The 144179-nt window shown below is 37.3% G+C and overlaps 1 protein-coding gene and 2 pseudogenes across 1 annotated transcript; all 3 read left to right on the top strand.

The window, feature by feature from the left end:
• Positions 1 to 36266: 36266 nt before the first annotated feature.
• Positions 36267 to 36607, top strand: LOC124521125 (60S acidic ribosomal protein P1-like; annotated as a pseudogene).
• A 3166-nt stretch (positions 36608 to 39773) lies between these two features.
• ARSJ (arylsulfatase family member J) lies at positions 39774 to 120801 on the top strand. The gene is made up of 2 exons (XM_047090403.1): positions 39774 to 40171; positions 119376 to 120801. Exons 1-2 carry the CDS (start codon positions 39774 to 39776, stop codon positions 120799 to 120801), a joined length of 1824 nt encoding a protein of 607 aa, XP_046946359.1.
• Positions 120802 to 129471: 8670 nt separating this feature from the next.
• On the top strand, positions 129472 to 130251 carry LOC124519938 (cytochrome b-c1 complex subunit 7-like; annotated as a pseudogene).
• Positions 130252 to 144179: the final 13928 nt, after the last annotated feature.

Raw genomic sequence — 144179 nt, 5'->3', positions numbered from 1 at the left:
ATAAATGATATCTATAGCATATTTTCTATATTTTTTTCAAAAGGGTGACGTTTGAGCAGGTAACACAATTTCCCTTTACTTTTTTAAAAAAATTTTAAAGTTTATTTATTTGAGAGAGACCGACACAGCATGAGCAGTGGAGGGGTAGATAGGGAGAGAGAGAAAGAGAATCCCAAGCAGGCTCCACACTGTCAGCACAGAGCCTGATGCTCAAACCCACAAAACTGTGACATCATGACCTGAGCTGAAACCGAGAGGGAGACATTTAACCAACTGAGCTACCCAGGAACCCCACACAATTTTCCTTTAAAACAACATAACAACAACCACAAACTACAGAAAAAAAAATCACTTTAAAATGAAAATCAATTCTACTATACAATAATAATTTAGGACATTTATGCCCTTTCTGCCCATTCCATTCTTCCACTACTTTATAAACTGTATCTTTTCATTTGGCTATAAGGAAGGAGCAGGCTGTAGTCCTAGGTGATTTTCCAAATCTGCTTGGAATCATTAAATGAGTGGTCTCTGTGGCCTTTTCATAATAGATATCCTGTGAACTAGTTTGTTTTCACACCTCCACCCAAGTTACAGCCCTAAGGTAATTCTCAGGCTCAGATGTGGCACAGTGCCTGACAATTGATTTATACAGCCTATTTGCCATTTGAAAAGGAAAAGTAGATGAGATTAGATCTGGCATATAAATTATATGTAACTATATATAGGGGGTATGTTTTACAATGTTCACAAAATAAATTTTTTTCATACTAGAAAATACTTATAAATGAACCAGTTAATTTGTAACAGAACTTTATTAACAAGTCTATGAAATGACAGATGTTCTTTTCCTATTTACATATTGAGTTCAATGCTGGCATTAAACTCAATAATATAGGCAAAGATGTAAACTTTGAGGTTATTTTTACTAAAAAAACCCATATGCTGACCTTTTTATTTTTTTCTGTTGGTCAGAACATAGAAAATCAGCAGTAAATTCTTAAAATATTACACAATCAATCAATTGGTAACATGTCTTCATGATTTCTGCCAGTTGGCAGCAACATTAAGAACTTTACTTACGATATTAACAGAAGTTTAGTAAACTTATATTTTTAAAAAGGAGGTGGTTATATTTGAAGGAACAATTAACCTAAAAACTTTTACTAAGTAGAAGTCATTGGACTGATGCTTAGGATAAAATGTGGTCTAAAAAGGAAAGTGTGCCTTCAAGAAGTTTACAAGATACTTTAGGGGAGAAGCCACATGAATGTAAAATGTACCAAAAACTAATCATTGAATCCTATTATTTTGAGAAATGGGATATTTGATCAATGAACATTCTCTCATACTCTTTTATAATAAATCTTAAGACACTGTTTTTCTGAGAGGTTATCCTGCATGTGTAAAATCACCTTCACTCTTACATCATAGAGTAACATTATAGAGAAACATTAATTGTTTCTCCATAAGTCTTTAAAAGCACAGCATCATGGGCTTGCTAGGTTTTCAAGATCCTTAAAAAAGATTATTGGCTCAAAAAGATGAAAATAAAATTATAAGCTGAAATTATTAACTGGTAATAAAATGTATAAAAATAGCACATTATATCAAACTATTGAACTTCATTGAAAATCAATTTATGTAATGTATAATGTAGGATGTAAAAGCATATTAATATATTTGATATAGAGTGATAGAGAATCAGATCTCTTAGAGTTCCTAGCTGTAAGGCATTTAAGTGGTTATGCCCCAACCAAAATATCAAATGGCTTTGCTAAACATTTTGAGTACACAACAATCAAATAAGAAATTAATCTTTAATTGTGTATGGTATTTGCACAATTCAATAGCAGGGTTAAAATCATGTGAATAATGTCAGAAAAAAATAATGTCTCTATCAAAAAAAATAATGGAAAGAATACAAAAACATTTTTAATATACAATTGTCCTATGATCTGGACCAGGCAGTAAAATTTCAATAAATGCAACACCTAAATTATGTGTAGTATTTGCATAATTCAATAGCAGGGTTAAAATCATGTGAATAATGTCATAAAGCTGAAAAAAAAGTCTCTATAAAAATAATAGAAAGAATATAAAAACATTTTTAATATATAATTGTCCTATGATCTGGACCAGGTAGTAAAATTTCAATAAATGCAACACCCCAATATTAGCAATAATATTCTAATTGTTCTATTTTCAGTTATTTCCTTCACTTCCAATCCCCCAGCAACTCTGTTGGTTGACCAGTTTTCTCTCTGAAATGACCCTGTAATTCCTACCTCCAAGTGTCAGTTCATACTTTCCTCACAAATCGAATCTTTGCCTTTCTCTCTCAGATCCAAAGCCACCCAGTTTCCAACCGTTGCAATGAGAGAAAACCTGCTCTGCTAATTAATGAAAAGTGGTATCTTGTTATTGTTATTTGAGACACATCGTGTTCTTTTCAAATATGAGAATTTCAATTGCCCTGTTCTTTTGTTCAGTTTCTTCATATTCACAAAATGGGAAGCAAGTGGGGGAGAACTGTGAAATCACCTCAGACATGATGGTCCAGTGAGCCTGTGCTCACTGATGATCCATAATTCTGAGTTCCCTACTGCCTGATCTCTCCTAAATCTTGAAAGGCTGCTCCAACGGTTACCTAGACTATGTGCTATACTCACGTGGGTTGCTGGTTCTGCTTTGGTTTTGATCTCTGCTGCCCAGTCTCTCTGCATTAGCTCAGGGACTTTTTCCCTAGGTTGTGGATTGTTTCTCCAATCTGATCCTTCAACACTATTTGACAATCTGGTTCTTCTTTCCATAGCTCAGACCTTCACTCTTCATGCATGCCCATTTTGGTGCCTCCCACATTACTCTAAATTGCTCATCTGCTTCCTTCTGCACCATTTTCCTTTGTTATTAAATTACTCTGAAGGGAGTCTTATCTGACAAATCCTGTTCACCTGGCTAAAGTTCATCTGTATTATAAGGTCTATTATCATTTTTTAAAATAGTGGTTATCAGACATTTACAAGTTTACATTGGGAGAAAATAATAATAGGGTGATAGTATGCTCTTTTATAGTTATTAGCATAAAGGAGTATACATAACTGTATTGTTCCTATAAAGAGATCAAACTTTAAAGAAAGTGTTCTAAAATAAATCTTTCTACTAGAAAATAACCATAAACATTTTTCATGACTTAGGGATATACTTTATTGTATCACTATCTTCCAACTAAAAACAAGAGGAAAAAAACATTCATTCATTCCTCTGAGACCTTCTAAGCGCTTTGTAGCTTGCAGTCAAGTATTAAATTTTTAAAAAGTAAATTGAGATACATAGGATAGTTGCTATTAATATTGCTACTGGTACTCCTTAATCAAATGTATCATTAAACACTCAAAAATTTTAATGGCATAGTGAGTGAATCTTTGGACTGATGGATTAAAAAAAAATAAGAACAAAGCATTTGGATAGTTATTTTACTAAAAATGGTAGTGACCATAATTTTTTCCATATTTATGCAACAGATAGAAATAAGAAATAGAGATATCCAGTAATCCTCCGACTCAATTAAGGATTTACTGAAAGATACAGAGAAAACACAAGATGTGATCACTAAATACAATAGTACCTCGTGATTGCTAACAATGCTTTCCCATTGTTATGGAATCCTCTTTAGCCAACATTTTCAATTGTGCTTGTCCTACAAGTCAATATAATAATTTAAAAACTGATGATTAAAATACAAAGTAAATCTGTTCAGCAATGGATACCGTCAACAAAGTGAAAAGGCAACCTACTGGAATGGAAGAAAATATTTGCAAATCATGTGTCTGATAAGGGGCGAATGTTCAAAATATAAAAAACTTACACAACTCAATAGCAAAAAACCCCCAAACAATCTGATTTAAAAATGGGCAGAAGATCTGAATAGACAGTTTTCTAAAGAAGGCATACAGATGGCCAATAGGTGCATGAAAAGATTCTCAATACCACTAACCACCAGGGAAATGCAAATCAAAACCACAATGAGATATTACATCACATTATCAAAAAGACAAGAAATTACAAGTGTTGGTGAGGATGTGGAGAAAAGGGAACACGTGCACTATTTATGGAAATATAAGTTGGTGTAGCTACTATTATGGAAGTCCCTCAAAAAATTAAGACTAGAACTACCACATGATCCAGCAATTCCACCTCTGGGTATTTATCCAAAGAAAACAGAATTACTAACTCAAAAAAATAAATGCGCCTTCATTTTCACTGCAGCATTATTTAAAATAGTGAAGATATGGAAACAACCTGTGTCCATTAACAGATAAATGGATAAAGATAACGTGGTGTGTGCGTGTGTGCACACAAATGCACGCTATAGAATACTATTTAGTCATTAAAAAGGATGAAATCTTGCCATTGCAACAACATGGATAGACCTCGAGGGCATTATGCTAAGTGAAGTAAGTCAGACAGTGAAAGACAAATACCGTATGATCTCACTTATATGTGTTTTGTTTAAAACAAAAACAAAAGTTTATAGATACAGAAAACAGATTAGCAGCTGCCAGAGGTAAAAAGTGAGGGAATGAAAAATGGGCGAAGGGAGTCAAAAGGTACAAATTTCCAGTTATAAAATAAATAAGTCATGGGAATGTAATGTACAGCATGGTGACTAGAATTAATAACAATGAAAATTGCTAGGAGATTACATCTTAAAAGTTCTCATCACAAGAATGAGAAAGAAACGTTTTGTAATGATGTAGGGTGACAGATGTTAACACTAAACTTACTGTGGTCATCATTGTGCAATGTATACAAACATCAAACCATTATGTTGTACACCTTAAATTCTTATGCCAATTATACCTCATTTGAAGAAAAGGATAAAGTAAAGAAGACCAAATGAGGTATGTTGTTTTTGTTTGGTTATTTTATCTGTGGTAGTGCTATAAGCCAATGGATCCAGGCCTTGGTCAGTCAAGACTTCACATAAAAGGTCTGAGTTGAATATAGTTGATTTTGGAGTAAGTCCAAAGAAGGAAGAGGATCTACTCTGAGATGGCAGCCCAAGAGAACATTATGCCAGGAAAGAGTTTAAAAGCCAGGAAATGAATCAGGCTTATGAATGGAGGGAGTCAAACACATCACTAACTCAGGAGGAGCAGGCAGATGGAAAACCAGAAAAATGTACCCAGCTTTGAAAAACACCCATTGCAGTGGAGATTGAGGTCAGACAGGCTGATGTTTTACTGGTTTATTCATCTATCTCATTGTTCTTTTTATCCATAACATCCTGGGTCAGGGTAATTTCCATAAGGCAAGACATATCTACTTTCTTTATGTTGTGCTCCTTTAACAGAGAAACAATGTTTTCTACATACTGATCTGTTGTCTGGAATTAGCCTTTGTACTCCAAAAAAATGGGCTAAAAGGAAGAAAACATTTAATATAAACAGAGTCTTTTTTTCAAAGATGGGAATTTGGCATATATACTAGCGTTGATTTTCTGAAAATTATTCATTCACTTATTCAAATAATGTATTTTAACTCTAGATAGAGCAGGGTAGTGTTAAATGCTAGACAGTCTGCCTACTACCAAATGGCCACAACTTTGACGTTTAGTAATGTGAATTTCAAAGAAAACAGAAATTCTCTAGTTCTCCACTTATATTGATACTGCTCAAAGCAAGCTATTAGGTGTAAATCTGAGAAAACAAACAAAACAATCTATGCCTTGGAGGGCTGAGCAAAAGGAGTTTCTAATTTGTTTTGTTTTGTTAAATTCCATGGGCTTTATACTTTGTCAAAAGATTGCCCTCTTTGCATAACTTGATAGATAGTTTTATAAATCTTATATTTATAATTGGACATTTGGGAAAGGCATCTCTAAGAGGTATTTGAGTATTCTTATCAATTATTTCAAAGATCACAAAATTAGTATCTAGTGACCTTTTAAGGTTTCTTTACAAATCAGTAGAGTCAAACCCTCACCTTAACTGAAACAATATTATTTTCCTATGCAATAAAAATTTTCCAGTTATAAAAAGTACATATACTATTTTATCTGTCATGTTTTATCTACTTCAAGCTATAAGCCTTAACACTTTATTGTGCTGAGAGAGTGCGGACAGAGGATGTCCAAGTTTTGTTCATAAAGTCTTAGAAAAGGGGGTCTGTAGGTAGAGAAACATTCCATGGAAATACTTATGAAACCCAAACCAAATTGCCCCTGATATTGGGAGGTTTATTATGGCTTCTTTTTATTTAACGTATAGTCACTGATAAAGTAAAATACCTGTAAAATGAACCTTAGAAAGTCAAAGATGTGCTTAATTCTCTTCTAACAAAATGGTGGGGAAACCTAGAAATTGAGTTTCTTTGTATATGCTTGAGGTGTGTTTAATTTCTACTTCTTTAGTTTTCCTTTAGAGTTTAATTTTGCTGCTTATTATAATGCTAAGTTATATAAAGTGCTTAGAATAAGTATACATATGTATTTTTTTAAATCTTCACAATAACCCTATGAGCTAATTAATGATTACCCTTATTTTATGGATTAAGAAACAGAAACACCAAAAAATGCAAATAACTTGAGATGAAAGTTATTGCCTTGTGTTTTGATGTTGTCACTGATATTCAACTGTTCAAATATCACAAGTAAACTGTTTCTTTCTTTTGTAAGTTTTATTTTATTTATTTGAGACAGAGACAGAGACAGTGTGAATGGGGGAGGGGCAGAGAGAGCCAGAAAGAGAATCCCAAGCAGGCTCTGCACCACCAGCTCAGAGCTGGACACAGAGCTCGAACTCACGAAATCATGTCCTGAGCCAAAACCAAGAGTTGGATGCCTCACCCACTGAGCCACCCAGGTGCCCCACAAGTAAACTATTTCTTGAAGGATAGTCATATAATATAAAATAACAGAAAGAGGAATATTTTTTCCTAATTATTGATTTTTGAAGTTAAAATATAATTGCCATTTTAATATACTGTACTTCCTTGAAGTTGAACAACCAGATACAACGTGCATATGAGTTTAGGATCAGACTAGGCATTTTCATTAGAAATGAATATATCCAAATATAAATCATTATTTGAAAATTTTTCAGCTAGCATAAATAGCAAAGATTTTTATATGAATAAAGTAGGTACAAGTGTCTTGCCTCTTTTCTCTTTAGAATTGATTTTTCTTTTTTCCAAATATAAATAATTTTTAAATATATTTGTTAACTTCACATCTGCATCTAATCCAAAAAAAAAGGATTGAATTGTTACCTGTAAGTATTAGTGTAATGGCAATTTCTTGTTGTTAAAGTGACCATCCTTAATAAGTATTATAAAATTACAGATGGTCTAGGCAAGTCTTTCATTTGTCAGTTTTGAAATAACACAGTCATACTCAGGATGCAGTAAGAACGCCAAACTCCAGCCAGGTGTAGGATATAAAGCATGATCATTTCCTGAGAGAGGGCTTAAAGCCCCTCTTCCCAGGTGCTTCAGTATTTTTTTAACAGTCTTCTATTCGCTTCTTCCACAGGGAACAGCAGAATTCCAGCATCTCCCTTATAACTTTCAAAGTAGGTCTTCCCACTTTTTGCAAAAAATACTGTGATTTTAAAAAGCTACTATCAAAAGTTTTAGACAGTTTACTCAGAAGCCATTGTGAATCACAGGGAATTATTTTGTGGCCAAATGCTGATTCTGATCATCTAACTAGGTTAATAGGCCATTGAAATTCTTTTCCCTTATTTTAAGCTAATCTTTATGGGGGTGGGGGGTGGGTGGAGGGCGGGTTAGGATACCAAATATCAACAGATCAGTTTTTCCGTGGCTTTTAAGAACTAGCTAACAAAAAGTAACAAGTCTGTGAACTACATTCTAGAACTTGAAAAGGTGCCACAGCTTTGCTCATCTCTCTTCAGGCATGTTAGCAATAATAGTGTGACACATGCTTTTTTTTCTGCCCCTGTGTCCTCCTAATTTATTTTACACACTGGGCCAACTTATGACATAGATAAACAAGTAGCCTCTGCTTTTATTTTACCATGATAATGGTGAAAAATCCATAATTTTCCCTTGTTACCTCTATGTCCTTCTAAATTTCTTAGCACTGAGACTTGCATGTGCTTCGTTTTTCTATTTACGCAATTCCGTTATGAATAATCTGATCTTGTTTATTTCAATTATTCACCTCCCATTCTATAATCTCTCTATGAAGTTAAGATTCTCATGATCCTTTTGTTTTCAATGAAAAGATAAAACTATTTATTGAACAAGAGAGGAAAAGGCAACAAAATGTAGTAGAAATCACACCGGGCCTGAGAGTAAGGGCTTAAGTCTAAAACCCAACCCCATTCATTCAGACTTTATCCACAATAAGTGTTTTTAAATCTCCAGTTCTGTGCCAGATAATGAAATAATATGGTGCACAAAGTATTTATTATCCCCACTCTAATGACACAATCTGGTGAGGAAGGCAAGTTCTAATCAGATAATCACACAAATAAAAATGCAATTAGAAACTGTGATAAACGAATTAGGATGTAGGAGAACTTGACTGCACCAGAGAGGCTAAAGAATGCTACTTAGAAGATGCAATATATAATCTGAGATATGAAATAACAAGGTGGGGTCAGGGAACAGGGAAGACTGGTCCAGGCAGAGGAAAAGACATGGGAAAACCTTGACAGCAGAGTAATTCAAATAAGGAATTCTAGGCCCCTAGATAAGAGGAAGAGAGGTTCCAGGTATCACAAAAAAGGCCAGATCTTGTAGGTCTAATGTTAATAGTAATGTGAAGAAATTGAATTGATGTGATGAGATCTGCATTGGAAAAGAATTACTCTGCCCAAACTGTGGAGAATGAATTAAAAAGATAGAAGAGCGTAATCAGGGAAGAAACCATTACAGGAATCCAGAATGTAGATCATGGCCATTTGGATCAGTAGGAGGAGAGAGAAATAAATGGATTCAGAATCTACTTCACTTGAAAAGTAAAATCAGTAGAATTGCATGATAGATTGGATGTAGTGGATGAGAGTGTCAGCAGGGCTTTGCAAATTTGAGGCTCGCATATCACCATAGATGGAAATGGAACATGTTTTCAAGGAAGATCATGAACTTGGTCTTATAATTTTTTTTTAATGTTTATTTACTTTTTAGAGAAAGAGAGTGACAGAGCATGAGCAGGTGGAGGGACGGAGAGAGAGGGAGACACAGAACCCTAAGTAAGCTCCAGGCTCTGAGCTGTCAGCACAGAGCCCGATGTGGGACTTAGAACTTATGAACTGTGAGATCATGATCTGAGCAACATCGGGTGCTTAACTGAATGAGCTACCCAGGCGCCCCATGAACTTGGTTTTAGACTGCTATAGCTTTGAAACTGAGGCTTGTAAGGGCTATCTATAAAATGAGAGACTGAGTATATCATCTTCAAGATTCACTTTCAGCTATGTATTTTGATTTTATTCTATCTCTTTTAAATCTTATCTATAGGAAAAACTGAGAAATTGAATGTCCTTTTTCCAGTAAGTTCCTTGATTATAATCAGAAAATTTTAGAACTGGAAAAGAAGCAACTTTACCCTAATGTTGACTAATTATATTTTCAAAGTATACTTTCAAGGAAATGATTTTGGGGGTTCAATCTGCCAACTATAGTTTATTATTTTGGAGCCTAAACTTAATACAGTATTAAATTCCCTATACAATTTTTTTGGCCAGTTATTCTCATTTTTACAGGTCTCTTTTCCAAGGGGGAAGGAGTGATAACAAAGAACTGGTAAAAACAGAATGCTAATGTAAAGTAGAAAAGTAGTACATGCACAAAAATATAAATCATGGTTAGTTCAAGGCAACATTACATTTGCAGTGATGATACACAATCCTTTCTGAAAACGGTAGTAATTCCAACTATCTACATGGACATGTTGGAAAAATTTGGCTGCTGTGGTAAGCAGGCTCTAAGATAGCCCTGAGTGATCCCCACTTCTTGGAATCCACACCTTTGAATGAAAGCTGATCTTTCTGGAATGTACTTGAGACGTAACTCCATATCCAACTAAAAGGCAAGAGCCCATCAGAAAAATCTTATTCACTTATACCATAGGTAGAGCAGATCATCCATTTTTTAGCTGTTCTGCATTTGAAAGATTCAACTGTCAGTAGGAAGAAATAGTGCAAACTCTAACTATGACCTAAAACTACCCCCAAATCATTATACATCTGAAATACACCTCCATGTTTTTGCATGAGAGTATCATTCATTCCCACATGAACTTTGAGAAATTTTGGAAGGATAAAATTAACACGTTAACATGACAATCTCACTTTGAAGCTCTTGTTGTATGCCAATTGTTTCATATAGTGTTCTTTATAAATTAGCCCACTCATAAAAAAAAAAACCTAGGGCACTTAGACAAGCACATTATTGAAGGTCATATCTAGCAACTGATAGATCAGAGCTTGTATACAAGTCTATCTATCAGATTCTGAACCGTCTTTTTCCCGATGGTCCTATTCCCATCTCTCAAAGATCTGCTTGAAGAAGGCAGCACCCAACTTCCCAGGGAGTGTATATTCAGGCCCTTTCAGATGTCAGCTATCATAAATCCTTGTTTCCTCACAGGGCCAGATTTCCTTGCATCTTTCATTATCGGCAATGAATTTTACTGTTTTAGAATTCTCCAAAAAGTGTTCAGATTATCTTCTCAAAGGATGAGCCCCTTCAAAAGATGTCTTCCAGTAGTACAGAATGGCTTTTCTTATGTCTTCCATCAATTTCTTCTCGCTCTCTTTGTCTGTCTCTCCTATTGCCAGATGTGTATTCCTTTCATATTATTGGAGAGCTCACATTCTGTTCTATTTTGGTTTCACACCCTCCATTAACTCTAGCAACTCTTCCATCTCTAACCCTGCAGAGTGTTGTGGAGAAGTGCTCCTTAAACCCTTTCCCTCTCTCAAGCATGCTGTATAATCTGTTTATGATGCTGGCATTCACCTTTGGCAGGAAGGAGGAATTCTCCCACCAGCCACCGAAACAGCCTTCCAGTTTCCATCCCCCTAGTTAAGGTTAGCAATGGTAACATAAATCTTGCCTCTTAGGGCACAGCTCTTAACAACTTGCTTGGCTTGGCAATCGGAAACAGACACATACACTGTCTTCTATGTAAGCTGATTTGAGCAGGTTTTAAGTTTCCATATGGGAATGAATGGGTAGGGATGGCAGGGTTAGTTTTCAATTTTGGCTCAAGCCTCCTAAGGAGGAAAGACTCTCTGCTGGGCCAGCTAAGCTGCACATTAATTCTTCAACCCACCCTTTCTGGATGTGAAACAATCCTCTCAGGTGAGCAAGCCTACGAGTAAGGAAAGTGGCCTATGAGTCAGTGCACAACTCCATTCTGCTGCAATATTGCCAATTGAGAAAGAAGACTTAACTAAATAGCTAAAACTCCATTACCCTCTATTCTAGTGTTTGCCATAATATGCTTCTGAAATATTTATCGAGTGGAGTTGTAAGAGTAAATTAACAAATATGAGTTAAATTATCTTAGTGTACCTGTGACAGATAACAGCAACTTTTTTTTTTTAATTTTTTAGCCAGATATTTGATGGAATTTAGCAGCACCAGGAGCTTCCCAACCAATCTGTCATTTCCAAATGTGGGCACGGGGGTTTAATTGAGGCAATTTTAGAAGCTAAGAAGAAATATCGAATGTCCCAGATCTTTCATATTCACTGAAGATAATTAGACATAACAGAGGAAGGAACTTTGTTCCATGCAACATCAATTTCCATGCCCCCCTCTGCTCTTCAGCTAGTATTTATTAAGTACTTGTTATGGAACAGACACTGCGCTAAGCCCTGGGCTTAGAATAGTGAACAAAACCTGACCCAGTCCCTATTGCAGTATGGGGGTGGGCATTAACCAGATACTCACAGTGTCTTTATAAGCTGAAATAAACATTCTGGACAAAAGGAATATGGAGTAGATCGAGTGTACGACTGGTGCATGATCCGATCTGTGACTTTTTTAAAACGTAATTGCTGAATGTAGAAAATCAATTGGAAGAAAGCCAAGTAATTACTCATTAGTAAGATGCTCTGATGCTGTTCTGCAAGGGAACTGACTTTTCATTTTAGTTAATAAAAATACACTTAGAAGAAATCTCATTTTATGTGCACTTGTCTAGAACTTTGAAAAAGAAATTTTACATCTATGTGGGAAACACGTAAGCTGGGCAACATTCAGGCTAAGCTACTCTATGTTCATGGAACTTTTAATGTTTTATTGTGTATTCCTTTCATGCATGTTTTAACTGGAGTAGGGTCTGAGTGGGTGGCAAGCAAGTACCCTTTGTTAAGACTTGCTCTACTCATTTTCTCTATAAAGCTTCAGAATATGGCTACCAGTGGGACCAGATTCAACTATTTGTTATTTCTGAATCCAAGTATTAGGTCAACATAGATCCTTAAAAGAAATCACAATGCAAAATATATTGTCATAATAGATTCCTCTACGTATTTCCAGAAAAGAACATTGACTTAGGAAATTCAGCTAACAAACATGATATAGAAATGTTAGATTAGAATAGTATAAGAAAACGGTAACTTTCTATTGAAAGTGACTTAAATAAATAGATTTCAAAATGTTTAATGAGACAATTCTCTCACCTTTATCTTTCCACCTTTATACAATATATATTTTTATATGTATTGTCTCTGAAAATTCTATTATTCTTCCATTATTCCTCTATAATCTTTTCCTATTTAACCTCAAATTATTTGAAATGCCATCTGTTTACCACTTCCTATACAGTCTAGACTTCAGAAAATCTCTAAAATCATACTTCCTTCCTTCCCTTGCATTTCAAACTCTTCTATTTCACAAGGTAGGAACTAGAAATACCCCATTACAAATGTCATCAAAGTTTACCACAGAGGGAAAGTATGCTTAACCAAAATAAAAATTATTTTCTGCCTATCAATTTATGAATTTGAAAACCACTGATCACATTAGCCATACAATATAATTATTGGTTAATTTATGTTGAATTCAATACATGTAAGTTAGTTGGATAGTTCCACAAAGAGATGCTGTCTGATTAAATGTACATTTGCATGTAAATTTTTATAAAAATTAACATATCATCATAAACTACAGATTCCTTAAAATCATACCAAATTTATGAATGTTACAAAACTTGTTTCGATGTGGTATTAGACTGAAAGAAACAGAATAAATACATTCAATTTTTTTCTGAAAGTTTTTAAGAAGCATATAGTTTATAAAACAGTTGGTGGGTCGGAATCCTCAATATGCTAATAGAAACATCTGCAGAAAATCTGGTTTTGTTTTACTTATCGTGGTAAGTAAACATAAGATAGCCACAAAGGGAAATGTATCTTATAAAATCTTATTTTTATGAGCCAGATCTTTGATATTAAAAGGAAATTATATCAATTACAATAACACTTAAAGCACTGAAGGGCTTTTCTCATGGAATTATTTTAATATGGAAAGCTGACAACACTTTTTAATAGAAAATGCTGTTTTAAAAGGCATTTTAAAAAATCTTATCAGCAAAATTAGTGCTCCCCATTTTGGACGTGAAATATTGCAAGACATCTGCATTTGTTTTAATGTTGCCAAAAGATGGTGTTATGTCTTCACTTGTTATTTGACTTAAAATCAAATGCTTCCTAAGAGGTGGGGGTGGGAGGTTAAGCAGGAAAGAGAAGGAGAGGTTCTCCTCAAGACATCTATCATAATATGAGTATATTCTTTGTCAAATCTACTTATTTTCCAAAAATTAAATTCTTTCCAAATAACTCAGTATAAGAACTGACCTTACCAACAATATACTTATGGGGCTTATGGGATGCTAGGTTTTAAATTTATTTAATTAAAATCTTCCGACCTTTAAGTATAAATAAGAAGGAAGGCACCTACTTTTAAAAATAATAGTGGCGCCTGGGTGGTTCAGCCAGTTAAACGTCCAACTTCAGCTCAGGTCATGATCTCACAGTTCGTGGGTTCAGGTACCATGTCGGGCTCTATGCTGACAGCTCAGAGCCTGGAGCCTACTTCAGATCTATGTCTCCCTCTCTCTCTGCCCTTCCCCTACTCATGCTCTGTCTGTCTGTCTCTCTCTCAAAAATAAACATTAAAAAAATTTTTTTAATAATAATACTGATAATCAAGAGGGGGTTCTGGGTGCCTCAGTTCTTAAGCGCCGGACTTTGGCTCAGATCATGATCTCACAGTTCATGGGTCTGAGTGCCTGTGTGGGGCTCTGTGCTGACAGCTCGGAGCCTGGAGCCTGATTTGGATTCTGTGTCTCCCTCTCTCTTCCCCTCCCCTGCTCATGCTCTGTCTCTCTCTGTCTCTCAAAAATAAATAATGTTTAAAAAAATTTTTTAAAGAAAATAATAAAAGTAATAATCAAGAGCATGATGTAATGAAAAAGGAAAGGCTGAAAGCAAAGGCAAGAACTATGTACTTTCCTTGACTCTTTAGTCACTGATTTGCTATGTGACCTTGAAAAGTCAAGGAACAACTTGAAGTGTCTCTTTACTTATCTGTGAAGTAAATACATATTAATGGTTACCAGCTGTTTCCAGAATTGATAAGTTTGGGTGTGATCCTCCCATGTTACAGTAATACACCCCAGCTAGGCCTGCCTGAGCCTGTTATCAAAAAGAATAGGGTATATCAGGAAACATCAGGCCGGTGGCAGATACCACACAGGCTGCCCAGCTGGAGGGAGTCCAAGATGGTGACTAGAAAGATCCTGAACTCACCTCCTCCTGCAGCATACCAAATCTGTAACTACACATGGAACAATTCCCTCAGAAAAAGACCTGAAAACTTGCTAAACATTTCCTTCTCAGCTACAAAAAAGAAAAGACGGGGAGAGGCTGAGATGTGATCTTGTCATAAACCCCAGCACCAGTACAGCAACACACAATCTGAAAAGAACTTACAAATCCAGAGCTTCTCTCTGAGGGGAGAAAGGTTGGCACCCCACATCAGGCACCCCAACTTTTATGATCTGCACCTGAGAGATGAGACCCCAAAATATCTGGCTTCAAAAACCAATAGGGCTGTCATCCACAGGACCCAAAGGGCTGTAGCAAACTGAGAAGCTGCCCTTAAAGGGCTCATGCACAAACTCACTTACCCTAGAGCCCCGAACAGAAGTAGCAGTTTGAAAAACACCCATTCTAAATGTGAAGGATTCATTTGTTAATTTTAAAGTGTCCTCCAGATGGGCAGGGGCTTGTTAGGACACTCTCTGGGGAAAAGCCATAGTCAGGTCTAATTTTCAAGCACTTTCTCTACCTTGTTAAAGTCAGCATCAGGCAACTTTTTTTTTTTTAATTCTCAGTGGGTTCTATCTTCACGCTCGCCCTCTGTGATGCTCCACAGTGCCAGTATCTCTGGGGCAGGGAGGGGGCTTTTATACACACAGCTGATGTGCTGGTTTTTACATGTGGTGTCCCAGTTTTTGCAGGTATAGCCCAGGGAGCACCCTTTGATCTCCTGGCTCTGGTGGCCAGGGGACTTGTACTCCTGGGTCCCATGGGACTCTAACAATCAGAAAGACAGTTCTTGGCAGACTACCACACTTAGGGCACTGCACAGATAGCAAACTAAAACACACCCCCAGTTTTTCTGATAAAGGGCCTATTTGGTTGTCTGGGAGCTTTGACCTGAGGGACAGGCTTCTGGCTGAGCATGCTTATAGGAGACTACAGAGGTACTCAGGGAAGGAGGCCAGTGGATTCATTCTTTTTATTTTCTCTCTGCCTTTCTCCTTTTTACTGGTATCTTCCAGGAAGAAGCTTATACCCTTGTCTGATGCCCTGATTTTTGCAGTTCCTGCTGGGGGATATCTTTATATCACCTGGTTCTGGTGGCCAGAAGGGCTTCTGCTCACGGGTCTCACAGGACTTTGTATATTTGCATACTTTAAAAGTTGTTGTCTGAGGGTCTGGTTTTTAATCAGCCTGATAAGGTGCTGAGATCTCCCCCTTTGGGACACTGATAGGTCTTATCACACCCTCACAACTGGGAACCATGAAAAATAAAATAGGCTGCTTAGACAATCACAAGGATTCAAAAGACTACTGAAAGCTAGAGCAAGGCTGAATGATAAGGTTCATCTCTCCTACATGAGGCCATTCTTTCAAGATTGAAAAAGGTGGATGTTACATTTAATACATAGAAACACAGAGAGTCAAGCAAAATGAGAAAACAGAGGACTATGTTCCACATGAAAGAACAAAACAAAACCTCAAGAAAAAAATGAAACAGAGATAAGGAATTTACTTGATAAAAGTTCAGAGTGATAATCATAAAGATGCTCACCAAAACTGGGAGGAAAAATGAATGAACACAGTAAGAACTTCAACAAAGAGAGAGAAAACATAAAGTACCAAATACAAGTCACAAAGCTGAAGAATACAATAACTGAACTGAAAATGACACTAGAGTGGTTCCACAGCAGACTGAATGAAGGAGAGGAAAGGATTTTACCAGCAGGTGAGCATGCAGAGAATGAGGCTGGGTGCATTGGGAGATAGGCCCTTCTTCTAGTCACTGCAATTAGGAAGAGAGGGCAAAAGTGCAAGGGGGAGAAAATAAGACAAAAGAGGGACACAAAACAAGCACATTTTTGAGCACCTACTATAAAATGCAGACAGCCATAGTAGTTCAGGGTAAAATTATGAAAATTAAAGAATTTGACTCTTAGTGGAAAAACCTTAGCAAACTTCCTGAAGTACCAAAGTGCTAAAAAAAAAAAAATTGTTACTTTTATTGAGGTGGCTTCAGATCCAAACTGACTAGGTTCAGATTCCTATTCGAATATACTATTTGTGTAACTAATTAATGATTTTCCCTTTGTCTCAGTTTCCTTAATTATAAAATGAAGGTAGGGGCGCCTGGGTGGCGCAGTCGGTTGAGCGTCCGACTTCAGCCAGGTCACGATCTCGCGGTCCGTGAGTTCGAGCCCTGCGTCAGGCTCTGGGCTGATGGCTCAGAGCCTGGAGCCTGTTTCCGATTCTGTGTCTCCCTCTCTCTCTGCCCCTCCCCTGTTCATGCTCTGTCTCTCTCTGTCCCAAAAATAAATAAACGTTGAAAAAAAAAAAAAAAGAAGGTAAAGATACTACCACTCAGGACTGATGCAAGGACAAATATGTTAATACTTGCATAGCACAAAGAATAGTGCCTGGCCAATTAATGTTCTCTGGGGCAAAAAAAGGCTATATGGTAATTTGTATTCTCTCAGAGAAAGATATAACAAGGATGGTATTATGTTTATGATTCAAAGAAATCTAATAGAAAATAATTTTAAGGAAGATAGCACTGCACAGTATGCTATTATTAATCTTGAAATGCCTTAATGAAAAATATCGATTGGTGTTTTATTTATTCCATAAATGTTTACTGTTTACTCACTATATGCAGATTTTGAAGAGATTTCTTTCAAAAAGCTCTTCTCATTATCTGACAAAGGTTAAGGTAAGAATAAACTTTCTACCAAGTACATTATATTCATTAATTTTATTCCCAGGAGATTTTTTTCCTCCAGTTTTGTATCTCCTTCCTAAAAAGACTTTCAACTTCCTGCTTTCTCCTCACTTTGGTCTCTGCAATCAGTCCTTGTTATTGTTTCCATTCTCATCTCAGGATGCTTCTCCTTTAGGAAAAGCCTCCATCAGTTCTGACCCTTTGTTGTCAGGCTTTGTATCATGGCCTGAGCACAGATAGAGCCAAATTAACCACGGCAGGGAGATTGCTGTTGTATAACAAACCATAACCAAAATGAGTAGCCTGATACAATAGCCACTTCATTTGTTCATTATTCTCTGAATAAGCTAGGAAATTCTGGTCTGGGCCAGCTTGATGGATCCCTATAGTCAGATGGTAACTCAGCTGAGGCTAATGGTTTAGGATGGCCTTATTCATAACTAACTGGGTCTAGCAGGCCTCGTCTCTGGAAGAAGAGACAACCTATCTCTGCTTCATGTAATTTCTCATCCTTCAGTAGGCTATTCCTGGTTTCTACCCACAAATCCTGAAAAATGAAAAGAGAAAAGGCAAGTCCCCAGGTACAAGCACTTTTTAAGCCTCCGCTAAATCACATTTGCTTGTGTCCCATTGGCCAAAGCAAGTCACACAGTCAAGCACAGATTCAAGGAGAGAAAAAAAATAGATTCCTCCCTTTGATTAGAGGAGTTTTGCAAAAAGGCAGTATACAGCATGCAAAGATAGGAAGAATTTATGACTCGTTTTCACAGGAAGCTAAAATAAATAAATAAATAAATAAATAAGGCAAGACATCACAAATATTGGGGAAAAATAAAATTTTTGATATTTGAAAATTCAAAAAAGCATTGAAGTGATTATAATGGAAAAATCAGTACTAGGGTATATTTCTTTACACTTATAATGATATAAGATCTTGATGTTTTAAATTACATATGGAGCAAATATGGACACCAATTTCTTTTCATTACTTAGTGTCTTAGTGCATTTGTGCTGCTAAAACAAAATACCATAGACTGGATGGTTGGGGTCTGATTGTTCCCACACCTGCGTTTTAGACTCTCATAGATACACATCATTTTCATAGTATTCATCATAATTGTAACTAATCACCATTATCAATTCTCTCAGGAAACTGTAATCTCCATGAAGACAGGCCACACCTGTCTTGTGTCCTGTTGTATGCATCTCCAATGACTGACCAATAATGGACCCTTGATAGGGGATAGTTGAATGAATGGCAAAGCAGGAGAGAGGAAAGAACAAAGAGGTAAGTACACAAACATATGTTTGAAATTGATGGAGAGGATGTGAGCTGAGTAAGGGAATAAATAGTAGAGAGGCCTGCCAGCACAAGTTAACAAAGGAAATGATTATCCACTGAGAGAATGATAACAAGTAAAGATATATTCGGTAGGAATGACAATATAAGAAGGGTATGAGCAAAGATTTCCCATTTTGAGGGATTACAAGGCCCAAAGTGAAACTGAGACTAAGGGTGATGACAGTGGGGATAAATGGGACATTAGGCAATCAAAGAGTTTGATAAATCAAAAATCCAGAAATAGTACAGTAGGCCTGGGCAAGAGGGGCACCTGCCCTGGGTTCCCACCCTGTGAAAGACTACTCTCTGGCCCTCATCCAGTCCTGCTCCTTCCGAAAAGGCAGGGAGCCCACCCAGAGTCCATATACCTCCTTTTAGATCCTATTTTGGATATCTGGGACCCAGAAATTCCATGTAAAGATTACTTTATATGTCTGTCCTCCTGAGGGTGGATCACACAGCTATAGTATACTCTCTGTATCAAGGGGAGAGCAAGACAGGACTGCTTTAATGGCAGTTTGCTCATGTGGTCTGGAGTATCTACTCACTTTTTATATATTTAAATATATATTTATTTTTAAATATATTATATTTAAAAATTTAAAATATACTTAAATATGTTATATTATATTACATACCATTCTATTCTATATGATATTTAAATATCATATATTTAAATATATGGCATATAGACCTCCATTTTTAATCTTGACACCAGCTCTGCAATGTTAGGGGTAGGCCTAGCCAGGATGTTTACCTTCTATTAGAAAGCTATGATTCTGAAATGATCTTTCACTTTAAGCTGGTTATGGACTTCTTAATATTCGTAGCTCTTATTTTTTTTTATTTAAAAAAATTTTTTTTAACGTTTATTCATTTTTGAGACAGAGAGAGACAGAGCATGAATGGGGGAAGGTCAGAGAGAGAGGGAGACACAGAATCTGAAACAGGCTCCAGGCTCTGAGCTGTCAGCCCAGAGCCCGAGTGGGGCTCGAACTCACAGACTGGGAGATCATGACCTGAGCCGAAGTCAGATGCCCAACCGACTGAGCCACCCAGGCGCCCCTCATAGCTCTTATTTTTATGTGGAAAGTTAACCAGACTTTTCCACAACCATTGACTTAGGTTTAAAATTCCACATACTCTTTTCAGTGGATGCTGAGTCATGCATTTGCTCTAGGGGTTTTCTGAAGTCAGGGAAATGAAGAAAATTAGGCAGAGATGAAGAACCTACAGGTATATGGTAGTTGATGATTTCAAAACCCTTTCATGTATATTGTTTTAATTTGGTTCTTAGAACGACCCTGTCAAAATAGATAGGGAAGATATTACTTTCTTTCTTGACAGTTGAGAACAGTTGAAACTCCAAGATCTTGCATCATGATGAATAACGGAACTCAAATTTGAACCCAGTCTTCAAATATCATTTTATGTTTCAAGTAAGGAAGGAGGTGAGGTATTTACAAAATTTGAGGTTTTTTTTTTTCTTAGCAAAACAAGATATATAAGCCTACAGTGAATACTCACGATGAGAAGATGGTGTAACATTTTTTTTGAAAAGAAATAAATTCCTCTAGTTGGCTTCTGTTTGAAATCTCTGACTTCATCAATTTGCCTGGTATCCAGCTGGCTTATGCCCTAGAAATCCTGCACTTTCTTTCATTAAGGGGAGAGAAAAGGAACAAAAAAGGGAAACAAAGGATATAATTTTAGGGATAGTTTTCATCTAACCCTTTATTTTTACTTGAGGTCACTGAGGTTCAGAAAAGTTAAGTGAGTTGCCTTAAATCTCAAAGAGATAAAAGGAAGAGCTGGACCATGAAGCCACATCTGATTCATATCTCTGAGGCTTCCCCTCACTCTGTGTCCTATGAAATAGACTTTACTCCATTCAATTAATTTTATTCTTTCTTCCTTAATTTCTTGTCACCTTCTATTCTTTTTAATATGTCTCTGCTCAGTTATTCAAACTTACTAGTTTGAAGCAATATATAAGAAATGCAAACAGGGGCACCTGGGTGGCTCAGTAGGTTAAGCGATTTTGGCTCAGGTCATGATCTCACGGTTCGTGAGTTCCAGCCCCATGTCAGGCTCTGTGCTGACATCTCAGAGTCTGGAGCCTGCTTTGAATTCTGTGTGTACCTCTCTCTCTTCCCCTCCCCAGCTTGCAGACTGTCTCTCTCTCTCTCTCTCTCTCTCTCTCGTTCTTTCTCTCTCTCAAAAACAAATAAAAACATTAAAAACTTTTTCAAAAAAGAAATGCAAACATATATCTTATATTTTAACATACACATTTTGTATATATAGTTCTGGTGTACAAAATATTTTATGTTCTTATTTTCACTATGCATTACATTATATGCATATTTTATGTCCTATTATATTCATACTTATCATTCCTAGTGGTCATAGCATTGCAGCAAGTTGATGACTCATAATTTATTTAACCCACTTTCCTATTTTTAACACTGAGACTATTTCAGTATTTTCTATTGTTGTTAGTGCTCCTATGACCATTTTTATTAATACACCTTTTTTATTCTACTGAATTATTTTCTTAGGATAAGTGTCAAAAAATGGTATTACTGAGCTAATGTGTAGAGATATTTGTATAGTTAAGTATGTGATACTGTGACATATATTGCTATATTGTTTTTTGGAAAAAGATATATTAAAACAATGCTCTCCACTGGATGTTGTATGGAAACCCATTTGACAATAAATTTCATATATCGGAAAAAAAATAAAACAAAAATAAAACAATGCTCTCAACAGAGCACGGTATCATTCCAATGTTATTAGTACTACATATTACATACCATTCTTTTCACTAGTTTAATAGGTATAAAAATTATGATAATTTGCTTTAGTTTATATTCCTTTCCTTACAAATAAGATAAATATTTTATCTGATTAAGCTTGCAGGAGACCTTCCGGAACAGGACCAAAGACGACTCAAGGCCTGCTTTCATTCATGCACTTGACTCTTAGGAGCTCCTGTCAGCACCTCCCTCCTCAGCCTCACATAGGCAGGGTTAGAGTTCTCAGAGCATACCAATAATTTTATTAAAATGGCTCTTCACACATACTCTTCAGTCTCCACATACTCTGACCCTTTTAATACCTTTGTATGTGTAAGAATGTTAAGAGTTGTCAAACTGGTTTTCAATAATCTCCTTTGAAAATTGGCATCTTGTTCTGGCACACCTTTTTGGACAATCACAGCTTTGAATCTTGGTGCCTCAGTTAAAACTTCTGATTTAATAGTCTGCTATAAGTATTTTATAATCATCTATCATTGAAATCGCTTTATCATTTAAAAACCAAAAATAGAGTAGTTTCCCCCATGTATTTAATATAGTCATTTAAATTTTCTGTCAGGCTTTCGTTTTCTTTTTCTTTTTTTATTTAGCTCTCCAACTTCAACCAGTTATGCTCTTCTCTTGTTATGTGCTATAAAATACGGATTGATCTTCCTAGTGTGGTTATATAGTTATCCTATTACTCTGTCCATCATTCTAAATGCTTACTTACTTTCTTTTATTTCAAAAAGTTTATTTTCACATATTGTTTTCCTATAGGATCGGATCAGTTTTTGGTTTCTCCTTTCTTTCACTAATCAGCATTAAGTTATTGCTATATAGTAATATGTTCTATCTATGGTTGGGTGGGACCTTTATGTCATTTGATAAGAGTTTATCATGCATATAAGAATAGTTCGCGAACTAGGAGCTTTCAAACCAACAGTGGAATGAGCCTCAGAGTTATATTGTTATAAGACAGTGTATTAAGTAACAGTGCAGAGGCTTTTTATTCTTTATAATGATTGCTATAGCATTAGACTTTTCCCAGTGATAGGGGATAGCTTAAAAGTGGTTACCTCATGTCAATTTTGGGGCACAGCTTGTTTCATCTATGTTACTCTTCTTTAAAATATTACCTTACGCTGAGTTTTGAATTATCATTGGACTGAGGTTTTGATGGGAATGACATTAAAATATAAATTAATTTAGGAATAATTATAATAGGAAAAACAAATTAAAAAAAGCATTAATACTGCTTACAATGGGGCAGATGGGTGGCTCAGGTCATGATGTCACGTGTGTTCGAGCCCCATGTCGGGCTCTGTGCTGACAGCTCAGAGCCTGGAGCCTTTTGGATTCTGTGTCTCCCTCTCTCTCTGCCTCTCCCCTGCTCATGCTTTCTCTCTATCTCTCTCAAAAATAAATAAACATTAAAAAAATTTTAAAAAATACTGCTTGCAATGGACCAAATGCTGTTCTATTATAAATTATAAAGCATATGTGCTTTCCAGTATTAACTCATTTAATTCTAACAACAACTGTGGTCAATTTAATTATTGGCCCCATTTCATCACCTCATCCTGCATCAACAACTTTTTGGTAGCCTCATCCTAGGAAGAATGCATTTCCCACCCTTTGACTCTGGGTGTAGTCATAAAATTTGCATTGGCTAGTGAGTTATAAGCAGATAAATGGAGTGTTGATATGTGCTTGCTTGGTTGGGCTTTCTCTCTTGAGCTTCAGCTATGCCCTGAGAAGAACATATGTCCATCCCACTGATCCTAGGAAGAGATGAGAAACAGCTGGAGCAGAGCTGGCCCAGTGAATGCTCAAATCTGTAAGAGTACATTACTGTTGCTTTAAGCCATTGAGCTTTGGGTAGTTTGTTAAGTAGTGTTGTTTGGTGATAGATAAGTAACATGCCACACTATGAAGTAGGTGTTATTATTATCCATATTTTACAGATGAGAAAAATGAGGCAAAGAGAGGCTCAGTAAGTTACTGGCTAGCAAGTGGACTAGCACTAATTATGCACCATAGTACATGCACCATAGTGCATGTTTTTGATCATCTTTATAACACTGAGTCCTTAGTTCAGAAAAAAGCTTATTCAAAATCATCTATTTAAATATTTTCAACTCCCAATATATAAATATGTACTTTTCTTTATAAGGACTTTACACATCTCATCGAGTTTATTCTAACATTTATATGTTTTGATGATTGTCAGTTTCTTTGAACAGATTTTGAGCTAAAATCCTTTTTTCCTTACAAACCTACTCTGTTCATCAATACTTCAATACAATAGAGTTCTATCATTGTCACTGTTGGAAAATTCAGAGAAAGAAAAAAGCTTTAGTAAGTTATTTGCAGAGACCTTATTCCAATGCATTAGCACCTACTGTGTTCCCCAGTTCACTGTCCTTTTCACTCTTGACTTTATTGGCCTTTCTTACTTCTTGGTGTGTTAGTTTTCTGGTCCTTGGCTATTTGATATTCTGTTCTCTTATGATATCTTTCTCTTGTTTTCCATCTCTTTGTACAACCATCTGATGTAACTTAAGCTTGTTTTATTCACATGTAAAATGGTAATAATAGCATCTATCTGCATAGGTTGTGAAGAGCGCTGGGATAGTATGTGAAAAACCACATAGTTTAGTGCCGGAACCATCCCATTATGGAGTAATGTTTAATAAAAGTTGCCATTGTTGCAGTTTTATTCTTCTTGCTACATCTTGGTTACATTGTGGGCTCCATTTCATCTTCCCTATCCTTAAAATAGTTCTGTCCTAGTCCCCTTTCTCACCTCTTATCTCCTATCTTCCCTTGGGAAATTTTATCCACCCTATCTACCTGTGAATACAATTTTCTCTTCTGTGTTTTATACCCTGAGGTCCAGACCCATATATCTGCCTATCTACTGCACTCCTCTATTGGGATCTTTCAGAGATCTCAAGTTCAATAACACCAGAGTAATTTTTTTTCCATCTATTCCTCAAACTTGCTAGTCCTTTCATGACTCCTACCATTATAAATGGTACTACCAGGGCATCTGGGTGGCTCAGTCGGTTAAACATCTGACTTTGGCTCAGGTCATGATCTCATGGTTCCTGAGTTCCAACCATTCTGGGCTCAAAGCACAGAGCTTTCTTCCAATCCTCTGTCTCCCTCTCTCTGCTCCTCCCCTACTCGCATGAACATGCTTGCACTCTCTCTGTCTCTCTCTCTCAAAAATAAATAAATGTTTTTAAAATTTTTAAATAAATAAAGAGGAGAGGGAAGGAGCCAAGATGGCGGAACAGCATGGAAGTCCTTTGTGTGTCTCGAGTCCTTGAAAAACAGCCAGACCAACACTAAACCATCCTATACCTAGAAAACTGATTGGAGGATTAACACAACAACCTGCACAACCTGAACCACAGAATTCAGCAGGTACGTGGCACGGAGAGGTGAACTTGGAGAGCTTCTTGCTTTTTCGAGCTGATAGGACAGAGACTGGGGGGGGTGGTGGTGGTGAGAATACGGGAAAAGCACCCCTCCCCAAAAGCAGCTGGAGAGAAAGTGGAAAATTGGAAACAGCCAGAGGGACTAAACTAAAAAGGTAGAAAGGAGAAAGGAGAAAGGAGAAAGGAGAGAGTTTAAATACCATTAAGACTGTAAAGAAGGGGAGGCTTATGGAAACCAGTTTGACAATAAATTTCATATATTGAAAAAAAAACAAACAAAACAAAAAAAACACAAAACAAAACAACAAAAAAGGGAGGCAAAGTCTGCAACTCTGCAGCTTGATACCTGGCAGTGCTGTGGTGGGGAGGGCGAATCCCCAGGACAAGAGTGGGGTCCAGGAGGTTTTCGGGCCACATGGGGAAAAGCTGTTCCACTGCTGGCAGGATATTTGGTAGAGACTGTTGAAGCCACCTGGTCCCAGCAGACCCCAGAAAATGGCCACATTTGCTGGTGCTGGAACAAGGTCGTTAAGGGTGAAGCCTGGTGCCAGATGTGTGTTGTGATTTTCCATAATCCCTGAAAAGCTGCTGGTATACTATCTCACAAACTTGTTCTGGGGCGGGCTGGCACCTGGCCTCAGTCTTGGGGCACTGGCAGCAGCAGGGTCCAGCAAGGGTTTCTGGGTGCAGCCGACATTCAGTCATTGCTCATTTGGCCATTGCTCGGTGAGACCCTCCCACAGAGGGGCGGAATGGGTCAAGGCCACAGTCTTTCAGAAGTTGGGGGCTGGGGAAAACAGCCACATCTGAGACAAAACTCAGGAGAGAGGTACTGCCTGGGGCCTGGTCACAGACAGTGAAAAAGTGGGGAGTGGACGAAAGCTGAAGATAGAGGATGGGTGCGCAATTGCTGATCCGGGAGAACAGAGTTCTGATACTAGAGACTGGGTAACTGGGTGGCGCCATTTTCACCATTCCCGCACATGCACATACGCATGGCACCTATGGGTGCCATAACACTCCACCCCAGTAGACTAGCAGCGCCATCTAGTGGAGAGCGGAGCCGTTACACCGAGCCTGGCCCAACTGGGCCAACCTTGATCTTCAAGAACACAAGTCTCACTGCCTGCTTAGTTTATGCACTATAAAGCACTACATAGTCTGACTTCTAGGGGAAAACAAAATAATTTCAGTACTACTTCAATCTGTCAGCAGGTCCATCTATTCAATTTTCTTTCTTTTCTTTTTTTCTCTTTTACACTTTTCTTTTTCTTGAATACAGAAAGAGAAAAAATTCATTTTTATTTTCAATTTTTATTAAAAACATTATTCTTTAATTTTTATTACTATATTTTTTACTTTTGTGTAAATTTTTTTCAAATTCTATTTTACTTCCATCATTTTATTTTAGTCTACCACAGTGTATTTACTTTTTCAAATTTTCAAACAATTTCCTTTTTTAAATTTTTTTTGTTTCTTTCCTTTTTCTTGAATACAGAAAAAGAAAAATTCATTTTTATTTTTAATTTTTATTACAAATATTTTCCTTATTTTTTTCTACTATATTCTTTACTTTTGTGTATATTTTTTCAAATTCTATTTTACTCCCATCATCTCATTTTAGTCTACTTCAGTGTATTCATTTTTTCAAATTCTCAAACGATTGCCTCTCCTCCCCCCCTTTTTTTTCTCTAATCTGTCAAACCACTTTCAACACCAAGACCAAAACACACCTAGGATCTAGCATCATTTATTTGATTTTTTTGGGTGTGTGTGTTTTTAATTTTAATATTTTTTTAATTTTAATACTTTTTTAATTTTTCTACCTCATTAATTCCTTTTCTCCCTTTAAAATGACAAAATGAAGGAATTCATCCCAAAAGAAAGAGCACAAAGAAATGATAGCCAGGGATTTAACCAACAGAGATACAAGCAAGATGTCTGAACCAGAATTTAGAATCATGATAATGAGAATACTAGCTGGAGTCGAAAATAGATTAGAATACCTTTCTGCAGAGATAAAAGAAGTAAAAAATAGCCAGAATGAAATTAAAAATGCTATAACTGAGCTGCAATCATGGATGGATGCAGCGGCAGTAAGGATGGATGAGGCAGAACAGAGAATCAGTGATATAGAGGACAAACTTATAGAGAATAACAAAGCAGAAAAAAAAAGAGCGAGATTAAGGCAAAGGAGCATGATTTAAGAATTAGAGAAATCAGCGACTCTTTAAAAAGGAACAACATCAGAATCATAGGGATCCCAGAAGAGGAAGAGAGAGAAATAGGGGTAGAAGGGTTATGTGAGCAAATCATAGCAGAAAACTTTCCTAACCTGGGGAAAGACACAGACATCAAAATCCAGGAAGCACAGAGGACCCCCATTAGATTCAACAAAAACCAACCATCAACAAGGCATATCATAGTCAAATTCACAAAATACTCAGGCAAGGAGAGAGTCATGACTGCAGCAAGGGAAAAAAAGTCCCTAACCTACAAGGAAAGACAGATCAGATTTGCAGCAGACCTATCCACAGAAACTTGGCAGGCCAGAAAGGAGTGGCAGGATATATTCAGTGTGCTGAATCAGAAAAATATGCAGCCAAGAATTCTTTATCCAGCAAGGCTGTCATTCAAAATAGAAGGAGAGATAAAAAGTTTCCCAGACAAACAAAAATTAAGGGAGTTTGTGACCACTAAACCAGCCCTGCAAGAAATTTTAAGGGGGACTCTTTGAGGGGAGAAAAGATGAAAAAATATATATATATGAATAAATAAATATCAAAATCAACAAAGATTAGAAAGGACCAGAGAACACTACCAGAAACTCTAACTCTATAAGCATCATAATGGCAATAAATTCATATCTTTCAGTACTCACTCTAAACATCAATGGACTCAATGCTCTAGTCGAAAGACATAGGGTAACAGAATGTATAAGAAAACAAGATCCATCTATATGTTGTTTACAAGAGACCCACTTTAGACCTAGATACACCTTCAGATTGAAAATAAGGGGATGGAGAACATCTATCATGCTAATGGTCAACAAAAGAAAGCTGGAGTAGCCATACATATATCAGACAATCTAGACTTTAAAATAAAGACTGTATCAAGAGATGCATAAGGGCATTATATCATAATCAAGGGGTCTATCCACCAGGAAGACCTAACAATTGTAAACATTTATGCACCAAATGCGAGAGCACCCAAATGTATAAATCAATTAATCACAAACGTAAAGAAAATCATCGATAGTAATACAATAATAGTAGGAGACTTCAACACCCCACTCACAGAAATGGACAGATCATCTAATCAAAAAATCAACAAGGAAACAATGGCTTTGAATGCGCAGTGGACCAGATGGACTTAACAGATATATTCAAAATATTTCATCCTAACGCAGCAGAATACACATTCTTCTCCAGTGCACATGGAACGTTTTCTAGAATAGACCATATACTGGGACACAAAGCAGCCCTAAGTAAGTACAAAAAGATCGAGATCACACTGTGCATATTTTCAGACTACAACGCTATGAAACTCTAAATCAACCACAAGAAAAAATTTGGAAAGGTAACAAATACTTGGAGACTGAAGAACATCCTACTAAAGAATGAATGGGCTACACAAGAGGTTAACGAGGAAATTAAAAAGTTCATGGACATCAATGAAAATGATAACACCACAACCCCAAACCTCTGGGACACAGCAAAGGTGGTCATAAGAGGAAAATATATAGCAAACCAGGCCTTCCTAAAGAAGGAAGAAAGATCTCAGATACACAACCTAAACTTACGCCTTAGGGAGCTGGAAAAAGAACAGCAAAAAAAACCAAAACTAGCAGAAGACAGGAAATAATAAAGATTAGAGCAGAAATTAATGCTATCAAAACCAAAAAAACAGTAGAACAGATCAATGAAACTAGAAGCTGGTTTTTTAAAACAATTAACAAAATTGATCAACCACTAGCCAGTTTGATCAAAAAGAAAATGGAAAGGACCCAGATAAATAAAATCAAGAATGAAAGAGGAGAGATCACAACCAATACGGCAGAAATCAAAGCAATAAGAAGAGAATATTTTGAGTAATTATATGCCAATAAAATGGACAATCTGGAAGAAATGGAAAAATTCCTAGAAATATATATACTACCAAAACTGAAACAGGAAGAAATATAAAATTTGAACAGACCCATAACCAGTAAGCAAAACTGAATTAGTAATAAAAAATCTGCCAAAAAACAAGAGTCCAGGTCCAGATGGCTTTCCAGGGGAATTCTACCAAACATTTAAGGAAGAGTTAACACCTATTCTCTTGAAGCTGTTCCAAAAAATAGACATGGAAGGAAAACTTCCAAACTCTTTCTATGAAACCAGCATTACCTTGATTCCAAAACCAGACAGAGACCTCACTAAAAAGGAGAACTATAGATCAATTTCCCTGATGAACATGGATGCAAAAATCCTCAACAAGATATTAGCCAACCGGATCCAACAATACATTAAAAATCATTCACCACGACTGAGTAGGATTTATACCTGGGATGTAGGGCTGGTTCAATATCCGCAAAACAATTAACGTGATTGAGCACATCAATAAAAAAAGGACATATGATCCTTTCAATAGATGGAGAGAAAGCATTTGACAAAATATAGCATCCTTTCTTGAAAAAAAACCCTCAAGAAAGTAGGGATAGAAGGAGCATAGAGATCATAAAAGCCATATATGAACAACCCAACTCTAATGTCATCCTCAATGGGGAAAAACTGAGAGCTTTCCCCCTAAGGTCAGGAACAAGACAGGGATGTCCACTCTTGCCACTGTTATTCAACAGTATTGGAAGTCTTAGCCTCTGCAATAAGACAACACAAAGAAATAAAAGGCATCCAAATCGGCCAGGAGGAGGTCAAACTTTCACTCTTCGCAGATGACATGATAGTCTATATGGAAAACCCAAAAGATTCCACCAAAGAAACTGCTAGAATTGATTCATGAAGTCAGCAAAGTTGCAGGATATAAAATCAATGCACAGGGATCAGTTGCATTCCTATACACCAACAATGAAGCAACAGAAAGAAATCAAGGAATTGATCCCATTTACAGTTGCACAAAAAAAACATAAAATACCTAGGAATAAATCTAAAGAGGTGAAATATCTATACACTGAAAACTATAGAAAGCTTATGAAAGAAATTGAAGAAAGCACACAAAAAAGTGGAAAAAGATTCCACACTCCTGGATAGGAAGAACAAATATTGTTAAAATGTTGATACTACCCAAAGAAATATACATATTCAATGTAATCCCTATCAAAATAACACCAGCATTCTTCACAGAGCTAGAACAAATAATCCTAAAATTTGTATGGAATCAGAAAAGACCCTGAATAGACAAAGCAATCCTGAAAAAGAAAACCAAAGCAAGAGGCATCACAATCCCAGACTTCAAGCTACACTACAAAGCTGTAATCATCAAGACAGTATGGTACTGGCACAAGAACAGACACTCAGATCAATGGAACAGAATAGACGACCCAGAAATGGACCCACAAACGTATGGACAACTAATCTTTGACAAAGCAGGCAAGAATATCCAATGGAATAAAGACAGTCTCTTCAGCAAATGATGCTGGGAAAACTGGACAGCGACATGCAGAAGAATGAACCTGGACCACTTTCTTAAACCATACATAAAAATAAATTCAAAATGGATGAAAGATCTCAATGTAAGACAGGAAGCCATCAAAATTCTCGAGGAGAAAGCAGGCAAAAACCTCTTTGATCCTGCCTGCAGCAACTTCTTACTCAACACGTCTCCAGAGACAAGGGAAACAAAAGCAAAAATGAACTCCTGGGACCTCATCAAAATAAAAACTTTTGCAGAGTGAAGGAAACAATCAGCAAAACTAAAACGCAACCGACAGAATGGGAGAAGATTTTTGCAAAAGACATATCAGATAAAGGGTTAGTATCCAAAATCTATACAGAACTTATCAAACTCAACACCCAAAAAACAAGTAATCCAGTGAAGAAATAGGCAAAAAACATGAATAGACACTTCTCCAAAGAAGACATCCACATGGCCAACCGACACATGAAAAAATGCTCAACATCACTCATCGTCAGGGAAATACAAATCAAAACCACAATGAGATACCACCTTACACCTGTCAGAATGGCTAACATTAACTCAGGCAACAATAGATGTTGTCAAGGATGTGGAGAAAGAGGCTCTCTTTTGCGTTGTTGGTGGGAATGCAAGCTGGTGCAGCCATTCTGGAAAACATTATGGAGGTTCCTCAAAAAACTAAAAATAGAACTACCCTATGACCCAGCAATTGCACAACGAGGCATTTATCCACAGGACACAGGTGTGCTGTTTCGAAGGGACACATGTATCCCCATGTTTATAGCAGCACTATCAACAATAGTCAAAGTATGGAAAGAGCCCAAACGTCCATCGATGGATGAATGGATAAAGAAGATGTGATATATATATATATATATATATATATATATATATATACACACACACACACACACACACACAACTCAGCAATCAAAAAGAATGAAATCTTGCCATTTGCAACTAGGTGGATGGAACTGGAGGATATATTATGCTAAGTGAAATTAGTCAGTCAGAGAAAGACAAAAATCATATGACTTCACTCATATGAGGACTTTAAGACACAAAACAGATGAACATAAGGGAAGGGAAACAAAAATAATATAAAAACAGGGAGGGGGACGAAACAGAAGAGACTCATAAATATGGAGAACAAACTGAGGGTTACTGGAGGGGTTGTGGGAGGGGGGATGGGCTAAATGGGTAAGGGGCACTAAGGAATCTACTCCTGAAATCATTGTTGCACTATATGCTAACTAATTTGGATGTAAATTTAAAAAAATAAAAAAATAAATTAAATTAAATAAATACATAAATAGTACTATCATTTAATTATTTATAAGTTTATATACCATATAAATTTATATACCATTCATAAATTAAGTTTATATGCCATTTCCTTATTTGTATTACTTATAAATAAATAAGTAAATAAGTACTACCATTCAGGCAATTTCCTCAAACCAGAAATTGGGCATAATCATTTATTCCCCTTATTTTTATTCTCCAATCACTAACTTCTCTTGGTTTCACCACTGAATATCATATAAATTGATATAATTTTTGTTCTTCTGATTTATGTGGTTCTTATAGTCTTTAATTCATATGACTTTTATAAATTCATACAATCCACAATTGGGAATGTGCTATTTTCTGGATGCCAGATCAGGCACTTACTTTTACTTAGTAACCTTGACTCTAGATTTCACAGCTATCTAGACTCCTTGAGACCAGACACCAGCACATTTCGATCTCAGGAGGTCAGCACCTTAGACCTTTGGCCCATGCAACCGGGAGAATACTACAAATCCTGCTGAAAGATATCACTATGGAAGAGCTGACTTTAGAACTTAGTTTTTCCTTCCAGTCTTTCCCTTCAGTACATGTGAACTCAGCAGTGCCTGCCCACGCTATTGCCCCTGTCATTCACCCACTTAAGCTTTAATGCCTTTCCCTTTTTTCTTGGTCCTGGTGGCTTGGCTATACCCCAACTTTAATTCTTCCTGCCCTCTTACAGAAACTGACTGTTCCCTCAGATGTTCAGACTCTACATTTATCCACCCATTTTTCAGCTGTGTTCCCCTTATTACATTTGATAGATGGCACCAAACTCACCCATTAAGCAACCCTATTAAAATTTTTTGATGCTGTAGCTTCTAAGTCAGTGTTTTTCAAAACTCTATCCACACCAGAATCAGCTGGAGAGCTTTTCTTAACATAAATACTCCCAAACTCTGGATATTTTGATTTGTATCTTGGGTGGAGCTGGGAATTTCCTTATTTAAAAAATCCCTAAAGGAGTCTAATGACCAGCCAGGTTTAGAAATTGATATTCTAAATAGAAAATTGCTACGTAAATAATACAGAATTTGACTTACAATTTAAGCAGTAAGAACAGATTTTAAAATTGTTGAAATTACCAGGTTTCTCACTGTAAAAATTTTGTTTAAATGTCTACTTTCACACATTTGAAAAAAAAAAAAAGATCTCTTCTTTGGCAGTTCAGATCTTCTGAGTTTCTAAAGTCAAAAACCTTGTCACTCTTGGGTAGCAATGTTTATACATGGTTGAAACTTTAGTGTCACTCACATTACTCAAATTATTACAGCTTATTTCAACAGACTTTCCAAGAAAGGACAGTAAGTGATCCTTACTTAACAATTACTTAATCAGCAATTGTGCTCTCTCTCTAATCAGAGAGCTCTTGTTTCTTGTGACAATGACTCAAAGTAACTTTAGTTCCGTAGTCTTTTTATTTCTTAAGTTTATTTCTTTTGACAGAGAGAGAGAGAGAGAGAGAGAAGAGAGAATGCAAAGGAGGGGCAGAGAGAGAGGAGGTATCCCAATCAGGCTTCCCGACATTAGCACAGAGCTCAATGTGGCTCCATGTCACTAACCCTCTGAGTCAAGATTAAGAGAGGTGGGACACTTAACCAATGGAGCCACCCAGAAGCCCCAGTTCCATAGTCTAATGCAGATGAATAAGGAGTTTATTATATAGAATGCATATCAAAATGACTATATTAGAACAAATGTTTCCTTTAGACCGTGCAAAAGTTTAAACTTGATTATTCCTTCATTTTTAAGTACTTAACGTATGTATAAACCCAATCAAGCAGGAACTGAGTTTTAAATCTTTTTCATAGTCTATAAATCCTTGGGGTGACTATATTCACAACTTTTTAAACCTACAATTAAAAATTTAGCTGTGGAGCGCCTGGGTGGCTCAGTCAGTTGAGCTTCACCCTTGGGTTTGGCTCATGTCATGATTCCAGGGTTGTGGGATCAAGCCCTGCATCAGCTCTGTGCTGAGCATGGAGCCTGCTTAAGATTCTTTCTCTGTCTCCCTCTGCCCCTCTCCTCCACTCATGTTCTCTCTCTCACTCTCACAAAAGTAAGTAAGTAAATAAATAAATAAATAAAATTAGCTGTATCTTTTAAGCATCTATATACATGTTTAGTTGAAAATAAATACCTATCCAAGAAAGGGGAATAGGGTAGCAGGCATGTTCTTTTGCTAAGCAAAAACAATAACAACAGCAATAACTTGACTAGGTGTATGCAGTAGAAAGTTAGGGCATTTCTCTCCATGCATATTGGGGGCTGTGAGAAATGTCTTTATGGTTTCAAAGAAATATTGTGCAATACCCATTTTAGTGCCTGTCTGTGATTTTCTTAGCTTCTCTACTGATAGGCTCCTCATATCCACTCCTTCATTCTACCCTCCACCCATTGGCATCCACTACTCTTGGTCTGTCTCCTAAGGAGCCCCAGGCTACACTGTGGTGCCTTACTCTGATCTCTCGCTCTATTGGTGACCTTCCTGCCAATGTGTTCTATTATTTCTTTTCTTTTTCCATTATTCAATCAAAGAAGGTCCTATATTGGGTCCCTGATTCCTTTTTCCCTTGTTTTTCTCTTAGTTGATTAAATACTTCTTTCTAAATTTTTAATGAATGTCATTCTCCCATCAAATGATGTAGTCATAGCATAGTTGTTTAACCTAAGGAATATATTGCTGTGGAAATTTCACACTGTGGCAGTTGTGTGATTCTAGTCTTTGCTCCCTCAGATCTCTCTCCAAAAATATTCCGGGATATCTTTTCCTATATTTTCATCATGTCTTGTTCTAACCAAGAAAACTTTAATATACTCAGTGCTCTCAGGGCAAAATTTAACTCTTCAAATTTTTATTGACTGAACCAATTTCTTTGTAGCCTTTATGTCTGTTAATCCATCCCAGAAAGGACTTTAATATGATCTACTAAAGTATTTTTTCATGTTATGTCCTGCTCAAAGGGCCTCATCACTTTTAATGCTCCCAAATCAAGTTCCAACCCTTCATACTTTTTCAAAGCTTTCCAATATATGGGGTGATCTGAACTTCCTAATATTACTTCCCATACTCTCCCAGTCCAAACATATCTCAGCCAGTTGGTTTTCTCTTTCCTTTTACCTGAAATGCCTTTCCCTTAACTTCTTCTCTTCTCTCCCAAATTTTAATTTTGTTGGTCCTTTCAGGCATAGCTTTAGTCCTACCTCCTGAGTAAGCCTCACCTGAATAATCAGTCCATGCTAATTTCATCTCTAAGCACTTCTATTTTCTCTCTCTCTCTTTCTCTCTCCCTTTACTAAATCAAATGGTACCTTCAATTTTTATAATGCCATTCCATAACTATAGGACTGTGTAATGTGACTATATCTGGGCCGAAATAAATTTATGATGTGGTTCCATTAGTGAAGCTGATGCCTGAACACCAAAAATCCTGGCTCTAAAGTCAGAAAAAAACAGTTCAGTTATAGAGGGTCTTTAACCTGGGATTTCATGAGGACGCTAAAACTACTGCTTGGAGTGTATGAAACCCAATCCTATAATGAGAAATGTGAAGTTTCTGTGCTTATAATACCAGTATATGTACAATAATGTATAGTGCATTCAATAGCCTCTGATTTCATTCTGAAGGTATTCCTTATGGATGTGGGAATAACCATTACCCATTTCCCACTTTGGCTAGGGCACCCAACCAATGGATTTTCCCTCTGAGTCACATCTCATTTGGTCTGCCGTAGCATGACTATTCTTGTTTCTTGGCTCTTACTACTAATTGCAAATAGTTCTTAGTCTCCCCTAATATAGTACTGTTTATTCCAAAATGGCATTTTTAGGGCCAGAATTCTGCCCTTCTATCTTGAATGTGGAGAGCATGCATGCCTTGTGTAAAGATTAGAATTCTCCAACTCTGGCAGCTGTGTTCTCTCTGTGCTGTGTGGCTGGAAAAGACCTTAATGCCTACTTGTGGGAAGATTATCTTTTGAAAAACATGGATTTTGAAGTCAGACAGATTTGCAAGTCTAAATTTCCTGTAAAAGGGGGATAGACAGCTTTTCCTCAGCTGCTGCTAACGTGCTCCATTCTTCTAAGGAAGCTACGGCCAGAATAGGGTGAGGCCCTCACTTCACCCTGTGACTAGCACAGCTCCTGGCAGCACCCACTCAGCACCCACCTGCACCATGGCCTCGGTCTGGGAGCTTGCCTGCTTCTACTCGGCCCTCAACCTGCACAACGATGAGGTGACGGGTCACGGAGGATAAGATCAATGCCCTCATTAAAGCAGCGGTTGTAAATGTTGAACCTTTCTGGCTGGGCTTGTTTGCAAAGGCTTTGGCCAATGTCAACATCAGGAGTCTCACCTGCAGTGTATGGGCTGGTGGACCTGCCCCAGCAGCTGGCGCTCCACCAGCAGGAGGCTCAGGCTGAGGAGAAGAAAGTGGAAGCAAAGAAAGAAGAATCCGAGGAATCTGATGATGACATGGGCTTTTTGACTAAACTTCTTCTGCAATCTGTTCAATAAAAAGCTGAACTCTTAAAACCAAAGCGGGTGTGGATAACAAAATAACAGCTCCTTCAGTTTACAGGTCACATCCCTGTACCACCCCACCCACTAACACACCCAGTCTAAGTCAGATTTCTTTGTTTTAAAATTTCTTCTAATTTTGTTCCTTTTCTTCAGAATATTTCAGAATAAACTCCAAACCTTTGGAGTTTGGGGATGATCTGTTAATCTCTTTCCATCAATGTAAACTCCACAAGAACACTGTGCCTGATTTAGCTGACCATTACTTTCCCAGCTTCTAGCATTGGCCCAGCTCCTCAGATATTTGTTCCATGGAAGAATACCTCATAAAATTGGTGGATAAGGAGAAGAGATAAAGCATATAAAGCATTATATAAATACTATACTGCATATGTGTGTATATTTATGTATACACACATATATATATAATCATTAAATACAGCACGTGGTAGGTATTCCATGACTGTTAACATCATCATCATATTATTATTTACTCTTTCTTTTGCTTGAAACCTGAACTGAAAAGGACCCTCTTTTGGGGCGTCTGGATGGCTCAGTTTGTTAAGTTTCCAACTTCGGCTCAGGTCATGATCTCACAGCTCATGAGTTTAATCCCCACATCGGGTTCTGTGCTGACAACTCAGAGCCTGGAGCCTGCTTCAGATTCTATGTCTCCCTCTCTCTCTGCCGCTCCCCTGCTCACACTCTCTCTCTCTCAAAAATAAGTAGACATTAAAAAAAAAAAGGACCCTGTTTCTTGCATAGTAACATGGATACTTCTTGTTCTATGTCACTGACCACTCCAACTAAACGTGGCTAACCCATCTGAAATGTCTGCTGGCGTTCAAGCATCTCGTTAGACCCACGGAGCTGGAAGCCTTACCTTAGTGCTTACCAATGTCCCAATATTCCGTTCACTCATTACATATTTGGTGATTTAACTTACCGAATTGCTAAGATCATATTTCTCACAGGTTTCTAACACTGCTCATCTCTCCACAGACTAATCAGAATGGTCTCAGGAAAGAAAATAGACTAGCAGAAGGCTACATGTTAGTAACATTAACTGTATGGAGCACACTGCAAGTTTCAAAGGTGCTAAGTTTCCATTTACAAATGTTTTGCCTAGAAACTAAATAGGAACTTTAGCAATAGGAAAGAATTAAAAATAAATTGGCTAAGTGAAACCTAGATTTATGCTCAGGCATTTGGGAGAATCTGACTTTTCATGTGTCAGCCCATAGTAGGTATTCAAGAAAGAACCGTTGAATAAATTTGGAGAAAGAAAAACATGTCTCAGTGGCTCTTGGCATCTGTTACCTTCTCTCTCAATACATACCCTAAATCCTTTTCCTGACTGAGCATAGCTTTAAAACCCCATAATTCTAGTACAAGCATGCATATCTTCCCCGTCAGCACAAGCTTTTACAATACTTTCACTCCACATAGTTTTTAAAAAGTGATGAAGTTCCCTGAATTATTAGATGGGAAACTGTGGTTTCTTTACTGCAGGAGTACAGACTGGGCTCTCGGTTCTTGAGGGTGAAATGTGTAACTCCTCTTCCGCCCCACATTCTTGGCTGGAGACGCCCTGTGGGTAAGTTTGGGAAGAGGTAAGAATAAGGGGGCAATTTCAGTATCTTCACGTGGGGAGAAGCTAATGAGGAAGTCATGCTGGAAAGGCCAGCAACAGGGAAAGGAAATTCAATTTAAAAACTTGTAGTCGAGGCTGCTGGAAAAAAAAAAAAAAAAAAAGAGGCGGGGATAAAAGGAGTAGGAAAAATGGGGAGGAGGGGGGGGCAGAAGGGAGTAGTAAAGGAAAACTAGAAGAGTAGAAGAAAGGGTATGCTACGCAGTTTGTTGTTTCTCCTGCTCTTCCTCTCTCACTCCCTCCTGAAGCTAGAAAAAGTTTGCAAGCGCAGCCTTCGGGATGGGGGAGAGAGCTCTTCATTTACAGACCAACAACAAGAAGCGCCCGCTTCCCCCCTCCGGATCCGCGCCGCCGAGGATTTTCCCCTCTCCCGATGATGGAGGGCAGCCGGCGAAACCCAGAGAAGCGTTAGCCCTGGCGGATCCCGGATCCTGGATCCCGCAGGGATCGAGGAGGAGCGCGCAGCTTTCTCTCTCTCCCGCAAAGCCTCCCCTCCCTCCTCCTCCCGGAAGGGAAAAAGGAGAGCCCGAACCTCTAAACCAACCTTACCCCTCCCCCTCTTCCTGGAGGAGCTAAAGCAGAAAGTACCGGTCTGTGATTCACTGGACAAAAAAGAGGGAGGAGGCAGCCACGAAATCCCAGTGCCAAAACTAAGTAAGTTAGCTGACACAACGCACCCATCTTGCAGCGCCTCGGCCGGGTGCACCCACTTCGCGGAGACCAAGTGGGCTCGAAGTGGAGTGGCCACCGGGGCAGGAACCCCGCTTCGCTCCCTCCGCGCTCCAGAGGCCCGGAGGACTTGGTGCCCGAAGTTCCTGCAGAAAGAGGGTGGTGAGCCGTGGAAAGAGATCAGGAAACTGGGCTTTTATTCCCCCTTACTTCGCCGCCTAGTGTCGGGGAGACTGGCAAACGCCTTGGAGAGGACCGGGAGAAATAGAGAGCCCTGGAAAAGTGGAGAAAGTGGTCAGGAAGTCGGTCCACTTCAGGCAGCCGTTTATCTGTCAGGGTAAGAGCGCGGCGCGGCTGCTCAACCCTCCCCCTTCCCCCCCCCCCGCCCCCCCCAGTGCCTTCCAGGTGAGGGGACCGCCGGACCGCCGGTCCCCCGACCTGTGTGCGCGCGCGGCTGCCAGAACCTCGCTCCTCAACGTCAAGGGCGCTCTGGCCACAAAAGGTCCCTACTCAAGGTGATTCCTTGCTAGACTTTTTGTCCCGAGATCTTTCGGGTGGAAGCCTTCACTTTTTTTGTGTGTGGAAGCTACTCAGGGGAGCGAGGAGGAGGAGAGAGTCAAATCCGACGGAAAAGAGCAACTCCTTGTTTGTCCGACGTCCCATCACTTGTAGAAGGTTGAAGCTGTTGGATGTGGTGACAGCCGAGAGGAGCGCAGGACTTCTTTCCAGGTGGGGACCGTCCACCGCCTGTGCGATCTACCCCTCTCCCGCGTGCATGTGTGCGTCGGCGGCCGCACCGGGTGCGTGGTTCTTCGAGTGGAGTCTCAGCCGGGACCCAAGTGAATGGCCCCCAGGGGGTGTGCGGGGCCCCCGCCTCCGCCGACTCCGCCGGCCTGGGTTTGGCCCGGAAAGATGCTAGCCATGGGGGCGCTGGCAGCCTTCTGGGTCCTCAGCCTCCTCACCTACGGTTACCTGTCCTGGGGCCAGGGCTTGGAGGAGGAGGAGGAAGGGGCCTTGAGAGCTCAGTCTGGAGAGAGGCCAGAGCCCAGCACATCTGCCACCTCCCAACCCCATCTCATTTTCATCCTAGCGGATGATCAGGGATTTAGAGATGTGGGTTACCACGGCTCGGAGATAAAGACTCCCACTCTTGACAAGCTTGCTGCCGAAGGAGTTAAACTGGAGAACTACTATGTCCAGCCTATTTGCACACCGTCCAGGAGTCAGTTTATTACTGGAAAGTAAGTGTTACTGCTTCATGTATTTATGCCTTGCAGAAATCTTAAGCGTTTAACTAAGACCCCGCTCCTAATTTAAAGAGTAACAGAAAATATGGGGAACGAGAAAATGAATGAATGAAATGTGGTATTGATTTATGTTAGTATTAAAATGGATTCCCTGTTAGTGATCTTGAACAGCTTGTCACTAGTCTAGGCTCATTACTCTGCTTACTCTCAGAGCCTGCTGTGAAGTGCCCTCCAGGTTTTTAAACAAGATCAGGACATTTTGAAGTCTCACCTACCAACCAGATGTCTCCAGAAGGGGTCTCCTTTTCCAAATCCATTTTGACTTTTGAGCATGCTCAGATTTGTTTCACATATCACAACAGAATTCCCAGTCACCACCACTGATAAGAAAGACAGACTAAAACGTTTCTGCAACTCTCGATTTGTTCTTAAATCTAGAATTGAATAATCAAAGCCACAGGTCCTCATGGCCAGAAAAGAGGTCAAGGAAATAGATGGAAGGCGATAGAAAATCAGTGTACAAATGACTCTTTTTGGGTCTTTGGTAATTTTGTCTTACTGGATCACTAAAGATGGTCATGTGCAATTACCAAGGCCATTCTCAAAACGCAGGGAAATTCAATGATAAATGTTCAACAGGAGTCAAATTTCATCTGAAGTTTTCTGCTGCTCTCACAGGTCTGGGAATTTTCTGGTTAACTCTAAGAAAAATCAAGTTATTTGGATGCTTAAGTAAAGCGTTTTTAATATTGTCGCTTTGCTCAACAGGTAAACCTACTTAAGGTGTTCACTCATTTCCATATTTTCATTCTATCCTACTAGAATATAGGTTATTGCTATTGATTTGGATGGCCAAAGTCAGCGTGTGGAACAGAGATAGACTAGGAGGTCTGGAGGTCAAGCTACCACTGGACAAAGATAGTGGGGAATCCTTAGTGGCTCAGTATATGTGTCCTGTGATTTCAGTCTCAGGGAACCCTGCTTCAGTGAAGTTGTTGTTGGAATTGAATCCTATAAAAGTAGCCAGTATCCGTTGGAAACATAAAGACTGTTTTGTAAGAATCTCTGTCTTGCAGAGACTTTTGCTTACAGCATGATTTCCACTGCTTAGCAAACTGTCAGAACTTAGCATCATTGCCAAAAAAAGAAAAGAAAAAATCCTATCCTTTCCTTTCTTGAGAGAGAGAGATTGAAAAAAAAAAAGAGTCTCACTGTACTTCAGAGTAATTTTAAAGGTTAATTGTGGCGTCAGAAAGTCAAGGGCATTTGATATTTATAAAGTAGCAGATTTTGGCTGGAAAATAAGTCCATCTGGCGGCCTGTAGGTCAAGTTCTTCATGTCTAATCCCAACCACTCATATATTTGGTTTATGAATTAAATGTGTCTTAAAATCTCACTGAACTTCTTCAATTAATTTATAGAATTTAGATTTACTCAGATAGCCAATGGTAGTTGAAAATATGTAAATGAATTATATGAATTTATCTTTCACAATAGAGCATATGCTTTAAGGCTTTTCACCAAATAAGAACATTTAGTTCCTAAACATTATCTTGTACTGATAAAATATCTAGGTTTTATCTTTTAATCTTTATGTTTACCCAATAACATGAAACAGAAATGAAACTGGAAATAATTCCTAGCTTTTTTTTTCTCTTTTTTAAATTGAACATGTTACACAATGTTGCATTTGATTCAGGCGTACAACATAGTGATTCCATGACTCTACATTATGCTGCGCTCACTGCTGTGTGGCTAATTTATCTCTTTTGTCAAAGGGTGACTCTCTTGTTCTTTCAATGCAATCAAACATCTTATGAAAAGATTTTGTCTCCTATTAAGATTTTCTATTCAGTGCAACAAATTGTGTAAGTGCTTTATAGACAAAAAGTTTAAATAGCTACTGTAATTCTATTTAAATTTTTATTTGAATTAAACAGTTGAAGACATTTTCATTTACAGTTCTCTTTTTAGACTGGAACTTTCCTGTAAACGAATGAGATGTAAGAAAGAAAGTAGTTCTAGAAGCCCAGCTATGGGCCTAATGTGAATAGTGCAGTGCCCAGGGAATATGGTCATTTGTCCTCTTCAGGAGCACATGACTATACTCTCTGGATCTTCTAAAGTACAACAAAACAAAACAAAACAAAAACAAAAACAAAACAATAAAAATCTAAATGGACTGAATTATTTATTTATTTATTTATTTTTTTTTTTAAATTTTTTTTCCACGTTTATTTATTTTTGGGACAGAGAGAGACAGAGCATGAACGGGGGAGGGGCAGAGAGAGAGGGAGACACAGAATTGGAAACAGGCTCCAGGCTCTGAGCCATCAGCCCAGAGCCCGACGCGGGGCTCGAACTCACGGACCGTGAGATCGTGACCTGGCTGAAGTCGGACGCTTAACCGACTGCGCCACCCAGGCGCCCCAATGGACTGAATTATTTTAAGAAAAAATGGGTTATGTAAAATATAAGAGGATTCAAATATCTTTGCATTTGTAAAGAAAGTTAAAATGATTGAAACTGAGACTACTTTTAATATTAACAAACCTACTCGCGTCAAAATGTAAAAATCTATTCCCTTATACTACACAAATCTGTAACAAATTCCAGATTCCTTTAATCATTTATATTATACTCGTCTGGCAATGTTGAATATCATTCAGACTGTCAGTAAGCACTAGCTGTGTGCGGATCCCTGTATTGAAGATCTGTGGAACAAGTAGGAAGTGGACCTTAACCTTTGAATAGTGGTCTTCAAATTTAAATCAACAAAAATAATCACTCAAAATGCTAGATAAAATGGAGATTTCCAGGCACAACGCAATTCTACTTCAGTATGTAGGGGGTTGAGCCCAGAAATCAATAGTGATTTAACCAACACCTCAGGTTATTGTGATGTTAACACTATTAATACAAATTAAGTGTTCCAGGAGAATGCATTTTTATCTTATTTAACCTTTATAACACTATGAGATAGTTGCTGTTATTATCTTCTTTTTATATAGTTATGGCAAAAGATTTCAAGAGAGATAGTAACGCAGGGGTTCTGTACATGGGGCTTTGAGAAACAGCCTTGCATGTGTTCGAAGTTGGCCTCATGATACAAAGGTTGGTTGAGAAAGTAGCTGCCTACATTTGATTTATTTCAAAGTAATTTTCCCACCTTTTGTTTTGTTTTTCACAGTTTTACACATAGACATGGATAAATGACATCATTTCTTCTTAGAATATAGTGACGTCTTCAGAAAAGGAAAAGTTTTGCAAAATTTAGACATGCATCTTATGTAGACTTTAAAGTAGGAAAAATTGGCCATCTTAACCTAATTTGTCTTTAGCAATAATTTTGTTTTTTTATTATTTTGTTATTCATTTTTCTACTTGAAATACCAAGATGAGCATTTTTATAAATGCAAAGGTAACTCAAATGTGTATTTGTAATAGGATATTGATAAATTTATTTCATTTTAAAACAAGCCCTCCCTATTGCGGAGGGTAATCACTCTCCTGACTTCTAACACCTCAGGTTAATTGTTGCCTATGTTTAACTGTATCTTAATGGAATTATAGACAATGTACTCTTTCATGTCTGGCTTCTTTCTCTTTACATTATGACTGTAAAACCTTTCTGTGTTGTTGCCTGTAGACATAATTCATTCATCTTCACTACTGAACAGTGTTCTTTTGTATAAATATACTACAATTTATTCATCCAGTTTACTGTTGACAGACATTAGGGTGGTTTTGTGTTGAGCCGTTATGAATAGTGTTTTCATAAACATATCTGTAGGTGTTTGCTGGTGAATATATGTATACATTTCTCTTGAATATCTATGCAGTTGTAGGATTGCTGGGTTATGGGAATGTGTGTATTTGTTTTCTATCAATACTGCCCAACAGTTTCCCAAAGTGATTCCACCAGTTTATACTCTTAGCAATACATACTCTCAACAATGTATGGAGAGTTCTATTTGCTTCACATCTTTGTCAACATTTGATACTGTCTTTTTTGTTTTAGTTATTCTGATTGTTATGCACTGGTATAACAGTATGGATTAAATTTGCATTTCTCTATTGGCTAATGAAGTTGAGCATCTTTTTGTATTTTTATGGACTACTTGAATATTCCCTTTTAAGAAGTGTCTATTTAGTCTTTTCCTATTTTCTCATTAGGTGATTGCTTTTCTTTGTAGTAGTTATTAATATATTTGTTTCGGGGCGCCTGGGTGGCGCAGTCGGTTAAGCGTCCGACTTCAGCCAGGTCACGATCTCGCGGTCCGTGAGTTCGAGCCCCGCGTCAGGCTCTGGGCTGATGGCTCGGAGCCTGGAGCCTGTTTCCAATTCTGTGTCTCCCTCTCTCTCTGCCCCTCCCCGGTTCATGCTCTGTCTCTCTCTGTCCCAAAAATAAATTAAAAAAAAAAATATATTTGTTTCTTTGTCAGATATTTAGGGCTTTTTTTGTTTTGTTTTGTTTTGTTTTCCGATGCAAACACATGAGGGTTTATTTGCAAGTTCGAGCTTGGGCCCAAGTATACCCGACACAGCGGAGCAGGGACTTGGACGACTTTGTCAGATATTTGCACTGCAGATGTTTCTTCCACTCTGTGGCTTGCTTTTTCACTCTTAATAGTGTCTTTTAACAAACAGAAGGTTTTAATTTTATTGTAGTCTAATTAGTAATCTTTTTCTTTTTATGTCCTATTTAAGGTATCTTTGACTAAACCAAGGTCATGACAATGCTCTTTTTTTTTTTTCCTAAAAGTTTTATTGTCCTATTTTTATATTTAGATCTATAATTATTTGAAATTAAATTTCTGTTATGGTATACGTCAAGATTCAAGGTTTGTTTCCATGTGTACCTCCATTTGGCCCACACTATTTGTTGAAAATCACTTTTATATAAATCAGATAAATGTAGACATTGGGTCTTATTTCTGGACTCTATTATGTTCCATTAGTCTCTTTGTCTATCCTTTGCCGATACTACATTCTTAACTACTGTAGCTTTATAATATTGATATCTGGAATTAAGTTCTCCTACTTGTTCTCCTTCAAAACTGCCTTAGTCCTTCTTTACCAGTTCATTCATTGTAATATGAAAGAAGGGAAAATATGGGTGTACAGATGCAAATAGCATGGAAGATTTGGTTTTGGAATATGAAGTAGTTCTTTTCTGAATTATACTACTTTCTAAGTGAAATAACAAATGAGGTCATTAGCTAAGAATAAAGATCTGGAGGTTTAAAGACAGAAATAGAAAATATTCTTCCAGGAGAATGAGAAAGTGAATTAAGTAGAGAAATGCTGTACAAATATGGGGCACTCAGCTGAGCCCACTTGAGATTTGTGGTCATAACTTTAAACAGAAACTAGTAATTGTCTGTTTTTCTCGTGCCATGGCCAGGTGCTTGTGTGCAGAAGAATCGCCATTGAAGAGGTAGATTTAACTAGATTTGGAGCTTTGCTAAATGAATAGAGTGGTATCATGGACTCTAAACTTGGCAAGGAAAAGGGGAAGACTAGGAGGGAATTATGTTCTCTAGAAAAGTGCCAGGGTTGATGAATTTGCTATCTGGCTGGGGTCAAGTGAGACACTCTTATAAAGTTGAAAAGCAAGATAGATAATGGTAGTTGGAGAAGTGTATGCTTGGGATCAAAGTTGTGTGAGTAGCACAGTTTGGGGAAATGACAGGGGGATGGATACTAAGGTGAGATTGAAGAAAAAATGTTTGGAAATGAGGAAGGCAAGGTGTTAGAAGGGCAAGGTATTGGATGGATCACTTCAGTGGATATTGAAACCATTAACAACAATGAGAGAAGTAATATTCAACAGGACAGTGAACCAAGTGCTGTAATCATTTATGACTGAGAGGTAAGGGGCAGGGCCTGGCACTGGGTAAAGAAGTCAGACAGGGAAGATAGTGAGTCTATAATCTGTTGCCTTGGTTTTCAAAGGAGTTGAACTTTTAGAAGGAGACAAGAGCCAAAATTGCCTGGAAGTGTCAGTGAGGAGCTAAGAGGACACCCGCCCCTGTTTCAGGCTCTGTGATAATTGGGGTATGGGTAAAAGAACAGCTCCAAGTTGAGAGGATGTCAGGGATACCCAGCAATCAACTAAAGCAAGAAGGTGGAGAGAATGTCCAGGAAAGAGGGGAGGTCATATTGAATTTTGCTAATGGCATACTTTCAGTAACAGAAGGCTTCTTGGCTAGGGTTAGAGAGGAGAGGAGAGGGATTGATTGAATCAGAGTAGAGGATGTACAGAGATACATGGAGATTCAAACCCAAGTGAAGAATGATACATTGAGAAGACTGGAGTTATAGTGAAAACACAGATGGTGCTGAAAAGCACGTTGGTTTTTTTTCCCCAGAAGATCTCCTAGGAAATTAGTGTTCAGTTTTAATTATAGCCTCATCCTGGAGAGTGACTGAGCTGGGGACTCCTGGCCCTTCATTGCCAACTACTGCAGCCATAATCAGGCACATAGTCAGGAGCCCTGGGGGCCTCATTTGGTCCAGGAAGATAGGATCCATGTAGACTTCCTCTGTAGACTGCAATGGGCAGTGGAAGCAGGGGACCATGTCTGTTGGGAGTTTATAACGTATTGTTTGTAGATATGAAATTATCAATTAGTGGGCCTCCTGGGTGGCTCAGTCGGTTGAGTGTCTGACTTGATTTTGGCTCAGGTCATAATCTCTCATGGTGCGTGAGTTCAAGCCCTATGTCAGGCTGACAGTAAAGAGCAGGCTTAGGATTCTCTCTCTTCCTCTCTCTCTGCCCCTCCCCTGCTCGCATGCATGCTCTCTCTCAAAATAAATAAATTAAAAAAATCAATTATCAATTAACAATTGTTCTGGTGTTGAAAACCTTGAAAAAGTAATTGAACTCTTTCAGCCACTCTCATAGGAGAAATATTCAAGGAAGCTAAGGGGAGTAGGGTTCAATTATTCCATTTCATAGGCATGCGGGTACACATTTTCCCTCTACTTGTATTGTAAACATAACATCAAGAGTCATGCATGCTTTCTCTCCCATCTACTTCTTTTATCCAAAGCCTAGTTTTAAGTAGGGTTCTACACACTCAGAGTACACAATAAATATCAGTTACTAAGAGTTCACTTATTACATGCATAAATATTTAGTTAATGCATAAACATTTAGAGAAATGTTTATGGTTAAAAGTTTAGAAGAAACAATTTTTTTCCAAGGCTCACTTGGGCTTTGGCAAATGAATGTAACAACAAATGGAGAGGGTGGCTTTAAAACCTCACATATCCATTTCAAAAAGAACAGCTCAATAGAGGAGACAATTCAACAAATAGCTCCCTCTTCCTATTTGATCATATGGGTTTTTCTGACAATGGAATCATGGTCTAGTAAGCTATTGGCACACTCTTGTAATCCAAGTCCCTAATTTTAAATGAGGCTTTTTAAAAAGATTTCCTTTGAAATGAATCTCTATTCAGGTGATCCTGGTGAGTTTCCTGAATGGCTGCTCTGAAAGGTGGAAATTTATCCAGGTGTAGAGAATTGAGAACATTTTGTTTCATCCAAATGACCTCTTTGAGAGAGATCAAAGGTGAGAGAAGCAAAAGACATAGAGCCCCTGCTTCTAACGTGAGCTCAGTATGAAAGCCTCTTTTATTTCAAAGCTTGATTTCATTCATATTTTTCCTATAGCAATATTCCAGAGTTAATTTCACTATGATCTTTTTCCGTATTTCACCTTGATACAATTATTGTGTGTTGCAATGTCCTTCTATCATTGTAGATAGTAAATATTCCCAGTAGTGTTACTTTGAGACATGCATTCCCGTGTGCTCCATTGCAAAAAAAGACTTTTTACCTCATTTACTTCCTCTCTCTTCTAATTCACCCAGCATATTTGCTTTACTCAAACATGACTCTCATTACATCACCAGCCTCAGCAAACACCCTTCCTGCCTCACCACTGACTACCAAAGAATAAGAAGAGAAATTAAGTCTTACTGACAACCTTATCATGCTAGTCATTTTTCAAACATCCTGTCATTTGATCTTCATGGCTACCCTGAAGGTAAAATATTTTTATTGAAAAATATTTATGAAATATTTAACAAATGTCTTCCTTTCATGGATGATATATGAAAGTTTTAGAGAAATTACCTAAATTGATCATGATCACACAGCCACTAAGTGGTAGGGCCTGTATGTGAACCTATACTTGTGTGGTTTCAACAAGACCCTTGCTGTTTTCATCACATCATTCTGCACTATATGAAAATTTTAAGCACCTTAGTCAAGTCTTTAAAAAAGTGTTTAGCCTTATTTTCCTCTCTCAACCTTCACACTCAACCCCAGCAAAGAGAATGATTCAGTTTCTTGAGCACGTTACATAGTTCACTTTCTTCTTTCTTTCGCACATACTGTTTTCACTTCTTGGAATTCATACCCTATCTCTCTTTGCCCAAATGTCAGCCACTCAGACTCACCTAAAATACCATCTTTCCTGTGCAGCTTTCCATGATTCCTTAGCCAGAAATAATTTATTCCAGTGATTACCTTTCATAATTCTTTCTATTACTGTCTCATTATGTTCATAGCTGTCACTGAACCTCGTACCTCCCTTGCCAGTCAGTCCCCAGAACAGACCCTGATTTATAATCTCTGTAAATCTCACAGTGCTTTGTACTAATAGACAATAAGCATATGTGTGAAAAATGAATGAATTAATACATGAATTAATGAATAAATGATTATTTCCTTCTGACAGGCAATGTGATAGAGAAGAAATAACATAGAATTTATAGTGAGGAAATATGAATTACAGTGCTGATTCAATGAACAAGTTCCTGACTGTGACCTTTAATAAGTAGTTTAGTCTTTCTGAGACTCCATGGTTACATCTGTAATATAGGAATAATGATATTATTTATATTACTAATCTCAAAGGTTATTCCATTGATCAAATGAGGTAACATGTGAAAACATTTTGAAAACTTTTAAGTTTATATAGTTTTTAAGTAAAAAGTCTTTTAAATTTGGAGCTACCTCTCCATAATTTTTAATTACGTACAAACTTTAAAAGAACAATTTGGTCTTTTTAAAAGTTTTCTGTAGAAGAGTCGTATCTCTTTTCCAATTTCTATCTAGCAGTGCAGAGTTAAAATTAAATACCATATGCTTTAAACTTTATACATTTTATCCACCAACATTTTTCACGTAATATTATTAGTTATGAGATGTTCGGGAAGGTGACTAGGGGTATATTTTTTTTAAAGCTTCTGCACTTGGAGATTTTGTGTGTTGTTATCATCATGCTTGGCAAAATCTGATGGAATACTGCTAAGCTCATGACAACTGAAAGCAGATGCATATTTAAACAATAAGTTAAGACTACAACACTAAATGAGAAGTAATGGACATAGAGAAATGGAAAGATTACTTCAAATTCCTTCAGTCAACAATAACTTTTTTATTGAATATCATCAACATATCTCATTCAGTTTTGAATGCCAGTTCACCCTTGAGACTACCACTCAGTAGGTATGCAATGGTTTTGAATTAAGACATTGCTCTTGGCTTTGCGGGAATTGGAATTTTATATGCTCTATGGCCACTATTTCAGTCACCTCCGAAATGATTATATTGCCTGCAGCATCTGACTCTAACACTAGGACGTGAGTGAAATTTCAACACAGTCGAAATCATACCACTCCCCTGCTTACAATCCTTTAGAAGCTGCCATTATCTGTAGACTAAAGCCCAATTCCTAAGCATTCTATATAAGGACTTTTAAAATATGGCATCTGATATGGTTCTGGTGCAATCTGCCAACACATTCCCATTTATACCTTCTTTGGGTTATCACTGCCAGGGTACTTACACTTACCCACAAGGGCTATGCCCCAAATCCTCCTTTTTCCATCTAAGCATGGAATATTCCTCACTCTCCTCTGGGAAAATGCTACTGCATCTTTCCAGACCCTCTGCTACCTTCATCTCCTCTCCAATCCTTCTCTGATCATTTCTTTACCCCACACCAGGCAGAATCAAGTGCATTCTTCTGTTTCTGCAACCTTTCCTCTCTATTTTTATAATAAATTCCAGTTATTTTATTTACCTGTTTCCTTCAAATTCCAAAATGTACAACAGCACACTAAACTGTACACTTCTTCCCACATAGTCTATTTTTTAAAAATACATACCCTAGTGATTAAAAGCAAGGATCCTGTAAGACATCAGCCATGTAACTTAAGCTATATGTGCCTCAGTTTTCTCATGGGAAGATGGTCATCATAATTATAATACCTACTCAAAGGGTTTATTGTGAGGCTTAAGTGGGATTGTGTAGGAAGAACACATAGAATAGAGTCTGCCACATAGAAACCCATCTATATATGTTCTATATATTTATATATATAAACCTTGATTATCTTGGTTATCACCTTCATGCTGGACAACTTTAAGCTATCCAACAGATAATTAGTGTTGATAATCAGACTTTCAATAAATATTTATTCAATAATTGTACTGAATCAAGTGAAAAGCTCTTAATGAGAAATATCAAAAATATGGTAAATGTATATGAGTCACATACTTGAGTTTATTCTGAATTTTAGGAGCTTCCATATTTTTCATTGATTAGTACAATGACTTAAAATTTTAAAGGAATTTGTTTTGTTTTTAAAGTTTATTTATTTATTTTGAGAGAGAGAGAGAGAGAGTGAGAGAGCAAGAGAGTGCACACACACATATGAGCAGGGGAGGGGCAGAGAGAGAGGGAGAGAGAGAAAATCCCAAGCAGGCTCCATTCTGTCAGCACAGAGCCCCATGCAGGGCTTGAACCCACAAACCATGAGATCATGACCTGAGACAAAGTCGGTCGCTTAACCTACTAAACCACCCAGGTGCCCTAAAGGAATATTTTGATTTAAAAATTGTCAACATCTGGAGGCGCCTGGGTGGCTCAGTCAGTTAAGCATCTGACTCTCGATTTCGGCCTAGGTCATGATCTCATGGTTCATGGGATCAAGCCCCACGTTGAGCTCTGTGCAGCCCAGAGTCTGCTCGGGAATCTTTCCCTCTGTCTCTGCTCCTCCCTCCCTCCCTCTCTCTCTCTCCTTCTGTCTCTCTCAAAATAAAGAAATAAACATTTAAAAAAATTGTCAACATCCATATCACCATTGCTGATCAACTGAGATTTGATACTCCATTTAATAGAATTAGGTAGACATAAATATTCAGATTGTTAACAACCTTTAACAATTGTTCAAGTATAACTTTAAACTATTATATTCAGAGAAAGCAGCCATGTTAAGTGGAAGTTATTTGAGAAGCAGTTTGCTATGTGGAAAGAACAGTAGGCATAGGGTTGAAGTAAAACTTTAGATAGGTTACTGCATGCCTCCGAGTTTCCTCATCAAATGAGCATAATAAGAGCTAACAGACCATTAATTTCTGGTTTGGTTATCATATTAAATGAGACCTTGTTGGTGAAAGAGCATAAAGTATTGCCTGACATATAATAGATGCTTCATACATTCTAGTTTTAGGTTTAGCTGAATTCTATGGGGCATTTATTTTGAACAGAAAAGGAAAAATCTTTCCAAATTCTCAACTACTCTTTTAAATTTTTTCCAAAGTAGGGATGTGTAGAGCCTTACCACAAATTATATGACAATATTCAGGAACCCTTTGGGTTTACCTTATGTAGGCTTTATAAACCTTTTCTTGGGTATGTGATATGGCAGCAACACAGTGATAGAATTCTTAGAGTGCAGATGGATATCACACATAATGTTTTTTCAGCTCCTTCATTTTATGACAATGAATGAGACTCTTTTCTCCACTGACCAAATAGAATCAATAATAGTGCATCTCTATCATAACACCAACACCAATCTACCAACCACCTGGGCCTAGTAGGGAGACAAGCCAGAAAATAATCACTAGGTCATTGCCCCCTTGCTGAGGAGATATACTGATGTGCTTTCTCAATACTTGGTTGGTGTCAGGCTGGATTGGAGAGGGTAAGGTAATCAGACCTGGGTAAGAAGGAGGCTGAGGAAACTGACTGGACGCTATGGGAGTACTGGATTGTTCCATGCAGTGTCCAAAAAGGCTTTGTGAGCATGATTTGGCAGCATTCAGTGTCCAGTAAGGTCCAGCGAACAGGTAGGCATAGCAGCAGGAACATGAGTGGCGACCAATACTTGATTAAATTTATCACCACAAATTGAAAATAGGCACTCAAAAATGCACAGCGATCTTCTTAACTCCCTCTAGTATGTGTTCCAGTCTTTAGGACTACCATTTCAAAATTTCCCATCTGCTCAAATTGCCAATATCCTCTAATCAGCTCATTGCCTTACTTCAAAATTCCATTGAGACAACAGAAGCAATAATGAATACTCTAAACCATAATATTAATGTACTCTATAAATTATCTATAACTTTAATTTATTACAAATTTATAAAAAGATTTGCCATAATCTTGGATCAGAAGACCTCAAGAATTTTTAAATTGTTTTATCATACTTTAAAAAATTATCTTTGGGGTTGAATGTTATAAGATTAAAGACTGTGTTATATTTTTTTAACATACCAGGTTCTTGCACAGAATAAGTATGTATCATAAAAGTATATGAGCTGAGTGCATCAGGCTCATCAAATTAAAGTTTTTTTTTTTTTTTTGGTTTAGATAATTTTTAAGACACTTGAAATATAAGCTCAGATACTTGAAACCAGTTTTGGTTTTTACTTTCTTTTTATTTGTTTGTTTTTTTGGCTTTGGTTCTAGTTTGGTTGCATTTGCAATGCTCTAAAGTCTAATTTAATCATAAATTTTTCTAAGAGATTAGTTGAAGATAAAATCTTGGGAGTAGAGAAGTAACATTTACTTGGCATTTAACAAGTGTTAAGAAGTGTATATGTGTGTGTGTATATATATATGGGTGTGTGTGTGTTTATTTACTTTGAGAGAGAGAGAGAGAGCAGAGGAGGGGCAGAGGGAAAAGGAGAGAGAGAATCTCAAGCAGGTTCTACTCAGCACAGAGCCTGAAATAGGACTCAGTCCCATGAATTTGAAATCATGACCTGAGCCAAGATCCAGAGTCTAACACTTAACCAATTGAGCCACCCAGGAGCCCCAGGAAATATATATTATTCTCTAATATATATTCTCTAATCTGTCTATGTATGTATCTCTCTTTGTCCCAATATGTATATAGGCCTCATCACTGAGGGGTAAATATTATTAATCACATTTTATATATGAAGAAATCAAGCTCACAGAAATGAAATATCTTGGCCAAGACCCCATACATAGTAGGTGATGAGACTAGAATTCCAACCTTAACACTATGAGTGCTCCACCACATTGCTCAGATGGTTGACAGGGTAGGTTTAGCATAGCTGCACAGCTTATCTTCAGAGTAGAAATCAGTAAATATCTTATTGAAGTAAAGCCGTAACAGACTAAAATAGACATAGCAATTCTAAAAGGCAGAAATTCATTTTCAAATTGGCTTACTCACACAATTTCAGGAGAATTGAAGGAAGTTCTTGTTATCCATTTGTGTCATATCTAAATTAAGGATGACACTATTAGTTTACCTTTCAAAATTTGTACTACTTAAATTATTAGTCAAACTGAATTTTCTCATATTGAGGTGAAACGAAGAAGTTAAATGGCCCATGAGGTATTTAAAATATAATCCCAGCTCTATTTTTTTTAAGCTTACTTATTTATTTTGAGGGGTGGACGTGAGGGGCAGAGAGAAGACAGAGATAATCCCAAACAAGCTCCACATTGTCAGCGCAGAGCCCGACATGGGACTCAAACCCACAAACCGTGAGATAATGACCTGAGCCGAAATCAAGAGTCTGATGCTTAACCATCTGATTCCAGCTCTATTTTTGTTACTGTGTTTTGAAGTAATAGTTGTTTAGTCCCTATAAAATGTTTTGTTTAATTTGACTTTGAAAAGTTTTAAGGATTTTTTTCATATGTATTGTTGACTCTAACCTCTTAAATATTAACAATTAGATACTTAGAACTGTAAGATGTATGTAATAGTGTGGTGCATAAGGATCACCTGGAGAACTTGTTAAAACATTCATTCCTCTGGGCGTCTCCCAGAAATTTTGTTTCAGAAGGTCCTGGGTGGGGCCTGAGATTCCTCATTTCCAATAAACTGCCTGGTGATGGTGAAGTTGCTAGTCTGGAGACCACAATGAGTGCTGAGTGACACTGCGATACAATTTTGGTCTCCTAAGGCTCCATGACATTTTATTGCCATCTTTTTTTTTTTAAACGTTTATTTATTTTTGAGAGACAGAGCACAAGCAGGGGAGGGGCAAAGAGAGAGGTAGACACAGGCTCCAGGCTTTGAGCTGTTAGCACAGAGGCTGAAGTGGGCCTGGAACCCACGAACCATGAGATCATGACCTGAGCCGAAGTTGGACACGTAACCAACTGGTCCACCCAGGCGCCCCTGTTTATTGCCATCTTTACTTCTTTCTTTTTGCCACTATTTAGCACCCACTATATGCACAAGCCTGTTTAAATACCATCCGACTAGCAAGCACAGTTAATTCTTGAGGCTTTCTTTACATCCTCTACAGTTGAAGGCTTATTTCAGGTCACATAGATCTGGCTCTTGGAAGAGACAGCTTCTCTATTAATGCGCTTCTGCTCTCCCACAAAGTGGATGATAAAAAGATTCCAATTTTGGGCAAAGCAACTGGCACAAGAGCAAAAGCAATTGAATTTCTGAGAACTGAATCATGAAATTAAAAGTGCTAGGAAATAAAGATATTTTAGCACATTGTTCTCTTTTAGAACCTTTCTACCACAATGCCGACTTAGAGAAAATGGACGTTTATTTTGAGGTCTTCTTTAAATCAGTAAATTAAGAATTTTATCTAATTTGCCTCAGTTTCAGGATGAGTTCAGGTATATCCTAATTCTTAAAAGTGTTGTAGCTAGTCTGAATTAGCTGAAGAATTCACTGTCGTCATTTACCTTTAAATGAAATCGGACCATTTGGTTCAGTAGTCTCACATTTGCTAAAATAATTCAGTGATTTGGTTTTAACAATAGAACTTCTCAGATCTCTTTTCTGATGTGGCTCTGAATGATCACAGATGCCAAAATAACAAAACAAAATAAATAAATGATTTAAACTTAAGGTTTTTTTTTTAAGACAAATGTTAAGCCTCACCACAAATCTATGAGGAAAGGGAATGTTAATATTTCTTAGTCTTACAAAGGAGTCTCCCAAGATTAAATGTAAACCCTTAGAAGTTCTGTAGAGGAGAAAACTATACTTTGACTACTTCATCACACTCACGTGTAAGCTTTCATGAAGTTTCCATTACCAGTTAATGGTTCCTGAGGTAATCACCCTTAACTTAATTGAGCTTCTTGTTTTTATTTCCCTGAGATTCATTCATCATTCATTCATTCATTCAATATTGAGCACCTACTCTTTGCCAGCTACTGTTCTAGGCACTGGGAAACATATCATTCAACACACCCTACAAAAATCCCTGTTCTTGTGACATATATATTTTAGTGCAAGGAGAAACAAGTAAGTAAAATATATAGTATACCAGAGGATGATATGCTCTTTGAAGGAAAATGTAGCAAGAAAGGGGATGGGAGTTAAGAGGGCAATATTATGGAGGTCACAGAAGGCTTCATTAAGAAATGAAGTGAAGGAGGGAGTCTTGTATATTGATGCTCTGGGCAGACACAACAGTAAATGCGTAAGCCCTGTGGTAGGAACACCTTTGTTCAGGTTCCATTAAGAACTCATCTACCTAGATCAATCAGGGAGAACAGGGAAGAGTAGGAGGAAGTGGGGTCAAGGTCATTAAAGGAGCCAGACTGTGTAGTGCAGTGAAGACCAGGACAGGAAAAAGACTTCCACTCTGAGCAAAATGGGAGCTACTGAAAGGCTTAGAGAAGAGGGGTGACCTAACCTAGCTTAGTTTTAACTGAATTGCTTTTGTGCTTTTGTTGAGGATAGATTGTGGAGGTAAGGTTTGCAGCAGGAATACCTGGTAAAGAGATCATCTGTTAGCCTGTAGAGAGATTGTGGGCTGTGGAGATGGGTGATGGAAAGCAGTGGATTCTGAGTATGTTCCACATAAAATTCTTTTATGGACTACAGATGGGTTAGGAAGAAAAAAGAGGAGTCAAGGACAACTTCAAGGTCATTCATTCTGCTATCAGCAGGGAAAAAAAGTGTGTTCCCTCAAGAAGGTAAAGTTACTACCCATTACAAATTACAGGAATGCCTTTGACAATTACATTTTACACTTCAAAGCCCACCAATAAATTAGAGCCTTTGTTTCTCCCTTCTTTTCTGCCTCTCTGAGTTTTTATAGTTTGAGGGAGTGCTATAACATATATATTTTTTCATTGAGTAGTACAGTGGAGGGAAAAGAACATAGTAGGTGGGGTTAAAAGACCTGTATTTGACCAAACCAGACAGAGACACAGCAAAAAAAGAGAACTACAGGCCAATATCCCTGATGAATATGGATGCAAAAATTCTCAACAAGATACTAGCAAATCGAATTCAACAGCATATAAAAATAATTATTCACCATGATCAAGTGGGATTCATTCCTGGGATGCAGGGCTGGTTCAATATTCGCAAATCAATCAATGTGATACATCACATTAATAAAAGAAAAGTTAAGAACCATGTGATCCTGTCAATCGATGCAGAAAAAGCATTTGACAAAATTCAGCATCCTTTCTTAATAAAAACCCTCGAGAAAGTCAGGATAGAAGGAACATACTTAAACACCATAAAAGCCATTTATGAAAAGCCCACAGTTAATACCATCCTCAATGGGGAAAAACTGAGAGCTTTCTCCCTGAGATCGAGAACACGACAGGGATGTCCACTCTCACTGCTGTTATTTAACATAGTGTTGGAAGTGCTAACATCAGCAATCAGACAACCAAAGGAAATTAAAGGCATCAAAATTGGCAAAGATGAAGTCACACTTTCACCTTTTGCAGATGACATGATATTATACATGGAAAACCCAATAGACTCCACCAAAAGTCTGCTAGAACTGATACATGAATTCAGCAAAGTCGCAGAATACAAAATCAATGTACAGAAACCAGCTGCATTCTTATACACTAATAATGAAGCAACAGAAAGACAAAGAAACTGATCCCATTCACAATTGCACCAAGAAGCATAAAATACCTAGGAATAAACCTGGCCAAAGATGTAAAAGATCTGTATGCTGAAAACTATAGAAAGCTTATGAAGGAAATTGAAGAAGATATAAAGAAATGGAAAAACATTCCATGCTCATGGTTGGAAGAATAAATATTGTCAAAATGTCAATACTACCCAAAGCAATCTACACATTCAATGCAACCCCAATCAAAATTGCACCAGCATTCTTCTCCAAGCTAGAACAAGCAATCCTAAAGTTTGTATGGAACCACAAAAGACCCCAAAGAGCCAAAGTAATATTGAAGAAGACCAAAGTGGGAGGCATCACAAGCCCAGGCTTTAGCCTCTACTACAAAGCTGTAATCATCAAGACGGCATGATATTGGCACAAAAACAGACACATAGATCAATGGAATAGAATAGAGACTCCAGAATTAGACCCACAAAAGTATGGCCAACTAATCTTTGACAAAGCAGGAAAGAATATCCAATGGAAAAAAGACAGTCTCTTCAGCAAGTGGTGCTGGGAAAACTGGACAGCAACATGCAGAAGAATGAAATTAGACCACTTTCTTACACCATTCACAAAGATAAAGTCAAAATGGATGAAGGACCTGAATGTGAGACAGGAAACCATCAAAACCCTAGAGGAGAAAGCAGGAAAAAATCTCTCTGACCTCAGCCGCAGCCATTTCTTACTTGACACATGTCCAAAGGCAAAGGAATTAGAAGCAAAAATGAACTATTGGGACCTCATGAAGATGAAAAGCTTCTGCACAGCAAAGGAAACAATCAACAAAACTAAAAGGCAACCAACAGAATAGGAAAAGATATTTGCAAATGACATATCGGATAAAGGGCTAGTATCCAAAATCTATAAAGAAGTCACCAAACTCTATACCCGAAAAACAAATAATCCAGTGAAGAAATGGGCAGAAGACATGAATAGACACTTTTCTAAAGAAGATATCCAGATGGCCAACAGGCATATGAAAAGATGCTCAACATCACTCATCATCAGGGAAATACAAATCAAAACCACACTGAGATACCACCTCATACCGGTGAGGGTGGCTAAAATGAACAAATCAGGAGACTATAGATGCTGGAGGGGATGTGGAGAAATGAGAACCCTCTTGCACTGTTAGTGGGAATGAAAATTGGTGCAGCTTCTCTGGAAAAGTGTGGAGGTTCCTCAAAAAATTAAAAATAGACCTACCCTATGACCCAGCAATAGCACTGCTAGGAATTTACCTAAGGGATACAGGAGTGCTGATGCATAGGGGCACTTGTACCCCAATGTTCATAGCAGCACTCTCAACAATAGCCAAATTATGGAAAGAGCCTAAATGTCCATCAACTGACGAATGGATAAAGAAGATGTGATTTATATATACAATGGAATACTACTTGGCAATGAGAAAGAATGAAATCTGGCCATTTGTAGTAACGTGGATGGAACTGGAAAGTGTTACGCTAAGTGAAATAAGTCAGGCAGAGAAAGACAGATACCATATGTTTTCACTCATATGTGGATTCTGAGAAACTCAACAGAAGACCAGGGGGGGAGGGGAAGGGGGGAAAAAGTTACAGAGAGGGAAGGAAGCGAACCATAAGAGACTCTTAAAAACTGAGATGGGGGGTGGGTGGGGGAGGGGAAAGTGGGTGATGGGCATTGAGGAGGGGACCTGTTGGGATGAGCACTAGGTATTGTATGGAAACCAATTTGACAATAAATTTCATAAAAAAAATAAAAAATAAAAAAGTCTGTATTTGAGTTCTGGTTCAGCCACTCACTAATATTTCAAAGGAAAGACAAAGAGTATGGGTGAATGTGGAGAAGGCAGCTGTGTCAGAGCAAGAACAGGGGCTTGTTTGGTCCCCAAGTCACCCAGAATAGCATTGACTAGGCGAATTCACCAATCCCATCACTTCACCTCCTCAGACATGTAGACACAAACACTACACATTATTAGAATTGCTCAGATGGTTGCTGAAAAAAGGAAACAGACAAGAACAACCAATGTATAAACTCAACATTCCTCTCTATTGCTATTACTCTGAAAATGCTGCTACTTGAGACAGATTAAATACCAAGTGTACACACACACACACACACACACACACACCTCCCTTTCTCTTGGATTCATGTCAAGGCTAAAGAGTCTGAGTGGTAGTTGGTGGTTGGTTCTGCACCTGTATTTATAGAGTTATAATGTTTAAGGATCTACTTCTGTTAAGAACTTTCTTTTTAAATTTGAGCTGTGCCCATTTTGTTCCTTAGTTTAAAAATGGCTAAAAATAGAACATCTGCTTTTATTTTTAGAAAACACTTATATAAACAAACTTTTCCACATTGGCAATCTCTTCTTTTTGTTCTCCGAATTAGTAAAAGTGTTCTCTAGACAATTTATGAACCACCTTGGGTAAGTTGTGTCACTAATGCTGGTTTCTGTGTTGTTTTCTGGGATACACTGTGCAGATCCCGAAACAAGCTTTAATGAGATGAATATTTGTTTCAGGGCATTTATTCACCTCACCTACCCACCTCATATTGTGATCACAAGGTCCACCTTCCATCTCATATAACAGTGAGCCCAAACTTTCCCTTTCTTGGATTTTTAAGCACAAGAACTGTAAAAAAAATTGTATGCCGATGCAAAAGAAATTTTCAAAATTATTTTTTGAAGAACACTGAATCTCAAGAATGTTTTACCATCTCAAATTTCTTCTCAAAATCCCTTAATTTTAAATCTTTGTGGAAACTTTAGTGAAGCCGTGTTGTCCTGTCCTCTAAGGGTTACCTCACTTCCCAAGTGCTGAGGTCTTTCTGGGTCCCTGGAGTGGGGCTAGGGTATCATGCTTCTGGCTGTCTATGCAGGAGCCATACAGTCCTTGCTTTGTCCCAGGGCTTGTTTGACCTCAAGGAGCTGGCCAGTCCACAGGTTTCTCTGCCACATGTAAATTGATTTATTTCTGTGTTGGGCCTGAAACTTGTTCTGTGACTTACAAACCCTTTTTCTGTTGTGGAACTTTTTACTCAAGTCTTGATGGAAAATATATATGAAACAGATGAGAAAGTAGAGAGTCTGGTGGAGGTTCCTAGCCTCAAACTCTTCCTTGTAAGGCAGGCTCAGGGCCTCTTTGCCCAATCTTCAGGGTTCCTGGGTCATGGTTTGAAACACTTAGGCATATTTTATTTACTCTGTGAGTGATTTTCTAACAGGTCAGGGAAGATACATTACAGACACATTACTGACTTAATGCTACAAATAAATAGTTTGTTGACAATGCAGTCAATCTCAAGAATAGAGAATATAGGGAGCACCTGGGTGGCTTAGTTGGTTAAGCATTCAACTTTGGCTCAGGTCATGGTCTCATGGTTTACTAGTTCGAGCCCCACATCAGGCTCTGTGCTTGCAATGGGGAGCCTGCTTGGGGTTCTCTCTCTGCCCCTCTCTCTCTGCCCCTCTGCCCCTCTACTTGCTTTCTCTCTCTCTCTCTCAAAATAAATAAACTTAAAAAAAAGGATAGAGAATATAGGCATCAAGTTACAAAATGTAAAAATAATGACATAGCAGCAGCAACAAAAAGCTGCCAATCTCTTAAATACATCTTTTATAAGTAAATACTTTGATTACAACATATTTTCTTTTACAAATCATGATGTTTGTCATGATTCTTTTAATGAATTGATCATAGTTTTTAAAGATGAGGCAGTTACTAATAATCTTAAGGTATTGTAATGCTACAATGCAGAGGCATGAAAGATGTTAATATTCAAATACAGGGACATGGATGCATGTGGAAAATAATAATGAAAAAACAATATCTGTACAGTGGAGACGACATCCTAGGTAATATCAGACTTTCGGTTTTTTTTTCTTGTCATCAAATACCATTTCAATAGCCCAAGAGAGCAAAAGAGAGTACAAGGAGACTATTATTCTATAACTAAGTCATAGGTAAGCCTGTTGCACAACAGTTATTGAGAACTAACACTTAAAATGTGTCCTCCTTCTATGCATAGTCTATAAAATGCTGACTCTGACTCCACTACCTTGTTATCATCTCTCTTTCTGTAGCAGGGAAATCAGTAGGAAACTTTCTAGGTAAGAAATGAGAAGCTGGAAAGACATAATAATAACAATAAGATTGGAAAAAAAGAACAAAATTTCAAGAGATAATCAGCGATAGAATGGACATTACTGAATTCCCAAATGAACATAGCTTGAAATGAAATGAGGAAAAACTGGAAGACTTTCAGGAAAGTTCTCTTTGGGTGGCAGGTAGATTACCTAACGTTAACCAAAGTAGACATTAATCAAAATACAAGGTTGTGAATATTCTGACTTTAAACTGCGCTACTTGTCTTTGTATTTGCATTCTGTTTTTCAGAAACCAAATGACTTTTGATTATATGCAACCATATAAAGACATTCTGGTGACACAGTTAATCCCACATCATTGTCATCCCACTGTAGTTGCCAAATGGGCTAAAAAATGATGATTAAAATAAAAACATGGTAAATAAATATAAACCGAAACATAGGAAGTGTTTGTAAATTTTTTTTTAAATTCCACACATGATCATTATAAACCCTGTAAAAATAAAAAATGATAGCAAACTGAGGTTCTTCTAGTAAATGTTGAAATTCAGAAAAGATAAGATGTGAAAATAATAAAGTGCTGTTTCTCTATTACCCTGGTCTCTCATAAAAGCTAAAATTCTGTCCCTTTTGAGACTGTGAAGTTGTTCACAGGTTCACATATGTGCCTAATATTTTAATAGCTAGCTGTCTCAGAAAGCTTTATTACTCTGACTCATGTTTTGCCAGAATGATTCAATATTAGAGAATCAATTCACTAGATCAGAATTAGTCTGTGCATTTGAAACATGAAACAGAAGACTTTTTTTTAAAGGAAATGTCATGCATATTTGGAAGTAGAGCTGTTAACAGAACACTGGACTGAGGGTGAACAGAAATTATTTCCCCTCTCAGTGTGCTGTTGACTTAAGAAGTTTATGTTCTGTGTGAGCCACTCACAAAGCTGTCTACAGCAATGTGAAGCTGATTACTTAGTTTAACATTTGCTTGAAAAGGAATGTTCTTTTTAGACAGTTTTAGTTATCATTAAAAAATTTTATAGTGCTTTTAAGTTGCTATTTTAAGAAGGAAGACATTTTTATCACCCTCCCCCCCCCACCAAAAAACAAACAAACCAACAACAACTAAAACCACAAATGGCTTTGATTCTGACAGGGTTACCAAAAGGGCCAGTGGAGTAGAAGTAGAAATGGAGAGACTGGTGGAAACTGTGAGAGGAGTTTGACTTTGAAACAAAGGCAAGAGGGAAGTGTTCTGGTGATTTAAAAAGCAGCAGGGTCAAAGAGAGGGTATTTTCAAGATATGTGCTTGAAGATGTTGGTGAAGGTATAGCAGAAAATAAAGGGGAATTAGCAGAAAATAGAGGAAAATAAAGGGAAAGTAAATCTTTAAACAAATGCAAGCGGTAAATTTTTACCACAATTACCCTCTTCTCTTAGCCTCTTTGCAATCTTATTTGTCCTAGAAGGTCCAGACCAATGTCTGTCTTTCTCCAAATCCTCCTTGCCTTAAGCTCTGTTATGCATACATTATATATAGAGAGAGAGCCTTAAGCTCTGTTATGTATACATTATATATATATATATATATATATATATATATATATAATAGCCAACAATAAAATATTCAGGTTAACATCCATTGAGAAAAAATATATGCAATCTATGAGGTAGGGTCTGATATCTGTCAAAGTGAACAGTTTATAGAGGTTCTATAATTATCACAGGTTTCTGGTTTGGGGAATATAGTATGAAAAGAAAAATAATGAATGGATTTCTTAATTTCTCTACACACAGGGAAACCTTAGACTGCATTCTATCTTTAGTCATAGCATTGATAACACTGCGCTACTGGTTATGTGCATAATTTTTTTAACGCTAATTTTGCCTCTATAACTCTCTCCCTGGATTTTCATAGAGTAATGCTTTATGTACAGGGACATTCAATAAAGTAGCTGATTTTCATCTCTTTTTTCACCAAACCACCTCACTCTTCATGTTGCCTCAGGAGAACTGTTGTTCAGTTTCTTTTCCATGGTATTTTGGAAGGAAAGAGTAAGAGGAAATAGAGGCTCCAGGCAGTGGCAACAGCTGGAAGGCATCTCTAATTAGATTCCAGGTGGACTTGGGCCCCATTTATAACTTTCCATATGCTGGCTTACCGTTCCTTTTAAAAAGGTTCCCAAAACAACATGCATATTTAAAAAGATTTGCTGCACTTGTGTATGTCACTCAATATGAAGTGTTTTCCTTGATCATCTTAGCATGGAACATAGAATGGTAATCACTGAATGCTAACTTAGAAGATATTATCCAGAAAGGATGTCTTAGGAAGTCTGTGTGTTGACTGATTTTGTTATTTATCCATGAAAGTTTTAAGACTTCCATTGCATCCTAAAATTAAAAGATACAAGCCTTATAAATGAAATTCTGACTTCTAAGTTTTTTTCTCACATGTGATTGGGAGTCCTTCTTGTAAGTTACTGTTATTTATTTATTTATTTATTTATTTATGTAAGAAACACAAGAGATGGAAACCACTGTGTTTAATATACAAATAAATCAGTGGCCGTGAACTATGGAAACATATGTTGTGCATTTGTGTTCATAGTTGTGTGCTCAACAGTAGAGAGAAGGTTTGGAGTTGTTGGGTTTTGTTTTTTCAGTGTTCTATCCTGGAAAGATTAATTTAAAATTTTCCTTCTCAATGAAACTAATAGTCACATTTGTTGCAGAAGAACTTTAAAGACCCATTGCTATTCTCAAATAAATGGCTAGTCCACTTAATTTTAGATTTTATTTTTCCAATAAAATGTATTGCTTATTAGTTTTGCACTTATGAAGGATTTGTTTTTGTATTCACTTTTCTTCAGAGAGGTCTCTGAAATTAACTTTTTAAAACTTTTTTTAATGTTTTATTTTATTTTTGAAACAGAGAGAGAGGGAGCAAGAGTGGGGGAGGGGGAGAGAGAGAGGCAGACAGAATCTGAAGCAGGCTCCAGGCTCTGAGCTGTCAGTGCAGAGCCCGACCTGGGGCTGGAACCCACGATCTACAAGATCATGACCTGAGCCAAAGTTGGATGCTCACCCGGGGGGCCCCTTAACTTTTTTATAAAGAAGAAACCCCTAGTGTTTAAGGATGTTAATAAAGATATGTAAATGAAATTGTGGTAATACCTTTTGGAGAGCTAAATATAAAAGAACCGTCACTATCCCAAGGCATCAGACATCACATTGAAGCCTTTATTGCTATTAACTTACTATGTAATGAAATCTTCCTCAAGACCCTCCTCCCCAAATCTAGCTTTGCATCAAAACATTTCATATTTACGATCTGCCCACAACTACTAAGACAGTAATTATTCTAAAGTAAAATGATTCTCTAATTCACAGCATACATCTTGCCTGTACAATTGCAATTGCTGTGAAATGGTCCACTACCACCTGTCTCCTCTTTCCATCATTTTCCCTTCCATAAGCCACTGGAATTATCTTTGTGAATAACCTATAAGATAGTGCTCTTGACAATGTGGAGCCCGCACTTTGGCATAAAAGAGCCTTTACAAACCAGTCCCTCACTCTTTCTGGTCTAATTTCTCACTGCCCTTCCAAGTACCCTGTAATCTGTGAACACTGATATGTCACCATTCCATGAACTTACCTCTTCTACATATCTCTTTGCCTTTCCACAGGCCATCCCTTTTGAGGTGTTCTTCACTCCTTTCTCATTCTGTTTATATGTGATTTATCCTTCAGAACTCAAGTCCAATTTTACTTCCTTTGCTTATTCCTGTAAACGGGTTTCTCTTTTTTTTATTCGTAGATTTTATTTATACTTACCGGTACTATAGCACTCATTGCCGTATTCTCCATTGCACTCTGAGCTCATCAGAGGCATAGGCCTTGTCTTATAAGTTGAAATTCAGCCTGTACCTAGCATTACATGGCCTATAGTAAACAGTCAATAAATATTAAGTGAATGTGTGTTCCTACTGATTTCTAACATATTTGTAATATTTCTTAGTATTTTCACTTTTAACATCTTACAGCCCCTTCTCTTTATTTTTTCTTTTAAATGACTAATTTTTTCTTTTAATTAACTCTTTGTATTCTAAGGGAACAATATATTAATCACATCCTGTAAGAAGGGGAGGCTTCTTTATTATTTTTTTTAAGTTTTTTAAAATGTTTATTTATTTTGAGAGAGAGAGAGTGAGTGAGCACAAGCAGGGGAGGGGCATTGAGAGAGAAGGAGAGAGGGAATCCCAAGCAGGCTCTGTGCACTGTTAGCACAGAGCTGAATGTGGGACTCAATCTCATGAACCATGAGGTCATGACCTAAGCCGAAATCTAGAGTCAGACACTTAATTGACTGAGCCACCCAGCCATCCCAGAGCCTCCTTTATTATTATGAATTATTTTAATATTAATTTTTTATTCTAAATCTATGTTTTCATAAAGAAAGATTTGCCTTACTTTCTTTCAAAATCCATACAAGGTCTATCCCCAGTATTATTCTTATATTTTTAGACAAAGAAATTAAATACTGTATTATTTTTTTTAGCTTGGGCATATAGCTGGATAAATATTCAACTTCCCCAGTGCTAGTTTGAAAAATTATATTTCAATACATGTCTATTTTATTAACTTGCCCCATCTACTATTCATCTAGTCTTGGTAAACATATGGAATTCAATGAATACTTGGTAATAGTTTATATCTTGGTTCTAGCTGCTTAAAGTACAGCTTATGTCAAGTCAGTTAGAAATATAAAGACAAAGAATAGAAAGGGAAAAAGAAATTATTATCAGAATGTAACCAAACAACTACCATTTGAGTACAATCATCAAAGAAGCATAAATACATGCTGTATATTTTTTAGATATTTTATATCCAGTCAGGTTTGACTAGTAATATATCCTGTTGAAAACAGTTGCCTTATACCTCTACCATAATTTTCAAATCAAATCTTTTACATTTATAAAATTGTTTTGTCCTTCCTGATTGAACCTATTAATTTTATATATTATAAATTATGTAAATAGAAATTAAATATTATAAATTATTTGCTATATTTCCTTAATATATTAATTTTCCAATTAAAATTAGTATATAATAAGCAGAGGTTGAATCATCTCCTTTGTCTTCTCATAAGTAATATGTATTATTATCCTAGAATAATTAGAAAATAAGTTTTATTTCCTTCTGTGGTACATTTGGATACAGTCCATTTGCTTATGTTAGTTTGGAGTTACATCATAGCTGAACAATCCCCAAAAGGGAAAATTTTTCATTCAAAAAAAAAAAAAATCTAGGGAAAAAAATTCCAAAATCTCCTTTGATTTAAAAAAGTCATGGTTACTTTCAGCCACATGGGTAGGAAAGTTTTCCTTTATAACCGATTTTAAATTCCAGTTAGGCTTCTTCTGTCCTTCCCCATATTCAGTGGAATTGGAATACTTACAAGCTGTCATTTTCATAACTTATAAATGCCTTAATTCATTCCTTGGCCTTAATTTCCTTGAGCTTTTGTTTTTGTGGAGTGTTTTTCTGTTTCATCATGATTGGGTTACACATGGAATAAGAGCTTGATGTGAAGTAAATTTTAGCAAACTAGTTTTCATAAATTATATAATGTTGTATAACGATAAATTTGTATTATAGTTTATGTATAATAACTGCATTTTTATGACACACACACACAAAAGATTTGTGGCACTAGCTCATCTCCTGACTTAAACAGTGTAGATTAGAATAGATAAAACAGAATAATCCAACCAGCATTGCAAGTAACTTACATGAAATATTTTCATATAGAGGAAAAATTTATCAGTGAAGATAAAAAGCTTGCATGTATATCTACTACATTAAGTTCTTGATATTTGGGCTTTTTTAACCTATAAAATGGTACTCTTGTACCTAATGCTTACATTGATAAAATGATGATACAATGCCAAGAAGTGGTAGATACTATGAAGAAAAATAAAGCAACTTCAGGAAAAAGAGAATGAGAGGAATTGCCCTGTTTCTATAGGGCACTCTGGAAAGGTGTCTGTGAAGAGGACACATTTGCAACCTGAATGAAAGGAAGCAATTGGTATAGGTGGAGGAAACAACAGTAGCAAAGGTCCTGGGATTGGAGCCGGCTTGGCATGTTTGAGAAGTGGGCAGTAAGCTGGTGTGGAGTCAATGAGCAGAGCATGGTGGGCAATGAGAACAGAGATGGAGTCTGTCTTGCAGCTCATGGTAGAGACTCTGAAACTTAACCTATGAGTGAGGAGATGCCTCTGAAAGGTTTTGAGCAGAAGTGTGACATGATCTAATTTAGGTTCCAAAAGGACTTTTTTGTAGCTATCAGTACTTCAGTCAGGCTATCTGAGGCAGAGGGCCACAGCCTCCTAGAGTAAAAGATAGCGTGTCTCCCAGGATAGAGTAGAATTTGCTTTCTCTACTTGCATTTTGGGCTAGGTCAAGGGGAGCTGGTCCACAGAAGTGAATTTTGCCCCTCAAACCCTACTGTAAAATGTAGACTCATACACCTGCACAAATGCAGTCTGACTCCCCATGTTTCCAAGGCAGGCTTCCCCACTGCTGCCTGGAGCCTAACCCAAGTATTTAAGTGCAGGGAACACCACCATGGGTCATTGCAGGCTCCAGGAGCCTCCATAGATTATGCATCTAACACTGGCCAGCTGGTGAGTATGGGGCCCTGCCCCTGATCCCAGTGCATTAGTGGAAGAATTTGGTAAAGTTAGGGCAACATCACAAAAAGGCAGCTCTTAGGTCATTTACAGACCTTTCATGAAGGCAGCTGTGCACTACCATCAGGGGGTTGATAAGGACTGAAGAGTACATTTATTTTGGCCTCTCGACAAGATCAAAATCTATAAAGAGACTTGTTAATTGCACTCTTTGTTTCTGTTAAAATTATTGAATTATTGGCGTATCTGGGTGGCTCAGTCCGTTAAGTGTGAGACTCTTGATTTCAGCTCAGGTCACGATCTCATGGTTTGTGAGTTCGAGCCCCGTGTGGGTCTCTGCACCGACAGCATGGAGCCTCCTTGAGACTCTCTCTCTCTCTCTCTCTCTCTCTCTCTCTCTGCCCCTCCCCTGTTCTCTCTCCCTCTCCCTCTCAAATAAATAAACTTAAGAAAATATTTTTAAAAATTATTGAATTGTCATTTGCAAATGATTAAAAAATAGCATTCTTATTTTAGCTACTCAGTACTTTACAAACCTAGTCCCTATTTCAACCAAATATTTTCACATTTAGCCCCAAACTAAAGTGAATATACTTGCTTTAAAGTTTGAGACAACTGTCTTCAACTTTTCTTGAATATTTTACTACAGAAACATTTCAGGCTTTTTTAATTTTTTTTTTTTTGAAGTGTGAGTTCAAACATGCTTAACATGAAAACATGTTAACTGCTATGGCAATTATATCATATAATTAAACACATGGCATCTATTTTTCCCTCATCTAAATGAATATATAACCTTTATCTTTAGTCTAGAAACACTGATAATTGGGACAGCACCTTAATTAACAGTGATCAAAGTTAGTGTGCCTTGAAACTTTACGTTAACACATTTTGTTTTAAGTCAGTGCTCTGTGTCCTGAGGCATTACATTTTTCATGATTTGTTGGCCCACTTGTGTAGAGCATGTGTCCATAACCATAAGGATCCCTCAGTGAGGTTGTAGCCTTTTTCTATGACTACTGTCTACCCAAACTGCAAAATTCAATACAGAGAAGAAATATTTTGTCACCAGTGGAACCAAGTAGAACTGTTTAATAAATTTCAACAATACTTAAAAACTTTCAGTTTAAAAACACTGATTCCAGGGCCTCCTGGGTGGCTCAGCTGGTTAAGCATCTGACTTCAGCTCAGGTCATGATCTCACGGTGAGTGAGTTCCAGGCCCAAGTGGGGCTCTGTGCTGACACCCCAGAGCCTGGAACCTGCTTCGGATTCTGAGTCTCCCTCTCTCTCTGCCCCTCCCCCAACTCCTGCTCGCTCAATCTCTCTCTCTCTCTCTCAAAAATAAATAAACATTAAAAACATTTTAAAAACACTGTTTCCATAGTATGAATGGCTCAGAAATATTATCTTCATGAATTATTAGACCATAGCACCTATAGTTGGAACATACTAAAAGACAGCAATTTCTAAAAGTACCATTAGAAAGTATAATCACATTATTGTTTCCGCAATGGAGAATTTGTTAAAATGTTTCAAAGAGAGGAGGCATACCATAGTAGAGCTCACACTAGATTTGGAATTAAAAAACTCATTTTAGAATCAAAAATTATAGCTAAAAATACTGTCTTTTGCTATGGAATCGTAATGACTTCCTTAAGCCTTCCTCCTTAAGCCTCAGTTTCCTTATCTATAAATGAGGATGGCAATGCTTATCACGGTTAAACAAAGCAATGTGTAGACAAGAAAGCACTATACAGATGTTAGCCATTATTATCTTCATAGTATTTAATCAAGCTGTACCCGTATGAATTTGGTGCTTGAAAATACCAAACAGACTGCATCCTTGTGCTTTCTGTTATAATAAAAACTATGACACAACCCCTGCAGGATGGCATGGAACCTGGGCTTCCAAGTAATTTAATTTAGTAATTCTGTTGATAGTCTTTTCTGGAATTTCCTGTTTAATTATGTAATCATTTAGATTACCACGAGTCCATGTAGATTTAGGACCTAAAAGAAGTTGATGAATTGGTTGAGTTAATATGTTGATAGTAAGCAGTCTGAGTACTTATTTTGATAGGCTCTAATGAGAATGTGGGGGAGGGAGAGATAAGTATCCTGCATCTACCCACTGCTCAAAGACTTTCTCAAGCAAGATGTATCCAGCGTCACTGGATCTGGCAAAACTTTGAGAAGCGGTTTACTGTGTTTCTGACGAGTGTCTCTGGATTTTGGTTCTACCCTTCCATTATCTCCTTCCTGTGTTAAAAGTACCTTGATCTCCCTTTCCTCAGATTTCTCCAATAATTAAGTTCATCCATCTGGCATAGACTCAGAAACAGATGCTGTGTGCTCACATATGCTAAAGAAAACAGTCATGAAATTGAGAAGAGGAATAAAAAAGAACACAGCTCTGTTTGTCGGGGTAAAGAATGGGACCAAAATAACACAAGACAGATAAATGCACAGACAATAGCAAAGGGGAAGCATTACTGCATTACAACAAATTGGAAATCATTCCTAAGAGGTTCCAGACATCTGGCTCCTGGGTTTTGGGGGTTGAATACCCATAGACCTCTTGGAAACAGTGCAAATTTAAAAGGCATGGCTCTATTTTCAGCAAGTGGGCCTTTGGTGGCTCACTGCCCAGTGTGATCTGGCTTCATCTGTCTCGCTGCTATGAGATAAATTCCCACCTATTGGCAATACCCATACATCAAAAAATGCCTATAATAACTGCAGAAATCTTTGTCCCAGGAACAGTTTGTGCAAAGAGCGTTAAAGGAGATAGATGTGGACTTCTAAAGTACAATCTATGTTTAACTCTAAATGAAATGAAGGGAGATATTTTAGTTTTGGAAGCAGTGCTTCCTAGGTATTTTGTTTGAGGCAGAATTTGAAATAAACGTTTCATTTATTTTCTTTTACAAGTATTTAAAACATGTATCTTCGTAAAGAATGAAAACATAAACAATAACATATGCCTAAAATTTTGTTCTATGTCATACTCCTTGCGGATTATATTTTTTTAAAGATCAGAGAAAGCTACTATGGAAACGTTATATATTAATTTTAATGAAAATTCTGTGTTAATTGCCAAGCATATTTTATATATACACTGGGAAGGAGGGAGGCAAAGAGGAGGGGCACCGTGGCTAATAGATTTCCCTAGAGTCACTATGTATTGGATATATTTGCATATCTAATGGGATGTCAGTGACTCCAGGAAACCAGAGGGCATCCCTTCAGAGGCCTAAAATAGATTTTGGTGGTAATATATTATTTTAATTACTTCTTGTCTGAGAAAGCTATCAGAAACCCAGAACAATAAAGCTATAAAGAACCATACTCACTTAGGCCTATACCACATTCTAGAATGCTTCTAATATATTTAGAAATGTTGCCTTTTTGAATCTCACATTTCTTGAAACAATTTTATTCAGACTTATGTCATACATCTTTGATATCAGTGACCTTATTTGCTTCTGCTAACTTTCTGATCCTTTTTTTTCCCCAGAGCACTTTATCTGACTGATTTAACATTCAGCACTTTTAAAATTCTTTTCTTGTGCTAGCACTGATCATTTTTTTTTTATTTTACAGATACCAAAATTGAAAATCTTTTTTTTTTTCCTTACCCTTTAGAATATTTTCTCCCTTAATTAATTAGTTAGCATTTTCACTAGGCTGATCTGGTGCCACATATGTATGGCCAGTATTGGGGGCAAAAAGGTGCAGTTCTTGTTTGAAATTCAAATTATTGCTAAGGATTTTCACTGCATGACATTGGTCTTAAATCTATCATACTGAACAAAAAAAGCCATATGTTATGTTTACAAAGTATATATTTGTCTCAAGACTTAAAGAAAAAATTTTTTTAATGTTTAATTTTGAGAGAGAGAGAGAGAGAGAGAGCATGGTCAGGGGAGGGAGAGAGTTGTCTCAAGACTTTAACGAAAATTGAGGGGTTCTTAGGTGGCTCCGTAAGCATCCAACTCTTGATTTTGGCTCAAGTCATGATCCCAGAGTCACAAGATTGAGTCCCGCGTTGGTTCCTTGCTGAGCGTGGAGCCTGCTTAAGATTCTCTCCCTGTCTCTCTGCCCCCACTACCATTCACGCTCGATTGTGTGTGTTCTTTCTCTTTCAAAAAAATAAAACAAATAAAATAAAAAAATTAAAGGAAATGGAATGTATTTTGTTTGCATCCTTTTTAAAAAGCAGAATGAACTTCAAACTGAAGGATTGATGAAATATGATTATTAGGAAATAGTAGCTTAAGAAGTAAATGAGATGTGTCTACTCTCCACAAATTTTAAGAGAGATGGCCAAGACTTTAAAGCCAGTTGTCACAAGCTTTTTCCACGCCATCTTCCCAGAGTTCTAATTTACTGAATCAGGATACCCTATAATCTTTGAGCATAGAAAGAACAACCCTGAACAGACCTCACTCTAGATACTAGGTCTGTCACTTCAGTTTCTTAATCGTTAGTTTCCTTTTTATAAAGCAGGGACGCTGTTATTTTCCAAAGGTTGTTCCAAGAATGAGAAATATATTGTTGGCTTATTGCTAGATATATAGTACTCAATAAATTGTAGCTATTATTGCTAAATCTGTGCTACTTCTTTCTTTTCTTTTCTTTTCTTTTCTTTTCTTTTCTTTTCTTTTCTTTTCTCTTCTTTTGTATTGTCTTTCTCTCTTTTTTCTTTTCTTTCTTTTTTTTTTTTTTTGAGAGAGAATGCACATGCGTGTGCAGGACTCAGGGAGGGACAAAGAGAGAGGGAGAGAATCCCAAGCAGGCTCTGCACTGTCAGCACAGAACCCAACACAGCGGACTTGATCTCTGAACTGTGAGATCATGACCTGAGCCGAAATCAAGAGTTGGATGTTCAACCAACTGAGCCACCCAGGCACCCCTGAATCCATGCTATTTTGATCTTAGCTTTCAAGATAGACGTCTACAATGATACCAAGACTCCCAGTGTCAAAGCTATTTTCTGACACTGATATAAAACCTCCTAAAAATGTCATTGCTGTGTCCTCCAGCTGATTGCTGACTGGCCGATCCCTCTTGATTGTGTCCCAGTTCTATCCCAGTTCTTATGTGAACCGTTATCTAAACTGGAATTTTTGGATAAGCCTAAGAGATTTGCCTCTCCTGCAGAGGGCTGGCCTTCTCTAGCCTATAGGTCTCTTGGTCCTTCTAACCAGCTGTCACTCACTTTAGTAACTATTTCTTAGCCCTTTATTGCCCTCTAGTGATTGCTTTCCACACTATCTCATTTGGTGGTTTATCCTTGTGCTGAAGCATTTGTGTACCTGGGTTAAAACACTGTAAGAACAGTCAGCTGAATTGAGAAGCCACAGTGGGTTAAATTACATTCCATATTTTAAACATTAACATGTGTGTGAAAAACTGAAAAGCAGCCATAGAAGACTCCTGAAAAGAGAAGGTGTCACAATATTGAAGATGTGTAGGATCTCAGTGTCAACAACAACAACAAAAGACCAGTTAGTTGATTATAGTGCCCTGATAAAAAAAAAAAATTCTACTTGACTAGGAAATGATTGTTATTCAGTAAGTTAGTAAAGGAATCAGTGATCATTAGAATCTACCTTAGATTCATTGAGAAGAAATCATGCCCCCAAAATATCATTTACTTTTCTTTTAGCATGCCAATATCAGGGGAAGTTATGGATATACTCTATCTCAGTTTCAGCAAAGCTCATAGAAAATGCAATCCTTTTTAATAAACAAAAAATTAGATTGAATGGTAAGTAAAAAGTTGAATGAGCCATTCAAAGTGAACTGAGTACTAAATCAAAAGTTAGCCTGAGGGCAGGACTCCAGTAACATTTTATAAGGCTTTGATCTGAGTTAGCGCTGTCCCCTCAAAATCTTTAACATGTGATTCACATGAAGACATCTATTGCCAAAATTAACAGGAGGAATAGCTAACGTGTTGCATGACAAAATCAAATATCTTCTGGGTCTCTAAATGGCAGGAAGAATGAGAGAAAACATCAAGAAATGGAAAATTCTCTGTGCCGATTCACAAATTAAACCGTTCTGCTACAGATGCAGGAAACCTGGCTTAAGAAAAGTATAAGTGAAAGAAAAAAAAAAAGAACAACAAAAAACCGGTAACATAGGGCTTTAGCTGCCGGCAGGCGCACCCTGTGCCAACAGTGTGATGACTGCCAAATAAGCTAACGTGAGTCCTAATAAAGTGTAGAGTTCAGATCAAGGAAAGGAATAGTCCCATTGAATTTTGCACTCTTCATACCGCATCTGGCGTAGGATGTTCAGTTTAAAGTGCCAGATTTTAAGAGGGACACTGACAAACTGAAGCATGTGCCAAGGAGATCTGGCAACTGCAGGGCGTGAGGATTGGCTGAAATAGCTGAGATGACTCAGAAACATGGTAGCTGTCTTCACGTATTAGGAGAACTGTAATGTAGAGGAGATGCTGCGTTTATTAAGATTCCAGACAAGTAGAGGCTGGATCAATCCAAATAAGAACCTTCTATTAGCAAACTCTTCAGAAACAAAATGAGCTGTTTGGTGAGAAATTGAACTCCCTGCACTGGAAGTGTTCTAGAAAAAGCCGTAGGACTAAGAAACAAGTATGCCTCTTTATAGCTTTACTGTTTGGGGTGTCTAATGCCTTTCTTGTAAATCTTTAACTTTTATGATTCTGTTTCCTTTCTCTCTTTTTACATTTCTGTCTTCAAATACAGAAACCTTCATTTGTTTTCTTTTGCTCTCCAATCCCTCCTCCCAAACTTGTACAAAGTTGGACAAGGCAGCGTCATAAACAGAATTACAGGATATCATGGCCAAAGCAGTATGCCAGTGTTTCAACTGTATGCAGATTTCTTTAAGAGTAAGATGCTGGGGCGCCTGGGTGGCTCAGTCGGTTAAGCGTCCGACTTCGGCTCAGGTCATGATCTCACGGTCCGTGAGTTTGAGCCCCGCGTCAGGCTCTGTGCTGACAGCTCAGAGCCTGGAGCCTGCTTCAGATTCTGTGTCTCCCTCTCTCTCTGACCCTCCCCCCTTCATGCTCTGTCTCTCTCTGTCTCAAAAATAAAAATAAACATTGAAAAAATTAAAAAAAAAAGAGTAAGATGCTGTCTCAGAACAGACTCCAGAGAAAATAACTCCCATTCCTATCCCCAGTTACGGTATAATCAGAAAAGCATAGTCTCTTAATAGGTAAAGCTTTATATTTGGCGACTATGAAAATAAAGAACACACTTTATCATAAGCCTAAGGAGCTTATGTGCAATGTTTCGATATTCATATTACAGAACCAAGCAGAATTTATATAACTTCAGAATTTGCAGCCCTTTTGAAGCAAAATCAGTTCTCGCTCTCTTTCCTTCTCTCCGTTCCTCCCTCTTTTTCTCTCTTTCTTTCAGGATTTATCTCACAGTTGTCTCATGGTGTGTCTCAGCAGAACGATCAAGTGTCCCATTCCTATGTTTCTCTTGAGTTGTTTCCTTATTGCCAAACCACACTGCCGGGTCCAGGGTTCAACTGGCTGCTGTCTCCCACCTCTGCTGTACTAGGAATTGCTTCCCCTTCACCAGCTGGCAGTAAGGCAACCATGAGGGTACAGTGGGAAGCAGCTTTGGGGGAGCATAAAAAGAATGGGAGGGGGTGTACAACAGAAATGTCCTTCCTCCTTTGTGATGGATTTCCTTCACGGCAGCTCTAGACAGCTGAAATCTCTTCCAAGGGAGGGAAATGGAGAAGCTGCTCCTTCAGAAGCAGGTTTCTCCGTTCAGATGGCCCAATATTGCTACTCATATGTAATGACTTTTCAGTACATTTTACTAGAACTTATTTTATGGCCTGAGAAACCATGTAGTTTGCATCGTATAGCATGTGTTACTCTGGGTCCTTAGAGTCTTGGCATTTACAGTGTCTGACTCCATTCCCAGACTAAAAGTTGGGAAAACCTAGGGAAAAAAAAAATCTCCACACCTCTCTTTTCTTTCCTCCAAAGAGTATTTAACATCAAGTGGAAGAGAGGCTGTGAACCTTCGTAACAAGAATCTACTTCTGCTGTGCAGGGTTGCCTGATGGTGTCAGGAGCTAATACGGTATATATGGAGCAGAGTGTAGATTGCAAAAGTGTCTTATTAGTGATGAGACCATCAGCTTCATCTCTTCATGCCTCCATTTCTCCATGTTTAAAATGACACTAATATATGTATCCCATGGGGTAATTATGAGGAGAAAACAAGAAGAAGGAGGTAAAACCCCTTAGCACAAGGACTGGCATGGGGTAGATCCTCAATAACACTCAGATTTTTCCATTCCTGTCTATTTTTCAGTTGGATAGTGAATGGACCATCAGTAAATGCCTGTGCAATAAAGGTGGGGGCTGTTGAATACCAGTATTGTTCAGTTTGTGCAGATCTTGAGTTTCGTTCAGAAATGGCAGATTCTAGGGGCACCTGGGTGGCTCAGTCGATTAAGCGTCTGACTTTGGCTCAGGTCATGGTCTTTGCGGTTTGTGGGTTCAAGCCCTGCGTTGGGCTCTCTGCCAACAGTGCAGAGCCTTGAGCCTGCTTCAGATTCTGTGTCTCCTCTCTCTCTCTCTGCTCCTCCCCAACTCATGTTCTGCCTCTCTCAAAAATAAATAAACATTTAAAAATTTTTTTTAAAAAAAAGAAGAAAGAAATGACAGATTCTAGTGTGTGCTTCCTTAACTTCCATCCATGCACTTCCTTTTCTTCCTTTGATGAAAGTCAAGCAGAAAGGGAAATGATGGTCTCTGGTATCACTGAATCTTCAATTCTAGACAGAAAAAAAAACGTGCTATTGGTGAGGTAGCACATTTCTTAAAGATGGACTTTAAGAAACTCTTTGAGCATGTGTTGCAATGAAGAGATAGAGAAAATTCCAAGAGCAAGGGTGCCTGGCTTGCTCAGCCAGTAGAGCATGTAAAACTCTTGATCTTGGGTTGTGAGTTTGAGCCCTGTGTTGGGTACAGAGATTATTTAAAAATAAAAGTTTTAAAAGAAAGAGAGAAAGAAAAAAAGAAAAGGAAAGGAAAGGAAAGGAAAGGAAAGGAAAGAAAGAAAGAAAAGGAAATTCTAAGAGCAAAGCCAAATAACATCTAAGAAGCCTAGGAGAGGATGTGGAATGGCTAAATCCAGCTCATCTGTGATGAAGAACTGTAGTGTACTCTTTGTGCTTCTGTGGTGATAGAACTGTTGTGTTTTCCGGTACGTGCTTTAATTTTTGTGTGTGCCTTAGAATGTGGTTCTAATATATGATTGCCTAGACATAGATAGAAAAAATCCGTAAAGCACAATGAAAAACAAGGGTCTAAGGATAACATTAACAACATGCTTGGAAAAAATGCTAGAATGCAGCATGCTTGCAACTGTTATCAGAGAATACTAAAGTATAAGTGTTTGGTTTTAAAATAAATAAAACTGCCTACATGGTATAAAATATGACATTTCATATAGCTTTAGGGTTCGAGGGAATGCCCAAATCTTTGTTAACTATAAGGGGGTTTCTGAAGAAAAGAGTAATAATTTTTAAAGTCTTTTCTGGTTTAAATTTCTTGGTGATTGTAAACGATTTGTGTTTACCGATCTGTAGTTATGAAAGAATATAAATGTCGACAATTCCTTACCCGGGCTCATATAGATAAGACAGTAGAGTGAAGCCATAAATGACTCACAAGCTTATTATTTCTGTAGGAAAGGAAAAGTTCTCCTCTGCCCTCTTTGGATCTATGACTCTGTCTCAGAAGTAAGCTGACATAAGACAGATTAACAAGAGAAAAGCATTCAAATTCTATTGAAGTTTTACATGTACATGGAAGCTTTCCTTCACAAGACCCAAGGAAGTAACCAGAGCAAAAAGCTTTTAATACTTTTTACACAAAGAAATAATAAATTTGTGAAGAATGGTGAACAAGTAACAAGGTTTCTTTACACAGCTTTCTTAGCCCTAGATTCCTTGTCTCTGGTGATTAGGATGCCTTTCTTCCTCCTGGTACGGGGAGAGAAACTTTCACATGGAAGGTTTATCTCCTGCTTTTTAGGAAGGGGTGCTTCATGCTTCTGCTGTTTTCTCAAACTCCTTCAGCTTAAGATATTCAATATATTATATTTTAATATATTTTCATCAGATACAAAGTTTAAAGACTTACTTTCCAAGTACTTTACTTAAAGAAAATACTCTATATCCAGATATATTTGGTCATATGTTTTATCATATTACACTTCTCTAAAGAAAGTACAAAGTATCTCAAGCTAAATGATCGAATGCAAAAAGTAAAATTTATTAAGTAACTTGTAAAACACAGTTTGTATAATTTCTTTATTTAACTGGCAAGGCACTTTATTCTCTACTGGGTAAAGTAAAACCTATTTTTCACCTGTAAATCATAGTGAAATTACCTAAACATCAAAATTTGAAAATTTTGGATATATGTCAAAATATCTTATTGACAAAAATAAAAATCAAATGCTTTCCACATAGTTTATGGAGAAGTGATAGTCATCAGTTTCTTTTAGTGTATAATCATCAAATGTTAATACCACTCATTTTGCTGATGTCTCATCTCTTATATATGAAAATTTAATTATATTAACTTTTATTATTTTTAATGTTTATTTATTTTTGAGAGAGAGAGAGAGAGAGCACATGTGGGGAAGGGGCAGAGAGAGAGAGGGAGACACAGAATCTGAAGCAGGCTCCAGGCTCCAAGCTGTCAGCACAGAGCCGAATGTGGGGCTTGAAATCACAAACCGTGAGATCATGACCTGAGCTGAAATCAGATGCTTAACCAACTGAGCCACCTAGGCACCCCTAATTATATTAAATTTTAAATTGCATAAGTAACTTTTAACTGTTATTACAATATTAATAAATTTTCTATAATTAAAAAAATCATAACTATGTTTTGGAAAAGAAAATAAGAACCTAGAAACCATTGTACAGGAAAACAAAACAACTATAATTCAAATCATTAAAATAATTTTCATGCTACATTTTTTCCTCATGGGCTAACCTCTGAGCTCAATTGTAATAATGTATATGAAAATAAATAATATGATTTACATAAAATATAAAATATTATAAATGCATTATTATTGCTATTATTAAGGTCAAGGCAAAATACAAATGTATCCACTTGAAGAATTTGGCATATTAAATATATAAATCATGTTTACTGGCATGTGTATGTGCATGGGTGAGTGTATATATTATGTGTACATATAATGCAGCCTTTCTGGATTTCCTTTTTACTCTAAAATGTTTGGTGGAGACCATGTGCAAAATTTGGGATGTGGATCCACTGTGAAATATAACATATTTAAATTATCTCTAATATCTCAACATTCTTTTCTTTCAGGTACTTTTTTTATGCTCCTAAAAGTGCCACTTGATGTGCAAAGGAGTCTTCTCTGTGTGGAACTTCCATGTGTGTCTGCCTCATTGTATTTATGCGTAATGATTTGCAAGTCATTAAAAGATGGTGGATACATTTAAGATTTGTTTTCACTTTAATTTTGGAGTACAGTCCCTATTGTTCCTAGTTCTAAGAAAGTACTATAAAGAAGACAGATAAGAAATTGATGAAAAGGACATCTAGAAGAGTGAAGGAGTAAATTCTGGCTCGCTTTTTATTTATTTCCTTTTATCCAACCTGGGGAACACAGAAGTGACCTACACTTCCTTTATTTTAAGTTACTCATCACAATAACCACCAGGCACATTATATTTAGACCAAGGGGGAAAAGTGATAATTAGTGGGGTGGGGGAGGAGGCGGGCATGGGATTTAAAGAGTGGAAGGAAAGTACTTTGTGTGAAATTGTTTTCTCAGATCACTTTGCCTGCAACCCAGAAACAGATTGACATTTTTAAGTCCGCAGTATCCTCTCCCAACAATCAAGATTATTGGTTCAGGGGCACCTGGGTGGCTCAGTAGGTTAAAAGTCCAACTTCGGTTCAGGTCATGATCTTGTGGTTGGTGAGTTCAAGCCCTGTGTAAGGCTCTGTGCTGATAGCTTCAAGCCTGGAACCTGTTTGAGATTCTGTGTCTCCCTCGCTCTCTGCCCCTTCCCCACTCGCACTGTCTCTCTCTCTCTCTCTCAAAAAATAAATAAACATAATTTTTTTAATTATTGGTTCAAATCAGAAAAGGATATGTGTGGAAATTTCTAGGTAGAATTATTTTTATTTTCATTAGGAAGAGAGTAAGAAGAAATCAAAGAATGGGCAAAATACAGCTACTTCTAAACAATAGTTGTTTTTACTTATTTATATAAATGTCATGCATAAAGGTAAACTGCATTAAGAATTTTAATATTGAAATGGACAAATGGGATTTATGATGCCAAAATTTGTTTTCTCATAGTTGTTCATGATGCCTGTTTTGAATGAATGACAAAAAAAATTCTCCTAGAATATGAGTATCTTAGGAATAATTACATATATTTCAAACACAATTATGATATTACCCATATCTCTACGAGTCAATTATAAGTCTAACTATTCAAAGTTTACCAATTTCTGTTATCTGCTCTTTAATTGTCAGAAATGGACATTTGAAGAGAGACCATCAAAGAACTAATCACAGCAAATCACTTTCTATTCGGATTTTAAAAATGACCCTTTGATTTTTAATGCACTGTTGTTATTCTTGTTAACATGTAATTTCAAAATATAAAAATACTTCTGTCATTCAAATATAAAATAAACATGTCAAAGATTTATTAAATTCATTAAGGAGAGACCCATTAAGATGTCAATATTAATTTAAATGAGAATTTGAAGAATGATATATATGCAGTCATGAATGCTGAAGTGAATTTGTTAGTAAATGCAAGACTAGTTAATTTTCATGGTGTAATGAAATACAGTGTTAGGGGTCATCTTTTCTATAGGGCAGAGATCAGTTATTTCTCTACCAGACAAAATTCATTTGCATTGCTACAAATGAGAATCATTTGTATTACCCTCAGTTTTCTAACACTTAACTTCTAACCCCTACAGAGTTGTAAAGTAGCCAAGTCAATAATAAGACTCACATTCCTATAGAATTGACAATTCCCAGGGGATCTGGTAGAAGACTTTACCCCCCATCATGGACCTGAAAAGGACATTCAGAAATCTCCTTCACCCTTTTCCAGGTCTTGAGAAATATTTCGTTCACAATGTATATAATTTTATTGGACATACTGATCTTGACGACTTTTTTTTTAGGTAATAGATCCCTTTTTGTAACTAGACAACTTTTAAACCATGAGGCCATTTTATGAGACCTCATCTACCTAATGAGTCTCAAACTTTTAAGACTCTCAAACTCAAGCTCAGACAGAGCTGTTGATTTCTTTCTGTCTTCTTCTACATTTGCCCTTGTTCACACAATTATGTAATTCCAAATCCTAGAAATCATCTTGGCTTCTGCTTATCCATCTGCCCCTTCCCAAATACATAGAGCCACACAGATATATACATATACAAACACACACATATACACATCTCTTGTCTAGCCCTGTCAGATCTATGAGCAAATCATTTCCTATATATCACTTCTCTGAGTCTCCTGGTTCTAAGCCACAAACATCACTTGCCTGGACTAGGACAGCAAGCAGCATTTATATTGTTTTGTCTTTGGTCACCAAAATTACATTCTCTATAAGTCAGCAGAAAGATTTTGAAAAACTTAAATTGGATCATATTACTTTTCTGCTTAAAGCTTTCCAATGGCTTTACCATTTCAGTTAGAGTAAAATAAAATTTTCATGACATGGCCTACAAGACCCAACACAGTCTGACCTCTACCTCCATGGCCTCCTTACCTGCCATCTTTGCTATTCCACTGTGCTCCAGCCACACTATCTTTCTCTCTGTTCATGGACACATCTCTCTGATTCCCAGCTCAGGGCCCTTACATTTACCATTCCTTCTGCTTGAATGACTTTTACCCATATCTTCACTGGGCTTCATCTTGTGATTCAGGTGTCTAAAACCTACAGCCTCAAAGAATACTTCCTTTGCCCCCCCACCTAATGTACTTTTCCTTTTTTTTTTTTTTTAACGTTTATTTATTTTTTAGAGAGAAAGAGAGAGCAGGGGAGGAGCAGACACAGAATCCAAAGCAGGCTCCAGGCTCCTACCTATCAGCACAGAGCCCAACATAGGACTCCAACTCAAACTGCGAGATCGTGACCTGAGCCACAGTCAGACATTTAACTGATTAAACCACCCAGGCACCCCTCTGATGTACCTTTCTTTAGTCACTCCACCATTTGCTTCTTTTAATTTTTTTCCATAGCAGATTACTACTTGAATTTTCTTATTTGCAGCTGGTTTGTTTATTATTCAACTCCCCTGTGGAGAGAGTAGAGCTAGGGTTCATGTATACTCTAGTGCCTGTCCCAAAGTGGTGTTCAATTAATATTTGTTAAAGCATAGGTAAACCCCAGTAAAATATGTTTGTGGTATTTATGGAGGAATTTCTGCTCTGTTTAGGAATCTAAACTGTTACATTAATGTGAGAGAACATGATGGAATGGTGCTCAGGACAATAATAGATCTGATACAGTAGAGCATAAGGGCAGAAGAGACTCCTGCATAGGGCTTTGGTAGGTACTTGGATGTGAGCTAAGGTATGAAGCACGGATTCAGGATCATGGGAGCCCCAGGATAGGAATAAGAGCAGGGAAAGTTGAAATTGGAGCCTATGCCAGATGCTGACTCCTCTCTGTCAAGTTTTAAAAAGTATCTGAGCAACTCTAGACCCATAGTGATAAATGTTGGTCAAAAGAAGTCAGTGGCCTCCCGATAAACCCTGTTGGGGTTTCAAGACATGTGTGAGGATCCACCAAAGATATTCAAAACCTACATTTATGGATGAATATTTTGTGATTCTTAGTAGAAAGATGCCTTGTACTCCTAGTTATTGTTCTTTAGTATCTAGGTAAACTTCTGACTCATTAGGCAAGATATTTTCCTCACATGTATTTATTAGCTGCACCAGTTAATTATTCTAGGCTATGATTGAACATACGGCTTGGGTGCTATTTAAGTAAACATGTGGTACATTTTTTTCATATTCTTGTGACTTTTCCATTTTAAGAAAAAGTTCCAAAATTCTAGCAGATTGTGCATTGTGTATATGCCAAATTAAAATGAAGATCTGCAAATATCACTTATATCCACTGCTTGCCAAAATCTAAGAACATTCCCTAGTCATTGTTGATTGTGCTTACTTTGTGGCTCAGAGTCAAGAGGAAAGCCTTATGGCAGAGGCGGCATTTGAAATGGACCTTTAAATATGGAAGTGGTTCCAAAACAAAAATTTATATCAAGTAAAGTCTCAGGAGTAATATTGCTTGGGTATACTTGGAACAGTGAAGAAGTGGATACTAGTTACTTGGGTCTGTGAAAACTTACAGCCATAATTTCAAGGGCCTCATTCTGAGATATCTATACTTTATGTACTTTTCAGGTAACTGATTTTTTAGCAGCAAGTTTAGATCACTGGGATTTGTTTATAAAATATTGAATTGAAAGCTGTCTGATAAATTAATTTGAGCAGAAAAGCCTAGGAAGCAAAAAGAAAAGGTGGACATGTGAATTCATTGGCTATTACCATGGTTTGACTAGGTCTTCACGTAATCCCATGATCTGATCTTTCTTTGCATTTCTTGCTTACTACTCATCGCTTCCATTCCAACATAATTGGACAGTTCTTCTGCTCTTCAAATTCAACACATTTACCTACTAAGGCTCCTTGTAACTGGTATCCATTTTTCCTCCTTCTGTTTAGTCATATTTCAGGGAGGTTATGTCCTTGACACTTTCTCCAATCTGCTGCCACCACCATCCCTGTAATTCCACTTTTGGGAACCATGATCTATCATCACACATTCCTTATCTCTCTAAACCTCTAACTTCTAATGTACAATAATAATAGCATCACTTCCGAATTGTGCTAAAGTAATTAATGAAAAGATTTTGAGCATTCTTGTTTTTGAATTGATGCAGTTTCAACTTGGCAATATTAATTTAACCTTTTGTCTTCCTACACAGCCATTTATATACATGAATTATTGCTGCATCTAGATTCTAATTTAATTGAAAGTGGAAATGGAATATTATTTTCCTTTTCACCACAGAGTTATGATGCTTTACACATTAGATATTTATGTTTTTAATTTGAATTAAGTTACATTTTATAATGGTTAGCAACATATCTATCTTGAATTATGATTATGTGAGGGCTTCTGGGAAACATACCAATATCAGATACTTTAGTTTGTTGCAAGTCATTTGACGGCATATAGGCCATGCCTTCTCATCTTTGCACTGTCCTGTTACATTCCTAGTAGATTTTCTTCCTACCATATGGTTTCTTCCATATGGTAGGAACCAAGTAAACATTCACTGAATCAAAACATGAACACAAAGGAAGTGACTCCAATATTCTTTCAAATTTCTGAGATGCCAAAAAGCAAGCCACTTTGGCTTGCTTATTCATGTAACTGAGAAGTGTTTGTTTTATTTTACAACTTTAAGAGTCCCTAGAAACTCTTAACTAGTGTATCTTATTTTCAGAATGGGGGTGTGTTCATATGTTGCTGTGTACATCACATTTACATCTAGAAAGAAGTCATTCATTCTTTATAGAAATATTTATGAGCTGTTAAAGTGTTCGTGGCTCTGTGACGAGCACAGGATTCAGATATGGAACCGAGTGGAAAGAGCTATATAGTTATTTTCTGTTGATAAACCCTCAAGGACTACTCACCTGGAAGGCTATTTTTGTCCCTGTAACCTGTAGGTTTACTTCAGGAAGGCATTGTAGAAGCTAGAAGAGAATAAGGAAATCAGTTGTGTAAGGAATCCCTAAGAATCTTATTCTAAGAATAATCTGCTTTAAGTTATTTCTTCTTAATTTTTTAAACGTTTATTAATTTTTGAGAGAGAGCGTGCAGGGGAGGGGCAGTATGAGAGGGAGACACAGGATCCAAAGCAGGCTCCAGGCTCTGAGCTGTCAGCACAGAGCTCAAGGTGGGGCTCGAACTCATGAACTGCAAGATCATGACCTGAGCCAAAGTTGGACGCTTGATTGACTGAGCCAACCCAGGCGCCCCAAGAGTAATCTGCTTTACACATATATCCCAAGATTTAAGAAACATGCATGCCATCTGTCAAAATATTTACATTTAACATTAAAAAATTATCTTATTCAAGTTTATAATCCATTTTAAATTTATTCTTCAGTGCAACTCTTAGAGTAAATTTTAGGCCAAGTTTTAAAGTGGGTGAGCAGTGCCTGGGTGGCTCAGTCGGTTGGGTGTCCAACTCTTGATTTCAGCTCAGGTCATGATCTCATGGTTCATGAAATTGAGCCCCATGTCAGGCTCTGCACTGACAGCACAGATCCTCCTTGGGATTCTTTCTCTCCCTTTCTCTCTCTGCCCCTTCACTACTTGTGTGCATGTGCTCTCTCTTTCTCTCTCTCTCTCAAAATAAATACACTTAAAAAAAAATAAAGTAGATGAAATCTATCTTTGGTAACTCCACCTCCTTTTTAAAAAAATGTTTTTTCATTTTTGAGGGAGAGAGAGAGAGAGAGTAGGGGAGGAGTGGTGGTGGTGGTGGGGGGGGCAATCCAAAGGGGGTTCTGTGCTAACAGCAGTGAACTATGAGATCCTGACTTGAGCTGAAGTCAGAGGTTCAACCAGCTGTACCACCCAGATGCCCCTCCACCTCGTTTTCTAGGTCTTCTGTCTTCATCACCATTTTCTAGGCATTCAGCGTTTTCCTGTTACTTTAATCCAGTGTGACCTACTTCTCACTAAGGTTTTAGTGTATTTAGATTCAGTAATATTCTTGTGTTCACAGACTTCAATGCAATATAACTAAAAGTGGTAGCATGAACATATGAACAGAAGATATTAAAGATACATTAATATTTTATTTGAAATAATCAAATTCTTAGAAGTGTTTTTTATTTTGCTGCTTTATTATTATTATTATTATTATTATTATTATAGACAGGGCATGAGCAGGGGAGAAGGGCAGAGGGAAAGAGAAAGAGAATTTTAATCTGGCTAATGCTGAGTGTCCCACGACCCTAGGATCATGACCTGAGACAAAATCAAGAGGCAGATACTCAACCAATGGAGCTACCCAGGTGCCCCTATTTTGCTTCATTATTATTCTGCTATTATGAGCTACAAAATAAAAATGGTTTGGTATTTGAGCTAATAAAATATCCTCACCTCTATGCTTAATAACCGTGCCTTTCTAATTTTATTTATTTATATATTTATTTATTTATTTTAATGTTTATTTATTTTTGAGAGAGAGAGACAGAGAGAGAGAGCACGCGCACCAGTGGGGGAGGGGCAGAGAGGGAGACAGAATCTGAAGCAGGTTGCAGGCTCTGAACTGTCATCACAGAGCCTGACGCAGGGCTCAAACTCACAGACTGTGAGATCATGACCCGAGTCAAAGTCAGACAATTAACCTACTGAGCCGCCCAGATGCCCTCTAATTATTGTTAGATTAATGAAAATTTACAGTGAGTTTGATTCTGATTCTAAAAGAATCCATGCTAACTTAAAAAAAATTTTTTTTAATACAAGTGTGATGACCACTGGGTGTTGTATGTAAGTGGTGAATCACTTACTCCTGAAACTAATGTTACGCTATTTGCTAACTGGAATTTAAATAAAAACTTAAAACTCAATAAATTAAATAAATAAAAAATTTGAAGAATGACTTTTGTGGTTAGAAAGTTTCAATGTAGTATAAAAAGAAGAAACTAACATATTTTTAAAGTTTATTTATTTTGAGAGAGAGAGAGCAAGAGCAGGGGAGGGGCAAAGAGACAGGGAGAGATAGAATCCTAAGCAGGCTGCATGCTGTCAGCACAGAACCTGACGTGGCGCTCAAACTCACAAACCGTGAGATCATGACCTGAGCCGAAGTCAAGAGTTGGACTTTCAACTGACTGAGCCACCCAGGCATCCCAAAACCAAAATATTTTTTAAAAATTAGACCACTGTTTCTTAGGGGCGCCTGGGTGGCGCAGTCGGTTAAGCGTCCGACTTCAGCCAGGTCACGATCTCGCGGTCCGTGAGTTCGAGCCCCGCGTCGGGCTCTGGGCTGATGGCTCGGAGCCTGGAGCCTGTTTCCGATTCTGTGTCTCCCTCTCTCTCTGCCCCTCCCCCGTTCATGCTCTGTCTCTCTCTGTCCCAAAAATAAAAAAAAATAAAAATAAAAATTAGACCACTGTTTCTAATTCTAGCTATTAAAAATTTGTCTTTATCTAGTAACATTCTCTAAGTAATTCTTTGTTTTTAATGCAAAAAGTGTTATTCTGTTTATGGATTATAGTGGGGATGATAATATTATTGTCTTTATTTTATGAACAGGTGTTAAAAACAGTATACTTTTTTAATATTCTTTGCCTAATATTTAGTATATAAATCCTATATAGCATCTGCCTAATAATAAACTGTCAATATTAAACAAGTATCAGTTGTTAGTGATGAGGCCATCGCATATTTTTTTGTCCCAACAAATGCCCTCCTCAATGCCCATCACCCATTTTCCCCTCTCCCCCGCCCCACCCCCATCACCCTCAGTTTATACTCTGTATTTAAGAGTCTCTTATGGTTTGCCTCCCTCTCTGTTTGAAACTATTTTTTCTCCTTCCCTTCCCCCATGGTCTTCTGTTAAGATTCTCAGTTTCCACATATGAGTGAAAACATATCATATCTGTCTTTCTCTAACTGACTTACTTCACTTAGCATAATACCTTCCAGTTTCATCCACATAGTTGCAAATGGCAGGATTTCATTCTTTCTCATTGCCAAGTAGTATTCCATTGTATATATAAACCACATCTTTATCCATTCATCAGTTGATAGACATTTAGGCTCTTTCCATAATTTAGCTATTGTTGAAAGTGCTGCTATAAACATTGGGGTACATGTGCCCCTATGAATCAGCACTCCTGTATTCTTTGGATAAGTTCCTAGTAGTCCTATTGCTGGGTCGTGAGGAGTTCTATTTTTAATTTTTGAGAAACCTCCACACTGTTTTCCAGAGCAGCTGCACCAGTTAACTTTCCTCATTTGTAATGGTTAACTTTATTCCTTTCTCCACTCCCCCATGACTTTACATTAAAATACTATAATATGTACTATTTCAGTGATAGTATGCATCAGGCACTGTGCAGTGCACCAACTGTAATAAAGAAGTCAGAAAAGGCCTTCCCCTGCTTGGATCTTTACATACTAGTTCTAGTAAACAGGGAGTAGAGGACAAGTAAGAAACCAGTGATTAAGATAATGTCAGATTGTTCTAAACAGGTTGATTTAGTAGAGATTTAATATGCAACCTTTACTCACACACATTCATACAATTTATTTATTTATTATGTTGGCATTATGTACACAGGAAATTACAAATTGTCTGTGTGTGAAGTGTGTAAAGCAGCAACCTAATGGAAGTTGTAGATGTGTTTTCAAATGTTCTTCAAATTTGTTTTACTGGCTAAACCAGAACCCCCGTTGGAATGCATCTGGTCTACTTCTGTCTACTTCTACCATGTAAATATCCTCTTTTTTAAAGGTAGCAGATACATTCGTTCTCTTTCTTTTGAATGTCAATCTGATTCATTCATGTATTAAAAATTCATTCATGTATTAATTCCTTCATTAATTCAATAATTTTTAATTTTTTAATGTTTATTTTTGAGAGAGAGAGAGAGAGAGAGAGAGAGAGAGAGAGAGAAGGGGATGGGCAGAGAGAGAGGAAGACATAGAATCTGAAGCAGGCTCCAGGCTCTGAGCTGTCAGGGCCTGAACCCAGGAACCACGAGATCATGATCTGAGCTGAAGTTGGATGCCTAACCGACTAAGCCACCCAGGCACCCCTCATTTAATAATCTTTAAAGTGACACCTTTATTTCAATGTGCTGTACAAAATGGAAAACCAGGATGGTAAGACTCAGATTCTACGCTCCAATAAATCATAAGCTGTGACATATGAACCCTTCCCTCATCTTTCTGCCCACCCTTCCAGAATTAGTTTCCTCCTCTTCAGAACATCTAAAGAATTTCTGTCTTGTATATGTTGCTATAGATGTCTTATCCTCCTTACTTAGCTATTTCTTATATATCTTGGCATTCTTCAGGACATCAAAAGTTGTTCCCTACACTTAGAAGTTGCTCGGTATGTTTATTACACAAATGAGGGAAATGTCATATGAAGTCAGAGTGCTTGCTCATATGATCACAATATTTTTTACAGGTTAGAACATCATGTTTTGCATGTATTTTGCATTAAAACTTATGGTTGAGGATATAATGGACAACACCTTCTCTAAGGATTTGGTGTTATTTGACATTTAATCGCCTCAGTTAGTATCCTTAGTTAATTACTTAAGTTTTGAAAGAATGTTTAAAATGCATTTTAAGTTTTAAGAGAGACTTTCAAAAAGGCAAACACTATTAATTACTATATTAGGGGAAATTTGAGAATCATGGTATACACTTAGGATAAATGGGAAAGCAGAGGAATAGTTGAACAAGCTGTCAAAATAAGGACATAGGGAATTCCTAAATCAGGTTGCAAGAAAACTGGTTTTCTTTGCTATTACTTTCTTAGACCAGATCATTTTCCAGTACAGCAAAATATAAACCCCAATTTTATAATCCACAATTTCATATTATTATTTTGAACCATATTAATACTTCTTTCAAGGAGGGAGACAAATTTAACTTGGGCCTTATTAAGCATGAGGCACATTTTAGACATTAAAGTGGAGTTGTCAGGTAAACAATTAGATACAAGAAACTGAGTTTTGGAATAGAGATTATATCTGAAGATATACATGAAAGCCATGAGACTTATGGAATCCAAAGATAAACCCAAGCACTCTAGAGTTAAGAGGTCAGTGAATGAGGTAGAGTCAAAAGGATACTAAAAATAAGCAGCCAGTGAGTTAAGAGGAAAAGTAAGAGAGTGTGTTCTGGAAGCCAAGTGAAGGAAGTGTGTAAAGAAGAGGCAAATGATCAACTTTGTCAAAAGCTACTAATGGATTCAGTGAGAGGAAGACTGAACATTGATCATTGGATTTAACAACATGGAGGTCAATGGTGATCTTGTAGTAGAATGGTAGATAGAAAATCCTATTAGAATATGTTCAAAAGAGGATGGGAGAAAACTGGTGGTGGACAACAAGTATTGACAAGTATTTCAACGAGTTTTGGTGTAAAAGTGAAGAGAAAAACAGGGCAGTACCTGAAAAGGGACATAGGGCCAAGAGAAGGTGTTTGTAAGATGGAATAAAAAAGAGCAACAACATATGTAAGCTGATGAAATGGTTCAGCAGAAAGGCAAAATTTGCTGATGTTGAATATAGAAAGATGCTCTTGAGTAGGCAAGAGAGAATGAGATCCAGTGTGCAAGATGAGGGATTGGAATTAGCCATGAACATAGTAAGGAAGACAGAGTGTTATGAACACAAAAGCAAGGAGGTTGTAGATTGGATTGGGTAACTTGTGGAAATTAGAATAGAATCTGAGTGATTCTGTTTCCTTTGTGAAATCGGTAATTCCTTTACCAGAAAGAGGGAGCATGAGGGAAGAGCTGTTAGAGATCTGAGGAGAAGAGTGTGGTATGAAATATATATCTAGAAAACTGAGAGGCAATGAATGAGGAAAATAAAGTAGAACTAGGGGCCAGCATCAGGGCCCATTTGAGATTAGTAATCATGACTTCAAAGTAAGACCAGAACACATCATTTCAGGTTTTTCTCTGCAAATGGGTTAGGCAGCAAGTTGGATTTAAGCAGAATTAGAGTTTCACTGAAAGAGTATGATAAAGTTAGAAAGAAGGAAAGAGAGTGGTACACATGTGTAAGGAGGTAATTATAATTATGGTGTGTGGAATTTAAACTAGGCAATTAGGTATAGAGGTAGTGGAAAGTATAATAAGTGGATTATTAGTCTCAAAGAGGACAAATATTTTATTAATTAGGATATTAGAAGGAATAAGCAGGAAAAAAGTTGGCATCAGTGATTAGAGAATGAGGTGCTTAAAACTGGGGTTTCCATAAATGGTAGTGAGAAGATCTTCTAGGGCATGATCACTGGAGTTGGTAGCTAGGAAAAAAAAGATCATGGGAGGAAAGGAAGTCAAGTAACCAAGAGTCCAAGGCATTGGAAGAATCATTTGTGTGGATATTGAAGCAGAACTGAAGAATGCTTTATGGTAAACTAAGAGCCAAATTCTTCAAGAACTGAAAGGGAAGAATATATGGAGAGGGGATGCTAGAAAAATGAGATGCAGTAGATTCTATAGTCTGATAACATGGGGTTCAGAGTTGGGGTTACAGGGAGGAGAAAGAGAATTGTTTAGAATTGGTAATGAAATGCAAGTGGGTTATTTGCCCCACTTCCAGGCCCAGGGTGGAAAGGTGTCAAAGAGAGAAGAGCCGCCACTTGAGAGGGTTATAGGAGATGGAGTGTGTTCAGAAGAGAGCCTGTTTTGAGTGGAAAGAAACCAAAAGATAAAGGTCACATTCAAGAGGAGATTGAAGATCAAGGGGACTATGCTAATGACTGGCTGAGAGCTCCAGAGGGGTCAGTGTCCTGGGGAGGAGTCAGGGATGGGAACAGAAAGATGAATATATAGGGCCTGATGGAAATTAGAGACTGAGACATAAGAGATGCAGGTTTCACCTGGGGTTGTGACCAAATAGGATTAGGGCTGAGCAGGAGAGTGATGGGGACCTGTCAGTGTTGTGGTGGAGAGTCTTGCCTCTGGCCTGCAGAACTGAGAATATACTGTTGGGAAATAAGCATGTTTAACAAATGATGTTTGAGGTTCATGAGTAGAAAGGTAGAGTGTGAATAAGAATAGAGTCTAACTTTTTGCTAGAAAATTCTGCTTTAGATCATTTACAAATTGATGATATTCTGTAGAAATTTAGCCTAAGCTGATTCTTAGCTTATAAAGGAAAAGGCTCTTTAGGGAATGTCTTTTATGAGTTTTGCCAGATCTAGGCTGATACTGTGGTTCCAAGAATTCACATATGTTTTGACATTGACTTCTTGGGAAAATCTGGAGTTTCACATAATATGATTTATTTTCCCTGTATTCTCCTTCCGTTCCCCAGAGTCTAAGCTTCACCAATAATATTTAGCTTTATTGTGGTTATGACAGGGACTTAATTCTCTGGGCTAGCCAATTTTCTGGTCCACGCAGCAGATTTAATTATTTTAAAAATGTGTTTATACTATGGGGAGCTTGGCTGGCTCAGTCAGTGGAACATGAGGCCCTTGATCTCGGTTGTAGATTCAAGTCCCACATTAGGTGTGGAGATTGCTTAAAAAAAACAAAAGCTTAAAAAAATACTTTTACACTCTTAAATCCCTGCTTAAGAATAAAAATCAGATAATTGCCAACTAAGTAATTGCAAATTGCTTCCACCTCTGAACTATTTACCTTTTCTTTCATTTCTTGCACCTTTTTTTTCTGACTTTCACTTGATCTTAGCCAAAAGGCTGAGAAGCGATCCTTTTCTGACTTTCTAGCAAATTCTCTTCATTGCCATTTTTGAGGCTGTGACGTTCAGTTCCTGTCTTTGTTTCTTGGTTTCTTATTAATCTCATGACTCTTTCCTGATTAAGATTAATAATCTCATTGCCCCCATCTTTACATTTCAGTCTGTTTTGATTCAGATATTAAATTGCATTTTAATTTCTCCTAGATAAAGATACTTCCTGCTTTTCAATTTGATTCTAATTTTTATTTATTTTTTTTCTTCTAAGTACTACTTTTTTACTTGAAAATCCTTTGAGCCTCTTGACATAAGTTCTTGCTTGCATGCAAAACTTCCTCAAAGGAAAAACATTCTCCATTCCAAAATAATCTAAATATTATTTTTAATCATGACTAAGTAAAAATACTTTCTTGGAGACATTTACTTTAAACAAAATTCAGTAGCATAATAAAATCAGGGATGGGGCAGGAGAGAACACATCTAATCTTTCTTGAGGGTAGTTTTCGTTTCTTCTAAGCAGGTGGGAACAATGGCTACTCCTTTCATAGCTCAATTGGCCTTCTCCTCTACCTTTTTGCTTTGGTTATCTCATTAATTCTTTTCTCCTCTTCTTTTTACTTAATCTTGGATCATGGTAGGTCCAAAAGGAGTGTAAAGTTGTTAATCAAGAGGAAAAATTCATACTTATTCTTTTTTTCTTGCTCAAAATGTTGAATTTGGGCCAAAGCAGAGGAGGCTGAGCCATTAGTCTTTATTTTTATGCATATTTATTTATACTTCTATTGGCTACAGTTAGCAGACTTAGAAACATGTGTGGACCATATTGAAAAATCAAATTATAAAGCAATGCTTAATTGTTGATACTTAATTGGATGATATTTAACTTCTAAGTTTCCAGGATTCAGAGAGTGGTATTTAAGTTTTCAGCCACTGCACTGAAAATGAACCATTTTCTTAGAATATTAGATCATTATTAGATTCTTAATAGCCAGGATCACAAGATAAATACATATACCGAGTTGAGCATTTATTCTCTTAAAATACAAATTGTCATGTGTTGTAGAATAGTCTTGTGTTGGCATGACTGCTGCATTCGTTCTCTGCTTGAATGGAAGCCAAATTATAAGCAAAAACTGGTTTGTGAACCTAGAACTGGTGGACATGCTTAGGATTCTAATGTTTTATGGTTTCTAAATTGCTTTTATAACAGTTGCCCCAATTTATGCACATTTATTTAATCATGTATTATATATACAAATAATATTTAATGTGCCTTATAAGAAATAACACCCCCCTAACAGACATTTTATAAGAATGATAAAATACTTGTAAATAGTGTTTTTAATCTGATTTTCTTTCTGCCTTGCATCTTCCCTGAGGTGGATACATCCAATTTGGAAACCACTAACCAAGTACTTGTATCTTTGCTGTAGAGATAAACTTGTCTCAGGAACGGACAGATTGAAGAGTCCAATAAACAAGGCACTCAAATGACAGCAGTCTCAGAGACACAAAAATAAAGACTGCCCCTCTGACTTAATTTTTTTGGATAAATTGCAAATCATTGGCCCTCATTCTGAGTTAAACACATTCATTCCTTTTTATATAGGTGCTAAGACCATTGGTAAAATTAACAGTGGATGTCACCACCAAATGACTTACATATACCAAAATTCTTGCCTAACATGTTAATTTTGTTTAATTCTCACAGGGCTCATGTTATTTTTTTTTCCCTTCTGAGTTTGTGAAGTTGCTGCTCTCACACACCCCTTCACAGAAACCCACACTTTGCAGTGAAGCTATCCTCATTCTGTGAAACTTCCTCTGATTGCCTTGACATCGTTAAAAAAAAAAAAAAAAAAAAAAAAAGATGTATATGACGGTGGCTTCTAGAGCTCCCATTTTCTATTTCAGTATTTCTCTCCCTCATATATGGGCTCCATTGCCTCATTTCACAGCACCCTTTCTGGTGCAACTCATTGCCTCGTCCTGCATTTTAAGGACAGCCCCACGGCTTCATGTCTATCTCTTCCAGATTCCATTTTTCAGAACTTTGTGGTTCCACATTTCTTAGTAAATGTACTATCTCCTTGCTGTAACCTGAAAGCTAAAATATCTTGAAAACTATGGAGTTCTACTGGCAAAGTCATAGCAACAGACATCCCAGTGAGCTAGTTTTACCTAAGCTTTTACCACACAAGACCCTTACCCACACTTTCAACCCTCGCTCTTGCCTACCATACTGAACTACGTAAGAGTCCACCGCTGTGCTTGTTCACATCATTTAGCCTCTGTCTGAAAGATTCTTTACCACCCTTCTTCACCTTTCCTTTCTACATTCTGGTCTCTGCTTAAATATTTTCCAGGGAACATTTCCTTGAACTTTCTTGAACTGCAACATTCGAGTCCCCATATCACATTATCATCACCCCTATGTGAGCACTTAACACACTGAATTGAAATCACCAGGACATTTATCTTTTATTTTTTGGCTATAAACTCCTTTAGATAAAGCACTGTGTCTTCTTTACTTTTGTTTGAGTAGCACATTGTTGGAGAAGGGAGGGAGGGAGAAATAAGGAGGGAAGGAAGAAGTTATAGAGCTAAAGAAGACTAAAGAGCTATGGGTCTTTTCGTCTACCTTTAGACATGCAAAAGTAAATATTTGCTGGAAAGCCTTCATAATGTGAAGGAAGAGACATAGATTTGAAGTTTTATACTTATGACATAAAATAAAACAAATTATCTTTTTTCCAAGCTATTCATCTCAATGTTCCTGCCTAATTTATTTCTTATGGTTCTTTTTTAGAATTTTGTACCACTTTGATATGCAAATTTTAGACATATGCATTGCTCTGGGAATATATTTCATATTTTATTGATTATAATATCCCATTAATAGTGGAGAACCCAATATATTATATAAAACCACATAAAATATGTAAGTCAGTTATAAAATGCTTCACAATTTGGGAATTGTTAAGTTATGAAAAATGTGCATTTTAGGATTTGGGATTATAGTAATAATACAATAAAATCTAAAATTATTGAATGCTTACAAGATGCCAAGTACTTTACATACATTATAATACTTAATTATCAAAATAACCCTAGAGGTAAATTCTACTTTTATTATCTTCTTACATATAAGGAACATAAATGCACAGGGAGGGGTGTGTGGAGGGGTGTATTATGAGCGTGGAGAGAATGAGAGAGATTTATTTTAAAGGACTGCAGAGGCTGGCAAGTCCAAAATCTTCAAGATAAGTTATTAGGCTAGAAACCTAGGGAATAGTTGATGCTACAGTTCAAGTCCAAAGGCAGAATACTGGGAAAATTCTCTTTTCTTCAGAGAAGGTCAGATTTAAATGATAATGTCACCTAAAAAATATTTTCACAGAAGTATCTAGAATAATGTTTGGACAAATATCTGGGTACCATGGCCTACCCGAGTTGACATATAAAATTAATTATCCCATAGTTCACTGAGCACTTTTGTATGAAGTACAACAAACCGCATTGTTCCATGGAGTACACTGGAAAGGAATTTGACTAGTATTAAAGCAGATTGCTTTTCTAAAATCAAACAAAATTGACATGTTCAATAAATCACCAGATAGAGCACTCTAAGTTAATGTTATATTATTTCATGGTATTCTAAAACTCTTTGATGCTAATTATTCTAAATGCTACTTTTTGTTTCTATAATGTATGAATAAAAGTAAGAAGATTGCTTTAAATGTTACCATTTTATCCATAGTGAAAATACAACAGTGATTGATAGGAGTTGAAGCCACCATAACTTCCATCAAATAATTAGAGAACATATCTAGTATATTTATATATTAGGGGAAAAAAGCTTAGCATTAGAGCTGATAGGATAATATTACACATACCTTAATTAAACATTGAACAATAACTAATCATAAAAGAGCTGGAATATTTGTTAATAATCCTGTTTACATTTCAAATATGAAAATTAAATGTTAAATTACATTTCTTCATTGCTTACAAACTCTTAGTAATTGAAACCATTTAAAACTCAATAACAATATTTGATTTGGTCTGGTTTTTAACTTCGCACCATGGATTTCAGCTCAGTACTTTCCTAACATAACATCTTTGACTAAGGCATGATGTTTTATTTAAGCAGAGAAGTAGGGACGGATATTCCTGCATTTTTAAGTGATCTTTCCTGTCGTAGACATTACTTTCCTCACAAACTTGATGTTGATGTTGTTCTCTTTCCCACTTAAATGGAGAAGATGAATCACAAGAAAAAAAAAATCTGCCCTGTTCATGTTGTACGAGCATGATTGTTGTTACTTGGTTTATTCTTAGGACTATGTGAGAATTCACTGATATTTGCCTATTTGTTCAGACTCATTGTCCACCTGAAGTTTCACCAAGGTACCCCATTCCTGGTGTTGCAGGCACAACTCTGCCTGCAGGCGGCCGTCTGAAAGATGAAATTTTATGTTGCCTTTGGGTTAGAGACTACTAAGTGCACCCTTCATTTTAGTAGTTTGCAAAATAGAAAGTGACTATAGTTTTCTGACTAAGAAGAGAAGCGATGCCATTTGGAAAGTTTAATTAACACAAGACTGGTGAGATCATTCCTAGAATTAGGGGTTAATAATCACTGAGATGGTGGCTTCATTTATATCCTGGATATAAACAAACCTATTTAACCAGCCTTATGGTTAACCCAGCTCTTGGTTAAAAGTTACATTCCTGGTAGATTAAACGTATTTTACAGTTTCAGGTGAATAATTCTGAGAGCCTCTTGCCCCTCCTCAACAAACAGTACACAGAATTGTCATTCAAGATAAGAAGAAAAAGAGTATGTATAAACTAAAAGAATCTTACCTAAATCTGTTGCACACACCTCCCACCCTCCAGTCTCCTAACAGCCTGGCTCTTTCTGTTCTTCCTTATGTTGGTAGAATGAGTAATACTCTGCAGTTTATGGAAGTTGCTGAGCATGTGTGTCAACAAGATTCTTTTCTCTCAAGACTTGTCATCAAATACCATGGTTTCCTATAGTTTCTTTTCATTTTAACCAGAGCTGACTCAAAGTTTAAAGCTTATAATTTTTCTTTCTACACTCTAGTTTCCCACTGGTTTCACAGCTATGGTCATTTAAAATGTGTATCTGTATATCTATTTCAGAGAATTGTTAGCAGCATTCTGTTCTTTCTTTGTTTGATGAATCTCATTCAACTCCATACAGTGCCGACACAGTCCAGCCATCCCATTTCATTCCCATTCACTCCAGTGTGTCATGATTGGTGCCATTGCTTTTAATCTAATACCTTCAAGACTTTGTCAGGAGCCCAGATTAAATTGTTGAAAAATATAAATGTGACATTTGTCATTATCTTGGACCTCCAGGTTATTTAAAAATTCTAAAACTTCATTTTTATACTAAAATGTGATAATGCACATTAAATACTTACCAGATTGACTTCCCAGAGTAGAGAGTCAAAACAGGTCAATTGTCATTAAGTCATGACCCTTCATGGACTTTTATTTAAGTATGGGCCACTCTTCAGTCAGCCTCTGAAGAGACATATTGCCTCTGGATTCTTTACGATTTTTCTCTTTAAAAAAAAGTTTCATTTTAGGAGAACTCAGTCAGTCTTTCAGCTTTCCTTTTTTTTTTTTAATGTTTATATATTTTCGAGAGACAGAAGGTGAGTGGGTGAAGGACAGAGAGAGAGGGAGACACAGAATCTAAAGCAGGCTTCAGGCTCAGCTGTAAGCACAGAGCCCGACACAGGGCTCGAACTCATGAGCTGTGAGGTCATGACCTGAGCTGAAGTCAGACGCTTAACCGAATGAGCCACCCAGGCGCCCTCATCTTTCAGCTTTTAATTGCCAATAAAAGTTACTGATTCCTGGAATGCCAGAACTGAAAGGACTGGAGGCTCCCAAATTATAGACTTTTTATTTTACATAAGAAGGTTTACTTTACAGTTTTTCCTGATACTGGTTTGTGTGTTTCTTTGAGTGTATTACCTGTGGTGATTTGGACCTGTTTCTGCAAATATACGAATAGATCACAGTGTACAGATATGTTTTGAAGTGATCCTGGGTAATTTTTATGTTTGCTGCTCAGTGCTATGAATGTGTGCTTTAGGCCTGTTCATTTGTACCTAATAGCTACTGAACACTTTTCTAGAGAATATTTTATGATATTTGAACACTCACGCAAACATAAATATTCCAAGGAAGCCTTTTGATCCACACTGAAACTAGCCTGCTACAAGAACTAGAGAATAATTACAACCTTTGGCCCAATGGTAGCATTAAATTTTCTAACTCTTAGAAACTAGCTGTTGGCTTTATACAAAGGAATATCAAGCTGCTTTCTCTTTTATTAAAACTCAAAGCAGGGTAGAGCACTGTGTTCAATACACAAAAGGAAGTGCTTCATTTTTATAGAAATAGTGTGTTTCTTGTTCCTAATAGAAATCACTAATAAATCTTGAGCATATTAATTTTACAGAGCATGATTCCTGTTAGATATGAAACTATTTCAATACCCAGATTATCTCTATGGGAGGGATCTACAGGACCATCTTGCTCCTGGTACTTAATAATGATAACTAACCTTTCATAATATTTCATTCTTTAAAGAGGAAGTTTAGGGGCACCTGGGTGAATCAGTCAGTTAAGGATCCAATATCAGCTCAGGTCATGATCTTGCAGTTCTTGGGTTTGAGCCCCACATTGGGCTCTGTGCTGACAGCTCAGACCCTGGAACCTGCTTTAGATTCTTCTCTCTCTCTCTATGCCCCTCCCCCCCCAAATAAATAAGCATTAAAAAAAAATAAAGAGGAATTTATACACATTATCTTATTTTAACTTTCACAACAACCAGAAGAGAAAGGCAAGTGTATGAGTCTGACCATTGTAGATTGGTAGAGATTTAGTTAACTACAATCCACAGCTCACTTCTGTAGTCAGGACTAAAGAAAGCCATTCCCATTCTTCCTTTGCATTTCTCAGCATCTGCCCATATTCCAGATTCCTCTTTTTGTCACTTTGAAACATGAATCTCTGCCTTTCTCCTGTCTCCACAAGATCCTCAATGCTTTTCTGAGGCATGACTAACTTTTCTGAAAATTCAGGGACATGTTGCATAGCAAATGGTCTCTGCCATTTCTCTGGCTCTCCGTCTCACAAACCATCCCTTCCCAAAGTCCACATACCTCAAACATGCCCCCCACCTCATACAGATTAGGAAAGTTAGGTTCAGGAGGGGTAAGTGATAGATCCAAATCATGGAGAATGACCTGAAGAATGACAGATCCAGGGCTCCACTAGTTATTTTAACAATGTCAACAATAACAATTTGTTTGGTACATTATAATTTATATAGATATTTCATTTGCATTAACACATTTTAATCTGTTTAGTAACCCTGTGTGGGAAGTATTATTCCATTTTGCAGAGCACATGTAGATACATACAGAATTGATTTATCAAAGGCACTGCCAATTTGTTATCACTCGACTTTACACTTTCCTTTGCAATTTCACTTACATAAAATTGATTTCAACTCCTAACATACATCTTACTGAAGTCCAGTAGTGTTCCAAGGACTTCTGTTAATTACTAGTAGCTCAAAGTCTCATGGTCACCTCTTTCTACAGCCTTTGGTCTCAGCTGAATCTCATGTTCTAGACTAGATGATAGGTTTCTCAGCTTCAGTGCAACCTACATACAAAAAATAGTCCTTTTTATGTATTTATTTTTAACTTTTTCTAAAAACCAAAGCCAACTACTCTAGAAGCTGAAGGAAGCAACCTGGAAAATTTTCACCAGTAATGTGCATTTTGCCAGAGTTGGCTTACTAAAAAATATTTGTTTCATCTTGCTACAGAGTTAATAATGGATTCAGTATGGATTCAGAATGGATTCTCATGTTCTTTTTTATTGCAAAATATTGCTTCATAAAAATATTTGTTATTTAGCTTTGATAATGATTTATGTGTCCTTTCAGAAAATTTTAACCATAGAATAAAGAATTTTATGACATCAGTGTTTTGTCAAATTTTTGTCCTCAGGACCTGCTTGCATTCTTAAAAATCACTAAGAATGTCGAAGAACTTTTATTTATAGGAGTTAAAAGTGTTGTTTTTTACCATAATAGAAATTAAAGCTGAGAATTAAAAAAATATTTTTCTTATTAATTTATTTAAAAATAATAACAAACCAATTACATGTTAACATAAATAAGATCTTTTTATGAGTACAGTAGTACCCCCTATCCACAGGGGATATGATCCAAGACCTCCAGGTGGATACCTGAAACTGCAGAAAGTCCCAAACCCTATATATGCTATGTTTTTCCTACATATACATGCCTATGATAAGCTTAAAACTTAGGCACTCTAAGGGGTGCCTGGGTGGCTCGGTTGATTAAACACCTGATTTCAGATCAGGACATGATCTTGCAGTTCTTGAGTTCCAGCCTCACATCAGGCTCTGAGCTGAAGGAACCTACTTCAGATTCTATGTCTCCCTCTCTCTCTCCGCCCTTCCCTCACTAGTTCGTTCTCTCTCTCTCTCTCTCTCTCTCTCTCTCTCTTTCAAAACTAAATAAACAATAAAAAGTTAGGCACTCTAAGAGATTAACAGCAACTAATCATAAAATAAAACAATTATAACAATATATTTTAAAAATGTTATGTGAATATGGTCTCTTTCCCTCAGAATATCTTATTGTACTACATTTACTCTTCTTGTGATAATGTGAGATGCTAAAATGCCTGTGTGACAACATGAAGTGAGGCGAATGATGCAGGCATTCCAATGTAGTGTCAGGCTGCTATTGACCTGACAATATATCAAGAAGATCATCTGCTTGGACCATGGTTGATTAGGATTAAATGAAATACATGAAACCACAGAAAGCAAAACTGCAGATAAGGACTACTGTAGAACTATATTCTCCTAAAAAATAATAATGAGAAGATTAGCACTATTTTTTACATTCGCTAATCTGTTTAATGGCTAGCTTAATAGAAGATAAGTAGGTTGTCATTGGTATACATTATTACTATTGAAGTACATGAAGAAAATTAGCTTCATGGAGGCATATAGTTGGAAAAAGGAGATGTATTTGAGTAGTGTTTTCAGGTAAATGTGGGTATTCTTCTTTGATACAACACCAAAATTTGACAAATTGTAGTTTCTTAGGGAGTCTTACTTACCATTAGGTGAGGTCAGACAACCAATTAGTTGGAAAAATGTATTAAATCTGCCAAAATTCTAATAATGTCATTGCACTCTAATTTTTCCTATTGTGCTTCTGTTTGTTAGCCACTGTTCTAAGCACTTTAGATCTATTAACTCATTTAATTGTCTTGATAACTCATTGAGGAAGGTGCTATTATTAACCTCATATTATGCAAATAATGAAACTGAGGCTTAGAGAACCTCTGAAATGAATATTCTGTGTTACTGCTCAGCTCTATTGTTTCACAGGATAGTAAATTCAAAATGAAATAAATCTAATGACAAGGATAAGTAATAGAATTTCAAAGTTACTGGTAAGCATATGACATATTGAACACTAATAATACATTGGTTAATTACAAAGGGAGATAACAGCCCTCCTTTAGTAGGCCAAAATCACTTATTAATCTTTTAGTATTAGTATGCCTCCAATTATATTGCCTATTGCAATAGAGCGATCTATTTTTGGTAACTTGTTTCTAATACAGTATTTTTCTGAATATGATATCGAAGAACTACATTAACACAGCTTATGAATATAATTTTTACTAATCATTGCACTTTTGTGTGCACTTTCCCTTATATTGCTAATAAAAATACCTTAAATTAATTTTAGGAATCTGTGTTTGGGATCCTAGTAAAAGAAAGCTAGACATCGCTTTTCAGGATTTACATAACTCTCTAGGATTGCAAAATCTCAAGAACATAGGGATAACAATTCAGGATGTTATAACACAAATTTTATAATAGTGGTGAGCACTAGCAGAAGCAGTACGATAAATAACAATTTTTAGTGCAGCCAATCTTAAGGGTACTTTCTGGAAGCTTTCCAGAATAGAGTCAGCTGAGAAAACTATGCTTAATAATGGGTATGCTTTATCAAGGTCATACATGCAGCATTTGCATAGTATTTTAGAATGAGTTATGATATGAGTTATGGTATGAAAAATAAGAAAAAAATTGAATAGTGTATCCCAGCTGAGATTTATCTATCAAATCTTCCCTCTGATAGATAAAATAAACATTAATATTAAAACACTCAAGAGAATTTAGGGGAATAAGTTTATCTCTACTCCTGAAATATATCAAGATGCATATATTAAAATAATACTGGAAGTTATGACTCAGACAACTAGATCAGTTGGTTTTTGTTTATAAGACATTACAACTCAGCATACCATAAATATTCTTATAGACTCAACACCTGTTCTTTTCACAAACTGACTCCATTCAGAATATTCATTGCATAAAAATAAGGCTAAGTAATTGGCAATAACTTGGGTCTCCTTATAGAGCAATGTGAATTATTATTTTTTGCATTCCTCATAGACATTTAGAGGAATTGACATATTTTGTAAATAAAAGGAGTCGGGGGTAAGCAACTCCATGGGCAAAACTTCAGTCTGATAATTGCATATTCCAATCTGACTGCCAGGAAGAAAGAGAATGGGCAAGATACTAGTTCATTAGTTCCAAGCAATGGAATCACATGTTTGTTTTGGTTTGGTTTTGGTTACATCACTTGTATACAGTAGGGCAGTGGAGGAAGAGGACATGGTGTTGAAGAGACGATGCAAAGGAAGGGCACAAGAAGAGACAAGATGTCATAATAATTGGTATAACTAGCATTTGTATAAAATTTCACAGTTTACAGTATGCTTTAAGTATTTCATTTCATTTAATCCTAACCAAAAAGGTGAGAGGGGAATCCTGTGGAGTTGATGCATTGCTATTATTAATACCTTTTTTACAAATGAAGACTGAGGTTCAGGTTAAGTGGTTGGCTCAAGGTTACACAGCCAGTAAGGAGGAGGATTTCAAATCCAGCCATTGTGATTCCTAAAACTGTAGGCTTTTCTCAGTACCACCACATAGGCTGGATTGTTTCCACAGTACATCCTAGAAAACATCCTAATATGTCAAGTCATTGGGCAGAATGTCCAAAGATAAACTATGCCATCTACTGATCCCTCCACCAACCTGATTTCTAACAAATATAAAGTACACATTCTCCCACTTACTACCCAGGAGATGGGTATGAGACCTTGGGCTGTAGACCCAACCCTGACTACCAGGGCAAAACTTTTGGAGAAAATAAAGAGGATTATTGCCAGATCACATGTGACTTAAATATTGGGAACTTTCCAGTTAGTGCCTTTTTTTAGTCTGTAAGCAGTGAGCTCTCTCCTGAGGAAAATAATGTGCCTGTATAATGATTACTTTTTACTTGTAATTTTTGGATAACTTTCCTGGAAAAAAAAAAAAGAGGGCTGACTAGCCTATGTAGCAAGAGAGATGATAGTTAACTCTGATAAAGGTGTTCTGATTATAAGGCAGAGTGGGGAGAATCTCCCTCCCTCGGATATATTTCAAGGCAATAGGTTTTAGCTATTAGAGATCTTCAGAGTATATTTATTTTTCCTTTTTTTTCGAGTTTCAAAAATGATTTTTATTATCACTGTGAAACATTTCAAACACACTAAATCTTCTTAAGAATAATATGACAAATATTCTGAGCATTTTTCTACATAAAGGAGAAAGTTGAATGAAAATAATTGTAATATAAAATTAAGACAGTAACAGGGGTGACTAGGTGTCTCAGTTGGTTAAGCATCCAACTCTTGGACTTTTGGTGTTACCTCAGGTCATGATCCCACGGTTCATGGGATTGAGCCCTGCATTGGGCTCTGTGCTGACAGCAAGGGGACAGTTTGGGATTCTTTCTCACCTTCTCCTTCCACCCCTCCCCTGCTCGCCTTTGTGAGCGTGTCTGTGCACACTCTCCTTCTCTCAAAATAAATAAAACAAACTTTAAAATTAAGACAGCTATTATAACCATCCTGTTATACATGTGGTAGATGAAAGAGTATAATAATTATCAGCGCAAAGGGTCCATTTTAATTTGCTAATTTTCTTACTCTCATTTAAAGCTATGTATAAAGTTCAGTCTTCTACAACATAAAATATCAATTCCACGTCCTTATCTGCACTAATTGCTTATTAATACTGCCATTTTAATAATAAATCCTAAGCTACTCAATATAGTTTAATATCTGTATTCAGGACAGAATCAATAGTAATGAGTGTTAGAATTTAGAGAGAAACCAATAAAAGGGCAAAGTTACAGACAGAAGCCCATGAATTCAGCTTTTAGAGAAAAAATTATCTAATACATGACAGTTGGTTCTCTGTTCTAAGTCTATTGGTGCCTGCATGAAAATGCATGGCTCCAACCTTGAGAATTTGGCCATATCAATTGATGGAGCTTTTATTCAATAATTGCGTTTTTCTTTAGTAAAACTGCTTTGTAGCATAGAATTATAAACATCCTTTAAAAACAAATGGTAATCAACTGAAAGTGTTAGTAAACCTACTGGCTTTGAAGAATTATGTTCAGAGCCTTTGCTGTAGATTTCCTGGTGTAATCGGAGACCAGCCCCATCCATGGAAAACAGGGAAAGACCTAAGAAAAAATCATCCACTCCAAATTTGTAGGTGGCTTTTTTGTGTGTGTGTGGTGGCATTTTTAACAGTAGCAAAAGGAACTTACCTAAAGACTTATCTTGGATGGCAACAAGATGAATGGATCCCCACACCAGCTCTCCAAATCTTAAAAGCTTATAAAGAGGTCCTAACTGGGTTCGGTCACCTATATATACCCTATATACTGCACAGGTGTTTTCAACATCACAGGACCATCTCAAGGCTATGTCCTTGGAGCAGCTTCTGGGAGCAGGAAAGGCAAATGGAACCCACATTCCCGGGACAGAGGAGGGGGTGAGGAGCCCCCCAGTGCCCAGTCCAGCTCATGAGTCAATTGACGAATGTCTTTTTGATCATATTCCCCAACAATTATATTATATAACAATTATCTATTCCCTGCTAAGCCATCTTTACTTTCAGTTTATTTTCACCTGGCTTGCAGCTAAGACACTGATGAGTTCCACATGAGTTTGACATGAAATACTTTCACCTATGTGGGGATAATTTCAGGTTCAAAGATAATCAGTTATTTGAAAGATAATTCCTAACCATGGCTAAAAGGAAGTAATTCTGTTTAAGAATGCAAGAAGTTACCACTTTTTTGTTGAGCTAATTCCTAGAAAAGCCACGTGGTGAACATAAATGTTAAGCTCTTCATAATTTTTCTCTCTTCAAAGTTAGAACTACAAAGAAAATGTTGGACTTAAATATGGCAGTCCTATTTCTAGAAGAATAATAATGATAGACTAATGCATACAGAAGAAAATGAGAGATCATATTTTCAAAATAATTGAAAGGATTTAAATTTTTTCTAAGGAATCGATATCTTTGAGAATTCTAATATCAAAGGATATTAGTTAAGGGTATTTTCCTTAACGCACCCTGTCTCTAGGGCAAAGTTGGTAACATGAAATGTGGTTCAACATTTAAGAAATCTCTGGTCCACACCTGTGCATGCATTTTCTGTTTGAAATAGAGATTAAAAGTTGCACTTAAAAAAAAATGACTTAATAATACTCTGTGGTAGTAAAGAGAATAGCAAAAAGAAATAGAAAATTTTATTTTCACACTATAGTTACACTGTGCTTTGTGAAATATATGTGACCTTAAAATAGTCTCTACAAATTAAATAATTGTAGGGGCACCTGGGTAGCTCAATCCGTTAAGCATCTGACTTCAGCTCAGGTCATGATCTCACCGTCTGTGAGTTCGAGCCCCATGTCGGGTTCTGTGCTGACAGCTCGGAGCCTGGAGCCTTCTTATTCAGTGTCTCCCACTCTCTCTGCCCCTTCCCACTCACACTCTGTCTCTCTCACTCTCAAAAATTAATAAATGTTAACTTTTTAAAAATTAAATAACTGTAAATAAACCTCTGGAGTTGCCTCTTAAATTTTATTCTGTAAATAATTTTACCGAAAAGGAACATACTAATTATATAAGTGAATATTCATTTAGACAGATGTTTGGTAATCTTTTACTTATGTATTAATTTTTTTAAGGGAGTAGAAAGTATGGTCTTCAAAAGGAATAATTCCAAAAAGAAAGACAACATGGAAAAAAAGAATGGGGAGAAGACCCTCTAGTTGGGAACTAAATTGACCTTTGGTGGAAACTACCAAGAATTCACACACACTATAGAAGAGTCTATAACTGAAGGAAACAAAAGTTTATTCACCTGATATGCAGCAAGCCAATAAAAACTAGTATCCACCTTTTGCAGTAAAGAAAGACAGGCAATATTTGGTGTGGTGCCCCAGGAGATTAGGGAGCTAATACTCTAAAGTCCCAAACTCCCTGATTGTTTGCAAGTGAGGGGTTTTAAAGACAAAATTTGGGGAAGGGGTTTCCTAAAAGGTGGACACCATTGATTGAAGGCCCACGCTAGCAGGTGCTCTGGTGCCGCTTTGTCTGATTCCCTGGAGGTCTTCTCCATCCCAAGAGACTTGAAACCTGAAAAATATCTTTATTCTTTTGATTAGGTACAGTCGGTGATTCTATCTCTAGGGTAGTGCTGATTCATACCTATAAGCTAGTAGAGTCGCATTCCTACAGGTTCGTTGGTCAGTCCAGTGGTGCCTGGGGCGATATGACCTCAAGCGTTCATTCTTTCATCTGCACTGACGAGATGGACACCAATTTCAAGATTAAAAGGGAAATTTCCAGAAAGAAATCACTAAACATGTGTTTTGCAGCCATGTTTCTAATGAGACCAGGACAACTGTATTCAGCGTAGCAAAATCTTTGATGTTGTAAATGTTAACATATTGTGGATGAGCAAGGCAATTGCAGGAATGAACAACAGGCTCTCATGACAAGGAAAGACCATTCAGAACCAGGAATTTTAAGTTACCTGACAAGTTATTTATTGATTTATTTATTTTTGCCTAAAGGGAGCATTTTCTCAGCTTCGAAGGGATACTTACATAATTTATTTAGTTCATTCCGTCTGCTTTCTTCTGGTCTAAATGTGGTCTCCTGAGTAGATGTCCCTAATAGAAGAACCCTCTTTGATGAGATGAACATTTTCTTTGTTTGAATTTAGATTTCTTTTTTTATTTTAAATTTTTTTTTTCAACGTTTATTTATTTTTGGGACAGAGAGAGACAGAGCATGAACAGGGGAGGGGCAGAGAGAGAGGGAGACACAGAATCAGAAACAGGCTCCAGGCTCTGAGCCATCAGCCCAGAGCCTGACGCGGGGCTCGAACTCACGGAGCGCGAGATCGTGACCTGGCTGAAGTCGGACGCTCAACCGACTGCGCCACCCAGGCGCCCCTCTTTTTTTATTTTAAATTAAACATTAGTGCCATATGTAATTAGTCTGAGTAGAGTAAGCTAAGTTTTTGACACCCATTCACCTAAGTTTCATTTACAGTATTTTATATAATATATAGAAATTATAAATGGTATTTACATAATGTATATAAATTCTATATAAATTTATATATCAGGAAATGCAAGCTTCCTCTTCTCTTACAATTATTATTATCTCCCTGGAAATAATGATGTCTAACTCTTTGGTGTATATCTTTACATTTTTTTTCTTTCTCTTTCTCTTTCTATGAATACACACTCATTCTCATTCATTTATTCATTCAACAAATATTTATTGATGTCATATTATGAGCCAGGTATTGTTTTAGGAGATAACAGCAGCGAATAGTTCCTGCCTTTGGGGAATTTACACATTTTTTTGTTATAAAAATGTAATAATATAGTAGGTACTCTGGCAGTGCCAGATGTTCTTTTACTCAATAATACATCATAAGCATTTCTCCACATCAGCACTTGGAGCCTCACCCTATTCTTTTTTTTTTTCTTTTTCCATTCATGTATCATGAAATAGTTTATACTCAGCATCTACACATTTTGTCAACCTAAAAAAAAAAGCAGTTATTTTATCAACAAAATGGGTTTCTTCAGGAATGGTAGAGAATTATAATTCAGGACCTACAAGCTACAGCAAAGCCATAGCCAAGTCCAACAGACTAAGGAGAAGAAGACTATTTTATGGAGAAGGAGGAAGTTGGGAGGGTTGTTTTTAACTAAGGTCCATTGGAGAAAAAACAAGAGTTCAAAGTGATGATGGTTTTTCATTGGCTGAGTTGCAGGGGTCCTCAATTTCTTAAAGCAGATGCAGTATACATCTTTTCCTGTTGGGACCTGTAACTGATCATTCTTACCTGTTAAGATTCTTTTGATGGGGTCTATAATTGACAATTCTTCCTGTAATTGATGTTGAATGGTATAGCTCCCGCTTCTAGCCTTCCAGCTCTACCTTAGTGGAAAATTAATATTTTCACAGTGTTCACTTTCCATTCAGGACTCAACCAACTAAAATCTGGATTTCTACTAAAATATAGTTTAATAGGTTGTTAAAGAGAAAGAATTTCCTCTGCCCTTCAAGATCCTTCTATTCTAGACTTAAGAATCAAATTGACAGAAGACAGATTAACAGGAGAAAATCAAATTTAGTTTCATACTTACCGGGATCCACATGGACATGAACTTCCAAAGAGAGTCAGGCAATGTGAGGTTTATTTGAGCTAAGAAGAGGGGTAAGCCTTTGGGGATACAAAGGGAAGGAAGTTTATTAGTAGGAAGGAGAAGGGAGATGTTTGGAAAACAAAGGTTGCCCTATTATGCCATTGAGTTTCTTAGGTAAAAAGGAACCTGTGTTAATAGCTCTCTTCCTGGTACATCCAGGGAGTTGTGGGGGAGGTGGCAGTCTGCCCTTGGCCCCTACAAGATCATACAGGCTTATTCCCAAGTTTCGTTGGTGCTTTTCAATTCTCACTTTTCTTGGCTTCTCTGCAGTATGTGATGCAGTCAACTCTAAAACTGCCCTTGACTACTCTAGTGCACACAGCAGCTGTTTCATCTCAAACTCTTTCCCTGTGCTGCTTGTTTTTCTTTGGAATAGTGGCATTTCCTGGGCTCTGTCTTTGGCCCTCAGTCCCCATTTTGTCTTTATTTATTTCTTTTAGGTTTATTTATTTATTTTGAGAGAGAGAGCACACATGGTTGTGAGTGGGGGAGGGAGAGAGAGAGAGAGAGAGAGAGAGAGAGAGAGAGAGTCCCAAGCAGACTCCACACCATGCTGTCAACTCAGAACCTGACATGGGTCTTGAATCCACAAACCGTGAAATCATGACCTGATACAAAACCAAGAGTAGAATGCTTAACTGACTGGGTCATCTTGGTGTCCTGTCCCATCTTGTATTTAAAAAAAAATTAATATTTGTTTATTTTTGAGAGAGAGAGAGAGAGAGAGAGAGAGAGAGAGAGAGAGCACCTGAGCATGGAAGGGGCAGAGAAAGAGTGAGACATAGAATCTGAAGCAGGCTGCAGACACTGAGCTGTCAGCACAGAGCCTGATGCGGGGCTCAAACTCATGAACCGTGAGATCATGACCTGATCCAAAGTCAGATGCTTAACCGACTGAACCACCCAGGTGCCCCAATCTCATCTTGTCTTTAAATGGTGTCATGTGCTCCCATGAATTACCACCACCTATATGTTAATGAGTCACAAATCTTGGAATAATTTCGTCCTATACACCTCCGACTGCATATCTTATAGGTGCTTCTGACTAAACACAGAACAGAACTCACCATCTTCCCATTCATTCCTGTTCTTAGATTTCTTAGCTTCATGCAGGAAAACTCCTTTCACCCCACTGCCCAGCCCAGACACTTGGGACTCACTCTTACCATCCCCTCTCCCACATTCTCCATAGCCTGTAGCCTTCTCAGATGTGCCTCCTTAGAATCTTCTTTGCATCCCCACTGTCACCCATCTCCATTTCAGTTGTCAGCATTTATCTCTTACACTAGGGCAAACCTACCTAACTTTGTCATGTTTTACTCCAATCTACCCTTCACACTACAACTAGAGTGAGTTTTCTAATGCAGACTTTTATTATATATTACTCTTCTCAAAAGTATTTCTTTGGTTTTCTGTGAGCCTCACATTAAGTACAAAAATCTTTGTACAGCTGTGTGCTGTAATACAGCTCTCTGTAACTCGCACCTACTTACCTCTGTAGTGTCATCTTCCACCAAGGTGTGTCTGAATCTCTGTTCTCATATTCTGAACTGTTGATCCACAGAGGGCCAAATTCTCTCCCTTTGTGCATTTGAACATTCTGCTCCTCTTACTGAAAAACTCTTTGCCTTCATGTCAGCTCTTCACCTAGATGGCTGTTCTTCCCTCAAGAATCACCTCAGATTCAATTCATGTTCCCTTGTGACTCTGTGTTTTGTCCATATTGTTCCAAGTGTTTCAAATATCTGCCTTTCCCTCACATTCACCTAGATAGACCATCAATGCCCTCAGATCAAACATGACCACCTCTGAGAGCATTTCCTGAGCCTAATATGAGTACTCAGAGAATGCTCTGGTTGTCTTTGTTGTAGTATTTATCCCTGTCACAATAGTCCTCTAATTGTTGTCTGTCTCAGACACTAGACTTGTTACCTAAAGATCTATCATAGCCTCTAACTCAGGAAACAAAGGGGAAGCCCTGGCAAGCTGCCACAGCCAACTGCTCCATCCTGAGGAATCCCAACAAATCAAAAGCAGAGCTCCTGGCTATGTTTGCCAACCCTGTTGCCCAACAAACTCAGATAAACTCGTCACAAGAGAAGCCAGTAAATTCAAGGGAGGAGTTTTAGAAAAGAGAAGGAGGTAAATTTATTTTGGGTGAAGGCAGCTAGGGGAGGTGGCAGGTTCAAGCCTTAACCAACATGGGGCACCTGGGTGGCTCAGTCAGTTAAGTGTCCGACATCAGCTCAGGTCACGATCTTGTGGTTCATGGGTTTGAGCCCTACATTGGGCTCTGTGCTGACAGCTGACAGCCTGGAGCCTGCTTCGGATTCTGTGTCTCCCTCTCTCTCTCTGCCCCTCCCCTGCTCTGTCTCTCAAAAATGAATAAAAAAACCATTAAATTTTTTTTTACAAAAACAACCAACCTCTCCACTGAACAACCAGCCTCTCCACTGGCAATATGGACACCTGAAGTTTTATGAGGAGAGGATGGGGGTGGGGGCACGTGCAAAAGAGCAGGCAGAGATTGATCATGGATGGGACTGGATATGTGTTTAGTCCATGAACCTGGGTGGGGAAGGGGATGTGTGGTCTTCCAGGCATTCCATTGCTATCAGAGCTTTTCTGGCCTGGCATTTGGAATTTTCCATTCATTGCAAAACACCTACATCAATGCCTCAAGAAAGTGTGATAAGAAATAAGCACAATGGGTTTTAGTTAGAGCATGAGTTAAGCAGTCTTGTCTATTTCTGCTTTTAACTGTTGGGGTCTATAGTTGAGCAAGAAGGCTCACTGAGTTCTTTGAGGGCAGGAATCATTGCTCTCAATCATTGAATGTTGAATAAGTAATTCATTCTAAACTATGTCTAGTTGTTCATCTCATGAATGAATATCCAATGAAATTCATTCATTCATGAGATGAAAAACTTATTATGATACCTCTCTCCCACGTACAACCTTTGTCAGAAGACATAATTAACTAAAAGATGAAATTAAGTCCTATAAATAGAACAACAGTCTTGGAGGTAAAAGAGTCTTTTGGAAGGAAGTGGTAAAGGAATACCTTGCAGAATATGGAAAATTAGTTATATTTTTCTAACTTATAAATATCTAAGTGACATTTGATTCATAAACTATAGTCTCTTATACTTGGTTCCTTCCCTTCAAAATATCAATTTTTCCTACACTATTGGCTAACTTCATATTCTGTAACAATCCTACACTTTAGAGTCTGTGTGGAACTGTGATGATTCATATTTTACCCTTATGAGTGTTTTACATTTATAAGGGTACATTAACTATGTAATTGGATTAAAACAATAATATTACATTAGACTTCCCTAGACAAAAGAGAATTCAAAACCACTGCCACTACCAGAACCCAGTGACATAAATGAATATTTAAAAAGATTACAGAAGTCTTTACACGTTCTAACACCAAGCTGAAAAGCCCACTTAGCTTTTGTCTTTTAAGCTGGCAGGAAAGTGAGAATGATGGCTATTGATTTCAACAGATTTGACATCAACTCTAGGTTTACTATTGTTCATATGGAATTTTCTTCACATGGTAGCCAGATGGTAATAAAAAAAATAGACTGAATTTCAAAATTAGTTTTTCTTAGTCATGATCATTGCATTCAGAAAATGCTATGTGAAAAACCTATTTTTTAAGCTAACTTTATATTAATCAAAGAAAGATGTTATATATATATGATGCATTGTGGAAACTTCTTTATCAAATACTTGTATGTAACATTATAAACTTGTTTTTGTGAATCTGCTCTGAGATTGCATGGGGTTCTTTGAGGAAACATTGACCTATCATCCTTGGTCCATAAATTCTTAAAGTTAGAAGGAACCTTAAAGGTAACTAGTACTCCTTTTCCAATTCAGATATATCTTTTACACAATCCCTGACAGACGATCATCTAGTCTATTTTGTTTTTCATTTCTTTTTTTTTCTTAGTTGGGTTTTTTGTTTGTTTGTTGTTGTTATTTTTGCCATCTGCCTTTTTGTAATGTTATTCATTAGTCCTAATTGTATACTTTGGAACAAAACAGAGATCAACTGGTCCATCCGCCATCTACCAAAATAGCAGCCACATATCTGAAAGTCCTTGTTTTTTTTTTTTTTTTTCCTTTTCCTTTCCCTCCCTTCACTGATTTAGTCTTATCAGTTCTAAATTCAAATTATACATTGGATTTATCCACTTACTTCCATTTTTATTGCCACTAGGTGGTAGTCCAAGCCACCATCATCTTTGACCTAGACTATTGTAACAGCGTCCTAATTAATCCCAGTTTTAGTTCTCATCTTTTACCAATCTACCTTCTGTACCAGTGGTCTCCAGATTGGAATACGTACACCCTAGGAAAACACAGGGTGATTCATTCGGATACAAGAACAAATACCAGAAAGTCTATTTATTTTTATCTACTTCTTTTTTTAAAATTTCTATTGTGTATGCTTTATAATGTTCATAAGTTGGTATAGCAGTGGATGTGTGTAATTTATAAATTAAAAAATGTACATATATTTGGGGAGAACATGCTTAAATATTGAATACTCTATTCCAGATGTGTTCTGATTAACAGAGTAGGAATATTACTTCTTAGAATTTGCACACTGCCCTTATATAATGTAAGATCTTATTAGCATTTTAGCTCTTTACATATTTGCTTTTTTATCAAATTCATAGTCTGGTATATACAACTTCCCAGATCTATAATGATCATGTAAATGATTGTTTTTTAACATGTAGTGCTTTCCACTTATCCCAATTAGATTTCCTTACAGTTTTTTTTTTTTTTAATTTTGAAACACTCTCATAGAAAAAGTCAAGTACTGCACATGTACAACAAAAAATAACATTTTCTCCTGAACCATTTCTTTGACTTACATTATATTGGCACTTTTCTAATATTTTCAGCCATTATTTTGTAGAATATCCCTCAGTTTGGGTTTGCCTGTTGTTTACTCGGGACTAGATTCACCTTATGCATCTTAAGCTGGCACACTGCAGAAACAATGCTGTTCTCCTCTCATTGCATCCTGTCTGCAGGCACAAGATGTTGATTTGTCCCAATTACTGAGATGTTAACTTTAATCTCTTGATTTATATGGTGTTTATCAGGTGCTTTCACTGTACAGTTACTCTTTGATTACGTGGTTTGTAATTATTATGTAGACTATGTCATCCCATTCCATAGCAACCTTTTATTATTTACTTATTTCTTTTTATTAGTATGGACTCAGGGCTTCCTATTTGATTCATTGGTATAATTCTTTACTATCACTATCTATTTTGATGCTCACATTATCCCAGATTTGGCCAGCAAGAGCCCCTTCATTCAGGATTCTGCATCTTTTTGACATATTCCCCTCACTCTTTGAGCCCTTCCTTAACTTTTGATCTGTATATCATCGTCTTTGTTTCAACATTTCAGGTCATTTAGATTACTTTGAATCTTGATTATGCCACTTATAATATTGACTCTTCCACCTAGATAATAAGCATTTCTTCTGTTTCTTATTCAAGTCATAGCAATAATGGATGATAATGGATATGGATATAACATGGATTATAATAATCAATGGATAATAATGACCAATGCATTGAAGCCAAGGAAAGAGCCTTGTTGTACTGCTCAAGACTACTTTCCAGATCAGCAGTCTTCGACCAATTAATCAGTTATATTAATTAATATACTATTTTGTAGTGTATTTTGAAGAATTATCTGATTGATAATCAAGCTAGTTGCTGCTGCCAACTTAAAGTCACTATTTTGCCAAAGATTCTTCCCTAGATTCCAACCATCTCCTTCCTTAAAGAAAATAATTTATTACCATTCAGTGGTGTTCTCCATGACTGAAAGCACTGTCTCAAGCCCCACCTGACCCCAAGGTTCAAGGAGCTCATGCCTTGAACTCACCCCCGTCGCTGGTACGATCTTTACCTAGAGCTCACTTAGGGATGTCAAAGCTTTGGGGATGGGAAGGTAGTGGACAAAACAAAACAAAAGCTTAGTCCCTGGCACACATTCTATACTCAACATATTGCTTAACTGAACTAATAAATACTGAAGATTAATGCAAATGAATTAACCCAAACTTTAAATAGGTCTAGCTGTTCAGTAATCTGTTTGTGTACCATGGAAAAGTCTCTAAAGCCAAAAAATCTGGATTCCAGAGTAGAACCTCAAGATTTACAGCTGTAAAGCCTGGCAAACCACTCAATTATACTAAATTACTCTGAGTTTCAGTGTTTTTGTCTTCGTTGTTATTAGATGAAAGTAATAAATGGATTACCCCTGCCTAGTCCACAGAGTTGTAGAAGCCAGAGAAATAATATAAATGAAAATTTTCTGTATGCCTTGATTGGTGTGAATGTGTAATATTATTATTATTATGGTGAATATACAATGTTACCATACAGTTATTTTTTTTCATTATTTTATAAGAAAAGAATCATGAGCAGATTTTTGAAATGCCTGTCATTTTCCTAAGCTGTTTACCTAATACTGATCTTTTTTTTAAAAAAGAAAATGAAGCTAACTTAGCAAGACTTTTCTTTTTGGCTCCACCTAATTTGTTTTTGTTTTGTTTTGTTTTTTGTTTTTGTTTTTGTTTTTTTTTTACATGCTCACGAGGCATCCCCTTAAAAAATTATTCTCATTTTTTTTCTGGGATCACGATAAGCCTCACTATTTGGTTTACAAAAATCCTCCCCATCTTTCATTAGAAAGTTAGAACCGATTTGCTTCTCAAGACTGATGCCATCTTTCCTCTGCTCCTTGAGTTTTCAAGAAGTACTGATATTAACTCTGTAAGAGAATAGAAAGAGCATCAGCTTAAGCTCTGTCATTCAGGAATTCATTTCACAGCTTGGAGGAGCAGGTTGGAGGAATTGGGCTCATCTCTACATCTCTATTCTCTTGTCTCTAAAATAAACATAAGGGGCACCTGGGTGGCTCAGTCTGTCAAGCATCTGGCTCTTCATTTCAGCTCTGGCTGTGGTCTCATAGGTCCTGGGGTCAAGCCCCATGTCGAGCTCTGTGCTGATAGTGTGGAGCCTACTTGGAATTCTCTCTCTCTCTCTCTCTCTCTCTCTCTCTCTCTCTCTCTCTTTCTCTCTCTCTCTCTCTCCCTGTCTCTCTACCCCTCCTGTTCTCTCTCTCTCTCTCTCTCTCAAAATAAATAAACTTTTAAAAAATGTTTAAAGTTAACATAAAAGCATCCTGCTTCTTACTGTTGCAATGAGGACTAAATGCAATAATACATGTGAAAGAAAGCCTATACATTATAAAACTTTACACAAATGTGTAACATAGTAACTCAGAACTCTGATGTAATAATAGCAAAACCAATCATTTGCTGACATATTCTCCTTACCAGACTCTATGCTGTCTTCAATGCCACAGCAACACAATATGTATTATTATCTCTATTTTACAGAGGAGGTAACTGAGGATCAGAGTGGTTAAGTACTGCCCAAAGCTACACAGCTAATAAGCAGTGGAGCAAACTCAAACCCAACACTGTCTGACCCCCAAACTGTACCCCTAACCCATGCCCCAGATTCTACCTGAAACTCCACCAATTTGGCCTCAGTCTCAAGTTCATTTAATAAGAGTCTGTCCTGAAAATATCTCTTCTGTTATGAGCCGCTGCCTAATCTTTTTGTTGTTGGTTCTGGATTTTCCCATATGAAAACTGTTCTAGGCTGTGGGGAAGACAGAAACCACACAGTTAATAATTCTGACCTCTCTCACTTATCTGCTAACACTATACCCTCTCCTGAAAGAAGCACACCTCTTCTTTCCTACTATTTTTTGTGTAAACATTTTCTGTACTTCCTGCTTTTAAAAGGCTCAATTAGTTTTGCTTTTAGTACTAGCTGAGAGAATGCCCAGTTTGATTAGAAAGATTGAATTGGTTAGCCATTCAATGAATTGAATAGATGCTCTGGCCAAGTACATTTTCTGCATAGAATTATTTAGTTAATAATTCATCAAAATGCTTGCCCATACAGATTTTTCAGTTTTTAAATTTACTCAATGCTTATGATGATAGGTGTTACCAATTTGTCATGTCCTTGTCACAAAATCAATAGTTTCACAAGTGAATGTTTTGGATCTTGAACTAGATCATCAAAAATTATCAAGGAGGGGCACCTGGGTTTCTTAGTTCATTAAGCGTCTGACTCTTGGTTTTGGCTCATGATCCATCTCACGGTTTGTTTCATGAGTTCAAGCCCAACCCAGAACTGGGTTCTGAGCTGACAGTGCGGAGCTTGCTTGGGATTCTCATTCTCTCCCTCTCTGAAAGGCCCTCCCCTGCTTGCACGCACTCACACACGCACTCTCTCTCTCAAAATATACAAACTTAAAATAACCAGAACAATATACATAAAATAGTATTTTAAAAAGTTACCAAGGATAGTAACAATACTGTCTGACTTTGGTGCTAAATAATGCTTTTGAAATGCTTATTTCTTTGAGAATTGATTACATTTTAAATTCTTACAATTGTGATAATTGTGAAACTTTGACAGCTAAATGATCAGCAGAGCAGACAGGGCCCATGTGAATGTTGCCTTGCCTTAGTGACCAAATATCCCTATAGACCCTACAAAACCAAAAGCATGTGACTACAATTGATACTTCAAAAGAACTCACAGTTACATTAACCTTTCATTTGTAGATTTAAATAAATTGAAGTACTCACCCAAGGTATGTATGACATGTTGGCCTTTCTGGTTAAATCCATTGTAAAAACTTTTACTTTTGATCTCAATATTACTCTTTGTAACTTGATTCCAAGAATATTTTCACATTTACTTTAAAACCTTCTACAACCTTCATTTTCTCAGAATTTCTATATTTTCTATTTTAAAAGTCCTTTTGAACTTATATAATAACTATGGAATCAATCACTTTTAAATGTCATTAACTGATAGGCACATCTTGACCCAAGTGAAACTTCATACACTATGTGATAATAACCATTCTCTGAAAAAAAAAAATCCTTGGCAAAATATCTTTGGGAAAAAGAACAATGCCAGAAACTAACGTTCATTTAATTTTAATGTATAGAAAGGGTTACCTTGTTTTCCTAGACTACATTGTAAGTGAATGCAACTTTTTTAAAAAGAGAGACACTGTGGAAAATACATGAAAGAACTCATTTCCTGCTGTTTGGGGGAAAATGTAATCCTTCCTTAGCATTAGCTAAAATACTTACCCTAAGATGGTTTTTCAGCAATAATGTATTGTGAGCCAGAAAAAATTCTTTCTCTTTACAGAGATCTAGCAGGCTGGGGACTAATTATAAAATATTTTTGTGACAATCAAACAGGAGACTTTTGTATAACTTTTGCATGTATTTTTAGTACTTCAGAATTAGCTTGAATTAGAGATCTCAGGAAATGATTTGGGAGCTAATGTGAGTTCTCTAGACTAATAATAATAATAATAATAATAATACTCTATGTACATTCATATCCTTTCCCTTATCACATTAGTTTTCAACATTACATAATTAGTTAAGAGATTAAAGTTTATTCAGATTAATACTGTTAGAAGAATTTTAAAGACACTTTGAGGTAAGTGGTGAAATCTCAGTTTCAAAAGTACCGATTTAGAGTGAAATGTATTTCAAATGTTATATATGAAACTAACTAGGGTAAGACTTGAATCAGCAGTAGAAATACTGAATTGGTCATATTTTATTTGGGGTGAAGTTTCTCTTCACAAGAGCATTGTTTAGTTTAAGAATCTTTATAATATCTCTTTTATCCTTCACTGACAAAATTTTTTACTCTTATCAAGGTATCAGATACACACCGGACTTCAACATTCTATCATAAGACCTACCCAACCCAACTGCTTACCTCTGGACAATGCAACCCTACCTCAGAAGCTGAAGGAGGTTGGATATTCGACACATATGGTTGGAAAATGGCACTTGGGTTTTTACAGAAAAGAATGTATGCCCACCAAGAGAGGATTTGATACCTTTTTTGGTTCCCTCTTGGGAAGTGGTGATTACTATACACACTACAAATGTGACAGTCCTGGGATGTGTGGCTATGACTTATATGAAAATGACAATGCTGCCTGGGACTATGACAATGGCCTATACTCCACACAGATGTACACTCAAAGAGTTCAGCAAATCTTAGCTTCCCATGATCCCAGAAAGCCTATATTTTTATATATTGCCTACCAAGCTGTTCACTCACCACTGCAAGCTCCTGGCAGGTATTTTGAACATTACAGATCCATTATCAACATAAATAGGCGGAGGTACGCTGCCATGCTTTCCTGCTTAGATGAAGCAATCAACAATGTGACCCTGGCTCTGAAGACATACGGTTTCTATAACAACAGCATTATCATCTACTCTTCAGATAATGGCGGCCAACCCACAGCAGGAGGAAGTAACTGGCCTCTCAGAGGTAGCAAAGGAACATACTGGGAAGGGGGCATTCGAGCTGTTGGCTTTGTGCATAGTCCACTTCTGAAAAACAAGGGAACAGTGTGTAAGGAGCTTGTGCACATCACTGACTGGTACCCCACTCTTATTTCACTGGCTGAAGGACAGATTGATGAGGACACTCAACTGGATGGCTATGATGTCTGGGAAACCATAAGCGAAGGCCTTCGTTCACCCCGGGTGGATATTTTGCACAACATCGACCCCATTTATACCAAGGCAAAAAATGGCTCCTGGGCAGCAGGCTATGGGATCTGGAACACTGCAATCCAGTCAGCCATCAGGGTGCAGCACTGGAAACTGCTTACAGGAAACCCTGGCTACAGTGACTGGGTTCCCCCTCAGTCTTTCAGCAACCTGGGGCCAAACCGGTGGCACAATGAACGAATTACGTTGTCAACTGGCAAAAGCATATGGCTTTTCAACATCACGGCTGACCCATATGAGAGGGTGGACCTATCTACTAGGTATCCTGGAATCGTGAAACAGCTCCTACGGAGGCTCTCACAGTTCAATAAAACCGCAGTGCCTGTCAGGTACCCTCCCAAAGACCCTAGGAGTAATCCTCGGCTCAACGGAGGAGTCTGGGGACCATGGTATAAAGAGGAAAACAAGAAAAAGAAGCCAAGCAAAAATAAGGCTGAGAAAAAGCAGAAGAAAAGTGAGAAAAAGCAGAAGAAAAGTAAGAAAAAGAAGAAACAGCCGAAAGCAGGTTCATTTCCAAATTGCCATTCAGGCGTTTGCCATTATCTTAGATAATTACGAATTTTTTTCCTGTCTGGTTAAACTTAAGTCGGTCTTAGTCTTTTAGCTGTTTTCTAGAGAGACCAGCAAATTTGGCTCAATAATTTTACTGCCGGAAGTAGCAGCCCTGTTTTCATGTTGTGCCACTCCAGAGACTGCTGCCACCTGGTCGTCATGTGGAAGACGGTTCTGTTTTGTGCCAAAGGTGCTACCCTTGCAAGCCACACTTAGAGGAGAATGGAGATGCTGATTTCTTTTGCTCCTTTACAAAAATGGTCCTTAATCAGTGCAACTGTTGTGCTTTCGTCAACTGACCAGACACTATGCTTTAAAACTGCGATCAACGGACATGCTAATTTGATGGAAGTTACAGGGTAGCATGATTAAAAACTACCTTTGATAAAGTACACTCAAAGGTTGCATCACCTGAAAGGCCTTGAAAGATACGTTTTCTTCGTGAATTATTGTATCTCTGTCTTAGGATACTTGGTTTTTGAAGTTAATTCCATTTCACGTATCATTTCCTTTCCTGTGAAAATAAGCTGTTGCTCCCATGTAAACAGCTTGCACCTCATTCTGTCATGCATGAGGGAATGGCATATAAGAATGTTTGAGCACACTGCCAAAACGTGAATGTAACTATTTTCTAAACACTTTAATAGAATGACGTTTCAACGTAAAGTATGTAATTTATTTTTACAGAAAAAAATATTAATTATTTTGTTTTCACAAAAAAGTTATACAAATAACTTTTAATTATTTTATTTTTATTTTCTAAATACTGTTAGAAGAATTTTATTTCATATCTTCAATATTACCAAGCACTGTAGTACTATAAATTACTGTAATACTGGGTGAATTCGTAAAAGATAAAAAGAAAATTATTCAGCAAAAATGATAATCATCATTGTTCAGCCATTATTTGAATGTAAAAAGATGAATATATTCCTTACAAATTACTTGGAATTCAGTGTTGTACAGGGTTGAAAGACAACTTTATTGTCTATCATAATAAACACCTTATTTATGTGTCTTTATTATTAAAATGACTTCTTTTATGGCACTAGAAACTTTATTGTGGCTTTTCTGATCTAATTTCTAGATGAAATTATATTCTTCATCTTAACAACAAACATCTTTACAAATAGGCAATTGTAGGTATGGTTTGCTAACTACCATAGTAAATAACATGGATTTTTTCAAATAGGAGATGTTTCCACTTGGCTATTTCATAGACAAAAATGTCCTTTTGTTAATAAATAACATTTATAATGATCCTACTCTTATATAAAGTGGACACACTGGGGAGACAGAGAGAAATGAAGATATGGACCCTACCTGGAATAATTAAAAATCTGGTTTGGAACTCACATGTGTGAATACCATGAGGAGGATTAAAGGAGCATGATCTTGGACACCTGGGTGGCTCAGTTGGTGGTTAAGCCTTCCACTCACCTCAGGTCGTGATCTCACAGCTTGTGAGTTCTAGCCTGTACCGAGCCCTGTACTGAGCCCCATACTGGGCTCTGTGCTGAGCATGCAGAGCCTGCTGAGATTCGCTGTCTCTCCCTCTCTCTCTGCCCCTCCCCTGCTCCTGCTCTCCCTCTCTCTCTCTCTCAAAAATAAGTAAATAAACTTAAAGAAAAAAAAAAGGAGAGCATGGTTTGTAATAAAATTTATCATGGGTCATCAATGGGCCTAGATTGATGTGGCTCCTCTGTCTGCCCTAGAGTTTTCCTTAAAGTGACTTCCCCTGATACAAGGGCCTCTAAGCCTCATAGTCAACACTTCAAAAATCACAGAAAGAAGTTACAACTGTGATAACAAAATGTATGCGGTGGTATGGCAGCATACCATTAAATACATTTGTATCAGAATTCAAGGGACTGCCTTTCACAATTTATGGAAATCAATAAAAGAACATTTAGACTGTTACTGAAATTACTAACCAAAATGATAAAAAAATAATTTTAGTATTTTACTTCTAGAGTATATGTTTTATGTAGGATAAAGAACTATTTCCTGAGCTTGTGTTTTATAGACTATATATTAAATGAGTCTTAGAAATCAAAGGCATATTGTCAGTGTTTTCCTTTCTTAGTGGTACATCAAATAATGATGTGATTTACAACAGTTGATGTCTTATAACTCAAAAAATAGAGTTATCATTAGAAAATAGTTTTGAGGATAAGTTCAGGAAATGCTGAGTTAAACAAAGTTAAAAAGGTCTCTTTAATGCTGCCTTTCTTAAGAGTTCTTAAAATCCTGATTTGCCTCATAAATCTCTAACAGATGGAAGTTTTTATTCATGATTTTCTAATTTATTTCACCATAAAACTCTTGTCAATAGCACATTGCACAGCACTAGGCAAAGTGTGGAACAGACTTTGAAAATTATGAGTGTAAACATAGAATCTTCTAGAAAAAGGAGGCAATTAAGATTATGAAAATTAACTCACATGAAGCCACTAAGGATTACATAATATGATGTGATTTTAAGTTCTCTATTAATGACCATAACTTTCTCAATGAAAATAAATTAGCCCATAGTCTTCTATCTAGAAATGGCTTCACAAATGTTGCTAGTGTTCGCTGCACCTGGTGCTTAGGGAGACTGATTTAAGAGAAGTCTGTCTTGCCCTTAAGGAGCTAAAGTCTAATAGTCATCTATAAATAATGAACAAAAATCTTTCCAAAATGCTGTCAGCAAATCACTAGGTATTTCAAGATGTCCAGGAAGGAAAATACTGTACACTTGACTTTCATGTCCTAATCATTCAAACTCTGTTAATACTGGGTATTTAGTCTCAGGTGTCAATCTCCTAAACTGCGATTCTCAGGTTGAATTTCTAGGGCCATCTGTGGCTCTTCCAAGTGTAAATTGCAACTCTTTAAAGCCTCTGATCCTGGGGCCCCTGGGTGGCTCAGTCTGTGAAGCATCCAACTTAGGCTCTGGTCATGATTTCATGGTTTGTGAGTTTGAGCCCCTCCTCAGGCTCTGTGCTGACAGCTCAGAGCCTGGAGCCTGCTTCAGATTCTGTGTCTCCCTGTCTCTCTGCCCCTTCCCCATTCATGCTCTGTCTCTCTCTCAAAATAAATAAACATTAAAAACAAATTAAAAAAAACCTCTGATCCTTTCATTAGGAGAACAAAAGAAAGTCCTGTTTCCCACTAGCTTTGTCAGAAAATACTTTGTAGCTATGGCTATGTGCCTTGGATGAGAAAGGATATAAACATTTTATTGGAATAAAAAAGCAACAAAGCAACAAAACCTTGTGGTACCTTTCCAGTGAAAACTTCCACCCCACATCTGTCCAGTCTACTAAAGGAGATGTTTCATGTATATTTACATACTCTTACCTCACTTTCAAAAAATTGAGCGACTGTTACAGTTTCTTGAAAATCTTTTTGAAGATCTTCAGAAATAGAGAAAACGGCATGCCATTGACCACTGAATAAGTATACAGTTAATGTATTTTGGCATTTGATATTCCAAGGTACATGAGTTTGGCATCAGGATTAGCTTCTTTAGCATTTAATTCATAAGGTGCTTGAGCAAATTGTGAATTTGTCAGTAGCTATCAGAATATGTGTTGTTGGCAGAAGTAAGTTGGCTTTGCAAAAGAAGCAAACAAAATTCTTATGTCATAAGCTAATAACTTCATTGTTCCCTCTTAGGGAAAATCACTTATCCAAATGTGCACGTTCATGCAACAAATATTTATCATATCCTACTACCTGTCAGGTAAAATTCTATCTGTCAGGTAAAAATTCTTACCTTTGTGCAGGTTATGCTCTTGCCAAGTTAGGCAGACAATAAATAATGAACAAAACTTATACACAAAATCCCCTCCCTCCACCCCCCACCCCTCCTTAGCCTCAGTTTTGCTTTCCACGGTTTCATTTACTCACGGTCCACTGCAGCCCGGAAGCAGATGATACTTCTTCTTCTATATCATCAGGTCAATGGTTTGCCATCCCAATGCTCAGGTCATTCACCTCACTTCATTTCATCACTTTGGGATTTTTTCATCTCACGTCATCACAAGAAGGCTGAGTAAAATACAGTAAGATATTTGAGAGAGAGACCCTTATTCACACAACTTTTATTACAGTATACTGTTATAATTGTTCTATTTTGTTATTACAGATTGCTGTTAATCTCTGTGTTTCATTTATAAATTAAGTTTTATCATAGGTATGTATGTATAGCAAAAAACGTAGAATATAGGGTTAGACATTATCTGTGGTTTCAGGCATCCACCTGGGGTCTTGGGATTGCTGTATTATATAAAGTGATGTGAAGAAAAAAAAGTAGATCAAGGGGAGGGTTCACTCAATGCTGAGTTTACCCACCCATTCTTTCAAGATTTGCCAAGTGCCACATGTAATGATACCTGCGAGGGTATGATGACAAGCATCATCAGACAGAGCCCCTGCCTTCAGGTCATGTACATCTCCTAGGAGACACAGCCATAAATCAACTAACCAAACATCCTCATCTCCCCCACCCTTCTTCCTAATCTCTTTCTGTAGCACTTATCACTCTTTAACATATTTCATATTTTACTTACATATTTTCTTTATTCTCTGTTTCTTCCCACTAGAGTATAAGCTTCTTAAGAAAAGTGGTTTATGTCTGCTCTATTTACATCTGTACCACCAGTATATAAAACAATGTCCACCTCATAGTCAGCATTCAATATATATCTTTTGAATGAATAAATAAAATAATCACATATATCCATATGTTCAGCTACATTTGCTTAGTTTCCGTTTTGCATTTCTTTATAGAGAGCTTTCACTGCTGAAAATAGAACTAATCCTCCCTAATACCTTTTCTTATAATAATAGTAGTGATGTGAAATACAGACATTTCCAGCACTATAAAAAAAGTAACTCTAATAACGTACAGTTATAAAAACAGAGTATTACAGCAAAAACCAAGCAAAACTCACACAAAATTGAGAGCAAATTTTATCTACATAATCTTTATTACCTAACAGGGCAGAACACTATTATTCTAACACACTTTGAATATTATAGATACATTAGTTGAAATGAGAGTTTTCAGAAAGGAGAGGTGGGAGCTTAAATCGTGAATAATTTTTTGTAGCAAATCATGAAAGAAAAAATATATATAGCAAACAAGCCTGTGTCTTCATAGAATTATGAAGCCACATGGACTATAGCTCATATCCTTGGGTATTCCATTACAAAGCTCTCCAATTTGGCAGAGCAGGATTTTTTTTTTTTTTTTTTTTTGAGAAAGGGTGCAAGTGAACGAGGGGCAGAGAGAGAGAAAAATGGGACTCACCTGAAGCGGGGCTCATGTTCACCTAAAGCAGGGCTCATGTTCACCACATGGAGGACTAGTGCTAACTGGATGAGGGGCTCAAGTTTACCGGATGCGGCACTCGAACTCATGAACCGTGTGATCGTGACCTAAGCTGAATTCAGCTGCTTAACTGACTGCGCCACCAGGCTCCCAGGAATTCTTCTTTAAAGATATATTTTTCTTAAGCTAGATTGTAGCATCCCTATGAAGTCTATTGATTTATTGGCTAGATATGGCATTATTAAACACAGGATGCCAAAATGTCCTTGGGAGTTAGGCAGACAAATATTACCTAACCTTCCATTTCATGTCTCTGACTTGAGATTTCCTTTCTCTCAAGTTTGCTGCAATCCCATAATGTTCTTGGTCAATTGGCTTATGCAATGTTGTGTAAAATTAATCCCCCAAACTGAAAAAGAACGAGAAAATAACATAGGCTTAATAGAAATGTCTACGTATTCACTCTTTGCAGGAATTCTTTAGCTGATAATTTTAAGTGGGGAGCATCTTCTTAATCAAATAAAAGTAAAATCCGTCTTTCAGAATAAAAATCCACAACCAATTTTCAATATGACATATTAATCTCTCGAGAAACAATACTTTAAAGAATTAATGTTCTTCAGCCTTGAGAGTTGTGAATGACTGGCAGATACTTTCGACTGAACTTCTGAATCCTAAACAACTATGAGAATTTTTTTTATATAATTAAGGTTAACAAAAACAAAACCTTAATTTTATATAGCATGTGAAACTATAATTTCTCATGTCTTCATCACCAGACCTTCCAGAGGATCCTTTTCAGCAAGAATGGTAACATAATTCATCAGTCATGGAGACTCATTCTAATACATGTCCCACTAACATTTCTTTATTTGTAGCTTTTCATGATTTGAGTATCAATCCACTCTAGCCCCTGGGAGGTAGGAAATTACAAGCATATAACATCCATGTTAATTTCTACTCTGCAGTCAGACTTAATTCAGCAACAAAATTTCGGGTTTCAGAGTATGTTACCCCAAAATTTGCTGCATTGGCATACTGATTATTTTGAGTGAGTTAAAGTCACATTAAAAGCAGCAGATGCAAGAAGGGCCCTCCGGCCTTCCATTTTCTTCTAGAAAGCAGGAGATAAAACTCCCATGTGAAAAGTGCCCTCCCTGTACCAGAAGGAAGGAAAACATTTTCGTCACCAGAGAAGGGGAGTGGAGGCTGGGAGAATTCTGTACAAACTTGTTAAACTGATCCTCATCTTTCTAGTCACTTTTCCACAATTAACTGCCCTAGCCCAAACCTCTGTGTTTTGTCACGTTCTCACGATTTCTTACCCTTTGTCCAACCTAGCACATAGCATTCAGCTCCAGCTACTGCTTTGGGTCTTCATTTTCCCGTGAAGGTGCCCAAGTACATGTACAAATAAAATATACAGTCTTTTATTAAATTTGTTTTTCTTTTCTTCAGGTTTTGCTCAAAGCCCTAAGAGTTAACTTAGCATTTCAAAAACTACAGTGACAGCTGCCAAGATAAGCTATTATTTCCCAGCTGGAAGAAGTGGCTGCAGTGACAGTTAGACTAGGTAAGTGGATAAGTGGAGAGGTTTCGCCCTTATTTCTTTCTTTGGCTCAATGCCTGTGCACTTCTGAGCATCTGGGCTGTGGTTGGGCTGTTTCTTTCTGTCCTCTTACGTACAACCATGGCTCCCCATTTTACACTTTTAGCACCTTTATTATCCATCCCTGACTCCCATTTCCTGCCACAGAACTAGGCACATAGACACCTGTGTCCAACAGATGATTAACATCTTAATTCTTCCCCTCCTAAAAGTCCCCAGCTTAAAGAGATGAGTGTGTAGCTACCCCCATCCCCTGGAGACAGGAAGTCCTGAGCCTACCCTTAAACCTTTAGGCAGCAGAGATCATAGCAGAAGGGGAGTGAGGGATGTGGAGGAAGCAAAGTGTTTGCATAGGAATAAGTGAGATGCATCTCCCTTCAGATCTGAGCACCTTAGCAGCCGCTGTGCCCCAAACCTTGCTTCAGTTTTGGTAACTAATTAATGCTTTCTCCTCCCACTGAGGGAGAGAGCAATAAACAAAATAATTTCTACTGTTTTTGGCCTACCCAAGGACCAACTTTGGGAATATTCCTCTTCTTTCTCATCTAACCTGGAGGAGAAAGCAGCAGAAACGTCTAACATTTCAACCCACCCACAGAGCAATTTTAAGGATTCCTGGGCCCTTTCTTCCCTTGCCTGTAAGAGAGAAAAAAAGCCCACGGCACTATTTGGGCTGTTAATTCCAATCTTACCTCCCAGTCCTCAGCCAACAAGGTCTTCCAATCCTTTCAACCTGTCAGCTACAGTTTCTTTTGATATCTCTCAAATCCCATGAGTCAGCCTATGAGGGTCTCCTGTGTCTCTTCCAGAAAACTATGTTTCAAATGGGATCTCATCCTTGTCAGCAAAATTGATACATTGTTGCTGTCTATATTTGTTCATCACTGTCCTCAAAGAAACCATGAATTTGCTGGAGCAGAGATCAGAGTCATTGTTATTATTTACCACAATGGCACCACCAATTTCTCAGAGGTGACCTAGTAATAGCCACATGGTTGGGACCCCATGTCCAGGAGTTGTATCTCAGGAAACCTGAGATTAAGAATCGGGGTTTTGGGGCGCCTGGGTGGCGCAGTCGGTTAAGCGTCCGACTTCAGCCAGGTCACGATCTCGCGGTCCGTGAGTTCGAGCCCCGCGTCAGGCTCTGGGCTGATGGCTCGGAGCCTGGAGCCTGTTTCCTATTCTGTGTCTCCCTCTCTCTCTGCCCCTCCCCCGTTCATGCTCTGTGTCTCTCTGTCCCAAAAATAAATAAACGTTGAAAAAAAAATAAATAAAATCCATTAAAAAAGAATCGGGGTTTTATGTAGAAATAGGATTATCTCCCCTTCCCTCCTCCCCTCTGGAGAAAAGAGAGAAACCCTTGCTGCACAGTCTTTACAGCCCTTTGGAATGTAAATGTAAATAAATTCTCTCCAAAAGGGAGAGGGAAGTCAGCACCACAGAAGGTGAAGCATTTGGCTCTGGAAGAGGTAAGTTTAATACCCTTTGAATGAGAACAGATGGTTCAAGGTCTATCTAATTCCCTTTAACTTCCAAGGCTTGTCCTTTAACCCAGGTGCCAGTAACGTTTTCTCAGAAAGCTCTAACCGTGCAGAACCATGAAAATATCCACTTCTTGACAAGGGTCAGTGGTTTCCTGTGTCTGAATGTTGGAGCAGGATTGACCACAACTAGGTAGAAGGGAATCTTCTGGGGTGAGGGAAGGATTTTAAACTGAATTGTGGGGTCTTGGGTCAAAATGGGGAGCAGGGCTGCTGTTGCAGCATCAAGCCGGTGGCTGGGGGGTATATGAAAATGGTGTTACAGTGCTGCAGGGTTTAATAAACTGGGGTTGTGTTACCATATGTGAGCATGATGATGTGAAAGAGGCCATAAGGCTTCCTGAGAACCTGTATAACAACAGGTGTTTCGCATTAAGAGAACAGTGGACCCAAATGCAAGGCAGCAAGCAGATTTTACCTAAAGAGCAGTGGACAGGGGCACCTGGGTGGCTCAGTCAGTTGAGCATCCGACTTTGGCTCAGGTCCTGATCTCATGGTTCCTGGATTCAGGCCCCATGTCAGGCTCTGTGCTGACAGCTCAGAGCCTGGAACCTGCTTTGGATTCTGTTTCTCTCTCTGCCCCTCCCCCACTCGTGCTCTGTCTCTCTCTGTCTCTCTAAAATGAATAAACGTTAAAAGTAATAATAATAAGGGGAGTCTGGGTGGCTCAGTCATTTAAGTGTCTGACTTCAGCTCAGGTCATGATCTGGTGGTTCATGGGTTCAGGCTCTGTGCTGACAGCTCAGAGCCTGGAGCCTGCTTTGGATTCTGTGTCTCCCTCTCTCCCTGCCTGTCCCCCACTCACTCTCTCTCTCTCTCTCTCTCAAAAATAAAAGAACATTAAAATTTTTTTAAAGTAATAATAATAAAGGAAAGAACAGTGGACAAAATATGAACAGGGTAAATTCCATCTTGAACCCTATCTGAAAGAAGTCACTTGGCAAAGAAAAGAGAGGGAGGAATGGGCAAAGGAATAATCATGGAGCTGAAATCTGTGGTTGCAGCTCTCCTCAAATATTTTTAAGAAGTTGGGTAGACCTGAAATGTACAATTTAGAAATATTTGAGCTGCAAATGTACTACTTTAAATAAATGTCTCTTGTATTTTTAAAAATTAAACTGAAAAATTGTAATAAAGAAGTTGAATTGTGGGGATAATTTCACAACTCATAATGTACTAAAACTCAGTGGGGCCCCTGGGTGCCTCAGTCGGTTAAGTGTCTGACTTCAGTTCAGGTCATGATCTCACGGTTTGTGGGTTCGAGCCCCGCATCGGGCTCTGTGCTGACAGCTCAGAGCCTGGAGCCTGCTTCGGATTCTGTGTCTCCCTTTCTCTCTCTCTCTGTGCCTCTCCTGCCTCTCCTTCCCTCTCTCTCTCTCTCTCTCAAATAAATAAACATTAAAAAAAAATTTTTTTTTAAATCACTGAACTGTATACTTGAGATGGGGAAACTAAAGGGACCCCATGAAAGACTTTTTTTGCCGCGTCTCTTCCTCTTAGGACCTGCATCCCCGCCTTACACATGCTTTAATGTGTCTCCTTATAAAGGCCAAGGAATTCATGATTTCTTTGGAGTCTTCCAGCACAATAGATAGCATCTCAGGAGTGACTGGACCAGGCCATTTTTCCAAGACCACTCACTACAGACACCTTGACACGAAGACCCCTGGTGTGATAGGAAAAAATAGGATACAATAGGCAGAGTGGGAGAGGATAGGTCTGGAGGTCCCTGGGTGGGGAAAAAGACATATTTTGCAACAATGCTGGGAGTGTCTGACCGCAGCAAACTCCCTCAGGGTAAGGTTCCTCTTAAGAATGTAACCTACCCCACCTCCCCCCCCCCTCAGTTTTCCCTCAGGAATTTGACAAAAGACCTAAGTATGGCCATAGACCACCCCTCATATGATGGAAATGAGCCAATCAGGAATGGACAACCCAGAACCTAGAGTTATCCAGTCAATAAAGATAGAACCTGAGAAGGAACAAGGGGGAAGGAAGAGGGGGTGTATGTGGCTGCCAGAACTTTATAAAACAAGGACCTTGGCTGTTGTTGGTGGGCGTTCACTTTTGAATGTCCTCTCTCTGTAAAGAGACCTTTCCTACTATTCCTCCTTTCTAATGTATACTCTAATAAACTTTTGCCTGCTGCTCTTTTTATTTTATGGCCATGTCTTCAATCTTCAAAGTGGCAAGACCAGGAATCCCGGGTATTGAGATAAAAATCCTGCAACACTGGCTCCAGGGCATAAGTGACACGGAGAACACCTTGTTTTGACCAGTTCCCGGGAGGACACGTACACCAGACTGCCATCCTCATTAAAAACCCCAGACAACAAGCAAAGACAGAGTCTGTCCTTTCCAAGTGTCCCGGATGCTCTATCTGCTCTCCCTGTATCTTCAATAAACTCTGCTTTCACTTCCTCTCAGCTCCACTTTGGATTTCTATCCTGTGAGAAGCCAAGGACCCCCTTGGCTGGTCCTGTGGGACCCCCTCTGGGTCCTCGGAGCTGGCCTGCCTACATCACACTTACCATGGACAAATTGTGGGTATGTGAATTATTCCTCAATAAAGCTATTAAATGCAAGACATACATCAGGAGGATTATTTATAACAAATATAACTTAACAAAAGATCAGTATCCAGAATAGATAATGAGCTCAATAAGAAAAAAGAAAAGGTCCCTCACAAAAGATGACACACTCAAATAGCCAATAAAGATTTAAAAGTGTGCTCAAAATCGTTAGGCATTAGGGAAATACAAAATCATAATTCTATACCATTACACACCCACAAAAAAGGCTAAAATGAAAAAGACAAAACCAAATGTTGGTGAATATCTAGAACAATGAGGTGAGAGTGTTCATGGGAGTATACATTTATGCAACTGTGTTAGAAAAAGCTTTGATCATATCAATGAAAGTTGAACACATATATATCCTTATGACCCAGAAATCTCACTCCTGGGTATATACCCAAGAGAAATGTTTGTATATGGTCATCAAAAGTCATACAAAGGGATATAACATTATTCATAGTAGGTCAACACTAAACACCCTAAATATCCATCAACAATAGAATGAATAAATTATGGTATACCCACAAAAAGAGAACACTTCCCTTCTTCTACTCTTACCAATGCTTCTGACACCAGATATGTGGGATTTTCCGCACCAAGCAATTGGCGAACACCAACTGGGTATCCTCCAATTTAACTCAGGTCTGACACAAACTGCCTGGAGTTAGCACAGATTCCACAGGCTGAGGGCTCTCTCCCACAGGACTGCCCTTCCCCCACTTCTGACTCTAATCAGATCCAGGCCTCCTGTACTACTGACTGGGGGCAAACAATGGGGGATCCCCATGACTCCCTCTTAGAGTTTTGATACTTTACTGGAATAGCTTACAGAACTCGGGAAAACAATTTTCTTACTAGATTACTGGTTTACTATAAAAGAAAGCAATTCAAAAACAGCCACACAGAAAAGATACTCAGAGGGCAGAGTGTGGGGAAGGGCATGAAGCTTGCATGCTTTCTCTGGGTAAACCATACCTCCAGCACCTTCACGTGTTCAGCATCCCAGAAGCTCTCTGAGTCCTGTAGGTTAGGTATTTTTTATTTGATTTTTGTTTTTTAATGTAGGCCTTATTACATAAACATGATGGATTAAATCATTGGCCATTAGTGATTAAGTAAACTTCCAACCCATCACCTCTCCCTAGAGGTAGGGAGGTGGGGCTGAAAGTTCCACTAATAATATGGTTGGGTCCCCCAACACCCAACCAGCCTTAATCCTTAGGCGCTTTCCAAAAATCACCTCATTAGCATAAATTCAGGTGTGGTTGAGAGGGACCTATTATGAACCACAAGCAATGCTCCTTTCACCTTATGGCTCTGGAGCTATTTCAGAAGCCAGGGACAAGAACTAGATATTACAACACAAGATGTTCTTATGGCTTTTATCACTTTGGAAAAAATAAGGGTTTGAGGAGCTCCATTCATAAGCTTGAAGGAAGACCAAGATATATTTTTCTGATTAAATCAATGTCGCATCCATATTATGAAATGATATTTCATCGAGGGGGGCGTGTTGGTTGATTACTGGAAGGGGCATAAGTAGAGTTTCTGGGGTTCCATTAATATTTTTTAACTTGATGCTGCTTATGGGAGTATGTTCACTTTCTACAAATTTATTAAGCTACTCTTATGGTTTGTGTACTTTTATGTATTTGTTATACTTCTCACCAATCCCACCACTACCAAAGTCCACTATATATGTAGAGTCTACTACATATATCTGCTCTCTCTCTTTCTTTCCCTCTAATAGGTATATATAATAGGCTTGTCTACTGTACTCACCCTACCTATGACACAGCAATTCTACTCCCAGATATTTACTCAAATCCAGGGATGAAACTTGTCTTGCACACCGTGGTATACATTTAACACTGAATGCAGAACAACAACAAAAAAAGGCCTAATATACTCACTGAATATTTTGATCACTTTTTTTTTTACTGTGTTAACCAGCATGCAGAGATTAAGTGGGACCTAAATAAAGATCACACCTGTTACATTATAGATGACTGCCACCAGGTGTCGTGCTAACAGGTTTCTTTCAACTGATTGAAGCGGTAACTAATTTTATTATTTTTAATTATTCAAATCCAGATCCTTTAAAATTAAGTCATAAAACTAGGGCAATGTGAAGAATCATATTGAGTGACAAGTGCAATTATATCCATATATGTACTTTATTCTCAACTGATTCATGTTTAATAATCACAGATCAAATTCAATTCTAATCAAAATTACTAATAAATAGAAATTTGAAATAAAGAGCCATGCATATGGCTCTCTGATTAAATGATACTCTACTGAGAAGATATTAATTCCCCTTGAATCCCCCTCTATTGTTCTCATGTTTTCAGTGACTGTTGCATTTCCCAGCCCTGCTCCACTCCACCCCACCCCCACTTCCTCTGCCTGTTTGTCTATCCCCCACTCCTCTTTGGCTCTTTTCTCTTCCTCACATTTACCTTTCCTTCTCCACCTTTCAGGAAATATAACCTGTTTAAAACTGAAGAAACTTGGGGCACCTGGGTGGCTCAATCGTTTGAACGTCCTCCTTCAACTCAGGTCCTGATCCCAGTGTCGTGACTTCTAGCCCACATCAGGGTCCTCTGTCAGCACAGAGCTCCCTTCAGATCCTCTGTCCCCTTCTCTCTGTTCCTCTAGCACTTGCACACACACACACACACACACACACACTCTCTCTCTCTCTCAAAAAATGAATAAACAATAACAACAAAAAAACTAAAGAAACTTACTTGTTGGGATTCAACATCAACTCCTGTTAGTTCTGTGCACCTATCTTTCAAAGTCTTTGAGCAAATTGTCATATGAGGATCAATTGTTCCAAATAGCCACCTATGTTCCATCCTAATCTAAAAGTGAAAAAGACTATTGGCCTCAAATTTGTATTTTACCTACAGTCAAAGAAAATGATCATATTTCAACAATAGAGAACTTTATTTACTGTTACCAGATTCTTAAGTATCTTTGTTTATCTATTTGTATGTTTAATTATAATCACATGTTTGCTTGATTATGGTTCCCAGAACTAATTACAACTATTATTGGCTGTTAAATAAGAAAATGTATTTGCAACTCAAAAATTTGTCTTGTTATATTTCCTGGTGGAGAAAGGCATGTGTACTGACAGGATGTTAATTAATTTTAAGTGGATTCGATTGTGAATTATTAGTATTCGTATCATTTTCTGTTTGCCTGAATTGTCAATATTTTTATGTATATGATCATTTTGTAAATAAAATTGATGTATGATTTAATTTTAAATACTTCTGAACAATAAAATGAATCACCATTTTCTATTAAACCGCATTAATCTGTTCAAGCAAGAAAGTTTATTAAATTATATTCTACTAACCTTCAGCATTGATGAACTTGTCAATTACTGAACTTATGCTGGGTTGTAGGATAATTTTAGCAAAATATACTTTGAATTATTCTAAATTGTCTTAGGTTCACTGATAAATTAACAAAACAATAGCTATTTTATGAGCTACCTAATTTCAATCTCTAAATTTGACCCATTTCTATTAAAAACAAAGTTATAATTGCAATAAACTTCAGGTTATTAACACATTATATTCCTCCTTTTCCCTCTAAACATCATTTGACCAATTTTTTCTACCATGAATTATTCTGTTTCCTTTACAATTCTTACATATATCTTGGGTTTTTTTTTTTTTTGTCAAAATGAAAATGTTCTAATTTTCTCATAACTTGTTAATGCTAATTTACTCCATAATTTATTTGCCCTTTACAGCATCTTTCTCTTGACATTTATCTTAAAATGTCTTTGTAAGCAGCCAGTTACTGAGCTGAAGCATTTCATTAGCTGATTTGGATGCTGTACATTGCTCATGAAATACTGCCAAGTAGATCCTTGGACATTTTCCTGTCATTGCTTGCCTTTTCTCTTATACTAAAAAGTATCATGTACACTATTTACATGCAAAATATACATTTCTGAAATCTGACTTCCAAAGTCTATTTATTATCTCAACTTTAAGGAATGAAGGAATTTAAACACATGGATTTCAACTATTGTTCAAATGTACTAACATCTCTTTATCTTAGGAAATGTGCTATTATTGTTACTATTTACTCTCTCTTTTGAGAACCTTGAAGTATACTTGAAGATACAAGTGTACCTTATAAATAATGAGCAATAGGGTCAAATTTGCCGGACTATATCCATTCACTCCATTCTCACCTCACATTCACAGCATGTGTCATTTTTAAAATTCTCCAGGAGTCAAAAATGAACAGTATTCCTGAATGAACTTCCTATAATTGTGTGTGAAAAAAGAGTGAGTGACTGTTTTATAAAAATATCAATAACTTCATTTCATTTCCTTTTACCCGCTTTCTCTGGGCGAGACAACCAATATTGACATTTCTCTGAGCCAGACAACCAAACTTGATATAGAAGTGGAAGAAAAATAGGTAGCTAGAGGCTTCGCATTGCTAGGTGTATATCCTCTACAGAGAAAAAAAAAATTTACCACTTAAATCCAGATCTTTTATTTATTCCTTTCTTCCAAGATAAGAAAAATGAGAACTTTGTAGGAAAATTGTTCTCTTCAACCAGCCATGTTGTACTTATTTTTCTACAAAAAGAAAGTTGGACTAAATCAAAGCAAGACAGCAAAAGGCGAAATTGATTTTTCACAAATCATAATGTTTGAAACTAGATGCCACTGATTCCCTTGAGCTTGACACATGACTTTTGAGTCTCATCTGAGTCTCACATCATCCTTTGGCTGTAGGTGGTTAACAGCAACAAACGATAAAAAGCCTGAAATCAATCAAATGATGAGTTCAACCAATCTTCTCTCAATACCTCATACCTCCTCTTCTGGAAAGATTCACAGCCAGGGGATGCTGCTATTGCTATTTGTTTATAAAAATATAAAGTGATGTGTGCATAATTACAAATAATAATGCAATATTACTATTACTACTGATAATAGACATATACTATGATTTATTATGGTTAATAATAGAGGTATAATTACTAAGAAGTATCTTTAAACATATATCATTGGTAAACACGTAAGAGGAATTAGCTTAAGTTTAATTAAAGCTCGGGAATAGATTAAAATGTTTTTTAGGGGCGCCTGGGTGGCTCAGTCAGTTGGGCATCCGACTTCGGCTCAGGTCAGGATCTCGCAGTCCGTGAGTTCGAGCCCCGCATCGGGCTCTGTGCTGACAGCTCAGAGCCTGGAGCCTGTTTCAGATTCTGTGTCTCCCTCTCTCTCTGACCCTCTCCCGTTCATGCTCTCTCTCTGTCTCAAAAATAAATAAACGTAAAAAAAAATAATTTAAAAATAAAAAAAATAAAATGTTTTTTAAACTGCCTTAGGTGACTTTAAAGCAAACCTAGGTCAACAGATGAAATTAGAGAGGTAAATGTCAGGACAATATAAGCAAGAACTTTCTAGCAATTAATGCTGCCTTCAGTGGAATATGGCAGACACAGAAGTCTACCTGTGTTTCCTGTTATTGAAAGAAATATAACAGAAGGGGAATCACTAAATGGGAGGGACATATTCAGACTCTGTGAGTTAATGACAGCCAGGAGATTTGCCCACAGCCCAAACTGCTACAACACTTTGGGTCCAAAGCCACCTTCCTTAGGCACCCAGAAAAATGAGCTCCAGCTGTTCTCCAGTCCCATGTTCCTTCCCAGTGGGTATACTAACTGGGCTCAACTTTTCTCTTTAGAACATCACTCAAATTTTCTCTCTTATGCCTTCATCTTTTGTCAATGGCATAAACCTGTCCCAAATTCTTTTCCAAACCTATCTCCAAGGGAGATAGGGCCACTCTAATTATGATTTACTTCATAGTCAATATGTCTTAGCATAATAAGACACTCCTGTTGCCAAGGGCAACCTAAATGCACAATTGTTTCCTTAAAACCTACACTACCTTGTCAAATTCCCTCTGCATCCTTGTCTGGCCTCACTTTTGTGTGATTAAAATGTAAGCATTCTGCAGTTTCCCCCTTCTAATTTTGCCTGTTTTTCACAAGGTGTTGATCTTTCCTTTGATTCACTGACATTCATTTTTATTAATTAATTCAAATACATTTCACCACATTAAAAACAAGATTTTTTCCATCTTTTACATATGTTTCTCTCAAATATTTCATCACCATTAGAAAAAAATTAAGAGACAGAAACTTTAAAATCTATATTTTAAAAACCTATACTGGAAACCTACATGAGCATTACAATCACTTTTTAACTTGCGTACTTTTAGTTTCATCATGAAATCATGTCTCCTTTAAGATACTAACATGTTCAAATTGACTGCCATCATTTTTTCTCCTTTTTAATGTTAAAATCGATATAATGGGCCCCTGTAAGCCCTCTCACAAACTAGCCTCTTTATCTTTTTTCATACTACCTCAGATATTTCTGAAAGCATTTTTATTTTTGATAACATCAAGATATTTTCTAAGTCCATTCTTATTTTCCTGATTTGAAGTGGAGTCAGCTATACTTCAAGGAGCCCTCACTACTTTTAGGGAAGAATATTAGAAGCCATATGTCGATGTTAGATCATACATTAGACTATCCCATGTGATTACAAGAAGCAGAAAGGGTGACACCAGAAGACCCAAGAAGCATCTGCTTACATTATTAATGCACATTGAATATTGGATTAGAGAAGTATGTTCACAAATAACATAAAGGTTTGCTATTTTAGCTTTTTCAAAAGTAGGGAAATTGGAAAGGGTAAAATAGCTTACAAAAGTGAAATTTTTAACTGATTTTTCTTAGCATAATGAAACAAATCATATGCAACTACTGGAGTTTGCTAGAAAAGAATGGACAATCGGTAACAATAATGTTTGCCAATAAAGAATTCTGCTTTTTCCTCTTGTATATTAAAAACTGAACAATGCGGGGCGCCTGGGTGGCGCAGTCGGTTAAGCGTCCGACTTCAGCCAGGTCACGATCTCGCGGTCCGTGAGTTCGAGCCCCGCGTCAGGCTCTGGGCTGATGGCTCAGAGCCTGGAGCCTGTTTCCGATTCTGTGTCTCCCTCTCTCTCTGCCCCTCCCCCGTTCATGCTCTGTCTCTCTCTGTCCCAAAAATAAATAAACGTTGAAAAAAAAAAATTTAAAAACTGAACAATGCAACTTCAGGAACTTTAACTGGAGTTAGTTCCTTTCTATGAATGATAGGACTTTGAAATAGGTGACCTGGGAAAGAGGTCAGGGGGCCTATACTTTCTTATACTAATCAATTCATTACTTAAAAACAAAAACAAAAACAAAAAACAGAACTGGTAAATGAAGGAACCAAGATCTCAGAAGACAATCCAAACTTTTGTGACTATAATTCACATCTCACAATAAGAACAATTAAGCCCTTGTGTTTTAACCACCTCCTACTGGTTAAAATCTAGACTTCCATCACATCAATTATCTGGCCAAATACCCAGTGGAAATGGGAAAGCTTAAACTAACTTGAAAGAATTTTCATGTATGTTTTCATTTGAATAATATATAATGTAATGGATATTTCCAAAATGAAGTTCCAGAAATACATCCTGAATGTATACTCCATAAAGTAAAACCTTTAAAAATTACATCTTTTTTCAGGATGTGGCTTTGTGGATTTATGAAAAGTATTGCCCTTTGTTTTAATGTCATATGGAAACTTTAGGGACAGACTATTATTACCAAATTTCATTCAGATGGCAGCCATTTTTATGATGCAGATGTTTGTGATCAAATCTCCCTCAAGAGCTTAAGGTATTGCATCAGACAAGAGTTGATTCATAAACTTTAGCTGTGTTTCCAAGAGCTGATGTTTCTCTTATTTACATCAACTACAGTATTGTTAAATTCATTCATAGGTATATGCTGAGCATTACATCAAAATCTATCTTCATTTTATTATAACTACTTTTTTGCTTATTAATTAGTTTATCAATGGATAAGATTATTGTCATACTTTTTTTTAAGGATTTTTTTTTAATGTTTATTTATTTTTGAGAGACAGAGACAGAGCACGAGCAGGGGAGGGGCAGAGGGAGACACAGAATCTGAAGCAGTCTCCAGGCTCTGAGCTGTCAGCACAGAGCCTGGTGTAGGCCCAGGAATCATAAGATCTCGACCTGAGCCAAAGTAGATACTCAATCCACTGAGCCACGCAAGTGCCCCAGATTATTGTATACTTCTAAGGTAGGATTCTTTATATTTTTTGTTTGATTGTTTTCTAAAAAAAAAAAAACAAAAAACTGTAATGGTTTTTAAAGATGTTGGATGTGACAGGGATTTGAATAGTTCAATGATATGTCATTCTTGAAGGACAAAACCTGAAATTAACTGTTAGTATGAAATCAGTAAGAGTTCTTAAAGAAATAAACATCAAATAGAAAACAAATCCCACTAATATTTGGCCATCAGATGAGAAGGCAAGGACTTGAAGTAGTTTTTCACTAACTTATACTTTTAACTGAATATTCTGTGTGAAAAGAACTTGCCTTTTTCTTGTACTAATTTTTAGAAGACTAGATTAAAATATTTTGCATAGTCACTCAAAAATTATATTATCATTTTACTAAGCTGATTGAGAAATGGAATGGAAATGAGAATAGAGAATGAATTTTTCTTCCAAGTCCAATGTAGTTTAGGACTCAGAATAAGTTTCAAAATTATGAAATTGAATTTATATAGGAAATTAGCCCCCTAAAGTTCTCATGTTGAGTGGCTCTATGTACTATTCATTTTGAACAATTAGGCTAACCAAAGTTAGCCTTTGCTATTCATACCTATATTTTACATACTTTACCTTCATTGTTTATTTCTAATGCTATTTACGGTTTGATGTTGTCTCCAACAACCACAGTTGTCCATATTTTAAAACTTGATTGTTTTATTACAAACATTACTTTTTACATATAGTGTAGAGAATTCAATGGTCTTCAATGGTGTTTGGGTAACATTTATGCAGAGGTCAATTTTTATCTTTGATGATAAATTATGTTATTATAACCTGATGCGGTAGCGTACCAATGGAAAACTTTCTTACTGTCGGAGAATTAATGCCTAAGGGTCTATATAGTCTGACACCAAGTAACGCAAGTGTATTTTCTTGTTTTCCCAGAATTGGTGCCCAGAAGCACATTCTGATATCAAGTAATTTCAAATTCTAAAATCAAAAACTACCAGCTGTGGGACCAACCACTCTGAAGAGAGGATTTCTGAAAGGCACTATTTCAACACAGCTGGAACCATCCATGTCTCCACTTCCCCTAAACTATACACGAAGAAGGAAGGCTAGAAGTCATCTGTGAAGAGAATGAGAGTTTGTGGAGCAGCTTCCCATACTCCTCCTGTAGGTGAGGAAGAACATTCAAAATATTCTTTCTGATCCTCCATGGTTGAGGATGTCAGAACCACCACCTCTTCCACTACGTTGCGACTACTGATCATCCTTGGTAAAAATTTCTAAGCTACAGAACCAGCAGGGTACTTGCTGCCCTAAACTGAAAGCTACTGACAAGAGAAGAGAGAGGCAAGAGAGATGAGGAGAGACAACTTACAGGGAGGGCACTGTCTGTATTCCCACCATATGGTTTGGCAAGGATATCTGTTTCCCACAAGCACAATGGGTGTAAGTTAGAAACTGAGTGATTTTGCTAGTACTCTTCAAGAGAGCTACCAACTAGAACAGTAACCCCAATTGCAAGAGGTAATAAAGTGAAATCCCCACAGCCAAAATGGGCATAGTTAATGGTTCAGCCTCAGCTGACTCTTCCAAGCCATGGCGCCATAAAGGGCAAGAATCCATTAGGGCTCTTCATAGAACCAATGAACACCTGCCCATTAGAAAACAAACATTTGGATGCCTACCACAGAGAAGTAGCTACAACTGACAGAAAGGGAAGAACAAATAACCATAGCAAAGAGCATGGAAGAGCATTTTCAACTAATAAACATCGGCCAATTATCCATAGTTGCACATGGAAAGACATTTTGAGTCTTTTCCCTCTCTGCCTCCACACGAGAGGACTAAGAGCTTGAAAAAGGACAAGGTCGTGAGAGAGTTTGCTCCATTCCCACCATTAAGCACAAGTCCCAAGCCACTAGACTGGACTCTGGGGAAAGGAGAGCTTAAACTGATTGCAAGATTTACATTCTAAAATAGATAAGACTATCAATAACCAGTCTCTTGTATTCTTTTTCTTATGTGAAATACCTATGTACATCTCCTTTGTGAAAGAAAGTTCTGTTTAATATATAATTCTACGGCAACAATTATTTTCTTTTAGTACTTAGAATATATTATTACATTGTTTTCTGGTTTCATTTTCAGCTGTTGAGAAATCTAATTTTAATCTAATTGTTCTTCCTTTGTGATTACTCAGTTCTACTTTCTGATGCTTTCAATAACTCTTTTCATTAATGTTTTCATTTCCCTGTGTGTAGGGGTGTATTTGTTTTTATTTACCTCCTTGGGATTCATTGAATTTTCTTTTTATTTTTTTTTAAATGTTTATTTTTGAGAGAGAGAGAGAAAGAATGCAAATAGGGGAGGGACAGAGAGAGAGGACACAGAATCCAAAGCAGGCTCCAGGCTCTGAGCTGTCAACACAGAGCCCTATGTGGGGCTCAAACTCATGATTCGAACTGCAAGATCATGACCTGAAGCGAATTTGGAAGCTTAACACACTGAGCCACACAGGAGCCCCTGGATTCATTTTTTCTGAATTTGATACTGGTGTATTGGTGCTTTCATAAAGTCTGAAATGGCAATTATCTCTTTAAATATATCATTTTCACCATCCTTTGTACTTTATTTTTTTGAAACTATCATTAGGAGTATCTGAGAATTCTTCCCTCTGTCCTCTCTTTCATATTTTCATGTCCTTTGCTCTCCTTGCTGATCCTGGATAATTTCTTTGCATCAACCTTCCATTGAGTAATTTTTTCTTCAACTGTGTAATGTGTTATCCATCAATCAGGTTGTTTAAGGTTCATAAGGTTTTTGTTTTTTTGGGGGGGGTAACTTTGCTTATGTCTTATTTCTTCATGTTTTTAATGACATTTCATTGGGAGGTGATATTGATTGGAACTCTGAGAAATGTTTGAAAGCTGTTTTTAAAGTTCCTTTCCATATAGCACATCTGTGTTTTCTTTTGTCAGGCTCTTGGGGCCACTAAAAATCCAGAACCATTTTAAGTTAATTATTGGCTTGGGTTTTAAAGCCACACAGTAGTGTGAATTCATGCTCCAGATCCATGTATGTTAAATGTTCTGGTTAGAAACTCTTAAAAGATTTTTGTCGTTTTTATATTTGTTTTTAATTCTGTTCCATGCAAAGCTAATGTGTTTTAATGTGTACTTAGGGTTTATTTTAATCAGGTATGGTAAGATGACAGACATGGAGATCATTGCCTTGAAGAAGGACTTTATTACTGATAATTCCCCAGAGAATGGGCCATGCTGTGCCACACAGAGCCATGTGGGGAGTCACCAGGGTTGGTGAGGAAGTAGAAAGAGCAAGGGAAAAGCATGAGCAGAGGCTTTATCCTGATTTTTACAAGAAGGAAGGAGTAAGACTGGGTAGGCAGGTTGAGCAAGCTTAAGATTACATAGTTTGAATCATTTTGGTGGGCACTGAACTATAAGGTCCCTCATTGTTGAATACCTGGTCTTGGGGTCGTTTAAGGCGGGGGGAATCTTGGTTTGGTGTGTGACAGTTACATAAAAGAGGTGGTTGAGATTATGGACTCAGGATTAATTGACTTGCGTATGAAAGGCATGCTCATGGGCAAGTCATTTGCTCTAGGAATTAGGTAGCTCTGGGATGGGAAGTCTGTGGGATCAGCAAGACTCCAAGATGATGAAGTATTATAAAATATTAAAACAAGCAAACAAACAAATATAACACCCAAGGCTAGATGGGCAAGTATTCTTGACATCTTCCTCTGTGAGAGGATTTCCTCTCGAGTTCGATCACTGAGGGTATTGTCCTCTGGGAACTAGGCTTTCAGGTTTTTGAGGTTATCTCTGACTCAGCCTTCTATGAAATTCAGGCCCATGGTTTGCCTCCAGCCTGTGTGGGTACACCGGATTTGGGGCACCTGGGTGGGTTAGTCAGTTAAGCGTCTGATTCTTGATCTCAGCTCAGGTCATGATCTCGAAGTTCCCGAGTTTGAGCCCCACGTCAGGCTCTGCGCTGATGGCGCAGGGCCCGCTTGGGATTCTGTCTCTTCTCTCTGCTGCTTCCCTACTTGTGAGCACTCGTGCGCACTCTCTCTCTCTCTCTCTCAAAATAAATAAATAAACAAA

This window comes from Lynx rufus, unplaced genomic scaffold (genome assembly GCF_022079265.1).
Source record: "Lynx rufus isolate CCGP_SWC_20201006 ecotype Redwood Valley unplaced genomic scaffold, mLynRuf1.p SCAF_3, whole genome shotgun sequence".
NCBI lineage: Eukaryota > Metazoa > Chordata > Mammalia > Carnivora > Felidae > Lynx > Lynx rufus.
This window is presented reverse-complemented; position numbering and strand designations above follow the sequence as displayed.

Bases quoted from the DNA above. Each gene is read 5' to 3' on its own strand.
- ARSJ (XM_047090403.1), top strand. From the start codon at position 39,774: ATGGCCCCCAGGGGGTGTGCGGGGCCCCCGCCTCCGCCGACTCCGCCG. The intron at 40,172-119,375 runs GTAAGTGTTACT...ACTCTTATCAAG, and splicing joins AGTCAGTTTATTACTGGAAA to GTATCAGATACACACCGGAC.